The sequence below is a fragment of the Myodes glareolus genome, chromosome 14 (genome assembly GCF_982192425.1).
Source record: "Myodes glareolus chromosome 14, mMyoGla1.1, whole genome shotgun sequence".
NCBI lineage: Eukaryota > Metazoa > Chordata > Mammalia > Rodentia > Cricetidae > Myodes > Myodes glareolus.
In genome coordinates this window covers 70974361-71113744 of record NC_142039.1, presented here as the reverse complement: position 1 = coordinate 71113744, position 139384 = coordinate 70974361, and the positions used below count along the sequence as shown (strand labels likewise).

Below are 139384 nucleotides of genomic sequence, written 5' to 3'. Positions count from 1 at the left end.
TGGTTCAGTCCCACTTCGGTTCCAGTGGAGATCGCAGACTCTGAGTCAGGTCATTGGCTCAATCCTGGTCTGCCAGTGTCCCAGGACTGGGTTGGCTCCCAGGGCTGGATTTGTTCCTGACTTCTGCTCGCGATGGAGCTTGTTTCCTCCAGCTTTCTCTGTCCTAGGAGTCTCCTTCAGTTTCCCAAATTTGTTCTTAGAACTTACACTAGACCATATTTTTATTATTCTGTATTCTACCATGTGGCTCTTACCTCTATTCCATTCTGTGTCCAACACTTCTGCGTCTGACTGGTTCTCTGCCTCTCTTCTTCCCAGAGTCCTCTATACCCACCTATACCTCCAACCTATCATCTATTGACCACTCATTATTAAACAATCAGAAGGCACCTTGGCAAAGACACATCTTCATAGTGTACAAAATGATTATTCCACAACAAATGGGGGAGGGCTCAGTCCATTGTGGGTGGTGCCTCCCCTGGGCTGGCGGTCCTGGGTTCTACAAGAAAGCAGACTGAGCAAGCCATGTGAAGCAAGCCAGTAAACAGCACTCCATCATGACCTCCGCATCAGCTCTGCCTCCAGGTTCCTGCTCTGCTTGAGCTCCTGTTCTGATTTTCTTTCGTGATGACCATTAATGTGGATGTGGAAGTGTAAGCTGAATAAACCTTTTCCTCCCCAACTTGCTTTTTGGTCATGGTGTTTCATTTCAGCAACAGAAACACTAGAACAATTTTTTTTTCTTTTTTTTCTTTCTTTCTTTTTTTTTTTTTTTTTTTTTTTTTTGTTGTTGTTGCTTTGGAACCAGTTCTGGAATTAGCTCTTTTATTTATTTATTTTTTAAGATTTATTTATTTATTATGTATACAACATTCTGGATGCACACCAGAAGAGGGCGCCAGATCTCATTACAGAAGGTTGTGAGCCACCATGGGGTTGCTGGGAATTGAACTCAGGACCTCTGGAAGAGCAGCCAGTGCTCTTAACCACTGAGCCATCTCTTCAGCCCCCTGGAACTAGCTCTTATAGACCACGCTGGCCTCGAACTCACAGAGATCCCCTGCCTCTGCCTCCTGAGTGCTGTGCCTTGTGTTTATAGTTCAAGACATGTGCCCTGGGGCTAGAGAGATGATGTGGGATTTCCCTCTGTATTCTGTGAATGCTTTATTACCATTGGTTAATAAAGAAGTTGATTTGGCCTATGGCAGGGCAGAATAAAACCAGGTGGGAAATCTAAACAGAGAAAGAAAGAGTAGGTGGAGTCAGAGAGACACCATGTAGCCATCAATGGAGAAAGACGCCCTTTACTGGTAAATCACAGCCTCATGGTGATATACAGATTAATAGAAATGGGTTAACTTAAGATGTAAGAGTTAGTTAATAAAAAGACTGAGCTAATAGTCCAAATAGTGTCACAATTAATATAGTTTCCATGTGATTATTTGGGTCTGGGCCATCGGGAAACATCAGGAAACAAATGAGCAGTCTCAGCTTACAGAGAGATAGCTCAGTAGTAAAGAGCACTTGTTGCTCTTGCAGAAGACTCAGTTTTGTTCCCAACATCCACATGATGGTTGACAACCGTCCATAGTTCCAGTCCCAAGGCATCCGACACTACCTTCTGATTTCCAAGGGCACCAGCAGCATGAGGTGTACATGTATAAGCACATACAAAACACTCATATACATAAAATAAAATAAATATATTTTTTTAAATGATATGAGCCATCAGCTTCTGCTCCAGCCACCGTGACTGCCATCTGCACTCTAACTCTCTGGAAGCATAAACCCAAATAAACTCTTCCTCTATAAATTGCCTTGATTGTGGTGTTTTATTACATCACTAGAAGAGCAAGTGATATGATCACTAAAGTAGCTACACGTGTTTGCGCTATTGCACTGTTGGCTAAATGACTCGGATCCCACGTGAACATTTCTCTTCTAGCTCGCTTTTAAAAGGTACTTCTGAAGAGCTGAAGAACGGCTCAGGGGCTAAGAGCAGAGACCCTGGGTTCAATTCCCAGCATTCACATGGTGGCTCACAACCATCCATAACTCTAGCTCCTGGGGATCTAATGCCCTCTTACCTCCATAGGTACCAAGTATATACATGGTGCACATATACACATACACAAAACACATAAAATAAATTTAATAAATCTAATTTTAAAAATCTTTAAAAATTCTTAGGCATGTAGCTCAATGTTCAAGCACTAAGCTAGTATGCACAAGCCTGGAGTTTGATTGCAGCAGAGCAAGACAGGACCAACAACAACAAAACATACTTGTGAAAATTTGCAACTGTGCTTATGCACAGAGCAAGTACAATGTTTTGGGAACTTGAGAGATAGCTAAACCGCTAAGAGCAACTGCTGTCTGCTCTTGCACAGTCCCCAGCACCTACAGGGCAGCTCATAGCTGCCTAGAACTCCAGGGGATCACAGTCCCTCTTCTGGTCTCTGCAGGTACCAGATATACACATGGTACACAGACAGATACGCAGGCAAACATGCAAACACATACAATAAAAGTCGATAAATCTAAACAAAAAAAAGATAAATATAAGATACACAGAATATAAACTTTAAAAAAAAATCATTCATTTGTGTAACTCCCTGTCACCACACAGATGTCAGATTCGATGCTAGGCAAGCATTCTGTCACTGAGCTACACTACGGTCACAAGTATGAACTTTAACTGTTTCTTCCTTTACTATTTGTACATTAACCCAAGGAAGGATGAGGATGGCTACCTCACACAGGCCTGGTGTTAAAGTTTTTAAAAATAAAATGTGCAGTCTCAGCACCAGACAGTTCAGTTCCATTCACTTTATTTTTAGGATGCTTTCACTTCTCAGGACAGGATGACACAAATACACGTCACAGTCCTTCAGGCAGGCTGACACCACGCTTACCTACTCCCCTACCAGTACTAGCTGGGTCCCACAGAGGGATTACAAACCTCAGAGGCAAGGGAAAGATAGATGGAAGACTGGGTTTCTAATTAAATAAGAAAAACCATTAATGACATTGTTACCCTATTTAGTTACTCATACCTGCACTGATACAAACTCAACCCTTTTAAACCAGGGAAACAAATCAATTGGTCTTCAGTAAAGAAAAAGAATTTCATAAAGGTATAAACCAACTTGTCCCCTTTAGAGACAGTGAGTGCAATGTAGAAGGGAAACTGTTTTCACTTGTAAACTTCTTCTGAGTTCTTTGAGTTTCAGGGTACTTCAGAACCCCAATAATCAAGCAGTTCATGACAAAAAATAAAAGTGAAAAAGTAGACACAGAGATCCGTGAAAACCTCGCCCATCTTGCTATAGGTCTCCATGGAGCGATTGATCACTTCAGCAGGAATGCCAGACAGCAGGAGTGCGGCTGTCAGCACTGTGGTCTTGACCTTCTTCTCACCCTGGACCAAGGAAAAGACAAGTTAACCACAGGCCCTCAGCACACATGTGGTCTACACAAACACGGGCCTCAGCACACATGTGGTCTACACAAACACGGGCCTCAGCACACATATGGCCTACACAAACACGGACCTCAGCACACATATGGTCTACACAAACACGGGCCTCAGCACACATGTGGTCTACACAAACACGGGCCTCAGCACACATGTGGTCTACACAAACACGGACCTCAGCACACATATGGTCTACACAAACACGGGCCTCAGCACACATATGGTCTACACAAACACAGACCTCAGCACACATGTGGTCTACACAAACATGACTCTCAGCACACATATGGTCTACACAAACACAGGCCTCAGCACACATATGGTCTACACAAACACGACGCTCAGCACACATATGGTCTACACAAACACGGGCCTCAGCACACATACGGTCTACACAAACACGGACCTCAGCATACATATGGTCTACACAAACACGACGCTCAGCACACATATGGTCTACACAAACACGGACCTCAGCATACATGTGATCTACACAAACACGGACCTCAGCACACATGTGGTCTACACAAACACGGATCTCAGCATACATGTGGTCTACACAAACACGGACCTCAGCACACATGTGGTCTACACAAACACGACTCTCAGCACACATATGGTCTACACAAACACGGACTTCAGCATACATGTGGTCTACACAAACACGGACCTCAGCACACATGTGGTCTACACAAACACGGACCTCAGCATATACGTGGTCTACACAAACACGGACCTCAGCACACCACGTGGTCTACACAAACACGGACTTCAGCATACATGTGGTCTACACAAACACGGACCTCAGCATACATGTGGTCTACACAAATACGGACCTCAGCATACACGTGGTCTACACAAACACGGACCTCAGCACACCACGTGGTCTACACAAACACGGACCTCAGCATACATGTGGTCTATACAAACACGGACCTCAGCATACATGTGGTCTATACAAACACGGACCTCAGCATACACGTGGTCTACACAAACACGGACCTCAGCACACCACGTGGTCTACACAAACACGACTGCGGTTGCTCTCCCCACTGTTCCCAAAACAACACACCAACATTTACTGAGCTTTGAAGAGGTAAATCAGTCAGTTTTAGGCAATAGCAGACAACAGGACCCCCAGAAAGTTTTATAACTGTGTCATTTTGGCCAGGCATGTTGGTGCATACTTTTAACCCTAGCACTTGTGAGGCAGAGGCAGGCAGATCTCTAAATCTGAGGTCAGTTTAGTATCATAGTGAGTTCCAGAACAGTCAAGGCTCTGTAGAGGGGCCCTGCCCCCCAAATAAACAAATAAACAAGTAAATGTTATTTTGGAAGCAAGACATAACAACTTTAAAGACATATAATAACACAAGGTAAGAAACAAGGCAAGTCGTAGTGAGCCTATAAACACGGACCCGTGGATAAACTGATGTGTGATAGGAGTCAGTGGCACAGAGCCTGCTCTGGTCTCTGTTAACAGAGCACAGCAAGGGCTCCAGAAGCTCTGACAGCCAGCACACTGCCACATGCAATGAGGTCGAAGGAAGATTTCAGGGGAGGGAGAAACCCAGCCTTCGTGGATGGGCAGGATCTTATCAGAGGCAGGGGAGAAAACTTCTGTAAGCTGAGTCTCAGGACAACAAAAGCCAGAAGCAGAAGAATGCTAGGTGTGTCATTACAAACAAAACCACTGGGACATCCTAGAGGACCCTGACTGCTGTACACAGAAGCAGACACTGGTCACTTTTGTGATGGGATGTCACTGGACAGTTCAGAACGCTTCTAAGGGGAGAGAGAACATTTATTTCTTAACTTTCTGGTCTCATTTTAAAATAGTTTTTTTGAGGCACAGTGTCATGATCCCAGACTGGCCTCAAGCTGACTACACATCTAAGACTTTACTGACCCTCTACTTCCACCTCCCAATGGTGGGAAGCAGAGTCATGTGCCACCATGCCCAGATCATGTGGTGGCGATGACGCTCAAACCCATGGCTTCATGAATGCCTGGTGCCCGCAGAGGCCAGAGGGGACATTTAGTACCACTAGATAGCCACTCACACACACACACACACACACACACACAATCAAAACGTTATCTGTGAACCATATTTTCCCACCTAGAAGTCCCAAGCAAGAAATACTGAATCAAAAGTGAGCTTTCATAGGCAGTCTCTTGTTTTCCTTGAAAAAACAACTACAGAGGGGTCTCCTCAGCTATCGCCCTGCTATCTCCAAATTACAACAGATTTGATTCCTCCTCCCCCCATTTTTATTTTTTGAGACAAAGTTTCTCTCTTTAGCCCTGGCTGTCCTGGAACTCACTCTGTAGACCGGGCTGGCCTCAAACTGAGAGATTCGCCTGCCTCTGCCTCCCAAGTGCTGGAGTTAAAGGCATGTGCTCTGCCCAGGTCTTTTTTTTTAAGATTTTATTTATTTGCCTGATAGCAAATAAAGATTTATTTATTTTATGTATACTTGTCTGCATATATAAATGCACATCAGATCCCATAGACAATTGTGAGCCGCCATATGGGTACTGGGAATTGAACTCAGGACCTTTGGAAGAGAAGCTAGTGCTCTTAACCACTGAGAAATCTCTCCAGCCAGATCTGTCTTTTTTTCCAAACCCTCCTCCTGTGAAGTAGCTCCACATGCAAAAACATTTGCCTTGCCTGTGTTAGGCCCTGGGTTTGATGAAAAATCGCTCCCCTCCCCCACCCACATAAAGCCACAGATATAGATATGACTAAGAAAACAGCCAAACCGTCATTTTTTGCCGAAGAACTTAACACAAACTTTGATCATATGCTGGGTACGGTAGCCTCTTCCTGTAATCTCAGGAAGTTGAGGCAGGAGAACAGAGTTCTAGGCTGCTCTGGACCACATATCAAAAATCTGATACACAAATACCATTATTTTTTACTTGAGACATGGCCTCACTGTATAGCCCAAGCTAGTCTCAAACTCATGCTCCTCTGACTGTACCTTCTGAATGATAAGATTACCTGCAAGCATCCGCCTGACCTACAAGGAAGTTTACCTCTGACATCAGATAAGCCAAGCTCAGGAAGATGATGTATCCATCTGTGGTCAAGCAGACTAGGAAAACATCAGCTCTCAGCATCATTTCCCTCTGTAGCTGTTGTCAAATATTTCTCATTCTCAACATTAAAGTGACTTGCTATCATGGGTCCAAAAAGGGACACAGTAAAATAGTCAAATTCATTTACTTTCTTACCAACAGAATGATTAAATTTGCTAACGAAGTGAAGATCGATTAAGCCACTTTAAATGTCTTCATTACATTGATTGATTGATTGATTGACTGATTATTTGTGTATGGATGTGGAAGGCATCTTGCATAGATGTAGCATGAATAATAAAAACCCAAAGACAGATATTGGGGTTCCAACTGAAGATCAGAAAAGCAAAGCAGTCAGCCAATAGAGAGCTCTTACTCTACGAAATCTTCAGGCTGAAAAGAGAACGAGTTTCTGTCTCATCCCACTTTATATTCCTTCCTAGTGCTGGGATTAAAAGCATGTACCACCACTGCCTGACTCCTATGGCTGGGATTAAAGGCACACACCACCACTGCCTGAATCCTATGGCTGGGATTAAAGGCACACACCACCACTGCTTGGCCTCTATGGCTAACTAGGGTAGCTGCTGGGATTAAAGGTGTGTGCCACCACAGCCTGTATGGTTGATTAGGTGGTTAGCTTTGCACTCTGATCGTCAGGCAAGCTTTACTTATTAAAACACAAATACTATACCACTATACGTAGATGCCTTTCTCTGCTCCTCCACGTGAGTCCTAGCCATCCAACTCGAGACAGCTGGATGAGAATCATCTCTCCCTGCTGTACCATCTTGCTGGTCCTAACTCTGTAGCACTGACTCAGATCAAGTGTAACTAACGCTTCCTTGAAGTTCTATTTGTTTTTTAGACTTTTTTTTCAATTAAAAAAAATTAAACATTATTTTTATTTTTTAATTATATATATGTGTCCGTGCCTATGCATGAGTGCAGGTACCCACAGTAGCCAGAGGAGTTGAGTCCCACTATAGCTGGAATTACAGGCAACTGTGAACCACCCAATGTGGGTGCTAGGAAACAAACCTGAGTCCTCTGGAGTATTATGTGTTCTTAAACACTGAGCCATCTTCACAGCCCTTAACTTCTTTTTTCCCAGACAGGGTTTCTCTACGTAGTCTTGGCTGTCCTGGAACTCACTTTGTAGACCAGTAGATCAGGCCAGCCTCGAATTCACACAGATCTGCCTGCCTCTGCCTCCCAAGTGCTGGGATTAAAGGTGTGAGCCACCACCACACAGCAACCCTTTAGTCATGAGCCATCCAGGTAGCCCAGCAGATAGAATCACTTGCTTGCAAGCTTGGAAGCTGAGTTTGATCCCTGGAAGCTAAGGCGGGAGAGAACCAACTACTGAAAGTTGTCCTCTGACTGCCATGAAAGCACAGGCACACATATGCACACACAAAGAGATTGTTAACAGTTAGTCACAAGTCAACACAAATGCACACAAGTACACGCATACACAAATAAGTTAGACTGTTAACAGTTAGTCACAAGTCAACACACTCACATATACACAAGTGCAGGCACACACAAATAGATTGTTAACAATTACTTAGTCATGAGTCAACCTAAATACATCAAAATTAAGAAAAGATTTAAATTTACCTTGGGAAAATATTTGTATAGTCCCATGTACGCAAGTTGCAAAGTAAGAAATGGAGCAAATATAGACTGTGAAAAGAGAAAATAAAATTAAGTATTTCCAATAGAATCACTGATATAATAAGTCAACTTAACAAAAGCTATAGATTCCAAGCAAAACATTACAGGAAAATATTTAATGCAGCAGCTGAAAGTGTTGCTGTTTCTGTAGGGGAGTAAGAGAAACAGAATCTCAGTCTCTAACCATAAAACACATCCAAGTCACTAGATTCTCTTGGTGCTCCTCCTCCCTGAATGTGTTCTCTAGCCTTTTCTTTTTATGAGACGGCTCCCTATGTAGAGACTCACTATGTAGAAGCTAGCCTTGAACTCACGATTCTACTGCCTCAGACTTCAGAGTGCTAACACTAAATGGCTGCACTCCCATACCATCCCATAGTGCTGGCATTAAAGGCTGCACTCCCATACCATCCCATAGTGCTGGCATTAAAGGCTGCACTCCCGTACCCATCCCATAGTGCTGGCATTAAAGGCTGCAGTCCCGTACCCATCCCATAGTGCTGGCATTAAAGGCTGCACTCCCGTACCCAGCACATAGTGCTGGCATTAAAGGCTGCACTCCCGTACCCATCCCATAGTGCTGGCATTAAAGGCTGCACTCCCGTACCCATCCCATAGTGCTGGCAATAAAGGCTGCACTCCCGTACCCAGCACATAGTGCTGGCATTAAAGGCTGCACTCCCGTACCCATCCCATAGTGCTGGCATTAAAGGCTGCACTCCCGTACCCATCCCATAGTGCTGGCATTAAAGGCTGCACTCCCGTACCCATCCCATAGTGCTGGCATTAAAGGCTGCACTCCCGTACCCATCCCATAGTGCTGGCATTAAAGGCTGCACTCCCGTACCATCCCATAGTGCTGGCATTAAAGGCTGCACTCCCGTACCCATCCCATAGTGCTGGCATTAAAGGCTGCACTCCCGTACCCAGCACATAGTGCTGGCATTAAAGGCTGCACTCCCATACCATCCCATAGTGCTGGCATTAAAGGCTGCACTCCCGTACCCAGCACATAGTGCTGGCATTAAAGGCTGCACTCCCGTACCCAGCACATAGTGCTGGCATTAAAGGCTGCACTCCCGTACCCAGCACATAGTGCTGGCATTAAAGGCTGCACTCCCGTACCCAGCACATAGTGCTGGCATTAAAGGCTGCACTCCCGTACCCAGCCCAAACTTAGAGAATTAAAGCTGTAGTGACTTCTCCCTTACCAAGCGGAAGTTAACAAACAGTTAAAAGCATGCATTAAAAGTTCAGGAGGTGGTGGCACATGTCTTTAGTCCCAGTACTTGCCAGGCAGGCAGGCAGATCTCTGTGAATTCCAAGTTAGCCTGGTCCACAGAACCAGTTCCAAAAATATCCAGGGCTACACAAAGAAACACTGTCTCAAAAAACAAAACAAAACAAAACAAAACGCCCAGTATTCAAAGCAGAAGCCACATATCCCTCAAAATTGGGGCAGAAATGATCCGTGTTGACACAGACAGCTTGCTTCTCAAATGACACGTTATTTTTTTTTTTTTTGGTTCTTTGTTTTTGTTTTGTTTTTTTGAGATAGGATTTCTCTGTATAGTCCTGGCTATGCTAGAATTCGCTCTGCAGACCAAGCTGGCCTCGAACTCAGAGATCTGCCTGCCTCTGCCTCCCAAGTGCTGGTTGACGTACTATCTTAAACAGTTTGTCAGTATGACATCTTCAACAAAACAAAACAAAACAAAAAAAACCCAAAATGGTACTTAATTTATGTATTTCTAAGGTGTAAAAGGTTATGAAAGGGGCAAAAGAACAAGCACCATTATATGGCAAGAAACAAGCAATTGAATATCTGATAGCCATATCCAAAACCATAAACCAAAGCAACAAAAGTCCAAACGAGGTATGGGACTGGAAAGAGCACTTACTGCTCTTGTAGAGGACCCAGGTTCAATTCCCAGGCCCCACATGGTAACTCACAAACACCCATAACTCTGGTTCTAGTGAGCTCTGACATCCTCTTCTGACTCTGCAGGCACCCAGTATACACAAAGTATACATGCATACACACATTTAGGTAAAGCACTCATACAAATACAATAAATAAATCTAATAAAAAAAAAGAGGCATAGCTTTTTTTTGTTGGTTTTATTGTTGTTTGTTTGTTTGTTTGTCAAGACAGGGTTTCCCTGTGCAGCTTTCGAGCCTGTCCTGGAACTCGCTCTATAGAACAGGATGGCCTCAAACCCACAGAGATCCTCCTATCTCTGCGTCCAGAGTGCTGGGATTAAGGTGTGAGCCACCACCACCTAGCAAGGCATAGCTTTTAAAGCATGACAACACAGAGCCCTTAGATAAAAAAGAGCAGCTCTTGGCTCACTGTACGTTAAAAGCCCTGCTGATCTTTGCTTTGGTGATAATTTACTGTCAGGGGAAGGTAATCAAATCTGTTGAACAGATTACATTTAAGAAAACTGCGTAAAAGCAGTTTTCTGTTTGTTTTTTAATTTTTGGTTTTTTGTTTTTCAAGACAGAGTTTCATTGTGTAGCTTTGGCTGTCCCAGAAATCACTTTGAAGAATAGGCTGGCCTCGAACTCAAGAGATCCACCTGCCTCTGCCTCCCTAATACCAGGATTAAAGGTGTGCACCACCATGTCTAGCCGCATAAAAGCAGAGTTTAAAACCTGTTTTGCCTAATGATGTAGATCTTAGTAATCTGAAAATTGCATGTATGAACCTGGTACATAGTAAGTATTCTCAAAACGTCTTCTGAACGAACCTGCTTCAAATCAAGACACTGGGAGGCTGGAGCAGTGGCTGGGTGGGGTAAATTCAGTTCCCAGCCCCCACAAGGTGGCTCACAACTGCCTGGGATTCCAGTTCCAGAGAACCTGATTCCCTTTTCTGGCTTGAGGGGGCACTAGACATGCATGTGGTACACATACATACCAGGAGGTAAAACACAAAAATAAATTAATAATCTTTTGAAAGAAATTTCAGTCCTGACACTGAACTATGGCTAAGTCTTCCGCACTGTTCCGTACCCCAGAGTGGACTGTCGGCTGTCGTTATGAGGCTTCCACATTGTACAACACTGAAACCCCTCTGAAGTGTAGACAATTACCTGCAGAGAGGCCCACGAGAAGACTATCTTGATGTCTCAAACTACTTGGAAAATTATTAGCTAACACATACTACATATAGTCATCAGACTTGGGTTGTGGGATGAAACTGCCTTGGTTTCACCCCACCTGTTAGCTGCTGTGTGACCTTGGATAAAGGACTTAGTCTGAGTCTCCACTCCTTCACGGGCTCTGACAACAAATAGTGCCTCAAGATGGAACAGAAATGAACAAGTGCTCGGAAAGCACTTAAGGTACCCACCCGGTATACAGACAGAGCCTAGCAATTACCACTAATGGGTTCCCATTCTGTAACTAGGCTAAAAACAGGATCTATAATACACTTTCCAATAGCCCTATAGGTCTGTTGATGCTGGCAAGAAATCCCCATTTTTATAATTCAACTTGCATTTCCCAGTTAGTACCTTGTAGCTCTTACCAAGTATTTGCAAACGAAAGCTCTGACGCCAAGAGCCAGAAGAGCACACCCCACCAATCTGAATATTCGAAAAGAGTCAAATTCCTCAGCTGTGCTTCCATCCTCCTGGCTGGGCTTCTCACTGATGAGCTGTTTGCGCAGTTTCATGGCTTCCTCAAACCTGGAAAGGTACTGTTCGAGGCCGTGGTGAGAAGCTCTCTGGGCTGTGCCTGCCGTGGGGTCACCTCTGCTCCGCTGGCGGAGCTCCACGCCATCATTACTACTGCACTCTGGTGGCTGAATGAATGAGTCCAGTTTGTCTCCCAGCTGGGTACCCTTAACTTCCGCCACACCAGTGGGCTGGTCAGTCGTTCCGCCACTGACTGAATCGCCAAGCACCACCCTCTTTGAAACTGAAGGAACACTGAGGGAGTTCAGTTTGTCACTGTCCTGGGACTTTGATTTTGTTTGATTTTCTTCTTCTGAGGAAAAAAAAATTAAAGCCTTGTGCATTATAATACTTACAAACATCGTAAACATTAATACTCAAAGATGTGCTGCTAGAACTTTGTCTTTACATCAAAATAAATACTGACTCTGCAGAAAACAAAACCAGCTCTTCCTTCTTCACCTTTAAAATATACCACCCTAAAAGGAGATTCTGGCAGGGAAAGCATCCCAACTCCGTGGACACGAAATATAACTGCTAAGCAAACAAGCAAAGATAGTAAGGGATGGGGCAAGGAGTAAAGACCAACTCTTTCACAGATAAAATATCCCAGAGATATGACTGGATTTCTTGCACTAACCGGTATGGATAAAAATACAAAATCACTGAAGTTTCTTACGTCTTCTATTTTACAGTTACATTTCTGAGTCCAGACTGCACAGGGTGTGGCATGCCCACGGCTGCCATCCTTGGGCAGCCGTGAGCAGGCACTTTTAGGATGCTGCTCTGGTTTTTAAAGAAAGAACTCTAAAAATGATAAACTCTGGAAAGCAAGAGAATAGAATAAGAAAGCACCCTGAGAAAGGCACACACAAATACTTAAAGAATATCTTCAGATTACTCACTACGGAAAACATTTCCTGTACTGTTTTGAACGATGTGGAAATGATACCCATGCCTCTCGCTTGTATCATCTAGAAGTTCAGAACTTCATCACCAACACCTCATAGGAATCCCAAGAGTCCTACCAAGCTTGCAACCAATGACTAAAAAGCCAATTAATTACTAAAGGCAATGCTCAAGTATGAACTTGTTCATCAGAAAACCATACACTGGACACACTTTGCATGAAAGATGGAGTTTCCTTAAGGGCAAATGCAGTTATTGAAATGAGTGATGTAACCTCAGCTAGTGAAAGGAAATCTCAGTGGGGCATCACCTCTCTAGAAAAGGCCTATAAAGAATGTCCCCTCATACACAGTTACCTCTCCTAGAAGTTCTGTAGGTGACAGTGTTGAAGGCACTGAGCATAGCCACCAAGATATGACCATAAGGACCCATATCCACAAAGGGTGTACCAGCCAACGGTTGAGCAACGACAAACTGATGTGGGCGGACAAGAGTTACAAAACAAAAGGCAAAAGGTAGACGTCAGAAGAGGAACTGGAAAGAAAAGCATTTGGGGCATATGGGGCGCAATGGGATTGGAAGTATGGGGATAAAAGATGTAGCCTTCAAGAAAGGAGAGGAATAAGGCAAAAAAGCAGTGCCTCAAATAACTGGACACGGAAAATCAGGAACGGAGGCTCTGTGACCAGGATGGAGACAATCTCAGGGCAAGGATCCAAGAAAATAGGAAGCAGTAAGGAACGTCCTGGAGTTAAGTGACAATATAAAACGGTTCGTCACCTAGGGGGCGGGGACAGAGTACTACAGAGTGCATTTTTGGGTCAAAAGGTTTGTGGACCAGAGGGGGAAAAGGTTCTTGAAGATTCAAAAGGGTGAGCGGGAGACGGGAAACCGAGGCTCTCACCCGCGCCGCTCCCGGGCCTGTGAAAGCCCATGATGCGGTTGATGCGCTGCTCGGAGTTCATGAGCAGCTTTCTCCTCCGCAGCTCCGCTCGACGCTGAGAAGCGGACAGCCCCGAGGGGGCCGCGGACCTGTCCCCGCCGTCCGTGGACACAGTCCCGGGCTCCATGCTTTCTCCACGGGCTGGAGCACGGAAACGCCAAAGGCCAGTAGGACTTAGGACAGGGCCGCAGAGTTCGGTCCCACTCCCACTGTAGTCCCGCCCATGGGGGCGGGGACTGATGAGTGAGCATGCGCCTCTGGCCTCCCAGCCGCCATGTTGGGTGAGGGCATCCCGGGTTTAAGGTTTCTCGCAACTTAGGTGGGCAGTGCTCTGGTTCCTCACCACCAGCTTACCTCTCGGGTAATCTCGAAGCTCTTGACGAGACCGACGTCCTCCTGATGGGTTTAATACCAGGGAGGTACAGGTCCGTTTTATTCTCTGCCAGGAATCAAAATGGAGGTTGCAGCGGCAGGTGCTTGCTGCCAGTTTTAAGCGTCTGTGCTCCTAGGATACGTAATTGCGGGTGCGACGCTTTCCGGAATCTTAGCCCTGAGATTTGGTGGTGGGTGCTGGTGATTGTTCTTTACAGTACTTCTGCCAGGTTTTCCCAGGCACTTCCGTGTCCTTACTCTTCTCAGTTGCAATCATGCTACATGCCTAGTTTAAATGTCCTGTAGAGAGGACTTTGTGTTATACTATAGAAAAGAACCTGCAGCATGCACTAGGGGTTTGTTCTGAGTTGTACTGCTCGCGTGTATTAATAGTTGTTTGTTGGTGTGGAGCGCTGAAGGAGTGCAGAGTTAAAACCGTTCAATAGTAGCCAGATATAGCATTTCGGGAAGCGCAAGCGGCTTGAGCACTTAAAAATAACTGTTTCGTTCCCTGTAAAGCTTTTTCATGGCAGCTTGGTGTAGGAATGTTAAGTCAGTCTTTTTTAAATATTTATTTATTATATGTACAGTATTCTGCCTGCATATATTCCTATAGGTCAGAAGAGGGCGTCTTATCTCATTATAGATGGTTGTGAGCCACCATGTGGTTTCTGGGAATTGAACTCAGGTCCTCTGAAAGAGTAGCTAGTGCTCTTAGCCTCTGAGCCATCTCCCCAGCCACCTTAAGTCATCTTTTAAGGATTATAACCCTCAGTGTTCTCAGATCTCTGGCCTTTTGAATAAAGCGCACCTCGCCACCAAATGCCTTCTGTTTTCTCATACGTGAAGAGAGTCAACACCCTGTCTGATGGATGGGTGAAATGCCAGTAAGGAGCCGGCTCATTTAATACTAATACCAGGAAGCAAAGTGGAATTTGCAGTGGCGGACACTTGTTATCAGAAGCTTGCCCCCTTTGCGGGGAGAACGGGGTTTGAGACAAGGTTTCTCCGTGTAACAGCCATGGCTGTCCTAGAACTCGCTCTGTAGAACAGGCTGGCCTCGAACACAGAGATCAGCCTGCCTCTGCCTCCTGAGTGCTGTTATTAAAGGCATGAGCCAACCAACACCACTCAGATACATTTCTCTCTCTCTCTGTCTCTGTAGCAAATTATACAGTGATATCCTGTATATTGAGATACACTGTCTCAATAGAAGATAAAAAACAGAAGTTAAAATTTAAAAAAAAGACACACACCCCAAAGGTCAAAACATAACATACTGTTTACCTAAACTTTTTTGTTATCTAACAGACCTTTTATTAGGTGAGATATTTTGTCATATCAACATGCAAAAGAGTTTTCAAATGTCAGAATGATCAAGGAACCTAACTGGTTCCAACTACCCAAAGATGGAACAATTTAAACAGAAAAATAAATAATCACTGAGTGATGATGGCCCAGAGCTTTAATGCCAGCACTCTGGAGGCAGAGGCAGGAGGATCTCTGAGTTTGAAGACAGCCTGGTCTACAGAGCAAGTTCAATGATACCCAGGGCTACACAGAAAAACCCTGTGTGGAAAAACCAAGGAGGAGGAGGAAGAGAAGGGAAAGAGGGAAGGGGAGGAAGGAGAGAAAGAAAGAAAAGAAAAGAAAAAGAGAGAAAAATGAATACTTGGAATAGCATGAGGAAATTCATATCTGGGAGTACGACCCTAGCCAAACGCAGGTGGCTGGGCTGGAGAGATGTGGTGTCAGAAGCCTTTTAAACCCAGCAACAGTAAAAAAAGAAGCAAGCAGGTTTATCTCTATAATTGCTGCCAGAATGGTCCACTTAGTGAATTCTAGGCCAGCTGGGGCTGTATACTAAGATCCTGTTTCATAAATCAGCAACAATGGGTCTGGACCCGTTACCCAGCTGTTGAGTTTAGCCACTCCTCCTAAATTCCATTCCCTGAACCCACATGCCAGTTAATGGTAACTTCATTTCCACAGGATCCTGTGCCCTCTTCTGGCCACTGTGGGCACTGCATGTACATAGGGCATAGATATGCGAACAAAACACCTATACACATAAATAATAAGTAATTTTTTAAAAATCAGCAATAGCAAAAGAAACAAGCAAAAGACCTGACAAGTGATAAATCTTAAAGTTACAATGTCTTGACTATTTTTAATATTATAATTGTCTGTGTATCTTGTGACTTTGGGGGGTTGGGTTTTTTTTTTTCTTTTTTGGTTTGGTTTGATTTGTTTTTTCAAGACAGGGTTTCTCTGTAGCTTTGGAGCCTGTCCTGGAACTTGCTCTGTAGGCCAGGTTGGCCTCAAACTCACAGAGATCTACCTGCTTCTGTCTTCTGAGTGCTGGAGTTAAAGGCGTACCCTACCACAGACCAGCTTATCCTGTGCTCTTAATTATATCATTTGTAGGCCCATATTAAAAGTTCCTGACAAAAGATATGGCTGATACACAGGGCCTGAAAAGTATATTTCTCTCCACTAATCTCTTTTCTTTACAGAGATCAGCAGTCAATGACGGGTTTGAAGCTTCTTCTCCCCAAATGCCTAAGACAGGGGCTCGCATATATGAATGCCTATTTCAAAGACGGGAAAATTTGGGTAAATGAAGAGGACTTTGCCCAAGCCAGGTGTGATCCATCTGTCCTGTTGCAGAAGAACAGGAATTATTAAAATTAATAAGAGAGAATGGATTGTAGGCCCATATTTCTTTATGGTGTAGCAGCCAGGCTCTGAAGCCATTGGGCCGATCTGAAATGATCAGGTAGCCCTGCAGACAGGCTGTCTCTGCCTGACAAAGGTCAGGATGTTTGCTGCTCCTTTTCTTTGTAATTTGGAGGATGCCTTATAGAGATGCTAATTCTAGCCTCTGTGACAGGTAGCATACTCAGCAGACAGGTAGATGCAGACGTGACAAAAGGCCATTCACCTGGTTACCTAGGAGACAGTATGATGATGTATTTTCCCACCCAGTTTCTGTATTGGTATAAAAGATGCTTGGAGAATAAATGGGGGGGGGATCTTCAGGAGGAAGAAGCCTGAGATGCCCTTTTCGGTAATAATGGTGTAAGTTGTGTCTGATTATTCCTTGTGTCTCCGTACCAATCCAGTTAGGGAAAATAATTATCTGTGTTGGAGTCACATGGGCTCTAACAATCATTTACTTGGAACTAAGTTGGCACAAACGTTCATGAATTAACTACCACAAACTAAGCGTATTTCTAGGGGACATCCAGAAAATGCAGGTACGTAAGTATTAATTGGCTTTGCCTGAGCTGAGTGTCGTCTACAACTCTGAAGAACACAGGCTGACTATATAGCAGATCTTTGGGAGGCAAGGGGAATGTTTCACATTGGGTTGTTTGAATACTTCTGTGTTTCTTCAGTATAGCCCTGGTTCCTCTTTTGTGAAGCAGCATCAGAGGAGAAGCCCCAGTGCTCACCATGGCCAATGAAAATCCCAAGGAAGCTGGTACAAGCCTTTAATCCCAGCACTTGGGAGGCAGAGACAGGTAGATCTCCATGAGTTGGAGGCCAGTCTGGACTACAAAGAGAGTTCCAGGACAGCCAGAGCTGTTACACAGAGAAACCTTATCTCAAAAAAAAAAAAAAAGAAAGAAAGAAAGAAAGAAAGAAAGAAAGGGTGAAGGACCCCTCATTTTAACCACAGTCATGCCGTTCTGCAAATGTTTTCAGATAACAAGCTCCATTAAAGGCCTCCGGAATTCAGTGCCTCTGGAATGCTGAGCAAAGATACCTGAGGACAGCCTTATCTGGCTGCAAGACAGGAGATTTATGAATTGGTCATAGAAGCAAAGAGAGAGAGGATTGCGAGGCCTGAGTCACGTATAAAGCGGGGCTCTCATGAGTCAGGGGCTGTGCAATCAGACATCTGGTCACCAGCCAGGAAAGGGGGAGGCAGGATGAGAGGAACAGTAAACCACTGAGTAGGTCCCCTCATTGTTATTTAGGTTAAAAATTTACCACCCTGCATCTTGCTTCTGTAAACCTCGCTTTTTGCTCTCCTATAAGAACCCCTCACCCCCAACCTGCAGGCACGCAAGTCCTCCAAGAGACTTGGTCGCCCCGGGTACCCGTGTATCCCCAATAAACCTCTTGCTGCTTGCATCCGGCTGCGTGTTTTCGACTGATCTTTGGGGCACGGGGCCTCTCCCGAGGGAAGACGCCCATGGGAGTCTTTCAAGGGAAAGAAAAGAAAAAGACAAAGACAAGGAAGGAGTCAAGCTTGAGCACGGTGATCATATTCATTTGAAGGAGATGGGGCAGCATGGCTCTGCCCTGCGGTTTAAGAGTAGAGGCATTTAGTAAACTAATGAAAGCTCCTTAGGAACAACAATGTTTGTCAGCAAGGCAGGTCAGGTTCCCATTTGATGAGCAGTCAATCAAGGCAAAACCCTCACCCACACAGATGGAAATAGAAGCTCGAGATACAATTGTGTTCCATCAGCCGACCAGAGGTGTATACTAAAATGAAACTTGCTACTTTACTCCAGAATTGTGTTCTATACCAGTAGGTTATCAGTTAGAAACCAGTCATTTGCCTGGCATGGTGGTGTACACCTTTAATCTCAGCACAGGGGAGGAAGAGGCAGTTGGATATCCATGGGATTGAGGCCAGCCTGGTCTACAGAGTGAGTTAGACTCTCCAGGGCTACATAGTGAGACCCTGTCTCAAGAAAACAGAAACAAAACAAAAAGCTGCTGTTTGGTTCCACTCTGTCCTGACAACTACAGCACAGTTTTTTCTCATAATTTCCTTTCCAGTTCCTTTACTGGAGAGAGTAACTGGTGTATGTGTACAGGAATATTGTGCTTTTAAACAGCTAAACATTAGGGCTGGAGAGATGGCTCAGTGGTTAAGAGCACTGACTGCTCTTCCAGAGGTCCTGAGTTCAATTCCCAGAACCCACATGGCAGCTCACAACTGTCTGAAGATCCAGTTCCAGGGGATCTGACACCTTCACTCAATGCACATAAAATAAAGTTAAATAAACCATAAAAAATATTAAAAGAAAAAAAAGAAGCTAAACATCCGGGCTGGAGAGATGGCTCAGTGGTTAAGAGCACTGCATGCTTTTCCAGAGGTCCTGAGTTCAATTCCCAGCAACCACATGGTGGCTCACAACCATCTGTAATGAGATTTGGTGCCCTCTTCTGGCCTGCAGGGATAGATACATGCAGGCAGAGCACTTTATACATAATAAATAAATAAAATTTAAAAAAGAGCTAAACATCCAACGTTGTTGTCTTAGTCAATGTTCTAATGCCATAAAGAGACATCATGACCATGACAACTCTTTTTTATTTTTAAATTCTTATTTTTATTATTTTTTAATTTTCATTTATTTTTATACATTTTTAAATTTTATTGAGCTATATATTTTTCTCCACTCCCCTCCCTCTTCTCTCATCTTCTCCCTTCTCCCAGGATTCCCACACTCAGAAGATCTTGTCTTTTTCTACTTTCCTGTAGATTAGATCTATGTATTACTCTCTTGGGATCCTCTTTGCTGTCTAGGTTCTCTGGGATTGTGAATTGTAGGCTGATTTTTCTTTGCTTTATGTCTAAAAGCCAATTATGAGTGAGTACTCTATTGAATAGATATGGAGAGAGTGAACAACCTTGCCAAGACAACTCTTACTTTAAAAAGCATTAACTGGGGACTTGCTTACAGTTTCAGTGGGTTAGTACATCATCATCATGATGGGAGGCATGGAGGAAACAGTAACTGAAGGATACGCCCTGATCTGAAAGCAAAGAGAGAGAGAGCCTGAGTGTGGCCTGGACTTTTGAAACCTTAAAGCCCACACTTTCTCCACCACACCACACCTATTCCAACAAGGCCACACCTACTCCAACAAGGTTACACCAGTAAGGATCCCTGCAGTTCAGGACTCCCAAGACCAAGTTCTCAGCACAAAGGAGATTTGTGCCAGAGGGACAAAGGGCAGGGAATAAGAAACAAAGGAGACGAAGATGGGACAGAGAATGAAGAAGGGAACAAGGGAGGGGGGAGCAGGGATATTTGTCGAGTGGAAGATGACCAAGGACTGTCTCTGGATAGAGAGGAGACAGACATGACCCATAGGAAATGGCGGTTTATAAAGAGAAAAGGGAAACCCTGTGTTAAGATGAACTGTTTAATTTTATTTTTTTAAGATTTATTTATTTTATGTATACCCGTGTTCTATCTACATGCACGCCTTTATACCAGAAGCAGGCATCAGATCTCACTACAGGTAGTTGTGAGCCACCATGTGGTAGCTGGGAATTGAACTCAGGACCTCTGGAAGCATAGCCAATGCTCCTAACCTCTAAGCCATCTCTCCAGCCCCAAGGTGTTTAAATTTAATTGGGCATTGTAATTAGGTGAGCCAAAGGCAGCTTTTGATTGCTGAACTTCAATACTTTGATAGCAGTGTTGGGCAATATTATTTCCAGGTGTGTGAGTTTTGTTTACACTGCATTAACTCTGTGAAGCTGTCTTACTGTGCTTGTCTAAAAACACCTGATGGTCCTAAAAAAAAAAGCTGAATGGCCAATAGCAAGGCAGGAACAAGAATAGGCAGGACTGGCAGGCAGAGAATATAAATAGAGGGAGAAACGAGAAAGAAGAGCCAAAGAACAAGGAGAGGAGGATATCATGGTCCGGGCACGCAGCTATACAGCAAGCAACGTATACAGAAATGGAGAAAGATAAAAGCCCAGAGACAAAGGGGAGTCAGAATAATTTAAGATAAGAGAAGTGGGCAAGAAACAAGCTAAGACCTGGCATTCATTAGTAATATTAAGCCCCTGTGTGTGTGTGTGATTTATTTGAGAGCTGGGTGGTGGGCCCCTCAAAAAAGCCTAAAGAGTAAAACAACACAATAGAGCAGGACCTTGGTAATCGGGCTCAGGAGGAGGAAGTGGGCAAACAAGGGACCAGACCTTGGTGGCTAGCTTTAGGAATGTAACAGTTTTTAGCAAGGCAGAGAGTTACGTAAAGATGTGTTGCATTTGTTTACCTTGCCTGCCTAAGGCACCTGCTTGGTCTAATAAACTAAACACTAGGCAGGAAGAATGGGTAGGACTTCTGGGCAGAGAGAATAAGTAGGAGAAGGAATTTAGGCTTGGAGAAGAAAGAAGGGAGAAAGAAAAAGACACTAGGGAGACACCAGGGGACAGATAGACAGACACTGAGGAAGCAGGAAAGTAAGACATATAGAATGATAGAAAGGTAAAAAGCCCTTAGACAAAACATAGTTGAATAGAAACAGGTTAAAAAGAGCTAGTTGGACAAGTCTTAGTTAAGGCTAAGCATTCATAACTAATAATAAATCTCCGTGTCTTTATTTGGGAGCTGGTTGGCACCCCAGAGAAAATTCTAACTACAGCAGAGGAAACGGGGGTGGGGGGGGAGACCTGCTAGAGCCGTGTTTGCTATGCTTGGGCTGTCTAGAATCCCTCCAACACCTCCTAATTTCAAATTGGACTTGGTGACTATGCATTCCAAAATATGAGTATATGGGGGCCATGCTTATTCAGACCACCACCATTGTTTTGGTTAATATCAAACAGATATGGTATAGGGAAGGTTCCTTGAACATATCAGCCTTGCAATGGTGGCACATACCCTTAATCTCAGCACTCGAGAGGCAGAGGCAGGCAGATCTTTGTGAATTAGAAGTCAGCGTAGTCTGCAAAGCAAGTTCCAGGACAGGCTCCAAAGCTACACAGAGAAACCCTGCCTCACCTCCCTCCGTCCCCAAAAAAACAAATGTATAAATGATTTTCAGCTACCGTGATGTGGGTCCTGGGGGCTGAACTCCAGTCCCCCGGGAAAGCAACAAATGCTCTTTACTGTTGAACCATCTCTCCAGTCCCCTCATTCAGCTCTTGTTCTTGACACAGGTTCTCTCTCTTTAGCCCTGGCTGTCCTGGAACTTGCTCTGTAGTCCAGGCTGGCCTCAAACACAGAGATTCTCCTGCCCCTGCCTCAAATTATTTCCCTTTTGTTGTTGTTTTTCGAGACAGGGTCTCTTTGTGTAGAGATCTGCCTGCACCACCTGGTGGTAAATTACTTTTTTTTTCTTTTTAAAGATTTGTTTGGGCTGGAGAGATGGCTCAGTGGTTAAGAGCATTGCCTGTTCTTCTGAAGGTCCTGAGTTCAAATCCCAGCAACCACATGGTGGCTCACAACCATCTGTAATAAGGTCTGGTGCCCTCTCTGGTCTGAAGGCATACACACAGACAGAATATTGTATACATAATAAATAAGCAAAAAAAATTTTAAAAAAAGATTTGTTTTATTTATTTATTTATTATATATCTAGTGTTCTGTCTGCGTGTATGCCTGCAGGCCAAAAGAGAGCATCAGATCTCATTATAGATGGTTGTAAGTCACCATGTGATTGCTAGAAATTGAATTTAGGTCTTCTTGAAGAACAGTTAATGCTCTTAACCTCTGAGCCATCTCTCCAGCCTAGTAAATTATTTTCTTAACAACAAAACCCCCCAAAACATAAAACTACTTGAATACTAAATTGGGTAGTGGTGGCTCATGCCTTTAATCCCGGCACCCAGGAAGCAGAAGCAAGTGAATCTCTGAGTTTGAGACCATCCTGCTCTACAGAGTGAGTTCCAGGAGAGCTACATAGAGAAACCCTATCTCAAAAAAACAAACAACATAAAACAAAACACAAAACCTCCTTGTATACCTTGTTTAATCAGAGAATTGTGTCATATTTTATTTGCGGGGGTCTTTTGTGGGAGGTTGAGACAGGGTCTCAATAGCTCTGGCCGGCCTGGGACTCACTGTGCACCAGACTGGCTTCAAACTCACAGAGATCCTGTCTGCCTCTGCCCCTGCCTCTGAGTGCCTGGTGTGAATGGAGGCCAGAAGGGGTGTCAGATCCCCGGAACTGGAGTTATGTAGATAGTTGTGAGCCACCGTGGGGATGCAAGGAACAGAACCTGGGGCCTCTGTAAGAACAGCCAGTGCTCTTAACCACTGAGCCATCTCAAGCCCCCGACTCTGTCTCTATTAAAAACCACTGAGTCATAAAATATATGATATCAATTTTGCCTTCACAGAGTTCTTCTTAAATCTGACATAGCATCTGAGGATTCTCCGAGAGAGAGAAATGAACTCAGATGCTCTCAGCCCAGAGAACTAGACTTCAGGAAACTCAACATCCATCCAAGTCATTCTGAGCCAGAAGCTCACGGTTGTGAAAACCGATGAGCAAGGACAGTAAGGGGACAAGCAGTCTCTCCCTGCTCACGGGAGGGGACCTGAGAGTGAGCTGCCCCTGGTTCCTTGACTGGGTCCATCTGTCCCCAGTCTGATGGGCTGGGCCTGTTTGTAAAGTAGGGATTGAGCTGAGAGGCTCTGAAGTGCCTGGGTGTGGGGAAGTCTGGGTGAGAGATAAGAGAGCCCTGCCCAGGAAAAGCATGCAGTCGGAAGAGAAACTTGCCAGGTTTCAAGATGAGAGAGGGAAAAAAGTCAAGTGAGGAGAGCCAGGGCTGGCTGTCAATCTGGCCATTATCTTAGAAAGGCAGAGCCTTCTAAAATTCACACCCCTGGGTTAAACTGCAGCGTTTGAGCTGCATTTCCAGCAGTTGAGTCTAGCTCCTGTGCTGACTTTCTGATAAGGCTTGTCAGGAAGCCAGTCCTGCAGATATGGCCTTCCGTTAGCCTGTTAGCCTGTCTGAGTTCATAGAAAAGCTGGCCCTGCCAGTTATAACGGTTTTCCTCTCTATCTCTTCTTTATCTAACCCTAAGAAAGAAATTACTCCTAATCGTTGTCAATATGCTGCAGAAAAAAATTTGACAGTCTGGCATGATGGTGCACATCTTCAATCCCAGCACTTGGATGCTGAAACAAGAGAATCTGGAGGTCAAAGTCAGTTTGTGCAACATATTGAGGTGAAATCAAAGGAAAATGAATGTTATACTAATTTTCCTGGGAAGATATGAACAGATATCTATTATTATTATTATCATCATTATATTATTATTGAGACAGGGTTTAACTGTGTAATCTTGATGAACTCACTACATAGATGAAACTGGCCTTGAACTCACAGAGATCCACCTTCCTCTGCCTCCCAAGTATGCCACCAGACTGGGCAAACAGAAATCTATTTACCCCAGATAAGGCACCAACAATTGACCAAAGAAATGACTGTATCCATGTCTAACCTGGTGAACCAGTGAGTTTATTGGGGTTACTTACAGAGCATGGACGATGTCATCAACCACCCTTGGTCCTCCAGCATGGTGTCAATTCATAAAGTCTCCCTTTTTGGATGCAGTATGCTCTACAAGAGGGAGTCTCCTGTCCCCAGTTGCTGTCACTGTTTCTAAACCTTGGAAAAGGGTCTTGTGGTCCTTTAACTCTCTTGATCTCCCTGAGTCTGTGAGTTGCATGAGCTTCTGTCCTCTTCAAGGAGGGAAAGTTTCAATTGGAAAGAAATGGCTACCCAACATGAAGAAGCCAGTAGTCAAACCGCTGCTCCTATCTCTTTCTCCCCTAGCGTCCTCCTTGTCCAGAATGTGCTCCAGGACTCAACAAAGGACACAAAAAGCAGCCAAGTGATGCTAGACTCCCCACAGCTAGCTACTTCGCTGTGGAAGCCTTTACCTGTGTCAGGTCCAAAGGAAATTCTAGCCCCCCCAAATTCTGGTACCTGTTTCCCTCTACCAAGAATGGTTGAGGGGAAGGTTTTTATTGTAGGTGTGAGGGGAAATACAGCCAGAGGCATCTAGAATAGTTCAGAACACAGAGAGAGTAGTAAATTGAACATGGCCAGCAGATTGAACTAGGCTATGCGGGGGTGGGGGAGGTGAGAGAGGAAGACAGAGAGTAGAGAGGAAAGACAAGACGGGGGAGGGGGGCATAGCCGAAATGGCAGTGCTGTAAGGGAATGAGAGGCCAAGGGAGGGAAGCTATGAGCAGAAGTTTAGGGTATGGGGCAGGGTGAAAAGAGCCCTAGGTAGCTGTGATACTGAGGAAGTCTGGTGTTATGGGATAGTAGTTGAAGATGTGTTACATTCGTTCATGCTGTGGAATATTTAATGATGCAAAGATGTGTCGCTATGGATTATGTTCATTGTTAATAAAAACTTATTGGCTGATAGCAGGGAAAGAAGAGATTGGGTGAAACAGCCTGGTGCAGAGAAAATGATGGGAGGAGGAAAAACGGGGTCAGGAGAGTCGTGGGATAGCTAGTGATAAGCCTGAGCTATCGGCTGAGCGTTTATAATTAATATAAGCCTCTGTGTATTTCTTTGAAAGCAACTGTGGGACAGGAAAACTTCCATCAACAGTTAATTGCATTCTTTTATATCCCATTTGTTTAACTCTGTGAAACTGTGTTACTTTGCCTGCCTAAAACACCTGACTGGTCTAATAAAGAGTTGGACAGCCAATGGCTAGGCAGGACAGAGAGCATAAGCAGGGCTGCCAGGCAGACAGAATAAATAGTAGAGAAGAATGAGAAGAGGGAAGACAGAAAAGAGGAGAAGGTTAGGAGGCCACCAGGGACCAGCCATCCAGCAACACAGCCAGTCAAGGAGCAAGAAGGATGGAAAGATATATAAAGGTAAAAGTTCAGAGGCAAAAGGTAGGTGAGATAATTTAAGAAAAGTTTGCCAGAAATAAGCCAAGCTAAGGTTGGGCATTCATAAATAAGTCTCCACATATGTATTTGGGAGCTGGGTGGCAGCTCCTCAAAGAGCAGAGAGAGGTGGAAAAAACCTATACACTGGAGGCCAGCATTTTAGTATGCTAATAGGCACCACAGGTAGCACTTGTTCTGACTGTCTTTTGAACCTTACTTAAAATCAAGCACAAGCAATTGCTTAGAATCACTGAGGCACACCAGTAGATCTTAAAGTGTATTTAAATTTGTTCTTGTTGGGCATAGTTCATTTTCTTTTTCACTTTTTTTTGTGGGGGGAGGTTTGAGATGGGGAGTTTCTCTGTGTAGCTCTGGCTGTCCTAAAACTCGCTCTGTAGACCAGGCTGGGTTATTAATTAAAGAAAAAACGGAAGTGCAGAGCTTGAGATGCCTCCTTACAAGTTAGTGGGCAGGGAGGCTCTGGAGGTCTCTGAAACAGTGGTTATTGCCATGGCTCCTGCTTACCCACCATGCCTACACGGAAGCTCTTATTGCTGAAGACACCACACACTTCGGCTGCAGGACATACATCAGTCTCAAAGTGACTGGGAAGCTTCTCACCACTGGCTAGCTTCCATAGTGTCAGCGAGACTGTGCAGGGTGCTGGATGAGTGCTAGACCCTGCATGCCACAATACCGACCTGCGAGGTAAGACATGCCCACTCATGCAGTACTGGCATGACTGTTATGGGGTAACTGACAGCTTTCTGACTGGATTTGAGGCCTGATTCACAGAAGGGATTTCATGCCAGGTACTCCTCACTCAGTCAAAACCCATACCTGGAGAAGCCACATGCCCCAGGGTAGGGTCATTCTCCTCAGTGACCGCTTTGGGAAGTATTTATGCTACACCTGTAGACCCAGGCTCCTCTCAGCCTGGGTCAGAGAAACTTCTTTCTGCTGCATGCAGTGGTCAGTGCAGACAGCAGACACCTAACTAACTGGGCAGAGTGCTCAACTTTAAATGGGCCATCCTTATAACCACTATCCTCCCCACCCCAGCTAAGACCATCCTTATAACTGCCATCCTTCCCCACCCCAGCTAAATGGGAAAGAGTGGTCCTTGCATTCATCCATGAACTCACAGCAGCTGTGGTTACCTGAACACAATCTACACGAGATCAAGCCAACTAACACTCTACATAGATAGGGTAGATGATCTCCAAGTCTCATCTTACACCAAGGAGCTTTTGGTACTTGATTGCTGCTGGGGAAGAGAAAATCATTCTTTGAGGGTGTGGACAATGGTGGCTTCCCTGCTCCAGTGGATGCCCCCGGCCTGCATGCACATGTGAGTTATAATAATTGGATTTAGTGAGTTATCAAATTTAAAAAATGAGAAAGAATATACAAAAAAGAAAAAGTCATGAAGTTAGGAGGGGCAGGTGTTTGGGGATACAGAGGGAGCTGGAGGGGGAAATGGGAATATATATGATCATATTCCATTGTCTGCATGCATAAAATTTCCAAAGAATAAAAAAATCAACACATAACAGAAAAATAGATTTTTTTTAAAAAAAAAATTGGAGGGGCGGCATTTCAAGACAGGGTCTCACTATGTAGCTCTGGCTGTGCTGGAATTTACTATGTAGACCAGGCTGGCCTTGAACTCACAGAGATCCACCTGCCTCTGCTGGGACTAAAAACATGTGCCACACTATGTGTCTGAGAAAAGTAGATTTTTTTATTTTTTCAGAGACAGGGTTTCTCTGTGTAGCCCTGGCTGTCCTGGAACTCACTCTGCAGACCAGGCTGGTTTCAGACTCGGAGATCTGCCTGCCTCTGCCTCCCGAGTGCAGGGATTAAAGGGGTGTGCCGCCATGCCCAGTCCTTACCCTGGATTATTAAACCTCAAATGATCTCTAGAACACGAATCAAAATCTACCCAGATTCTGTGTGAAAACCGTGCACCCCTAGAATCAAAAACCCAATTGCTTAGTGTGGCATTCCCAGACCGAGACTCACTACAGCCTTCCCTCTGCCCATCCCCGACACTGGGGGAGGGGGAGGCTGGGGACTGGAAAGAACCTCTCCTCAGCTCTTGTGCAAGGTACTCTCTCCAGCCCCTTTGTGCATGTAGATTCCCCTAGAAGCTTTCCTCATTCTTCCAACTCCCACTCCACCAGCAAGCCTTCCCCAGGTTTGTTAGCCATCACTGTGCAATGCTCTGGGCACACTGTCAGCTCAAGGGACCTCTCTGCTGATCAAACCAATCATCTTCCTTGAGGCAGAAGAGCCATGGGGCAGATACTCTGCATCTCCTGTGACCAGCTTTCATCCCACTGTGGCAGCCCTACCTGTGGGCCCTCTCCCACTGAGAAGGCCGGAAGTCCTCAGGTAAGGTCTGGAGTGGAGTGGAGACCAGGGAGTCCCATCCCAAGCCCCAGCATTTGTCACCTGAGTCAGGTAAACTCCTTGCTTCTGTATGCCCCTGCTTTGACAACAATACAGAAATAAACACTTAGCTCTTAGGTAGTACGATGGCTATTTGGTTGCCAAATTGACTGCATCTGGAATTAACTAAGATCCAAGTGACTGGCCACTCCTGTGAGGACTTTGCAGATTTGAAGCAAGAAGGCACACCCCGAATTACAGCCACAAATTCTTGTGGCAGCCTACATAAAACGGTATGGAAGAAGAACGCATTGCTTTTTGCCTGCTTGCCCTCACTCATGCGGGAAACCTGCTGTGGCACTCCTTCGCTGATATTAGAACCTACTTCTTTGGAATTGCAACAGACTGAACAGCTAACAGATTCTTCGGAGACAGCCATTTTCGGATTAGCTGGATCACAGCCTGTAAGCCACTCTAGTAAATCCTTGTTTAATATTTATGGATTCATTCTATCAGTTCTGTTCTGCTAGAAAATCCTAACACAGGTAGAAGTAGCGATTGCTCTCCCACCCACACTGGCCAGGCAAGCTTATGTCCTGGCACATTTTATCCGCATCTCCAGTAACAAGGTAGGAACGTTAGCTGGATCCAGGGCATAAAGTGGCAGAGAAAACAGGGGTAGACTGTCACCTGCTTCACCCCTGGCCTACCAGGGTTCAACACTTCCATCCTGCAGGAATGGGAGAGAATTGGGAGCAAGGAAGGGAGGCTGCAGGTGGGGTGTATGTGTGTGCATCAGCTCCTGCCAGGGGTGCCCACCAGCACAATGGTGATGACAGCAGCCACAGGGACTGTGGAGCAGAGAGAGCATCATCTTGGCCTTTCTTCCATGGGTTCCACAATCCCAGTACAGATAGATAGGACCCTCACCTTTTCAGTTTCTTCTACATGCCAGGCAGATGCAGAACTGAGGGCTTTGCTGTCACATCCCCAAGGGGCGTGAGTCATTACCCAGGTCACATAAACACAAGCTGAGAAGACCATACCTCTCTGTCCCCACAGCCTGTACTATAAACCAGGCAGGTGTCTCACTGCTGTGGGTAAAACTCAGTTCCTGGCAGCCTCAATTTAGAATCACAATGACCCCAAATTAGACTTTGGAACCTGAAGCTTCACATTACCCCCCCGCCACACACAGCCTGAAATCAGGTTGTGCAGTACACAAGCAGTCTTCCTAACTGCACATAGCAGGCCCGAAACCATCCCAAGTCTTTGAACCAAAGCTGTGGATTCTACCTTCTCAGCTGGAATGCAGCCCCTTCTTTCCACAGCCCTTTGGGTGTCCCAATGTTAAACCAACCACCTTAACTGCACCAGATGCCTGCCTAGCTCCTGCTCCCAGGGTGAGGCACACTGCATCGCGGAACCACTCATTTCCTCCTCTGCTGGTGCTGGGTGTGAGAGCTAACATTTTGTTTTAAGTCTAAATTACTGCGCTTAAGAGATTTCGAGGGAAAAATAATAGATACATAAAAAATTGACACTTGACAAAAAAAAAAGAGATTTCGAGGGGACTGGAGAGATGGCTCAGTGGTTAATAGCACTGACTGCTCTTCCAGAGGTCATGAGTTCAATTCCCAGCAACCACATGGTGGCTCACAACCATCTGTAATGAGATCTGGTGCCCTCTTCTGACGTGTGGGCATACCTGGAGGCAGAATGTTATATACATAATAAATAAATAAATAATCTTAAAAAAAAAAAGAGAGAGATTTCGAAAACAGAAATGCCTCTAACCTGCAAGCCCCACTTGTCCAAGGACAGATTACTTCCTGGAAAACTGTTCACATAGACAACAAGCCAAGCCACGCATTATCTCTTCAGTAAACAAACTTGGTTGCCCCAACTGCACAGGATGTGTGCTTACCAGTGACTGGACGAAGGTGGGAGTTCATAGCCTTTCAGGGTTTGTCTTTATAAGCAAAAAATGTAATCCTGTGAAATACTCTGCAAATCCCAAGTATCTGGCCAGCATTTAGTAAAGCTGGCCTCAAATTTGGCTCAAAAAATCTTGGTAGTGGTCTCGTTCTCTCCTGGTGGGATTAACACTAGGTTTTCTCCCAGACCACTCCCCAGTCCCACGCTCTACCTCAAATACATCCTTCATTCCAGCCAGAATGCTCTAGGGATTCTGCAGTGTCGCCTCAGTTTCCCCCACCTCAGGAACACAGTGCCCTCCGGGCTGTCCTGTCCACCCCCAGGCAGGGTTGGCACTCCTGCCTCCCCAGTCACATTTCTTCCCAGGAAGGCAGGATGAAGCAGCAAGCAGACAGAAGTGGCTTGCCATCCCAGGGTAAAGTGAGCTCGTGAGCCGGGAAGGAAGTGTAGGAACCTGTGCCTTTGGCTTCTCTCCCCACCTATACCTGCCACCTTCACCCCTGCCCCAGTAACCTCTCTGCCCGTGTGTGAGAGGTGTCTGTCTGGTTGGAAGCGTCACCTCAGCTCCCTAGCACCCCTTTATCCAAGGAGTCTGGGGTGTTTGGTTGGAAGCTTCACCCAGCACCCTGGCATCCATTTTGGAACGTTTGGTGGAAAATTCCATTCCAAGCCCCTCCCCTTTGAGTTGCCACAATCCAGACTCCACCTCAGAGAAAGCCCGCCAAATGGTGACCCCTCCCCAGAGAGGGTCAAGACCACGCCCACAGGCTAGTTAAAACCCTTCCTCGACCCAGAATGAACGTGTGGTCTTTCCAGTTCTCCTTACCCCTCCTGGAGGGCCACCCAGGAGCGCTCAGTAAACAGTAAACCTGAGCTTTTTCTAATTTGGTTTGATTTGGTCTGATCTGGATTATTGCGTCGGCAGAAAGGCTTATCGGGCCGAAAAAACTTTGCAGTGTCATCTTTTGCACCCCGTCTTGTCAACAAAGGTGACAAACCAGAGGTCCACAAAACATTTTGTTTGGCCTGTCATATCTTTTGAAAGTTTTAGTTAGCTGCTACCATTTAAAAATCATAAAATTCTGCATAAGAATCCAGCATTCTAGTTTCTTTTGAAAAGTGAGATCTGGTGGCACAAATGGTCCACCCCCAAGCCCATTTCTTCAGGGGTGACAACCAGCTAAAGCTAGTATTAGCTGCTCCTTTGCTCGGGCTACATTCTGCCTTCTGAAGTCCTAAGCCTCCTAAAAGCAGCTGCCATACACACTGGCCCCGCCTCTGACTACATCTGCGTGAGACTGTTCTTCCAAAGTAACGGAAGGGCTAGAACAGCTCCAGCCATCTTTCTTAGCCTCAGGCCTCAGCGTAGGCGGGCAGGAAGAGCAGGGTGGGCAGGAAGGCTGGGCGGAGAATCCCTGTCAAGCCACACCTCCAACCTCTCCGGCCGATTTTCCAGCAGCATCCCAGGAACTCCTTGTGTCCTGTCTTGAGTCTGGTTGGGGCCAGGTGGCTGCAGCCATGGAGGGAGCTGGCCGAGGTGGCTGTAGATACCGGGCTGGCTGGCTAGTCCGTCAGGTCACTCTGCATCCTCTCGAGCTGGGCCTAAGGCCTGCGGTTTCCTGAGCTTGAGCAGCACTGAGGTCTGGAAGCATAGGCTTCCTTACTGTTCAGCCAGTTCAGCCAAATATGCACCATGGGGTTGCTGCCTTGTCACAATCCAACATGATGTTGAGAACAGTGCAAGGGGCTCCTCCTACAGACAGCTCTGTGCGGGAATCCACCCGGTACTTCACAGTGTTCAGACCACCCTCCCGGTCCACCTTGAATTGTTCCTGGGAAGAAGAGAAGGAAAGAACATGAACTCAGGCTTCATGGTGCCAACTGTTCACCCATCTCCATTAAAAGAGAAGAGCCCAAAGCTGCCATCTTGTCCAAGCCTGCACCCATCAGTAAGGAAAATTCAGACTTTTCTAGGCTGGCACCTATAGTTAACCCTTCCCACCCCAGCCTATAGGAGGCTGGCACCTTTAGTTAACCCTTCCCACCCAGCCTATAGGAGGCTGGCACCTTTAGTTAACCCCTCCCACCCAGTCTATAGGAGGCTGCACCTTTAATTAACCCTTCCCACCCCAGCCTATAGGAGGTTGGCACCTTTAGTTAACCCCTCCCACCCAGTCTATAGGAGGCTGCACCATTAGTTAACCCTTCCCACCCCAGCCTATAGGAGGCTGCACCTTTAGTTAACCGTTCCCAACCCAACCTATAGAAGGCTGCACCTTTAGTTAACCCTTCCCACCTAACCTATATAGATCAGGTCTAGGGTGATCCACAGGGCCCAGATGCACACAGCAGCCACCAAGCAGGGCAAGGTGCCCACAGAGAATGCCCATCAGTGGAAGGATGGCACCGTTTGGGTCAAAGGGGAGCTTGATGAAATGATAAGGCCTACTAGCTCCTACCCATGCCCCCACAACGAGGAGACTGGCCAGCACCTGTTTCTGAGCCGCAATGCGTTTCTGGTCCCTCTTCCGCCAGGCTGGGTCATGCAAGTGGCGAAATGTCTGGTACCCAGTTGTGATTCCTGAGGGGCGGAAAAGCTAAGGAAAACAAAAGAAGTAGGGGTCAGGCTGCCTCTCTTGTCATCTTGGCCCTTACCACTAACTTCTCTGGGATCCCACTGGCTGTCACAGCAGGGCTCTTACTGCCATCCCGCAGGACAGGAGTCCGGCAGAGAGCCCTGCAAGTCAGCATGAAAGCAAGGATCAGAACCAGGGCAACCAAATGCAAACCCCAAGATGCAGCAAGGAAAGGGACCCTCGGGACAGCCATGTAGCCCAGGGCCAGGCAGTGTGGGAGGAGCCTTACCTGGAGGCCAGCTCCCGTGATGCGCCGGTAGAATTCATCATCCTCTCGGCCCCAGCCCCAGAAGCGGTTGGACATCCCATTGCACTGACACAAAGACAGGCAGTGTCTGTCACATGCCCCTCCTCCCAGGGTGCACTTTAGTCTCTTACTGCTCAGGAGAATCAAGCCTGAGCCCAGCCAGCCAGGTTCCCCCTTCTTCTTCCTGCCCTGACTGTTCCGAGTGATACAGGGCACTGACCAGTCCCTTTACTCTGCGATGGGGACGCGAGGCTGAACAAAATGGTCAGCACATCTTAGGCCCTCCCCACTCCTGACAGGGCCTTGAACTTGTATGTGATAAATATCTCGAGGGCCAGCTCCCTTCAGGGGGCAAAAAATGCCAACTGCTATGGCTTCTGTCTTCCTCTCAGAATCATTCTCCTGAAGTGGCTCTGCCCAGTTCTTTCCCGTGTGTCTGAGGGACAACCCTGATTAGCATCTGCTCAGGGACTGCAGCCATGGAGGACAGAGAACAGTCACTCCAATCTTCTCACCTGAGTGTCCCTGGGTCCCATCGAGAACCAGTATGCTTTAGTTTGGGACTCCTGTCTAGACTTCTGAGGAGGAGGGGCTTCATCTCCCACCAGCCAGGCCACATTTCACAGGCCGTGGCGACACAGCCTTCTGACATGAGAGACATGTAAAGTAGTGGCGTGTAAAGAGAAAGGAGGGCCAGGTGACACTGCTGAGGGAGAGTCTGCAGTCATCATACCACCAGCTCTCTGTGGCCAGCAGGTGCAGGGGCTTCTGCGGTCACAGCAGAGCTCTCCCTGGCTAATGTGCTCGCTCCTGTCCTCCCTCATGTCTCTGAGTTCCCTGTCAGGCTCAGGCAAGACTCGATCTGCTAGGCCCCAGGAAGGCTGTTCCACCCCAACTGCCTAGACCCAGGGTGGAAGGTCCCCAGCAAATGAGTAGAGCAGGTAGGGCTGGGCCTCACCAGCTGGTAGTGCTGCTTGGAGAGCAGCAGGATGCCGCCCACATAGGTCTTGTAGTGGTAGAGAGGGTGGAGCTCTGGGGAGGCCACGTGGAAGGGCCCGGCCTCTGGGAAGCTATAATCCAGCTCCTCATTGAGAGGGAGCAGATCCACGTCGTGCATGGCGATGTAGTCTGTGCTGTTGCTGCTCTCCAGGAAGCCCACGTTGATGAGTGCCGCCCGATTGAACCTACACAAGATAAATGATGCCAGGAAAAGGAAGCCAACTTGTTCATCGACCTAGCTCTAGCCCTTACTGTGCATGAGAGTTTCTGTCACCACCCAACACTGACATCACGATAGGGGCACTGTCCCTTCTGCTTGCTGCACAGGTGTTTATGGAACACCTAGTAAATACCCGCAACTGTTCAAACCCACAATGGAAGCAATAGCATCGGGAAACAAATCCCTGCTCTCAAGGCCTTCGGATAGGAAGAAGCAAGTTAAACAGGGTGGAAGGGAACGGAAACGGGAGGTGGGCACTCTCTGCCTCCTGAGTCCTGGGATTAAAGATGTGCACAACCACCGCCCGGCTGAGAAATCCTGTCTTGAGAGACAAGAGAGACCCTTGAAGAAAGGGAAAGGAATAAAGAAGTGGGGTGATAGCAATGGGGGGTTTCAGAAGCCCTTTTCCCTTCTTTTTCTTCTCTCTCTCTCTCTCCCTCTCTCTCTCTCCCTCTCTCTCTCTCTCTCTCCCTCCCTCCCTCCTTTAAAGATAGGGTCTCACTGTGCAGCCCTGGCTGTCCTGGAACTGGATATGTAGCTAGCTTTAAACTCCCAAAGACCCACCATTCTCTGACTCCCCAGTGCCAGGATTAAAGGAGTATAACGCCATTCCTGGATCCCTCCTTTTAAAACATTAATTGAGTATCTATGCAAGTCAGAGTGGTGGAGGTCAAAGGACATCTTGTGAGAGTCAGACCTCCCCTACCACCACGTGGATTCATCAGGCTTGGTGGCAAGCTTCTTGCATCCCCACTGCCAGTTGGGAGCATTATCTCTGTGCATTTATGTGCTCACATGATGACATGAATCACCAAAAGAGAAGAGCAGACTCTGTAGAAGAGGCCCTGTGACTAGAGCACTGACCTTGAGGAGCAAAGAGGGCTGGGACAGGGCTTGCTGGAAGGTGAGTGGGGATGGAAGGGACTGAGGAAAGAGCTGCTCCAGGGACTCTGCGTTATTGACCCTTCTGTGGCCTTATACAACAATTCTACATACAGTGATCTTCCTGGAGAAGACATCAGATCGGGGCCCACCCTAAAGGCTCCCATATACCCAGGGGAAGGGGCCTATCTCCTCCCACCATCGGGCCCTTCCTCCCAGTAGCCCCTCACAGGCCTGAGCCCACTGAACAACAGGAACAAGCACTAAGCCATGGGCAAGGAGAGGCACTGGAACCAGCGGCGCTGCTCAGGGACCGGTCCTCACCTGAAATGATCCACCTGGTTGAGCACATAGATGTGGTGCTGGATCTTCTTCTTGCTTAGGAAGCGGTGCATGTGGGGCACAAAGACCAGGAGCTCCTCAAAGCGTTCCCGGAAGGGTACCAGCACTGCCAAGCGGTGCGGTCCCCAAGATGCATCCTCTTCCCAGTGCTCGGGGGGCGGCTCTGGAGGACAAGCCCGAGGTGGGCCTGAGGTCTCCTGCCCTTGTCCCCTGGTCACCTGGGCCATGTCTCCAGAGCAGCTGAGCTGCAACCAGAGAAGGGAGAAGAAGACCAACAGGAGAAAGGCAATGAAGAGGTGGAAGATGGAGCACTTCCGCCGGAGGCCTCCAGGAAGCAGCCTGGCCCTAGGATAAGAGCAGGAAGGTCAGGAGGACAGGCCAGCTAAGATCCTTCCAAGGCCCTTTCTCTGGCCTCCTTCTCTAAAGCCAAATGACTGGCCTTCCCTCAATACCTGTTTAGTGCAGAAGCAATGTTTAATGTTTTTGCTCATGCTACTACCAATTATGATCAGCCCATTCACCTCTGTAAGCCCAGCCTGTGCTATCCCTGGAACATTTTCAGACCATTTACCTCTGTAGGTCTAGCCTGTGCTACCGTCCTGTGGTAAGCCATGTGCAACTCAGTTTCCATCTGGAGTCAGTTCTGACTTATAAGTCATTTGAGGTCAAGCTTGCCTGCTCTGCTTTTTCTAGTAACCTTGAGGATTGTGAGAAACTTCTGAGTTAGCCCATGGGAAAGAGCATTCTGCCCGTGAAAAAGAACACTCTATCTAGCAGAAAGACTACTGCTGCTGCCAAACCTCAGGAACATCAAGATAGAAAGCGAGGCTGCTTCAGAGCAGCAAGCACATGTGAGTTAGGAGGCTGCTCACTCAAGGCCAGGAATCTCGTGGTTAGATACTGTCTGACTGACTGTGCTGTGCTTTCTTCTGCTTTTACATATAAGCAAGTTCTGAAATAAATTCTGGGCTGTTTGACTGTTGGGTTTTTTTTAAGATTTTTTATTTATTATGTGTACAGTATTCTGTCTGTGTGTATGTCTGCAGGCCAGAAGAGGGCACCAGATCTCATTATAGATGGGTGTGAGCCACCATGTGGTTGTTGGGAATTGAACTCAGGACTTCAGGAAGAGCAGTCAGTGCTCTTAACCTCTGAGTCATCTCTCCAGCCCTGTTTGACTATTTTGACATGACCAAACAGACCTCCCAATTCAATGCTGTGTTTTCTGTCTCCGTTTCTTTCATTTGACATTTCCTTAGACTTAACGTTCCCCCAACCTAGCTGACTTTGTGGGATCAGGCTCCAACACCTGCACCCCCCACCTGGGACACTCTCAGACCACTTACAGTTACCCTAGTTTTCCCATGACTTCTCACACTCTGAGGACTCCAGTCAGAGTGCTCAGGAGAAAGGACGCACTCACCGTGCCTATGTGTTCTCCCTAGGGCAGTGTCTTGAGATCCTCGGCCAATGGCAGGGGTTCCAATATAGAAAGATTCAATCCACTGATTTCCAAACTCCAAACTCATTCCCCAGAAAATTCACCCCAGCAGAAATGTTATTTTGTCATGCTGCTAAGGTACCCAGAAAGCCCCCCAAAAGGCGTGTGTGCTGACATAAGCCCCAGGCAAAATGGCCAACATTTAGTCTAAGAAGCTCAAAACTGCCCGACAAAAGGTACAAAGGGATAGTGGCAGACCACTGGGTAACCAATAGGATGGGAGATAAAGATAGAGGACAGGGCTGTGTTCAGCATCTCTATCCTACATGTCAGAAACTGGACAAACAGCTGAATATCTCAGATACTGGGAGATGCTGGGAAACTGCCCTTCAGTTTAACAATCACAACCAAACAGGTAAAAAGCCCTGCGTGGTGGCCATGGTGCATTTCCAGTTCAAGGTCAAACCAGGCTACATAGTGACACTGTCTCAAAAACCGACAAAACAAAGAAGCAAAAAAAGAAACCGTAGAATTCACCTTTGCCTTCTCTGAAAGTTCCTGAGGATACCAGGAATGGCTCTAGAAATCTAAGAAGGAAGCTTCCTCTACAGTTGCTCCTGCCTTCCTGCCCAAGTGACCAGTAAAGAAATCTACTTTATAACCTCTAAGAGTCAGGAAATGGAACATAATAAACAAATAAATCTTTGCTGGAGAGATGTTTCAGAGGTTAAGAGTCAGGAATTGATCATCAGGTCTTTTTTGGGGGGGGGCGGGGTTGGTTTTTTTGAGACAAGGTTTTTCTGTGTAGCCCTGGCTGTCCTAGAACTCACTCTGTAGCCCAGGCTGGCCTCAGAATCACAGAGATTTGTCTGTCTGTCTCTGTTTCCTGAGTGCTTGGATTAAAAGCGTGTGCCACCACCACCTGCCTGGTTGTCTGATCTTGGACTCTACCTCCTAAATTCTCCTGCAATCATCTTGACTCCTGGTCCTTGCCCTGTTCTTCACTTTCAATCTTACAGCTGTCCAGCCTCTGTTTACAAGGTAAAGGTCCTTGTCTGGCAGTCAGACTCCTCTGACAAAGTGCCTGTGACTTTTGTCACCTCTCCATTTTCTCGCAAGCATTCCCGCTCACCCTGAGCAACCAGGGCCCTTTCCACTTACCACGTTCCTTCCTGCTCCAGTCCTTCCTCACCCCACCTGCTTCTCCTACTTGACGCCCCCTTATTTTAACTGTGTATTGGTTCCCTAGCAATCTTTCAAGGCCAAAGATCCATGTCATGGCCGTCACTGCCCCCGCCACATTCCCAAGTTCCCTGCTTTGTGTTCTTAGGGTACCTGGCACTTCCTTCTTTACATCGCTGATGTGTGGTGAGCTGCATGAGCCTACTTTCAGTATGTGTCGTATTCTTCTCTATGGCTCAGGCCCAGTCAGGGAGTGAGAGTTAAGGAAGGGTTGAGGCACTTCAAGCATGCTTTAAGTCACACACTGGAGCCATGCCCACGCCTACCTTCTCTCTAAAGACACAAGTGCAAATCTGGAAGCCAGCAGCCCTAAAGCCAGGCCCAGCTCCCACATGCAGCTGCGAGGTTGCCCAGTAGGACAGCCCTCACGGGCTTTCTGACTTACCCCCCATCATCTTGTGGTGATGGTTTCCACTGTGGAGCAGTAGAGTCCAGACCTGCAAAAGGTCTGACAAGCCTGGAACCTTTACAGAGTCTTTCTTGCACTCTGAGCTCTTTCTGGGAGCAGGGCTGAGACTTGGATGAGGGACAATGGGTACCAGACCTCCTTCGGGGGAGAATAAGCAATGGCCATTCTTAATAATAAGCAGTTATCCAGGAGTATGGCAGGGACCGGACACTCCATGCACTTGCTCGGGATGTTTCTTCAATCCAACTTGCCCTTTCTATGAGGATCGCAGTGCCCAAGGGCACTCTCACTCTGTGCTCCAAAGGCCAAATCCACTAAGGGTCCCAAGTCTATCAATAAAGCTGATGATAGTGAACATTGAGAAGATATTGTTGGTGCCACCTGGTGGCAGTCTCCAGAACTGCAGTCCCAGGTGCTCGCACATCCAGGTTCGGAGGGACACTTTAAAAAAGGGTTGGTCTCCTTTATCAATCAAAGCCTAGGGCTAATTAAAGGTGCGTCAAACCCAAGCAGGCTTGTTCAATAGCTAGTACCCATTTACTACAGTACTTTATACTTGTTGCATGGATCTTTGCCACTGTGTCAAAAGCACAGAATGGACATCAATCTATTTTTCTAAGAACACAATAAAAGAAACGAATCTTAAGATGGAAATTCTCCTCTATTTCCTCCATATATGATCTTCATTAAACTTCAAGGAGCCCTTCCAAGTAGATAATGTGATTCCTCATTTCAGAGATGGAAAACTGAGGTCAGAAAAACTAAGTGGTCTGTTTCTGGCCACCATGTTACTGTCACATTTTAACATCAAATCTAAAAAGAAAATGTGTCCACTAAGTTCAAATCTTATAATACCTACTAAACGTGTCACTCATTAAATGAATATCCACTAAGGTATGCTTTGGTGAAGAAGGATGGGGGAGGGGAGCATATTTCAAGCCTGGAGTATATTGTCCCTATAAATCTAAGCAGGGAAATCACCTCCCCTATTCTGCTTCAGGGAGAAATATCTTAAACTCATCAGGCCGGGTCAGATTCCCCACCTAACACTAGAGGCTGAACCCAGGCAAGTACAACAGCACAGGAAACGGGACTAATGGGTGTGTCTAGTATAAGCCAGGCAATGGCGAACCAACCACGCAGAGAACATAGGAAGCTTCTGTCTGGTGTGATCTTCCGGGCCAACCGCAAAATATGAAGAAGCACGAAGGAAGGAGGTAGGATCTGAAGTCACAAGGATGTGGTGGGGCAGACAGAAAAGAAATAAAGACCCTCGGTGCAACAACATAGAGAGATCCTCTGTAAGACGTGAACGGAACCAGCGTGCCGCAGGAAAACAGACGAAGCAATGAGAGAAACACACACACACACACACACACACACACACACACACACACACACACACACACACACACACCACATGGGAGAAAGGGACTAGATAGAGGAACAAACACAAAGAGAGATCAAGGCAGAAAGAAAGACACAGAGAGAGGAACCGAGACACAGGAACCGAGGGACACACGTGCGGAATAGAAGCTGGCAGAGAAAGAGAGCCATGCAGTCAATGCCAAAATGCCAATGACGCCCTCCCCAAGAACCGCAGACCCTCAGGGTGACCCCCAGAACTGCAGACGCGACCGCATCAGGCTCCTGGATTCTATCGGCGTTCAGGAAAAGAATGGCACCCAAGAAGACGCGGCTCCGACTGGTCGCCACCGCTCACCTGCCGTCCTCCCAGGGCAGCTGCGCCGCTTTCCTCCGGGAGGGCAACATCTTGGGGAGACACGGCTGGACATGGACCTCTTGCTCCCAGCCCGGCCGCCCGGCCTGCCCGACCTACGCGGCGTCTCCGCCTCCGCCCCGCCCCCTGGTCCGTCGGGTCCGTCCCTCCGGCCGGACCGGCTGCACCCCAGCGCCGCTGCCTGAAGGTTCTGCTGCCAGGAGAAACACGCGGCTGGTCTCAGCTTCTTACTGTAGGCAGGGACCCGCTAGATGTCATTATAAAAAGGCAGCGCTCTCCCCTCATCCAGGTCAAAGGTCCCCAAAGGAGGTGGGCACAGCTGGAACTAGACGTGCACCTCCAGATCAGCACTTCTGGGATAAGGAGTATCTTCCTTCTTTTCCCCAGGGAAAGCTGGCAGCATCGCAGCATTCCTGTCAGCACATAAACTTGGAGCACCAGGAGATCCAGTTTAGGATTCAGAGCTGGGTTCGGTAGACTCACCAAACAGTTAGGAGCTGAGCGCTGAAGACTGACTGATTGCGATTCAAGCCCTCTCTGACAACTCAACTATGTTCTGAGGCAAGTCAACTTTTCTGGAACTGTTTCACCACTTGGGGATATAAATTGTCCATTAAAAAAAAAAGATTAATGTATATGTATACAGTGTTCTGCCTGCATGTGTCCCTGCAGGCCAAGAGGGCCCCAGATCTCATTAGGAGATGGTTGTGAGCTGCCCTGAGGATGCTGGGAATTGAACTCACGATGTCTGAAGAGCAGTCAGTACTCTTAACCACTGAGCCACCTCTCTCTCTCCAGCCCAAACTGTTCTCATTCTGTATGGTCATTGTAGAAAATGTAAACCGATTTGGTGCAGTGCCTGACACAGTCACCACTATATAAATGCTTTGTCCTGTATTTAATGAGAACTGAAACAATGAACAGGACACCGAGCTCCCTATCTGCCCAGTCTTTGTGTGAATATATCCACTCCATCACCTCTACCCATTGCCAGCTTTCGCCTGGAAAAGAGAGACAGTTACTGGACTTGACCTCTGCTCTTCAAGCAAAATTTAATATTCTAATAATTATCTATTAAGTCCTACATTGTGGCAGTCATTAATTTTTGTTTTGTTTTTCGAGATAGGCTTTCTCTGTAGCTTTGGAGCCTGTTGTCCTGGAACCGGCTCTTGTAGACCAGGCTGGCCTCATCTGCCTATCTCTGCCTCCCTGCTGGGATTAAAGGCCTGTGCCACCACCGCCCAGCCGGCAGTCATTGTTCTTAATTCTTTACTACTGTACCCTTTTATTCAGTCCTTATGAACAGGCGCTGTTTCCATTGTGAAGAGAGAATTGAGGCACAGGCTAATCAGGTGGCTTGTCTGCAAAATCTTTTCCCACCCACCATCTACAATCTCAAGCACATTGCTTCAGGATAGATCTCCACTATTGGTGAGAAGTCAGTTGTCTTTAACTCTTTCCCCTCTTAGGCCCTGACACAAGCAACACAACCCTTGCCCACCCTGTGGCTCTGTGCATCCTACCCCACAAACTCAGCATTCAGCTCTTGATGTGGCCGACCTTGAAAGCGGGGCTGACTTCCTGTGGAGACCAGTTAGGTAGGAGGAGCAGTGATACAAGGCCATGCGATCTCAGTAGCTCATGAAATTAAATTTTACATAAAATCCAAATGAACCTATTTTATATCACAGCATTCAGTCATATATCACATTGACATTGAACATCCTTGATATGATTATGGTAAGAATGTACTTCTGGGTCTTCCTTTCAAAAACTGAGAGAAAAATACCAGTAACCCCACAATTTGTTAATGGTTTTGACAAACTCATTACTATATGCCTGCTACAAGAAAACATGCAAGGGATAGAAAGCATGACGTTCACAGGTGGAGAGTGACCCTGGAATGTGAAGTCCTGTGTCCACTGCAAGAGGTTACTCTCTCTCTCTCTTTTTTATTTATTTTTAATTTTTTCATTTTCTTTTTTTTTAAAGATTTATTTATTACGTATAGTATTCTGCCTGCAAGCCAGAAGAGGGCGCCAGATCTTATTACAAATGGTTATGAGCTACCACGTGGTTGCTGGGAATTGAACTCAGGACTTCTGGAAGAGCAGCCAGTGCTCTTAACCTCTGAGCCATCTCCTCAGCCCCTAATTTTTTCATTTTCAAGACGGGATTTCTCTGTGTACTGGAACTCACTCTGTAGATGAAGTTGCCTTGAATTCAAAAGGTGTGCGCCACCACCACCCAGCAAGTCCATGTCATACCCGCTGAGAGTTAACTGTACACAGGACAATTTTTTCCTCTTTTTTTTTTTTTTTAAATTGGGAAACAAATGTAACAAACCCGAACTCATTGAAAATAAACTCAGTAACTAAGTGCAGGCTCCATCTCCAACCAGCACCAAAGTCTCTGCTTGGCTTATTGCCAGTTGCTCAAACCCCAGAAAAGAAAACTGTAAGACACCCAAGTCAACCTCTGGGCCCTTTTCCTGCATTGCAACCCCTCTACCCCACCCTTAAACCAACATCAGCAGGCTGGTCTACGCCAAAGGAAAGGGAAGCAAAGATCCTGGAATAATAAGCACTGATGCACACTGACCTGCTCAAAATCCCATGTAACAAAGGAAGACAGAAGGAAAATCTGCTTGCTGGCCCACCCACTCCCTCCCAATCCTACCCCAGAAAGCAGCCCCACATCCCTGATCAGTAACACTGAGAATCTAAGACACCAAGGGCATCACCAGCTCCTGAGTGATTACTGCAAAAGGTCCAGAGGTGGAGGTGGGGAAGGCTTGTCCCGCCCCCCCACCCCCGCTCAGCATTAGTCAGCCAAGTACTGTCCTCGGCTGGAGCCTGAGCAGTGAGGGCATGCTTGCAGTCCCTCTCCCTCCAGAACATCTATGGCTGAAAAACAGTCCTCCCACAGAGGAGCTGGTTCCAGGAGGTCCTTCCCAAGAGCCTGGAAGAAAGATTGCTTGCAAGGCTTGGGACAGCTACACCAACTTCTTGGCTTCAAAAAAACTCTTGAGGTGCCGCATCTGCCAGACACCAATGGCCACAAGGATGAGCGTTTGCAGGATGGACCACCACAACACTCGCTGGTTGGTGCTCTCGCTGGTTTGTCGGAAGCGCTCCTCCCGCCACTGTTGGGTAAACGAATAGTAAGTCTTAGTCCAGGACTGCTAGAACCACTGAGTTCCCAGCTTGCAAGGATGTCCCAGGGCCACCCATTCTGCAGGGACTACCTTCAGCATCAACAGTCAGGTGACTGCCAGCAGACTAATGCATTTCTCCTAAGTCTGTCTGTCCATCTGTCAGGTACAGTCCTCACTTGACCCTTCCTGACACCTAGAGAAGAAGTAAGGTGGTGGTGACAACCCCAAGGGACAGAGGTGTCCTGGAGTGCTCAGTGTGGACTTCTGTTCAGGTCTCTCAATCTGCTCCTTCAAGATCATATGTGTCATATATTCAGACTGCCAACTGGTGGGCTTGATATGTTTTGTTTGGTTTACACAACAGTTTTGTTGCTGTTGTTGTTGTTTTTGCTTGTATTATTTTTTGTCAAGATGTGGTCTCACTATATATCCCTGACTGGCCTGGAACTTATTATACAGCCCAGGCTGGCCTCAAACTGCAATTGATTCAACTTCTGCCTCTAGAATGCTGAGGTTAAAGGTGTGTGCTACCATGCCTGTCACCATACAGCATTTTGTCAACATTTAAAAATCAGGAAAATTTGCCAGGTAGTGTGGCACACACCTTGAATCCCAGTACTTGGGAGGCAGAGGCAGGTGGATCTCTGTGAACTCGAAAACAGCCTGGTCTACAGAGTGAGTTCCAGGACAGCCAGGGCTACACAGAGAAATCCAATCTTGAAAACTCAAAACAAACAAAACCTCCATACCTTTAGCTCTAGGGGGCGGAGTGGGGCGCTAGAAACTCAGGTTTGCATTTTCTGTAAGGAGGCCCTGGCAGCCACTATAGTTTTCCTTGTTTAGATGGGTCATGGTCCCACAACTCCTTAAGGTGACAGATTCATTCAAGGTACCTGTCTGGTACCTACTCACAAATAATTTAGAGGCTCTTGGTTCTGGCAGCACCTAGGACCTTTAAAACAGCACCCAAGGTGCTGGTATTAATTGCCAGGCTGTTCTTCTGTGTGTGACTGTGATTTAGTGTGGCTCAACTACAAGATGGATTCTGTAACAGCCACCCACCTTTCAGACCTGCACTCTGCCACAGGTAAGTCCCCTGGGATTCGATGGCTGAGCTGGCAGCAGCCCCTGAGCAGCTGGCCCCGCCCCGCCAAGCACTCACCCGCTGGTAGTTCTGCTCCTTCTGGATCTGCTCCACTTGCTCCACCAGCTGTCGCACTCTAAGCTGCAGCTCGCTCAGCTTGTCTTTGGCAGCAATTTCTGCATAGTCGTTCGCATGCTCACCTACTTGGATATCAAGGTGAACTCTCTGGGGATGGAAAAGCGAGATAAGGGAGTCAGGCAGTCCTGCTGCCTTTGAATGCCCGACTGGCAGCTGATCCCTCTACTTTCCTTCATTTTTTAATCATCTCACATACTGAGACCCCACTTGGAGCTGCGGGCATACATGTTAGGGCGCATGCTCTGACTAAAGCTCGCACAATTTGTTCTCTGTAAATGTGGCTTCTGCAGATCAGAAGTCCGTCAAAAAAGAAAACCACATACTTTAAAAATACATCTATTTGTACCAAGTATGGAGACTTTTCTGGTCGTTCTCTAAATTCAATATGAGATAGATAAACAGATACATAGATATCACAAAAATTTCATTAGGAATTACAAGTAATCTAGAGATGATAAAGTATACAGCAGGATATGTATGCATTGTATTAAAATACAATATTAGGATCCTAAGGAACAACTATACAAATTGACCAGTCACTATTGTCCTGTATGTGCACTGGAAATCCAATGGCTTTAAAAGACACAAAACCCAATACTCACCCCACCACTTATAGTACCAAAAGTCCCTGTCTTGATCCCTTGACCAAGCTGTACTGAACTTTAATCCCATAAGGATCCACTTACCAGCATGCCTCCAGCAAAGAGAGAGAACTTGGTAGAATTTGAGTGAAGACAGATCTGGTGCTCACCAGGGGTATGGGAGGTGAAGGTGAACCTGCCCTCAGAGCCATACTGCCGGGCCAGGATGACCTGGAAACAGGGGAGGAGGTTCAGTTAGTGATGCTGTAGGGAGGCTGGGGGAAAAAAAAAAACAAAAACAAAACAAAACAAAACAAAACCATGATAAAGGCTCTTCTAAGTACCACAAATGATGTCACAACACCAAAAGAGCCAAAGTTCCTCAGCAGCAGTTGTCAGCAGGGTTGAAGGGTCTGACATCAGGCTAGCCAGCAACTGCTGCTGGGAAGGACTTGACTCTACTCCTTTTTAGCTCTTCCCGTGTCACTTCACTGTTCCTATTGCTGTTGTACAGACAGAATCTCATTATGTCTCCTTTGCTGGTGCAGAAATAGATGGTCTGCCCGCCTTTGTCTCCTGGAGGCAGGGATTAAAGGCATGCTCCACCACGCCCACCTTGTCCCAATTTTTTTTTAATGTATTTTACCTACATGTATGTATGTGTATATATATATATGCTCCACGCACATGCCTATGAGTGGGTGTGAGCCATGATGTGGGTGCTACGAACTGAACTCAGGTCCTGTGCAAGAACAGCAAGTGCTCTTAAATGTCACTGAGCCAACTCTCCAGGCCCTTGATGAACGGTGATGATAAGTGACTACTACAACTATTCTAATGGTGACAACAAAACTACTTTGTTTTTCATTTTTTAAAAAATTATTTGTCAAAATTAAAAGGTAATCCTTTTTGGAAAGTACTTTTGTTTTACGGAGTTCTGGTCTTAACAGTTTTAGCATTAGCAACTTTTTGATATCCATCACTACAATTAATCCACTTGTCACTAGTATAAGAGAAGCGAACTTCCACTTCACAAGGTAGGTTAGTGGTTCAAGGCCAGTAAATGACTTGGAGGAATCCTGCAGTCGAAAACTGAGAACTTGAAAACAGCTACCTGTCCAGCAACCGCGCGCGGCCCAAGCTCGTAGAGAAAACTCGGCATCTTTCCACATCACCAACTTATCTACCTCACTCGAACAGATACGGAAACTAACAAAAAGAAGTACCGAAGCTTGCTCGACGAGGGTAAGGGCCAGCTTACCTTGTCCTCCGGGTCTTTTACCTCCACGAACATGCCAAGCCCAGGGGTGGCAGGCTGGTACTCCTCCCGCTGTTTGTCATACAGCTGCGTCCGGTAATTTCCTGCAGACAGGAGGAAAAGGGAAGATGAGAGGAGCTCGATGAGGCGCGGGGTTGGCCCCCGACAGGGCAGAGCCAGGCCAGCTACCGCGGACAGTTCGCATTCCCCAGCCCCAAGACCACTGACTTGTCCCAAACGCTCCCCTTCGCCCCCGCACCGATGACCATGGTTTCGTCCGGAATTTCCTCAATAAAGCACTTCTTCTCTGTCTCCCCAATGTGGAAATACAGCGCGTCTCCACGGGCTGCGAACCACAACAGCAGCAGGAAGGCCCGCATCCCTCTTCCCAGAGAGAGTCCGGGTGGGGTCCCAACAACCCGCGTGCCTAGCTCGGTAGCCATCTTGCCCCACCTGCCTGCGCAGGCGCAGATGGGCGAGCCACGTAGCTCAGCGGAGGCCGCCGCGGTGCCTGCCGGGACTGCGAGTTCTACCGCCTGGACTACAAGTCCCTAGATACTCCACGCCTCCGCGCGGCAGTACCTGATTGGGGCCGGTTTCTACGGGACGCCAGTGCGATTTCCAAAATGATAGGCTTTCCTTTGATTCCGCTAAATAGCGCATTGATTGACAATGGTTGTCAGATTTTTGATATATTGTGAAACCGAAGCAGGTTTTTGAGATCGCAGAACGAATATAAGCAGAGGCAAGATTCGAACTTGTTTTGTCCAGTAGTATTACGACTTTCCGCTTTCCCCACCCTCTCTCCCTCTCCCCATCTCTCTTTACTTTTGTTTGTTTTGAGACAGGGTCTTGCTGTGTAGGTCTCCCTAACCTAGAATTTACAATGCAAACCCCTCTGGCCTCAAATCTGTAGCGTTCTGCTTGTCTGCCTCCCAAGTGCTGGGATATAAGCATGAAACACTGTGTTCGGCCATCCTGCTCTCTTGCTTACTATGTGCATGGTCTATACTTTTCCATTAGTATCTTTCTAATTTATTTATGTCCTTGTATAAAAAATGAACCTCTTATGGGCAACGTAATTAAATCATGCCTCTAAAAAGTCATTCTGCCAATCTCTACCTTTTAATTGTAGAGTTTATACCACTCACATAATTCAAGTATTGATTAGATTTATAGCTGGCATTTGTTATTTGTTTCTGTCTGTCTTGTGTTTATTGCCCAATACTTTTATACTTTGTTGCACTGTAGCTTGTTTTTTTTTTTTTCCTGTCAAAGTCTCTCTTATGTAATCCTTGCTGGCCTGGAACTTGATGTGTAGACCAAGCAGGCCTTCAACTACTAGAGATATGTCTGTCTGCCTCTGCCTCCCTAGTGCTGAGATTGAATTAACACCATTCATTCTTGAAGGAGTCATGAAGGATACACATCCCTCTCTAGGCCTGAGGTTGACAGAGATAAGGAAAGCAGGGAAACCCACAAAGCAAAAAGAGGGGCCCCACATTGTAACTCAGACAAGAGTGAATGGAAAATTTCCTGAACAGGCTGATAGTGTAGAGAGATCCCACGGAGCAGGAGATCCAGAGGGCACTATAGTAAGGCCGATGGGGAAAAACAGCAGAAAAGCTAGATCTGATTCCCCTTCAAACCTCTGCGGTACAGGACCTACAGGATGGCAAGAGACGCAGGTCCACTGTGCCCCTGGAGAGCTTCCAGATGAAGTACTTGTACAAGCTGTGGGCCTCAAACAATTTCCACTATAATCCGTGAGAACCAGCAGCTGCAACAGGGCCAGGCTGCATAGGAGCTCAGTTCCATTACCACCCAGTCTGTCAAACACATCCCCCAGGCTTCCTGTCCTTTGGCCCCAGCAGTAGCAGCTGCCTCTCTAGGGACAGCAGTGTGAGTACAGCTGCTGATTGTCCTTCGGGATTGTTTTCTCAGCCCTACCTTAGATACCCAGAAAAATCCAGTGAGGCAAAAGTTGTTTAGGCTTCTTTGTGCTAATGTAGTAAGAAATTCAGCAGGGAAGGGGCTGTCCTATACAGATTGTTTGGCAACCGTCCCAGACAGGAGCTAAAATGGTAGGGATGGGAGCAAGCTTATGATCTGAACCCAAACGTGGAGGGACCTATGTTCAGGATGTGTGTGCAAAAGAACTGTAGATATAGGAAGGGTGAGATGCAGCACAAATAATAAAAACCCAGAGACGGATATTGGGGTTCGACCTGAAGATCAGAGAAGCAAAGCAGCCAGCCACTGGCTCTTACTCTACCTCAGACAGAAATAGCAATCCTGCCTCCATGAACCCTCAGAATGTGGCTATCTCCTCTTGACTTCTGTTCCTCTCTTGCTGGGATTAAAGGTGTGTACCACCACTGCTCAGTCTCTATGGCCAGCTAGTGTGGCTACCGGGATTAAAAGTGTGTGCCACCACTGCTCAGTCTCTATGGCCAGCTAGTCTGGCTACTGGGATTAAAGGTGTGTGCCACCACTGCTCAGTCTCTATGGCCAGCTAGTGTGGCTATTGGGATTAAGGTGTGTGCCACCACTGCCTGGTCTGTATGGCTGACCAGTGTGGCTGCTTCACTCTTTGATCTTCAGGCAAGCATTATTTATTAAAATACAAAAGAAATATCACTACAGTGTGACATTGATAAGAGAGGCAGGGTTCAGCCAAGTACCAAAACATGGTTAAATCCCCCAGTTATGGGAGGGCAAGAACTATTTAGACAATGAGATTGGGGAGGTCAAGGAAGCTTCAGAAGGACCATGGGAACGTGGGGGAGGTAAGTTGGGCCGAGGCACCAAGGGGTCACCAGGGGCCAGGGCCTCATGCATAGAGGAAGAAATCTCGTATCTAGAGATCCAAAAGCTGCAGTTATGGGTGATTCTTGAGGGTGGGGGAAGGTGGCAGGAATGTAGTTGGAATAGACGATGAAGTTTGTATTATATAAGACTGGATCACCGGACAGTGGTGGTGCACGTTTTTAATCCCAGTTTTTAATCCCAGCACTCGGGAGGCAGAGACAGGTGCATCTCTGTGAACCTGTGGCCAGCCCGGTCTGTGCAGTTAAGTTCCAGGCCATCTAAGGCTACACAGTGAGGCCTTGTCTCACAAATAAATAAAAGAATTGGAAGTAGGCTTTGGAATGTAAATGTGCCATCATCATAGTGGCTTTACAATAGCGCCGCCATAGTGAACCAATCTGCATGGCTTGCTTCAGTTTGCATCTGAAATGTTGCTCACAAGCTTTTGTTTGGACACTTTTGGCTTCCACCTGGTGGCACAATCTGTGAAAGTTGTGGCACTTTGGTGATGATTGCCTAGCAGAAGTCATTCCAACAGGAGGCCTTGAAAGCAATGCTTGCGGAGGGGTGGGGGTATCTTTGCTCTAGGTCACAACCCAAGTTTTTTACTTCCTGATCTGCTCACACTCCAGCTTCTTTGATTGAGATGCCCCAATTGCCACGCCTTCCTTGTCCCGATGGACCATATTCTATGGAGCTGAGACCCAAAATAAGCTTGTCTTTCATTAAGTTGCTTTGCTAGGTATTTGCTCCCAGAGATGTAAAAGTAGAAGTAAGTGTTGTAGGAATCTAGCAGCGTCACTGTATCAAAGATAAACATTAGAACAGAATTGTCGTTTTCTAGACTTTAAACTTGAAGAAATCTTGGTGGAAACCTGCGATTGTTTTCTGTGATTTATAGAGTTGTTTTCTAGGGAGCTTCACGGTCTTTGCATGACTTCTGGCACACCTGAAGCTCTTGGGTTACTGGGTACTGCAAACAGTACATGATAAAGACTAGAGTGGGGGGGTGTGCTGCTTTCCTACAGATCAGGGACATATGAGGAACTTGTTTACTCAGAAAACAACTGTGTAACAATCAATAAATGCCGGTGGCCAAGTCAGAGGAGCAGCAGGTGGCAATTGAGCTTCAGGAGACCGGTCCAACAGAATGCAAGGCACCGATGAGTGAGTCCCAAATAGCCAAGGCTCCGAGGGCTTTGGCTCCAGAATGCTTCTTGCTACTGCTGTGCCTTTACATGTCTGCTGCTGCCATTTTTCTTTGGTATCTGGTATGGTGTGAATGGGGGTGGGGGATCCCCACTGCCTTTAATGTAGTGTGATTATTTCATGGAAATATCCCGTTCTACTGGGTGTAGAAGTTAGCTCGATTCGGGAAATAACCAGGTTAGCTAAAAGATATAAAGCAATTATATATTTATTATAAGGGAAAAACTCAAGAAATAGAAATGAGAAGTTCAAGCTCAGCTGTGCTGCGAGGGAACCAGAGAGAGAGAGAGAGAAAGAGAGAGAGAGAGAGAGAGAGAGAGAGAGAGAGAGAGAGAACCGGGTCCCAGAAAGCCACACCCAAACTTGGTCCCACCTCTTAAAGATAATTGGTTAACAAAGCTTCCCCAGCAACTGGGGATTTTTACCTGTAGGTTATTATTTTTTTTAAATATTTATTTATTTATTTATTATGTATACAATATTCTGTCTGTGTGTATGCCTGTAGGCCAGAAGAGGACACCAGACTTCATTACAGATGTTTGTGAGCCACCATGTGGTTGCTGGGAATTGAACTCAGGACCTTTGGAAGAGCAGGCAATGCTCTTAACTGCTGAGCCATCTCTCCAGCCCACCTGTAGGTTATTATGAAGACGATTTCCTCTTATGCAATACTGTTTAACTGAAGTAATGATTTTATACAATGATAGAATTTTGATGATTAAGGATTTTTGACAATGTAGTAAGGGATTATGATAGAGGTTAGTTTAGTGGGGAAATTATTACAGGTAAAGGTATACATAATATACATATATTAAAAATAAGTCTATAGTGTTGCCCCCACCCTGATAAAGCAGGAGCTGCATAGGGGAGAAAATAGGAACAAGGAAATGTCACACAGCAAGGACTTAGGAGTTTCTTATGTACAGACTGTGACTTAGATTAAATGATTGAAGAAAACAACTGGACTCAAGTTCAGGCTCGCTCAAGTTCTTTTAATCTTAATGCTGGGTGATGTGTTCACAGGTTTCAGTGTGCATCATAGCTGAAACAAAGCTTTAAAAAATTGACTTCAAGAAACCAGAAAATAAAAACTGGCGGTTAGTGAAGATGATTGGAAAGAAGTCTAAAATGTGAAAAGTGAAACAAGTATTTTTTGAGACAGTTCCTCCTTTGTGTACACTTGGTTCTCCTAGAACTCGCTTTGTAGACCAGGCTGGTCTTGAACTCACAGAGATCTACCTGCCTCTGCCTCCCAAGTGCTGGAATTAAAGGCAGATGGCACCAGCACCCAACCAAAACACATTTTTTCATATTTTTTATTTAAAAAATTTACTTTTCATCTTACATACAAACCCCAATTCCCTTCCCTTCCCTTTTCTGCCCCCACCTCCCCCCTTTCCACTCCCCATCCACTCCTCAGAGTGGGTAAAACCTTCCTTGGCAAGTCAAGAACATATGGAAAGACGAAGCCCCTACCACATCAAGGCTGAGCAAGGCATCTCGCCACAGGGATTAGGCTCCAAAAAGCCAGTTCATGCACCCGGGGTAGGTCCTCATGCCACTGCTAAGCCCTCACAACAGATCAAGCCACACAGCTGTCACCCACAGTCAGGGGCCTCATTTGGTCTCAAGCAGGTTCCCCAGCTGTCAGTCCACAGTCTGTGAGCTCCCGCTAGCTCAGGTCAGCTGTCTCTGTGGTTTTCCCCATCATGCTCTTGACCCCCATTGCTCAGATGATCCCTCCTCTCTCTCTTCAGCTGGACTCCAGGAGCTCAGCCCAGAGCTTGGCTGTGGGTCAGTGCATCTGCAAAGCACAGTTTTAAAGAAAATAAGCATTTAAAGTTTTAAAGAAAATAATATTTTAAAGAAAATCTAAACACAAGATAAATTCTATGTATGATGTAATATTAAAAGAATATCAAAGGAAGCTTTGTGGGCACATGCTGCAATGTGGGTGAACCCTGAGGACACAGTGCTGAGTAAAAGAGAGAAATGACGATGGGTTATGGTGGCACATGACTTTAACCCCAGCACGCAGGAGGCAGAGGCAGGTGGATCCCTGTGAGTCTGAGGCCAGCCTGATCTACAGAGCAAGTTCCAGGAGAGTTAGAAATACACACAGAGAAACCCTGCTGTAAAATAATCCTGCATGCTGTGAATATGCATTACTCTCACTGGTTAATAAGGAAGCTGATTGACTTATAGCAAGGCAGGATAAAGTTAGGTGGGACAATCAAACTGAGAATACTGGGATGAAGAAGGGTAGAATAGGGGAAGATGCCAGTCGGTCACCAAGGAAGCAGGATGTGTAGAAAATGAGGTAATAAACCATGAGCCATGTGATGAAGCATAAATAAGAAATATGGGTTAATTTAAATGTAAGAGTTAACTAGTAACAAGCCCGAGCTATCAGCCAAGCATTTACAAGTAATATTAATATTACTTCTAATATTAATATTTAATATAATATTTAATTTAATATTAATTTAAGCCTCTGCACCAGTTATTTGGAAGCAGGAGGTTTGGACAGGAGAATTATCTACAAAATTCTGTCTTGAAACACCAAAAAAAACCCCTATTCACAAAAGTACATATACTATATGCATATAACATACTATTTGCATATTCATATACATTTGCATATTCGTATATAATATATGCAAAATATATGTAGCAGTCAAGTTCATAGCGACAGAAAATGGCATACTGACTGTTACGGCTCAGAGAAGCAGGGAAGATGCTCCCAGGGTTTAAGTGTGAGATGGCAAGAGTTCTGGAAATGCATTGCACAAACATGGATGTATTTAACGCTACTGAAAAATACACTATAAGGTTAATATACTGAATGCTGTGCCTATTTTACTAGTTGTATTTATTTGTTTGTTTGTTTGTTTTGAGATAGGGTTTCTCTGTGTATCAGTTTGGTTGTCCTGAAATTTGCTCTGTAGGCTATGCTGGCCTTGAACTTAAAGATCTATCTGCCTCTGCCTCCCAAGTGCTGAGATTAAAGGCATGAGCCATCACTGCTCAGTTTACTAGTCGTCTTTAAATGTTAAGAGAAAGGAAGGAAAAAAAGGAAGGAAGGCAGGTAGGCTAGGTGATCTAAAAGGATAGGCACTTAGGGAAAAAAAAACCTCAAAATCTTGAAGCTTACAGTGCCCTAGGATGAACAACAGTCAATCTCACAGTATTGACTTGAATTCACAATATAGACTCAAATGTCAACTTTGAGCCTGCTGTGGAATAATCTTTTTGTTTGTTTTTTGAGACAGGGTTCTCTGTAGCTTTGTGGTCTGTCCTGGAAGTAGCTCTTGTAAACCAGGCTGGACTTGAATTCACAGAGATCCACCTGCCTCTGCCTCCCATACGGGGATTAAAGGCGTGCACCACCACCTGGCTGAATAATCTTTTTGTACAACGTGAAAATGTTACTCTTATTGGTTTAATAAAGAGCTAACTGGCCAATCACTAGGCAGGAAGACGCTAGGTGGGAGAGCCAGACTGAGCAAATTCTGAGGAAGGTGGAGTCCAGGAGACACCAAGAGAAGGAAGATGAATATGCCATGTTAAAGAAAGGTACAGAGACACATGGTTGAACTTAGATAAGAAATACAGGTTAAGTTGTAAGAGCTAGTTAGTAATAAGTAGTAATAAGCCTAAGTTATCAGTTGAGTATTTATAATTAATAGTAAGTCTCTGTGTTGGTTATTTGGGAGCTGGCTGGTGGGATAGAAACTCCTGCCTACAAACAACAGCCAATGTGTGGTCACATACATTCACATAAAGTCTGAGAAAGTTAAAAAGAAAGTTCGGAACATAGAGTCAAACACACTTTCCTGGGGACCACCTTCTCTCAGGTAGGCTCACTGCTAGTAGTAAAGAGAGGTGTAGTTCTTTAAGAGGTCCTGCTACCGAGCACTTGTATGGAGTTTATGAACGGGGCAGAACACTGCTCAATGTCATGAGACTAGGGAGACAATGCCTAAAACAGTGTGAAAACAAAAACTACTCAGAGTGGGGGCGATAAACATGGCTCCTGCCTGTACCTCCATCAAGGGGCTAGGCTCTCAGGGAACTGAAGGGGAGGGGTCAGTCACCAGCACATAATGAGTTAAATCGTGCAACTCATGCAGACAGAAAAAGGTTATAGATGTGCAGTAAATCAGATCCAGATGTGAAATCTATCTAAAAAGGTTAGAATATGTCCAAAAATGAATATAGGCTTAAAAAAGAAAAGAAAGAAAGAAAGAAAGAATACAGACAGTCATAGAAAAAAAGCAGTTTAGAATTACTAAAGTCTTTAAAGAAAAAATAAATTAATATAAAAGAGCCACATAAAGATGAAAAATACACAGGAAGTCTGGATCCTGTATGTTATTGTGTTGTCTTTGCTGAACAAACAAGAGCTGCTGAGAAACATTGGATTATGTAAACTGCTAAGGTAAAACAACTTATACATTTTAAAAGTCTCTTAACTTCAAAATGGAAGTCAAAATGTGACTTGCTTTGGGCAAGAGGTTATGCTTTTGTTCCCACAGAACATGAAAAGGTAGGGTTAAAGAAGATCAGGTTTGATTAAGGAAGACATCCTGGCTACAGACATAAAGAAGTAAACCTAGAAAAACTACAAGACAAGTTTTGTGTATTTTTTTACCTACTCAAACATAAAACCAAAAAAAAAAATCATCTTTGGCTAACTTGTGTACAACACACAGTGTATATTTATGTTAATGTAGATGTATATGTTACCTTTAAAAGTTTGCATGTTTTCAGAACAAAGGGATCAAACACCACTGAAAATGAATGGCTCAGGTTATCCAGAAGTTTCCTCAGAGCTCTGCACCCAGAGCAGCTGCAAGTCTGCTGGCTGAGAGGGCCCAGCCTCACAGACGACTCGAGCCAGGGCTTTACCAGGATCCTGACTTCTTCAGGACCCCCAAACATGCCAGGACACCGAGACAGCACCCCTAGAAAACGATGTCCATATTCCCAAAAGAAGGGTTATGGATGTTTGTCATCATTTTTTTGGGGGGGGGTTGGTTATAAGTTGTGATTGGTAACAGGAAAAAAGTTGAATAAAAGAGATCAAGTTCAAGGATTTTATTCTAAAAGAAAAGGGGAGGATATTGAAATGATACAATAAAAGGGTAGATTACTAAATCTGCTTTAATCCAAAAAGCAACTGTTTTTTTGTTTTTCGTCTTTTGTTTTTCAAGACAGGGTTTTTCTGTAGCTTTAGAGTCTGTCCTGGAACTAACTCTTACATACCAGGCTGGCCACGAACTCAGAGAGATCTGCCTGCCTCTAACTCCTGAGTTCTGGGATTAAAGCAATGTGCCACCACTGCCAGGAAAGAAGTAACTATTATTCTCAAAATATTTTACATTGGTATGGATTTTGGTTTACTGAAACAAATTTCAAGTTATTTTTGTTTTAACTTTATGCATATTTCTACTCCTGTTTGGGGTGTTATGCTTATGTAGCTCACTTAAAAATGTCATATACGGGGCAGGAGAGAAGATTTAATGATTAAAAACACTGACTGCTCTTCCAGAGGTCCTGGGTTTAACTCCCAGCAACCACAAGACGTCTTACAGCCATCTGTAATGAGATCTGGTGCACCCTTTTGGTGTACAAACATACATGTAGACAGAACATTGTATCCATAATAAATAAAGAATTTTTTAAATTATTTATTTATTTATTTATTTATTTATTATGTATACAATATTCTGTAGGCCAGAAGAAGGCACCTCATTACAGATGGTTGTGAGCCACCATGTGGTTGCCGGGAATTGAACTCAGGACCTTTGGAAGAGCAGGCAATGCTCTGAACCACTGAGTCATCTCTCCAGCCCCCAATAAAGAATATTTTCAAAACTGTAATATACAATCAAGAAGTAGAGGTTCATAGTTGGTCATCTATAATAATCAAACTTGTAGTCATATTAGGTATGTTTTTAAGATTAAACAGATATATTTACAGAGATAGAAGGTCTTCAAATACTTCAAAGACCTACAGAATATGACATTTAGGATGTTTAATAACCTGAGACTTTTCATAACAGTGAGACACATATGCTCCTGACAGTACTAATCTACTTCAGAGAAGATGATGAGCATTGAAGAAACATCATATGGAGTTTGCTTTCAATATGGCAAGGCTAGTCATTTAGGCAAGAAACTGCCCTTGCCTTGTTCAGCTGTACAGACTGGATATGCAGGAAAAAGACTGGACAGTTTTTCAAAATTCCCACTTTACAGAAAGAAGAGTCTGCTGGATATTCTGCAAGACACAGAGGAAAGAAACTGATGAATTTGCAAATACAAGGCAGGACAGTCCTTCAAATTTCCAGCTTCATAAAAATTCTGTCAGATATTCTATGCCTTTATGCCAAAGATGGATGCTCCAATGTTACAGAGGAATTTTGGGTGACCATTTTAATAAATGCATAATTACAGAATCAGCTTTTTCAGAACTCAAAGCAGTTGCCCATTGAAATCCTGAATATGTATCTATGGTATGGTGCATGTACATTAATTTTTCTAACTCCACAAAATCAAACACATCCATTTGCTAAACTTCATTTCTTTGAGTACCCCCAGGATTACTTTCTGTAGGTAGTGGAATTTGGTTATACAGGGAACAAGTTGGACATTTTCTTATAAGTTCCTTGGCTTGTGGCCAAATGAAAGAAAAATCTTTCTTTCTTTCTTTTTTTTTAAAGATTTATTTATTTATTCTGTATACAACATTCTACCTCCATGTATGCCCACACACCAGAAGAGGGCGCCAGATCTCATTACAGATGGTTGTGAGCCACCATGTGCTTGCTGGATATTGAACTTAGGACCTCTGGGAGAGCAGCCAGTGCTCTTAACCATTGAGCCATCTCTCCAGCCCAGAAAAATCTTTCTTTAAACCTTTGTTATTGGGCTGGAGAGATGGCTCAGAGGTTAAGAGCACTGACTGCTCTTCCAGAGGTCCTGAGTTCAATTCCCAGCAACCACATGGTGGCTCACAACCATCTGTAATGAGATCTGGTGCCCTCTTCTGGCCTGAAGGCATACATGGAGACTGAACACTGTGTACATAATAAATAAATATTTAAAAAAAAAGCCTTTGTTATTAACACGGTCTTTCTTATGAAATTCTGAGGATTACTTTCTGTCAGTAGTGGAGTTTGGTTATACAGGGAACAAGTAGGACATTGTCTTATAATTAATTTCCTTGGCTTGCTGCCAAGTAATGGAAAAAAATCTTTTTTAAACCCTTTAGATTGACTTGGTGTTTTCCTATGAAATTCTGAGTTTTCTAGCACATTTCATCCAAATAGTCGATCAACTTCATCATTACCTTGTGCTAGAGGGCCTGGTTTGATGTGGGATTCCCCTCTGTATGCTGTGACTACCATTGGTGAATAAAGAGACTGCCTTGGCCTGTTGATAGAGGAAGATGGGCACAGAAGAGCTCCTCATGGAATCTTTTAGCCATTTGGGCAAGAAACTGCTCTTGCCTGGACTGCTTGATGAACTGATCATGCAGGACCTGCAAAGAAATGACTGCTGAAGTTGCCTAAAGGTGAGATGATCCTTCAAGGTTCCTGCTAAAGGGGGCTGGAGAGATGGCTCAGAGGTTAAGAGCATTGCTTGCTCTTCCAAAGGTCCTGAGTTCAATTCCCAGCAACCACATGGTGGCTCACAACCATCTGTAATGAGGTCTGGTGCCCTCTTCTGGCCTGCAGGCATACACACAGACAGAATATTGTATACATAATAAATAAATATTTAAAAAAAATAAATACATAAATTTTTTAAAAAAGGTTCCTGCTACATAAAAGAGTCTGCTAGAGATTCTGCAGGACACAGAAAAAAGTGACTGACAAACTGCCAATATAGGCAGAACTGTTTTCCTGCTTCATGGAAAAGTCTGCCAGATACTATGGGTCAATAGGGTGAATATGGATGTCCCAACCATACAGAAGAACTTTGGGTGACTGTCCAGGTAACGAGATGTCTCTGTCATTTCTAGAGTTTTGGAAGTTGCTTTCAATGCACTTCCTGTTTACTTAGGTAATATTATATCCCTCTGGAGTCTTTGATGGATTTGAAGAATAGATAGAAATTAGATATAAATATTGTAACTATAATTATTGCTTGATACCTGTTTGTTATATTTAATTTTACTATGTTAAAGTTAAAACCTTCCTTTTTATTTGAACAGAAAAGGGGAGGTGATGTGGGATCCCTTCTGTATGTTGTGAATATCATTGGTGAATAAAGAGACTGCCTTGGCCTGTTGATAGGGCAGAACTTAGGTGGGGGAAACTAAACTGAATGCTGGGAGAAAGAAGGGCAGAGTAAAGGAGAAGCCATAGAACCACTGCTGGAGACAGATGTGCTGAAACTTTGCTGGTAGGTAACAACCTCATGGTAATGCACAGATTAATGGAGATGAGTTAAATTTAGATATTGACGTCTTCAATTCTGTCTCAAGCATTCAAAGCTGCTCAGGGCATAGAGCCAAGGTGTGGTCATCATATACAGACTGTCTTTGTACATTAGCATAATTGCCCTCCCCAAGAAGTTGGTCTTGGGAGATTTCAATACCTCTAGCCCTACTTCATTCTTCAATGGTCCTAACCTCATCTTTACACCAGGTCCTCCACTGTAACTGAGTACCAGGTTCCAATACTGCTGTAACCAAGTCTCTCCAGTCTTGATTAAAAATTCTGTTACAAGTTGACCCTAAGTTAAACATCTGCTTCCCAAAAGGTGAATGCATACCATATGAGACTATCAGTTCCTTAAAACTCCTCAAATCTAACATTTCCATAGGAATCTTGCATAGCTTTGGGGATACCCATCATCTGTCAGTTCCTGCAAGGTGATTGGATAAAATAGGGCTGGATGTTTGAAATCCTTGGGCTGTTCCTCTCTAACCTTATAATGCAATGTTGAGATTGGTTCTTTTTAAACTCCCATCTAAATCTGAATATCTCTATGATTTGTTTTAATAAGCTTTTCTAAGACTTGTATCTTGGCACTCATATTAGCAACTTTTTTTAGGGATAAAAGAAGAACAATCAAACTGACAATATTTATAACTGATATTATGTAAATCCCTTCTTTTTTTCTTTTCTTTTCTTTTTTTTTTCTTTTTTTTTTCTTTTTTTGGTTTTTTGAGACAGGGTTTCTCTGCAGCTTTGGAGCCTGTCTTGGAACTAGCTGTTGTAGACCAAGCTGGCCTCGAACTCATAGAGATCTGCCTGCCTCTGCCTCCCAAGTGCTGGGGTTTAAGACATGTGCCACCACCACCTGGCAGTAAATCCCTTCTAAGTTAATTATCTTCTCATTTAATTGTTACATTTTAAAACCATCCATTGTGTAATCACACAGAGACCCAACTCTCTCCATTGTAATAGTGTTTCCAATTTTTTTAACATGGAGAAAAACTTCTTTCTCTTTTTAACTTTTTAAAAATTCCCCCCTTTAAGAATTCCCAATTGTTGTGATCAAACCGGATTCTCTGAATGTGACTGACATGGGGGCTGACTGAGAAGCCATTTGCAATGGCACTGGGTCTATTTTCGTCTGCATGTACTGGCTGTTTGGGATCCTAGTCTGTTTGGATGCTCACCTTCCTAGACCTGGAGGGAGGGGGGAGGAACTTGAACTTCCCACAGGGCAGGAAACCCTGACTGCTCTTTGGACTGGAGAGGAAGGAGGAGAGGGAGTGGGGGAAGGAGAGGGAGTGGGGGGAATGGGAGGGTATGGGGAGGAGGGAAGAAAGTGGAAATTTTTATAAACAAACAAACAAATTAATTAATTAATTAAAAAAAAAAGAATTCCCAATTGTTTGACCTAATCTGTTGACAAAGGTTATGAAGATGATGAAGTGTGTGGTTGGCTGCTGCTGCATAGAACAGTAGAATCCCAAGCAGGTATTCAAGACAGCAACCTAGTTTGGCAGAAGCCCAAGGAGGGAGTCCAGGGAAAGCCCACAACCCACCATGAGAACAAGCCCACTGTCTGAAAAATGCACACAAGGGATTGTGGGGAAGAAACACGTGTAGTGGGAGCTGCCTAAATGCAGAACCAACTGATAGTGAGGATCTAACTCCAGCAGTGTTTGGAGCCCAAGTGCCTGTGAGTTTTTCTGCAGAGAGGCTACAACAAAAAAACCCAGACCAGATCAGAGGGCTTGGGGAGAAAAAAGAAGAACCTAGCCAGCAGGGTGGTGACTCAGGCTGTGTACAGCTCCAACCTGTGTCAGCAGCTGCAAAGTCACAGGGAAGTGGCTTTTTCGTGAATTTGTGCCCCACTTTTGGTGCCAGATGAAGACTGATTCTAATTAGTCTTAATAACAAAAACCTGGAGTCAGACATGGGGTAAAAACTAGTGGCCAGCTCCGCCACTGCCAGGTGGTGGTGGCACATGTCTTAAACCCCAGCACTTGGGAGGCAGAGGCAGGCAGATCTCTATGAGTTCGAGGCCAGCTTGGTCTACAAGAGCTAGTTCCAAGACAGGCTCCAAAGCTGCAGAGAAACCCTGTCTCAAAAAACCAAAAAAAAAAAAAAAAAAAAAAAAAAAAAAAAAAAAAAAAAAAAAAAAAAAAAAAGAAAAGAAAAGAAAAAAAAGAAGGGATTTACATAATATCAGTTATAAATATTGTCAGTTTGATTGTTCTTCTTTTATCCCTAAAAAAAGTTGCTAATATGAGTGCTAAGATACAAGTCTTAGAAAAGCTTATTAAAACAAATCATAGAGATATTCAGAAAAAAGAAGTCTGGCCTAGCATAGCAGGGTGTGCTTTTAATCCTAGAATTTAGAAAGCTGTGGCAGATGACCGTCTGAGATGGAGGCCAGCCTGGTCTACAGAGCGAGTTCCAGGACAGCCAGGTATGGTGAGAGTTCCTGTAGTGATACTTTGTGTTCTGACAAACAAAGCTTGCCTGAAGATCATCTCTCCAGTCCCTTGCTTACTTAATTAAAAAGAAATATATACGTTACCATAGTATTCATCCCACAAAACAACATTTTATACCGGTGGAGGGGTTACTACTCTACAGATTTCAGGCATCCGTGAAGGTCTGGGAACGGCAAAGCATGGCAGCATGGCTGCAGAAACTGCTCTGTTCCAGACATCAAAACCTGCCAGTCTGCCAGTCCGCTTCAACAACAGCACGGGAAACTGGAGTCTTTGTCAGAAGAAATTTGTCAGAATGTTCTGTCAATTCTATCTGAGCTCTGAAGCCTCAGGGCTTCCGGCAGGACAGGCAAATACTCTGCTCTTGAACTATGTCCCCTTCCCTTAGGTTTTTGAGACAGGGTTATATACTACATGGCTCCTGCTAGCCTGGAACTATACACCGAAATCTGACTCTGAACTCAGCAACCTTTCCCTTGGTTCCTACTACTGGTGGCTCTATCATTTTTTAAAGGCCACTTTATCTTGGTCACACTAAAGATGTAATGGTTATATGGCAGTATAAACCAGAGTCTTCTAATTATCTGATGGAGACACTAATGTCTGTCCATAGTCACACCCAAGGGTAATGAACACACTTGGAAGCAGAAGTCAGAGAGGATCAATGCAAGTTGGAGGCCAGTCTGGTGTACAAAATGAATTTCAGGTCAAGGCAGCTACTTAATGAGACAGTGTTTCAAAGAGCCAGAAATAGGTCAGGAGAGATAGCTGGTGGATAAAAGCGCTGGCCATCAAGGCTGATGGTTCTAAGATCCACAGGGTAGAGGGAAAGAACTCATGTTGTCTTCTGACCTACACACACACACACACACACACACACACACACACACACACACTTGAAACAATGAGATGAATAAAATATGATAATTTTTAAAAATTTGATTTACTTCTTCGTAGTTAAAGTTCCAGATTCAGTCCTGGCTGATGCTATCAATATAAATTCCGTATCTAACTACCAGGAAGTTTCAAAGTTCCACTGGTCAAAGCATAAAACAGACTTCACTTGAAACTTTAAAAAAAAAAAAAGAAAAAAAAAAGAAGTTTGTTCCATGTGCCGGTATGTTTCTCCCCCACAAAAATGGGTGGAGATGACATTTTAACAATTAAATGCTTAACTGTTAAATATTTCTAATTCTCCTTTGAGTGTCCTTAAAATCCTCTGCCGCAATAACACTATTTAAAAAACATTGCCTTAGTACGTGCCCTAATCGTTCCATTCCTTGTCACACTGGTCGTAATTATATATTTAAGTGACCACCTTTCCCACCAGACTCAAGAAGGAGCTGGGTCTGGGTCCTCCCTAGCAAGAACGCGGGGACTTCCAGTGAATGACATATTACAAGACGCACGTTTCCCTTAGTGTCCTTCACCTCAAGCTGACCACGAGTCCCCTAGGCTGTGGCTGGATGATATCTAGCAACCTTGGGTCGTCATTTTGCAGCTTCCACGTTGCTCCCTTGCAAAATGAGAATAATTCGTACCTGCCTCCAAGGGCTGCAGGGAGGAGCCAGGCGATGAGTGTGAAAGTATCGTAGCAGAGATTAGTTAATCCACTCATCAGTTAACGGTCCATTAAGCTACTAGGCCCGTTATCACAATGCCACAAGTGTTTCTCCGGCAGGTCGTAGCCTAGTACGTGTGCCCCGGGCAGGATCTCGCCCCAGAGCTGGTCTCCGACGGAACGCCGGGTAATGGCCTTATTAAAAATGGCGCAGGAGGCTTCAGTGGCGAGTGCGGCGGCGCGGACTCGGCGTGCCCTCTGACCTGCTGGCAGCGGGCGGGGAGGGGTGCCGGGTGCCGCCATATTGGCTGTTGTCCTGTGAGGGGAGCGGCGGCGGCGAAGGCGGCGGCGGCGCGAGGGGAGCCAGCGAGCGGCGAAGCGGCGCGGGAGGCGGCATGACGCGGAGGCGGAGCAGGCCGAGCGGCGGCGCTGGCCGGCGGGAGCGGGCGCGGGCCGCGGGGCTGCAGAAGCCCCAGGCGCCCGAGCCGCAGCCGCCGCCGAGCCTGGAAGCGGGAGCGGGTGCAGGGCCCCCGGAGGCGCCTGCCGAGCGGGATCGCGACAGCCCCAGGGAAGAGGACGAGCCCAAGCTGGCTCCAGGCCCTCAGGTAGGAACGAGCAAGGCGACTCCGACTGCTCGCTGCTTTCACCTCCCCGGAGCGGGAGCGGGAGTGGGGCGGGATTGGGCATGGACACGCTATCGGGCTGGGGCCAGATCCCAAGTCTGGAGTAGACGCTTTCAGTCCCCTTGTCGGGAATGGAGGCTGGACCCCTCTCCAGAATCAAAGCTCAGCCAACCCTCTTGCGACCAGTGTTCAGTCCCTACTCCGAAGCCAAACTGGCCATCCGGGCCGCTGGGACTGGCGTAGGTCCTGAGACCACAGCCCGGTTGTCTGCCCCCCGCTTCCCTTCGGACCCATCCGATTCCCCCGGCCCTGGCCCCTAAGAGATCATCTCAGGGCGCTGGAATCTCGGGGCTGCAGCCTGGGTGCGCCCCCACTCCCGCCCCCGCCCCCAGCAACTTCGTTCCTTTCCCAGCACTGTCTGCAGCCACTACCCTCAACAGCTGTACCTCCGCATCTGCCTTCTGGGACCTCCCCCCTTTCCCCACCCAGCAGAACAGTTGGAGCAGACAGGCAGGCTGCCCCAAAGACTGTTAGAACAACTCCGCCAAGGAGGAAACCCTTGTTCTCCTCCCTACCTCCTGTCCCGTAGGGTGTCCCCCACTGTCCGCCCCCGCCCCTCACCAGGTCCCTAGTTTGGTGAATCCTGTGAGAGTAAGAGTATACGGGAGGATTCTCAAGCTTCCAGCTTGCCACCTGGAAGGTCACTTTCTTTTGAGCGGAAGAGAGAACAGGAGAGGCGGGGGGCGGCGTGGGCCACAGTTGCTCAGGGAGGGTTGTGGCACCCGGGGCTGGGTGGCTTGCCCTAAGCTTGCTCTGACAAAAGAGTTTTGAGTTGGTTTTTTGGCTGAGCCTGCCGAGGAAGGCAGGCCCCTGCAGGAGTCTTGGAGGGTCGGATGCAGCGCCCGGATGAGGATGAGGCGTGGCGGAAGATGCGTTTGGCTCTGCAGACACTGCATCGGGCAGCAGGGGACTCTGGGAGGCTGGTGCAGCCTGAAGGCATGGCTCTTGACAGCCTTCTAGTAGAATCTCTGGAATTGTGCATGTGAGTGGGGATGCCATTTGGGGTACCATTCCTGGAAAGCTTTCCCTGATCTCCCCAGTTACACCAAGTGCCCTCTTGTGTCCACAGCCCTCTTTGCTCCCCTCTGGTGGCACCACTCCTTCTGTGATGAAACTTGTTGGTGTGTCTGTCCCACGCACTGAACTGTAAACACAAGGGTCTCCGAGGATGCCATGTTTGTGATTCTCCGTACCTATTCCAGGCTTTGCCTTTACACAGTAGCACTCAGTAGATGACTAGAAGGAGCGAATCAGCCCAGAGTCTGTGCCTAGTGCAACCCAGTTTTGATGCTGGCCTCCTTTGTGTCTCGCATCACGGTGAGAAGATTTTTAATTAATGAAAATGCCACAACTTCTTGAATGTCAGAGCCTCCCCATCATCCTGCTTTGTAGCCTAGTCAAATCAGACTAAGAGGGTAAGCTCCGCTTCTGCTGGGTCTAGCTTTCAGCCAAGCATCACTTCCCCTTCTAACCTTTTGTGACCACCTCCTACCAAAAATGTTGTTAGCTAGAAGAGAGGGCTGGGAAGCTGCCTGTTGTCCTCTTTCTTTCCCAACAGGTGTGCAATACTTTAGGCTGCTGCCCCATAGAGAGGCCAGAAAGTTGGGATAGCATCTTAACATTTAGTTTTATTGAAATACAGCTTTCCCTAAAATTACAGCCTTTATTAATTCTTCTGATTCAGGTTTTTATAGATTCTTATCTACTCTACTGCTTAACCCAAGAATTTATTCCTTTATTCCTGCCAGGTGATTGACCCACCTTTCTTCTAACCTTCCCAGCTTTCTTGTTTCTCCTCAGCATCTAGCACTAATACAATGTGTTAACCTCTAATACAGTTCTTTGTCTGCTTCTCTATGTAACTTGTAGAATGCAAAAGCCTTGTCAATCACTATCAGATCCTTGTTCCTAGTGATTAACAAATATTAGTAAACAAACTAGTGGTATGACTATAATTACTGTGTTTTTCAGACGGAGAAACAGAAACCCACAGCAATTAAATATTTACATAAATGATTCCTACTTAGAGATACAAGGCAAAAATCCAACAAAAAATTCACTCTTATGGTCTCAAGGGAACTGGAACATCAACAGACTGCTTTGATTTTGCCCCACTTTTTCCTGGGGTAGAGACGAGATTCAGGAAACAGTCTTTTGTGCCCTGTTCAAAAGTACCTGGTGTCAGGGTAGGGGGTTGGTCATTCTTCTTTGTTCACTGACATGCCTTTCTTAAGGATCTTGGCTCCTGACCCCACTTAGCTCTGTCTGAATGTAGTGGATAAGGAGTGAAACTCAATGTTAATATTATCTGCTGAACTAAATTCATGGATGACAAATGAGACCACTTCCAGTCCACAGACTTATTCGAAGTCCCAAACTCATACACTGTTTTATTTTTGGTTTTGATCTTAATGTAAGCTGATATTCTGAAGCAAATGTGTGACAAGGTGTGGTGATTTGTGCCTGGAATTCTAGCACTTGGGAGGCCGAGATAGGATAGCTTTGACTCAAAGCTAGCCTGAGCTACACAGGAAGTTGCAGGCCAGCCTAGGCTACATCTCCTGTGTCAGTAGCAATAGGAAAAGATTTTTCACACTTGCACTTGTTCCTCTTAAAACCCTAGAGTCTTGGTGAGCTGAACCCACTTCTCTCCAAGCAGGTCATCTGTAGTGTCTAAGCAGCGCATGCTTCCCTCAGGTAGCATGTGCTCCAGCCTCTGGGCTCTTCCCATGCCTGTTTATTCATTTTTATAACCTATACACTTTTAGATGCAAGCCTTTAAGTTATTTGGGATCCCAAAAGTCCTTTCAGTTGTTCTAGCTCACTAAATCTGGCCTGTTCACCCAAATTCCCTGGCCCTTTTACTTCAAGATAAAGCTTAAACGGGTGCTGCCTTATCAGCAAAGCATGGTAGTAAGGTAGAGGCAGGTCACCTGAAAACCTAGAAGCAGTCCAAGGTGGCAGTAAGAGCTAGTTTACTGACTTGAGTTCAACCCCGCTTTTCCTCCTGCTTTGTCTTAGAGCTGTTTTCTTCCCTGTTTGAGCCTCATCAACAACAAAATGTGAAGCAGCCTCTTATGCAGTTTCTTCTGGGTGATAGGAGCTGCACCAAGTGGCCAAAGTCAGCTTTAGCATTCCTTCTACCTGCTGACTATAGTCTCACACCATTCGTCTGCTAGCCTGTTTGTGTGTTAGCGCCCAGGAGGCTTGCTCAGGAGACTGGGTGGGCGGTAGTGAGCTCATCCTTTCCTTTCCCCCTTGGCTCTCTGCAGCACCCTGGGACAGTCAGTTTAGTGGAAAGGGCCTCCAGAGACCTGGTTCTTCCACTGCTCAGAGTAAATCTGTTCCCTTGAAAAACTGGCCAGGTGATCAGTCAGTATCTTTATTGAAATCATTTCTTTGTGTTTAATTCACTCAGCAAGCTTCAAAATGATCTCTGTAACCAGGGCCTTTGTTTGAGGCTCACAGAAGGCCAAGGTAGTTTCTATCCTCAGAACCTTCCCCTGCTGGCTCAGGCCTACACCACGTTCATGGCCAGTGGGAGGAAGTGATACGAGGGGCAACCCTGCTATCTAGGTCTTTATAAGCCAGAAAAGACTCTCAGTGCAAAAATGTTAATGACCTTTGAAGATAAAGGCTTGTCCATTCAGTTTTTTAAAAAAGTAATTTCCTCAAACTGTCTCAAAGTTATTAGTTTAGTGTCTGCTAATAGATCAATGATTAAGGTCATAACACCTTCACTTCCTGTTTCTACAGTTCTTTAGAGCGGGGACCATTTTAATTAAATCATGTTAGGGTAGTATGTGTTATATCAGTGTGATCTTTATTGCTCAAAATATGATTGTTACATACCTCGCCATGCCATTTAGTCTGCCAACACTGAGTGATCCCCACAATGCCAGACTCTGGACTAATTGCAAAATCAGAAGTGAGTGAAACCTGGTTCCTGTCTTCAAGGAGCTTATACTGTATAGCATGTATGTACATTAATTCTGCGGTACCAGAGAAGGCGCCGTGTTGGCTGCCTTTGAATAAAGGCTCAAGTCCTACATCCCCTTAAGTGGCCTTTGGAAGCGTTTCAACCCTCATGGTTTGTTTATCCCTTTATAAAATTGACAGTAAATCCAGGTTCACCGGGTTAATATTAGGAACCAACAATTCCTATCTGTCAAGCACTTAGCACAGTTGTAGCTATAATTGTAGGTGCTTACTATCTGGGAACCCGAAAACATGGTAACCCAGGGAAAGCTGAGGCAGAGAAGCTCTTCAGAGCCTGTCTTCATGGTCGAATATTTCCAGAAAGTAAGGTGGAGAAACAAGGTAGCGTCTACAACAGTGGTTCTCAGCCTTCCTAATGCTGCAACCCTTTAATACAGGTCCTCATGTTGAAGAGACTCCCAATCATAAAAATATTTTTGTTGCTATTTTTAACTAATTTTGCTAGTTACGAATCATAATGTAAATATCTGCTATGCAGGATATCTGATATTTACACCCTATGAAAGGGGTTCCCCCAAAGGAGTCACAATCCATGGGTTGACACTCACTGGTCTGTAATGGCTGTGAGCAGTGCATGGGCTCATTTGGAGAGCAGGAAGAGTCAGGCTGATGCTCCACTCAAGTGATTTGGTATCAAGGAGTCAATGAAATGTGTTAAGCAGGAGGGCAGACTTGATGTGGTAAACCCTCTGTGATACTACATGACAAAGTGATTCTCTAGTCCATGTCTCCCTCTTGCTAGCCCTAACTAATGTCCAGATCCTATGTTCTTTGTTCAGCCCCATCCCAGACCTCCCCAGCTAGAGCTGGAGCCCACCCAGGATCCATTTTTGGATTGTTCTAAGAGATGCTAAGTATGGCTGAATCTAGGAGCTGCTAACTTGAAGAAGCCTAGCATTGTGGGGTTTTTTAAAGGGCTGGAGACTTGAAGATATAGCTCAATAGTAGAAAACTTGCCTAAGTTTAAGGCTTTGGGTTTGGTCCTTAACATCACCTAAAAAAACTAAAACAGGGACTGGAGACTTGGCTTGGGGGTTAAAAACAAACACTGCTCTTCCAAAAAACCAGGATTCAATTCTCAGCATTCACATGGTGGCTCACAACCACCTGTAACACTAGTTCCAGGGATCCAGCACTTTCTTTTGGCTTCTGTGGGCACCAGACACACATCTAGGCAAAATATTCATATGTTGCAAGGAGAGCGGGGTCGCTTTGTTTGTCCTGGCTGCCCAGCTAGCTCAGTCGGTAAAGCAAGAGACTCTTAAACTCAGGGTTGTCGGTTCGAGCCCCACGTAGGGCGCCAGGTGTGCCAGGAGTTATGGTGGTCAGATGCTTAAAAGAAATCCCACACTAGCTCAGAAATAAGAAATAGGCATTTATTAAGGGGTAAACTCACAAATCAGAGTTCTCCGTTTGACCGACCCAAAGGAGCAGCCGACTGGCACGGCATGGAGCAAGGGGAACGAGTGAAAAGGGGCTCACGCTCTCGGCTTTCCTATAAATAATAAGAGAGGCCATGCCCCAGTAGGTGGGCTAATACAAGCTTGTAATATTTCCTGCAACATTCATATGCTCATATATACACAGAAAGAAACTGCCTTCCTCCACTTCTTCAGTTGTTGACTTATTAATAATATCAGCTGCTAGTTTCCTATTGTATATTAGCCTACTGAGTGCCTCTGCTGCATAATTGGAACACTTTGTCTGTCCTTGGAAATCCTGTGGTATTGTAGAGATGACAGGTGATGTGAGCTACAGCCATGCATGGTGGTACATGCCTGTAATCTCACCACTTGAGGCAGAGGCAGGTGGATTTCTGTGAGTTTGAGGCCAGCCAGGGTTACATAATAAGACCCCGTTTTTTGTTTTGTTTGTTTGTTTGTTTAAGATAAGAGATCACCTCTGTTTTAAAGAAATAAGAAAGAGCATAGGGCAGTCCAGAACAGAGCACCCCGTTCTTTCTGACCATGCACTTGGAGGATTTGAGGAAAAAAGAGGTGATGCATTGTGTAACTGGGGAGGGGAGTATTTAATGGTCCTTCACAGGCAGGTAAGAACTAAGGAAAGGCAAGCTTGTGTACTTGGAAGGGTTGGAGTTGTCACTTCTCTATCATTCTTATCGTTTACAGTAGGTGGCTGTTAGCTGAGTAGCAAGAGGAACATGCTGCAGTTTCATAAACCGTTTTATCTCCCTTTATCCTCCAGCCAAAGCTCTTGGCTCTCTTTTTGATAACCCTCCTTAGAATGAAAGAAGTAGGTATTTCTATTCTGAAAGGGAGTGTGGGGAAACTAAGGCAGAAAAAAGGGCCAGAGGAACTGCAAACATTGAAGGTCTTTATTAGGAAACGAGGGCCATGTTGTATAACATGGGGGTTGAAAATGCCTTGAAGGTCACTGTTTAGTCCTCTGTCCTGTGCTTCAAGTAATCCATTTGGTTTGGGCAAGTCTCACTTAGTAAGTTTCCCTGTCATTTCTTCCAGGGCAGAAGAGGAAAGAAACTAACGGGTATTGAGCACCTACTGTGTGCCAGACCCAGGCCAGGTACTTTACATAATTTATTTCCTTCTGTCCTCACAACTCTGTGAAGTATGGTGTTATTCCCATTTCATAAATCGAGACTCAGAGAATTTGAGTTGTGCTCCGAAATACTGAAAATGGCGAAACAGCAATTTGAACTTAGAACCATGTCTCCAAAGTTCATGCTCTTCCCTGCGAGAGACCTGTCCTGGAGTTAAGGGTAGTAAAGCAGCGTTGACCCAAGGATTCAGTTGGGCCTTCTCTTGGCTACTTGTTTTGAAGCATCTTGAGTGGATTGGATAGGCTTGTAGGGACGCTAGCATCGCAGCCCCATTGCTCTGTCCTTTCTCAGCTTGTACAACCGAGGAAGGTTTTCTACCAGTTGACCGCACAGCATGAAGCTGTTTTCTGTCTCCTGGAAGGGCCACACCTGAGTAAGAATTGTAGTAAAAGTTCCAAACCGCTGAGGTGGGGTTTGCTCAGCTTCCAGAGCATGAACGGCAGCTCTGATTTCTAGAATTCTGAGTCTTAGCTCTGGTTGCCTTCTTATCAGAGCCATGCCTTCAGCATAACATTTTAGTAAAGGGACTAGTGTTGCCATTTTAAATTCCATTCTTGATCTTAAGTAGTTGAGACATTGAGCTGGAAGGGCATTAAAATTCCATTTATTTAACGCCTGCTATGTAACAGGCAGCAAGTCATATGTGGTTTCTGAACATATGTAAATGGTCAATAGCAATCTGTACCGCAGGAATATGGCACATTGTGACAGGTGCCATACTAGAATGCCCTTAACTTAGCTTAGTACACAGTTCCCTTGACCTTTGACTTGGATCTTACAGGATGCTAGAAATTTATCAATGACTTTTCCAGTGTGTAGCACAGTGTTAGACATAGAAATTTCAGCTGCTATTGTCATCTACTTTGCCTTGGTGTCAGGGAAGCTCTTGGAGTTTGGTATCTTGAGAGGAGAGTACTCTCATGGGCTATTTCAGAATAGAATTTGGAAGCTGTTGCAGGGCAGCTAGATAGATACAGCTGTGTCTTGGGAAATCTGGTGCAAACATATATGAACTCTTGGGACTGGAAGGAACTCTTAGGAGACTGAGACTAGGCTAATGTTGAAAATCAGTCTAGCTTCATAACAGATCATGGCACCCGTTGGTCTGTTGATCAGGGTTATTTTCTGACCCTTGTCAAACTGGACAGAAATGCCAACATGAAAAACTGGAGTCATGCCCCAAAAGCTGTCCGGATACACCACAAGCCATATAATTGTTGACAAGGATTATTGCCTAGTACATAGTAGGTCCTGGGTTTGATCTCCAGTACTGGAAAAAAAATAATTTAAGTTACCACATTAACATAAATTGCAGCTTTTATTAAAAATAATTATTTGGGGGACAGTGAGATGGCTCAGCAAGTAAAGGCTAAGCCTGAGAACTTGAGCTCAATCCCTGGGACTTACATGGTGGAAGGAGAGGAGGACTCATGGAAGTTATCCACACACATGGTACGGTGTATGTGCCCCTGTGCATGTATACTCATATATACAATAATAAGTGTGCTATTTTTAAAAATAGTAATTATATGTATTTAATTTTATACATTGAACAGAAAATTTTCCTGTTCTAATTTTTGCAAACTTTTTAGTAAAGTAAACCTGGGGAAGGAGGCTTGCTCTGTAAGTATGAGAATCAGAATTTGAATCTTCAGCACTCAAATGAAAAGCTACCATAGTCATATGTACTTGTAACCCCAACAAGAGCTGGAGGTGGCAGTATGTGAAAACAAGAGGATTGCTGAAGCTTCCTGGTCCACCAGCCAGCTTAGCCAAAAATGACTAACTTCAGGTTCAGTAAGAGATACCCAAGCCCAAGGATATAGGCAGAGAGTGGTAGTTGTTACACACACCCACACTCTCCTACACACACACACACAGAATAAAGATGGATTCTCAGGTTGGAGATGTAGTTCAGATGGGAGAGTGCTTGCTCAGCCTGCACAAAACTGTGAGTTTGTTGAAGTCTTTATATTCATTTTACATTAAAAATCCATTGTCTGGGCTTGAGAGATGGCTCAGAGGTTAAGAGCACTAACTGTTCTTCCAGAGGTCCTGAGTTCAATTCTCAGCAATTACATGCTGGCTCACACCCGTCTGTAATGAGTTCTGGTGCTCTCTTCTGGCAGGCATGCATGCAGGAGAACACTATATACATAATAAATAAATCTTAAAAAAAAATCCATGGTTGTACATAACTTTAATTGAAGAGGCAGGTGGATCTTTGATTTTGAGGACAGCCTGGTCTACATAGTCCCAGACCAACCAAAGCTACATGGTAAAACCCTGTCTCCAAACAAAAGTAAAAAAATAATATGAACTGGGTGATGATGGTGCATACCTTCATCTCTGTGATGGATCTCTGTGAGTTCGAGGCCAGCCTGGTCTACAGAGTGAGTTCCAGGACAGCCAGAGTTGTTACACAGAGAAACCTTACTTTGTCTCAGGAAAAAAAAAATGAATAAAATAAAATCTGTTGTGCATCTACATTTCAGATGTAATCTAAATTATTCTTTACCAATAATAATTCTGTGAAATTATGCTTTAGTCATTTGGAAAGTGAATTTCATTTATCATGCCCCCAAAATAACATTTGTTAATGACACACTGATTTCCTCAGACAAGTATTGAAACACTCTAAAACTCATGATAAGTGATACAAGTTTTCCAGAATTCTAAGTTATTTTGTATTGTTTTTTGTTCTTGAGGTAGATTCTCACTCTGTAGCCCAGGCTGGCCACAAATTCATGGTGATCCTCCTGCCTCACCTTTCTGAAGTGCTGAAAGTAGATGTATGAGCTACCATGCCTTTTAAACTTGACTTTTAAACTTTTACTCAACTTTTAAACTTGAGTTTTTGCTTGAAAGCTTGAATTTTTATCATTAGCCACAAATACTTGACTGTTTTTCTTGAAGTAGACTTGTTTTGTTTATATATTTATTTTTTGAGACAATATTTGCTAATAACCATGTCTGAATAACAAAGACATTCTTTCAGTTTAAAACTGGTATTACATGAAGAAAAACAACAACTTTTCCTTTGATCTGCTTATCCAGGAAATGCTGGTTGCCTTAGCTTACTGCTTCTTGAATGAAGCTGGTTGGGAGCAGAGACACTGGTTCCAGTGGTTCCACATCCCAGCTTCCTCTGCTCTGGGGATGTGCGCACTATAGCAGGATTCCCTGTGAGCAGCCCCGCTCTACAGAGACTCTGGCTTCACTTTAAGAGTGAGGCCATTACCCTGAAGTCTTTTGACAAGACATAAAACCAACAGAACCACTAGAATTTTTCCTTCTTCTTGTTTTGCTTAAAACTAAACAAACCTATACCCCAGAGACTCTGAAATTTAATCTAAGGTGAGTGGGAACAATTAGTTTCTGCCCAGGGATTCTGGGACTAAGAATTAGTTCGATGAGCCTTTGTGAAGAAAAAAATGCTGGGTGTTTTCGTCCACTTGATGACCATATTTTGTTCAGGGATAACAATAGAAGCTTTGAGAACAGCAAGTTGAAAGCCTAGGTTCACTGATTCAAGGCATAAGGGGCCATGTTTGCCAAAATTTAAAAAAATAACAGGAGATTGCAGTCAAAGGAACCCCAAACCAAGAGCTTATCTCAGCCATAGCATTGATTAGAAGAATCTGTAGCATTTCTAGGTCTTGGGATTCTTACCACCCTTAGCAGTTAAAGCAGAGTTGTGGGGCCAGCAAGAGGGCTCAGCAGAAAAGATTTGTATCTGCAAGGTTAATAACCTTGCTGGATTCCTGGACCCACATAGTAGAAAGAGAGTCTGATGCTGAAGGTTGGTCTCCAGCCTTCAGACATGTGCACACACACACACACTGAATGTGATTTAGAGTTGGAAAGATGACTTGGTGGTTAAGAGTGTGTACTGTTCTTGCAGAGGGACCTGAGTTTGATTCCCAGCATCCATGTTAGGGTGACTCACAACTGCCTATAATTATCTCCAATACCTCTGGCTTCCAAAAGCACTTGTAAACATACATATAATTAAAGATAATAAAATAAATATTTAAAAAATAAATAAAAATTAAAGCAGAGATGAAAATATCAGAGACAGTCAGGTATGGTGGCACACACCTGTAGTTGTAGCACTCAGGAGGCTGAGACAAGAAGATTGTGAATTCCATGGCAGCCTGGACTATATAATGAAACACCCACCTTGGGTTTTTCTAGACAAGGATTTCTCTGTGTAGCTTTGGCTGTCTTGGAACTTGCTTTGTAGACCAGCTAGGCCTCAAATTCAGAGGTCTGTCTACCTTGGCCTCTCAAGTGCTGGGATTAAAGGTGTGTACCACCACACCCAACTGAGATCTTTTCTTAAAACAAGAAAAGAAACAGAAAATCTCCTCACCTATAGAACATTGGGGCTTTGGGGGCAGCCACTCCACATTGCATGGTCCTGAAAGGTATACTAAACTTAAGAGAACACCGTGGATAGCCAGTCCCTAGTGTAGACTTGTTAGGAACAAAACAGCCAAAGAGCCTAGTTTATAAATTGAGTACTTACTGTCTTGATCCCTTTAGCTGAATGTTTTCTTCTATTGTCACTTAGCCCTCTGGGCAACTCTGGGCAATGCAGATGGTGTCCCTGCTTCAGTTAAAGCTTAATTAGCTTTCCATATGTGCTTCTTCCTTTACTAGGAAAGACAGCCTGCCCTATAGAGTGACTTTCATTAATGGCTAGTTCATTTATTTTGTGGCTTAATTTAGCACTAGAAAGAGTCACATTGTTTCCTTTGCTGGGAGCACACTGTAATCCTTGAAGACTGCCGGCTCCCATTTTTTTCCCTATTTGAAATTGGAACCACACAGGTAGAAGGGTGGGATAGAGAGGTGAGGACATACCTGCTCTATAGCAAGCAGTTCTCAGGAATGGTCTCACCAAGGCAAGCTATGATGCTGTGAGGATACTTCACAGATCTGCTGCTCTCTGCTGCACTGTCTGCACCCAAAATGAAGCTGGGTGTGGTGGCACAAGCTTTTAGTCCCAGCACTTGGGAAGGCAGGAGGATCTCTGTGAGTTTGAGGGCAGCCTGGTCTGCATAGTGAGCTACATTAGAGAGACCCTGTCTCCAAAGGAAAAAAAAAAAACCAAACACAAAACAGGAGAATAAATGAAATAAATAGCACAATGTTCTGGATGGACATAGGGCAGAGAGGTGGTTATAAGAGAACTCTTTTAGATTGTCTAGAACGTGTGGATTTGTGTGGGGCCTTTAAGGGAAATGCGGATAAAAGGCTCTTAAGTAGAAGACTCTCTTTAGCAAAGGGAGAGGTAGGTAAGTGCAGAATATTTCGGGGACTTAAGCATTTGATGTTGTGGAGTTAAAAGCAGAAGTTAAGATGTTTAACAGAAACCAGGCATAGAAGTTTATGACTAATCCTAGCACTTAGACGGCTGAAGCAGGAGGATTGTTATAAGGGCAGCCTTGACTACAATGTCAGATCTGTCAGACCCCAACCCTCCCCCCACACACTAAAAAGCAATACCAAACAAGTCATCTTGCATTCATTGTATATGACAAGTTCTTATTCGTGTAAAATTCAGTGACTACATACATGGAGCTTGTGCCACCTGTTTGGCACTGGTGGCGGCTCTTTATCACATTTCATTCTCAAAGCTGACCCTGCAAGTTAGGACTTAATCCCATGTTAGATAAGCAGAGGAGTAAGTAGGACCGGCCAGTATCGTCCAGCTTTAAGTGATAGTAGCTCAGGATGACTAGCAAAGCCTGTGTCCCCTGTACCACAGCACACCCACAGTTACTCTGAGAACAGTCACATTTGTCACATGCTCAAATTATAAGAATTCCATGTTTGATTTTGAAAGAATATAGAAAACATTTTTTAAAAATGTATGCGTGTGAATGTTTTACCTGCATATATGACTGTGCACCATGTGCATGCCTGGTTAGAGCAGAGGCCAGAAGAGGACATTGGGCACCCTGGAAATGGAGTTAAGAGATGATTGTGAGTGTCCATGTTGGTGCTGGGAATCAATCCCAAGTGCCCCGGAAGAGCAACCAGTGCTCTTAGCCATTGCCATCTCTCCCGCCCTGAGAGATCTCTGAGAAGGCATTTTTTGTACTGTGGGGTATTCATTGTGAATTGAATTATTGTTCAAAACCATTAATTAGCCAGCATGATAACACATGTTTAGTCTCAGCATTTGGAAAGAAGAGGCATGTGGATTTCTGAGTTCAAGACCAGTCTGACCTACATAGTGACTTCCAGACCACCCTTGGTCTACATAGACCCTATCTCCAAAAGAGAAAGAAAAGAAAGCCTCACAAAAATCCAACATTTTTAAAAACCCTGTTTGTTCTACTTTATAGACTGTAAAAAGATTTAAATGCATAGGACCTGGTTTTGATCTCTAGTACTGAGAGAGAAAAGATTTATTTGAAGAAGATTTTCACTCTTTTCAAAGTATTTTTTATGGCCAGACATGCTGGCACATGCCCATAATCCCAGCACTTAGGAGTAGATGCAGGAAGATGAAGACTTCAAAATCACCCTTTGAGACATAATGAGTTCAAAGCCAGCCTGAGCTTCATGAGACCCTGTCTCTAAAACTAAAACAAAGAAGAAAACCCAGCAACAACAACCCATGTAATGATTTTAGGACGCTCACGCCCAGGTGAGACGAGCTGTTGTGAAGCTCCCCATCCTGGTGCTGCCTGTGGCACTCTTGCTGTTCACTGGGAACAAAGTCCCGCTTCTACCTGCACTTACTACAACTCACCTGACAGCTTTGAGAAATGCCCTAAGTACTGTTCTCAGAAAGTCCCCCTTTGGGGCCTGTGAGATGGCTTAACAATTACAGGAGCCTGCTGCCAAGCTTGACAGCTTGAGTTCAACCCCCAGGAGAGAGCAACTTCAGCAACTTGTTCTCTGACCTCTACATGGGTGCCCAAATGTGCACACACATACACACAACATAGAAATATTTGCATTAAAAAAGTCCTCCTTTGCCTTAATTTCTCAAATCATTTTCCTCTATCACCCTTCCGTGCTTGTGGGATGACAGATGAGTTTACATTAAGCAGCTGTCTTGCACACTGAGACAACCCCTTGGCAGTGTTTCGGCTTTGTCTTTTATAGATTCTACTTGTAAAATGTCTTTTCTGGCACTCTTCTCCATGCCCCTGTACTTCCCTAGTGTTTCTTATGCTCCTGGTGTCACTTCTGGTTCCTTTCTTTTTTGAAAAACCAGGGACCCAGGTTAGTGTGATGGCAGCATGGCAGACTTCAGGCTCTTCTGATACCAGCTCCTTGTGAGAAGGTGTTGTCACATGAAACAACAGTTTACAAACACATCACCTAGTGGAGGGTAAATCTGAAAGTTATACAGAGTTGTGGAGCAAACCACCATGTAACCTAGTGGCTTAAAACAGTACCATTTACCATTCCTCCTGAGTCTACTGCTTGATGGGTATTGCTGCTGCTCTTAGCAGACCTGATTGCAGCTGGGCTCACTCACAGATCTCATCAGCTGACTCCCTTTTATCCAAGTCCTTCCTATGGGACAGGAGTCTGGCCATTCCCTCATGGTGTGGCAAAGGCACAAACAAAATCATGGCAGGCCTTCCATGCAAAGATACAAGAAGTACATATACTATTCAGATTGGTGCTATCAGCATATCTGCTAACATCCTGTTAGCCCAAAGGAAGTGACGGGGCCATGTGCAGAGTCAGTGGAAGGAGACAAGAGTTGGAAAATAGAGGAAAACTATTCATTGGGGCTATAAATATAATTAGATTCCCAGTTAGGACCCCAATATGAAAGGAAGCTTTCAAACTTAGATGACTGGATCACATTTGTGTAGGGGGAAGAAATTGGCCAAGTAATGATCTGAGCTATGGCCTGTAGCATTGTACACATCTCTGCAAGGTGGGTAGGAAGCAGAGCTCAGAGAAGTTAAATAACTTGCTCAAGGTCGTCGGCTGATCCAGGGTGAGGCTGAGATGAGATTGTACGTCTGTCTGGCCCGGAGTTTTGGTTCTTTTCAGCACCCTTACTCAGAAGAGACGAGCACCAGGGTCTGTCTTCCTGCTTGTTTACCATGTCTGCAAGCCCATCTCTAAAATCCCACTGCAGTCCAGAAACCACATGTCTGTTGTCCTTCCAGGTGAGGACTGCTCTATAGCCTGCATAGACCTGTGGCCCTTCCTAGGCTATTCAGAGAAGGAGAAGCCTCATCTCTTTATTCTTTGATATTGAGGACTTCTGAGCATGAGTTTTGGAGTCAGATTTACTGGGATTCAATCATGCACTAGCTCTGTAACCTTGGGCAACTCATTTAACTTCTTGAAATCTGTTTCTTCATCTTAAAAAAAAAATGGGAATAAGAACACCTTGTTTGCAGAGCTGTTACAAGGACTAAAGCTAAATTATGTTTATAAAGTGCCTATCCCAGTGCCTGGCACGTAATAAGTGGTGTTATGAATACTGTTAGCATCATTTCTAAGGACAGCCTTTCCCCCTCCTGGGAACCCCTGTGTCTGTGTGTTGGACAGGTTCCCCCCACCTCCAGTCAGTCTGTGCAGACTTGTTGCCTGCTGTGTCACCGCGAGCGCAAAGGCTGGGAAGAAGGCCCTTCACAAAATGGACTGGTGTTGCAGGGTGAGAAGCTGCCCCCTGACTTCATGCCAAAGCTCGTGAAGAACCTCCTAGGCGAGATGCCTCTATGGGTCTGCCAGAGTTGCCGAAAGAGCATGGAGGAAGATGAAAGGCAGACAGGTCGAGAACATGCAGTGGCGGTAGGTAACAGCTGACAGGTGACCCCTGAATGCAGGGCTGCTTCCTTCCAGGAAGTCAGGCTATTTCCCCTGACCTCAGGAAGCTCTGTCCAAGCTGCTGTGAGAAACCATCCGGCTGCACTTAGCATTTGCAAGTTGGTTTAGACCTGAGGGAAGAAGACTCCGGGCCTGTTAGTGATATAGGTAGATCTTGATCCTATTCTGTCACCTGATGCTGATACCTTCAGCCCTGAGGCTGTTTGGAAGGCCACCACTGTGACAGAGATCAGTCAGAAGGTCTGAGATGTGCCTCAGTTCGAAGACGTCAGTAATAGCCGGGAGCTGTGGAAAACAGGCATTTGTGAGCCATGTCAGCCAGACTTCTTGCTTTCCTTCCCTGTAGACTTTCATTTACTCAGAATCAATTCAGTTTCCAGGCTCCTCGCTTGTGGCTGTAAATGTAGCTCAGTGGTAGAATGTTTGTCTTGTGTGTGCAAAGCTCTGGACTCACTCCTTAGTGCTGGGAATAAAAGAAAGGAGGGTCAGAGAGACGTCGATGGAGCAGGGCCAGAGAGATGTCAGTGCTAATGCATCAAACACCTGCCACACAAGCTTGAGGACCTGAGTGTGAGTCCTCAGAACCCAGAGAAGGTCACGTGTGGTAGTGCATGTCTTTAATCCCCATGCTCCTGCAGTAAAGTCGGAAGTGGAGACAAAATACTCTTTGGAAGTTGGTTGGCCAGCTTCTTGCTTACACAATGACAAACCAACAAGGAGACCCTGTTTGAAACAAGGTGGAAGGTGAGGACCTGCATCCAAGGTTGCCCTCTAACCTCCACTTGTACACTGTGACACATGTGCATTTGTACTTACACCTGTATGAACACACATCACACACTTACACAGGTATTCATCATAAACAAGAAAGGGCTGGGTGTGGCAGCATTCACCTTTAGTTCTGGTGCTTGGAAGGCAGGGGCAGGCAGATCCCTACATAGTGGGTTCCAGGACAACCAGGACTACATAGAGACTAGAAATAAAAATAAAAAAAATAAATGAAAGACTCAGGCTAAAGATGGTTAAGAACTCTGGGGTTTGATTCTCAGCACCCACATGGTGGCTCATAAACTGGTATAATTCCAGTCCTAAGGGATCAGATGCCTTCTGGCCTCTGTCTGCATATGGTGCACAGACATACATTCAGGCAAACACATAAAATAAAAATAAAGTCTGAAAAATTTTTAAAATAAATGGAAGGAAGGAGAAAGGGGATGGGGGAGCATGAGTGCTAAATCATACTTGTGATTCATGACCTTTTGTCTTGTTGGCAGCCCTCACACTCACAAACGGCCCATGTTCATAGACAGGCTTTGCCCCATGTGAAGCTCTTTACTTGCTATCCACACAGCCACGGAACTGAGAACACGGTAGTCCCTTCCGAGTACTTGCTTGGCCCTTAATTATAATCCAGTGTGACTTGTGCTTATTGGTTCAGTCATAACCTGAGGGCCTTAAGGAGCAGGTCAGTTCCACGGTTTGACCATGAGCCTTTTTCTTTCTCCTTTCCAGATTTCCTTGTCACATACACCCTGCAAATCACAGTCTTGTGGGGGTGACTCTCATTCATCCTCGTCTTCTTCTTCATCATCCTCATCTTCCTCCTCTTCCTGCCATGGCAACTCAGGGGACTGGGATCCCAGCTCGTTCCTGTCAGCACATAAGCTCTCAGGCCTCTGGAATTCCCCACACTCCAGCGGGGCTGTGCCAGGCGGCTCACTTGGGAGTCCTCCTGCCATCCCTGGTGAGTCTTTAAGCTTCGGAAAGTACTGGGCCCCCTTTGTAGATAGCCATTTGCCTCTCTACTTTGACCCAGTCAGTAAGTAAACATGGACCTGTTCTGATGGCAACAGGGACAACCTAGACCTTGACTATCTCTAGAAGATCTGCAAGACTGTGAAGTTATAAAATGCTGCCCATAGGGAAAAAAATGTCCTCATTGCTGTCATTGGCTTAACATTGGGTCTAGGAGAAGTCCTCATACTGAGGAGCAAGTGGCCTCGGAAAGCCCTAGGAAGTGAGATTTAGATCATCTACGCCTGCCCTCTGTACCATTGACAACCTGAGCCACCCCTGCTTCCTTGGCTTCCTACATCTTGTCTACCTTAGGGATAGCTGTAGAGCACTGTATTTAACGACAGGAGACTGGCAGGTGGCATGCAGGCTACAGGAGTCTTATAAAGTAAATACTAATGCTCAGAGACCCAGAGGGAAAAGCCTTTGAATTGTTACTGTCATAATTCTTAATGGAGGATGGAGTTCTTCAAAACGGTGCTGTTCTAAAGTTATGTAAATTGAATGCATAACTTCAGTTATCTTGGTCCGTGATGGAGTCACCAGAGCTTTTTCCTACTTCAGTCAGAGATCTGTAGCCTCCTAGGAGTCAGGTGTACATACCTTGGCTGCTCTGGTCCACGTGGCCCAGAGGCAGATCCCAAGGTTGCTGTAGCTTCCTTTCTCAGGCCTAAGGAATACCTAAGAGGAGGTAGCTCCTAGAGGAACCCAGAGAAACAGCAGAGTTATCCTCTGTTCACTCCACAGCTGAGCCATAGCCTCCTTGGCTTGGGATTCTCAAACTTGTCCAACCTGCTATCCATGTCCTCTTCAGGGGCCTTATGCTGAGAGACTATGCCCTCTGGTCACAGTAAGCAGGATGATGTGGCAGTGAGCCTGTGGGCTTTCCTTCCCAGGTCTGACCCCTTTTTCTCCCCTCCACCTACAGGTGAGGCTTTCCCTGTCTCGGAGCACCACCAGCACTCAGACCTCACTGCTCCCCCAAACAGCCCTACCGGCCACCCCCCACATCCAGCATCTCTGATTCCTTCTCACCCCAGCTCTTTCAGCTCACCGTCCCACCCACATGTGTTGCCCTCCACCCCGGCAGCACCTTTCCCTGCCCAGGCTTCAGAGTGCCCTGTGGCTACTGCCACTGCCACCCACCCCCCAGGGCCTTGTCAGAGCCCCCATCTGCCCTCCACCAGCATGCCACTCCTGAAGATGCCTCCACCATTCTCTGGGTGCAACCACCCCTGCAGCGGGCACTGCAGTGGGCACTGCGGTGGGCCTCTCCTCCCACCACCAAGCTCGCAGCCACTCCCTAGCACTCACAGGTAAGTGAGTGTCGTGAAAGGCACCACTCTGTACTCACTGGAGCCAGGAGCTATGGAAAACTTGCCAAGAACACTGTTAGAATGGAAATGCGAGTGCAGATCGGGCTGGAAGAAGTAGCTCAGCGCTAGAGCACACTCTTAGCATGCATGAGGTCCTGTGCTCAACCTTGGCGCCAAATTACATAAATTCTAAATTAAGGGTTTTTTCATTATAATTTAAGTTTTGAACAATTCAGGTGTAAAAAAGAAAAGGGTCTTCACAACCTAAAGAGAAACTTCTATAACTGGCCTGCTTTCTTGAAAATACTTTGGTGTGTAAATGACATAATTAGTTCTATATTTGATAAATACTTTATGTAGCAATTTTTTATTTTCTTCATTTTGAGACAGGTTCTTTCTTTTTCCTCCCTACCCCCATAAGACAGGTTTCTCTGACCTAGTTGTCCTGGAACTTGATTTGTAGACCAGGCTGGCCTCAAACTAGAGGTCCGCCTGCCTCTGCCTCCAGAGTGTTGGGATTAAAGGTGTGCGCCACCACCACTTGGCCGTGAGACAGTTTCTTTCTGTGTAGCACAAGATAGCCTCTAACTTGTGATTCTCCTGCCCTAGCCTTCTGCTGGGATTACAGGAGTTTCTTACCACCTCTGGCCTGCATAGCAACACTTTTTAAATATCATGAGATATTTAAAAACTAAGACTTAAGTATCCGTGGTTTTTGGGTTTTGTTTGTGAGTTTTTTGTTTATTTCTTTGTTGTTTTGGGGGGGTTGTTTTTTTGGGTTTTCTTGTTATTTTTTTTTAGTGTTTCAAGACAGGGTCTCTCTATAAACCTGGCTATCCAGGAATTGCTCCATAGATCAGATTGGCCTCGAACTCAGAGTTCCACCTGTCTCTGCCTCCTGAGTGCTGGGATTGAAGGCATGCACCACCATGCCAGACTCATCTAGACTTTTTTCCCCTCTGAGGCAGGGTTTCTCTGTGTAACAATCCTGGCTGTGCTGCAATTCACTTTGTAGACCAGGGTGGCCTCAAACTCAGATCCACCTGCCTCGGCCTCTTGAGTGCTGGGATTAAAGGTGTGCGCCGCCAGCACCTGGCTTTCATTTCCAAATTTTTAACCAAGAAAAATACTGTTGTGATAAGTGTCCCAAGCCTGTGTTTGAATAGATCTGGGCCCTGTAGAGCCCTAGGAGCTCTGTGATTCTGTTGTCTGTATCTGGATGTGAATGTACTGAAGGCAGATGGTTTCTAGGTTGGCACTGTCTATTATATATCTGTGTTCCCAGGCTGAGGTTTCGCTACCCCACTGCCACCATTCTTGGCTTGTCATCCACATGTCTGTCTCATGCTGTTGATGTCAGTATCGACTTGGATCTTGCCGTTTTCACTTAGAAGTACTACTGGGTTCCAGTGTTTTGTTCTTAATTCTCAGTATTTGGGGCTGGAGAATAATAACTGTAGTTCATTTTGCTGGTCTTCAGTTGCAGAACATTTAGGTAATTCTATCATTTTAACATAACCAACATCTAAAGATATCCTGTCCTAAAGCTTTTTCCTCTTTTAAACTTTTTCATTGCTGTTTCTTGGGAGGGTTCTTAACATACATTGACAAACTGCTTTCTGCCATGCACACCTATAAGCCTAGCAACTGGAAAGTAGAGCCAGGAGGATCTAGAGTTCAAGGCCAGCCTCAACTGTATAGAAAAACCTAGAGTGAAGGGGGAGGGAGGAGAGAGCACACAAGAGCCTGTGAGTGTTGAGGGTAGATGCAGCAGACCCTGAGTTTGATCCCTAGCAAGAAAGAGAATAGGTGGGGGAACTGCTTTTTATAGGATTCTCTGAATCCATGTAACCACCAATAAAGAGTAGTGGTCTGTCTGTATCTTCAGAAACACTGGATATTTTAATTTTCCTAAAAGGTATTTTGCTTACTGTAATAGAATTGTGAACTTGGAATGAACTATAGGCACCATTGGCAACAACTTCTGCCTTTTTCTAACCCCTACCATGTGTTTGCTGACCTTTCTAACAGCAGACTTGGGCTCCACTGGCCTGTCCTAGACTGTCACTTAATTCTTATTTCCTCTGAAACATGGGACCAGCTTCTACAGTGCTCCAGCTGCTGCTGACCCGTCATAGGGCTCTGGTTCTTCCCAGCTCTGATTCTGGGACCTCTCAGTCTGTCTCATCTTTACCCTAGGAAAATGTTGTTTGTAAGTTGCCCCAACTTATTGCCAGAGTCCAGAGACAGAATGTAAGTGGAGAAAGCATGGACTCTGTACACAGGAAACATAGGTTTGTGTTTTACTACCTGCTGGACTGTGCTCTGAGCCTCAGTCTCCACAGCTGTTAAATGGGGAGTGGCGCTGATTTTTGCAGGACTTCAAGGATGGCTAGATGACGTGCTGAATATGTTTCTGGGTCCAGGCAGTGGTTCTTGTAGTCTATAGTCCCCAGGAGGCACATCTGATTTTCCTCATCACAGAGCTCTTGGTTAAGGAAGCTCTCTACCTGCTGACGCAGATGCCAGGTGCAAATGTGTGTGAGGACCCTGGGAAAGTAGGAGTAAAACTGTTTTCATTGATCATTTGGGGCTGCATCAGAGCCATCAGCCCATGAGTCTGTTCAGATTCCTGATCCCTAAGCCCTTGGGGTGCAGGATTGCCCTGCTGTGTGATGGAACTCCTTCAGAATTTTAAGTAGCGTACTGTCTATCTACCTATTTGAAAGAAATGATGAACAGCCTATTATCACAAGGCTTGATAAAACAGCAAGCTAGAGAGGTATCCACACAGTGCCCTCAGAGAGGTGTATGCAGGAAGCTTACACAGAGTCAGTCTTTGCACTGTGACGGCCTAAGAGGCAGTAGAGACTTCTCAGGCTCTGTTCTTTGCAAGAGACCCTGATGTGGCCAGTGAAGGGCAGTGGAATGGTGGCTGGGGATTGGGACACTTTTCTAGGCTCCTGCTGTATTCTGTGCCTGCACCACTTACTCTCACCTCTGGGCCCTTCTCCATTGCAGCAGGGACCCTGGGTGCAAGGGGCACAAATTTGCACACAGTGGCCTGGCCTGTGAGGCAGATGAGGGTCTGGGCGAGGAAGAGGATAGCAGCTCTGAGCGCAGCTCTTGCACCTCGTCCTCCACCCACCCACGCGATGGGAAGTTCTGTGACTGCTGCTACTGTGAGTTCTTCGGCCACAATGCGGTGAGTGAGCCTGCCTGGGCAGAGAGGGCTGGGCAGCCAGGGGCAGAGGAGAGACCCCTTGCTCATGGCAGTGATTACTGCACTGGGACTGAGAGTCCTTGCACCTACATCTGCTTGCTTCCGCCTCGAGGCACATTTGTGAGGTCGGGTTTTCTTAACATTTTGTTGGCTGTGTTCTTCTCGTGGTTTCTCTTAAGATTGACTTTTTTTCTTTAGGCAAAAGGAAAGGAAGTGGCAGAGAGAAAGCTATGATTCTGATGAGTATGTATATGTGTGTAATCCCAGAGAAGTGAACGCTTGTACATGATGAAGGCAGAGTGGAAGCAAAAAGTTCCCCAAGTGTGACAGCCAGTCGAGGTACAGGTCATGAACATAGATGGCACCAAGAAAGAGGCTCAGATCAGGGTACATGCTGTCTCTAGACAGGGGAGCGATTTAAAAGTCTCAGAAGGAGAAAAGGAAAAGGCTGCTGGCTAGGGAAGAGCAGTTGAGGATAAGAGAGGTGGAAATAATTCAAAATTACTAGTCACCTTTAAGCTAGGCATTGTTATCTTCATTTTAGAGGTGACAAAATTGAGGTTCACAAAGGCTCAGTGACTTACCCAAGGTCATACAGCTTCCTAGTGATAAAGCCAGGGCTCAAACCTGCTTCCCTGGCTCCCCAGTCCTTGGTCATCGAGCTCTGCCCTCGTCTTCTACCTACCATTGCTTCAGCTCATAGCCTATTGAGGATGAAGTCATTTGGTGGCTGATGCTAGAGAGAATAATGGTCTGGCTTCTCACCACATACTTGGTGCCAGCGGGTGGGAGTGCTATGGGCCTCCCAGGCCTAGGGTGTAATGTCAGCAACTCCCCTCCCCCAGCCACCCGCTGCCCCGACGAGTCGGAATTATACTGAGATCCGGGAGAAACTCCGCTCGAGGCTGACCAGGCGAAAAGAGGAGCTGCCCATGAAGGGGGGCGCCCTGGGCGGGATCCCTGGGGAGCCTGCGGTGGACCACCGAGATGTGGATGAGCTGCTGGAATTCATCAACAGCACGGAGCCCAAAGTCCCCAACAGCGCCAGGGCTGCCAAGCGGGCCCGGCACAAGCTGAAAAAGAAGGTGGGTGTGGGGGGGAGCTCAACTCTACTGCTTCTCCTCCCCAAGGAATCTCTCACCCCAAGCCCTAAGACCTCTGGGGCATGATTGGTGCTGGCTGCCTCCCCCCCCCCCAAAGAAAAAAGTTGGTATGATTCATTTGCTATGAGAAGGTCTGAATGAATCCGGGAGGCATCAGGGTCAAAACTTGGCAAGTAATTGGAGGAGGAAATGTCTCAGACACAAGCTCAAGTCCTCCAAGCTGAGGACTTGCTACAGTTGGTCATTTATTCATTCATCAAGTACGTCCACAAATACTGGGAGCCAAAATGTAACACTTAAGTTCTTACCTGAGAGAAGCTTAGTCCATTGAGAAGACTGACACAAAACAGGACAAGCACGATAGAGTGTGACAAGTACCAAGAGTGAGGGACATACCCTCTCTTGCCCATAAGTGGCTTTACAAGAGGTTAACTGACCCTCTGAGTCCCAGGAGTAAGGACAGATTCATCAGGAGGGCCTTTCTCCTGGCAGCAGGCACAGCACATCTCACAGGAGGGTGGTAAAGCCGAAGCTGAAAATAGCAGAGAAGTGGGGCAGGTAGTGGAAGTAGAAGATAGCCTCAGAGGCCCTATCGAAGAGCAGCTTTGACTTTAGCCTCCAGATGAGCGGCTGTCACCTGACAGTTGACATCAAATAGAGCTCTTGTCAGGTCTGTATTTTGATTTCAGTGTGGTAGTACAGAAGGCATGTGGGAAGATGAGGGCAAGAAAACTAGGTTTGATATCCCAGGTGAGGAAACACAAGACCAAGGGGGACATGACTGAGAGTAGGACTGCAGAGAGATGTGAGGACAGCAAGAGCTCCAGGCTTGGGTATTCCAATGACAGCACGATGGCACAGTTGGGTGTCTCAGCCAGTATGCTGATGGTGCCTGTGATGGAGCCAACATGGCAGTTGCGGAAGACTGGATGCAGTAGGGGGCACTTTGACTCAGAGGTTCCTGTGAGCCATTCAAGTGCAAGTGGGGCCATAACACTAAGTGCTGTGAGCTCAGAGATGTAATTGAAGCCATGGGAATGAAGCAGTCCTCAGCGGAGGATTAAACCCAGGGAGCTATTCTGGAGAGCCCTGCTGCTAGATGAGCCCTGGGGTTGATGACTTGTCACCTGCGGCTTCATTACTTCTTCGCCTGCCTATTCCCAGCTGCGTCTGCACAGTGCCTCATGCAGGAGCCACCATCTGAAGAGATTTGGTTTGACAGCCAGCTAGTTTTATTTCTTGGGTGGTCAAACAACCCTAGAGCTCTGGAAGGCAGAAGGGATTCTTCATCTTTCCAGTCCAAGAACAACCAAGATCCTTCTGCAGCCTGAAGTAGCGAACCTGTTGTTACCATCATAGAATGTTCAACCTTCTTTTGCTCCCACCCACTTGCTCTGCAGAGGTGTTCAGTAGGTTATAGTGGTCTCTGGCCTCATTAAGCATGTCCCCAGAGGGCATGCTCAGTAGTTCCGAGGTCTGGTGCCTTTTATAAACCTGTGCACCTTCCTGAATGACGTCTCTCCAGGGCTCAGTTCAGATGCTCCCGCTTTGCAACCACCATGGGGGAGTCTGCTGCTCTACTTCCCCTGCAACTTACATGTCTCTCTAGGCTGCCGTTCATCACACCCTTCTGATCTTAAGCTTCCTGCACAATCACTGTCTACTAGATCTAGCCTGTAGGTAAGGACAAACATACATAGGTGGTTTCAGTGCCAGATCAGCCTTCCCTCTGAGGTCCCTCTACCTGCTGGTTTTAACTAGTTTGGCTGCCATCAAAAATCCAATTTCCCCGATAGACATGTAGTGATGACTACTTGCTCTACCACCTTGGGAGATGGGCCAAAACATCTGTTCACTTTCAGATATTACTTGCTTTTTCTTGCCTTAGGGACTAGTCCCTGATCCTTTGAAGCTGCACCCTTTTCTGTGTCATCTGCAACCTCACAGCCATTCTTCTTTATCCACTTAATGTTGTCATCTGACCCTTTCTTTTCTTCCCAGGCCAATCTGGCACTCACTCACTTGAGCTGAGTAAGTGTTGGTAAAGAGAACGTGGTCTGACCCATCACTCCGTCACTCTCTTACCAGTTCTTGTTACGTCCTTGCCTGTTGCCCATCTGTGGCATCTGCTCAGAAAAATTACATCCCATCCTATCTATCCTCTCTCCCCTTCTACACCCAGAGGTAACATGTAACTGTGTTTATGGGACTGACACTCAGCTCTTGCACTTGTTGCTTGGCTGACCTGTAGTCCCCAGTCCTGTCCTTGTCATGCACATTCATTCACATGGCCCTTTATCAGACCTGTTTCTCCAGCCCGAGGCTCTCAACTGCCTTCCCTTGTTTTTTAGCAAGTATGTTCACTCTGTTTTCATCAAGGAAAAGACCATTGGACACACCTCCTCATCTAAAGGAAGTGTTGTCCTCCCACCCCAGCCCATATAGGTTTTTTTTTCTTCCCCACCTTAGGCTGCCTGCTCTATTTTAAAAGCTTTTGATTGGTAAACGTCTCAGGCTCCAACCCAGACTCTAGCAAAGAGATCTGCAGTCTCTCCTCTGGTCTGGCTCCCATCCCATGTCTTTGTGCCCACTGTTGAGTTTCAAAGGCAGACAGTTTCTGAAATCTGGAGCCTTTCCTGCTCTCTCCTTGTTTGCTTCCTTCATCATAGTGGTAATTTTTGAAAGCCTTACATCCATGTTCATTGTTCTCACTCCCCGCTTATCACCTAACCAAAGACTGTTTCCACACCCTTCAGTCACCACTTTATTGCCAAGTCCAAGTTATGTCTTGGTTATGTGCCTGTCATAGTTGTCCACTAAATGACCTTTACCCTTTTGTCTGTGCTTCCCTTTAAACCTTGTCTTTGACTCCTTGGCTTTCAGGCAAGCAGGGCCTAGAAAGGGGCAGTGGGGCCACCATCTTCTCCATATTTCTCACCTACCTCTCTGACCTCTTTCTCCTTTGAGTTCTTGTCCCTCACCTAGACTTTGCGGAGCACATTTCTCTAGGAAAGAGAAGCTGTCTAATTAGTATTTTTACCCTGTACTTGACATTGGCATCTCTGCTAACTAGTGGTCCTCTTTAGGGACATCCTGCAGGTACCTCAAACTCAGTATGTCACAAAAGAGGCCTGCCTTTTCTTCTTCATTATTTGTTCAGTAAAGGGGACCACTTCACCCTGTTGCCTGACCTTGAACACTGGCCACTGTCATGGGAAAGTGCATTGTGACTGAAAGCAGTGAGCCTTGGAATTGAACTTCAGTTTGAAGCTCAGCTTGATCACACTTGCTGTATGACCTTGGGCAAATCACTTAATCTCTAAGCCTCAGTTTTTCCATCTATAAAATGAGAATGACAGGAACCTAGGTCATAGATTGTTGTGAGGATGAAATGAAATGATGCACGGAAAGTTGGGCAGAAGCCTGGCACGTGGGTGCTGGGTTTATGGGGGCCTCTGTAGCAACTGTAGCAGTGGGTAATGTTTTCTGGACATGTGTCATTTTACCCTCCTGCCTAACCCCAAAAATCCTTCTCCATGATAATTGCTCACCCCCAGCTCAAACCAGTCCACTTTTCTCCACCCACAGCATCTGCTTTTTAGAGCCTTTGGTTGGTAAGCACCGACTGCCTCAGACTCAGACCCAGACTTCTGTACAACCTGCAGTGCTCCTTAGGATCCAGCCGTACTTTTTAACCTTTTAGGTGTCTTTCTCCTAGACACCACACTTCTGGTAAAAACAAAACTGTACCTCTGCATAGTTTTTGCTTCCTGTTGATGTGCTTTTCCATTTTCCCTGATTTTACTAGTTCCTTCCACCTAGAATGCATTTATCGCATTTTTTTTCAGGATAATTGCACGTACCCTTCATTAGTGCTCCAGGAACTCTCAGATGACCCGGGCTGAGTTAAAAGCACCTTGTCCTCTCTGCCCTGTAGCATCTGACGCTGTCACTCTGAATTAAGCAGTCCATTTGTGTTTCTTTTCCTTGACTGACTGAAGCTGGGAAACAGAGACCATGTATGTGTCTTGTATCCAGTTGCATCCGCAGAGCTTAGCCCACTGCCTTACAGTCAATGAGCAAATAAAACTAAAAAATCTGGAACTTCGCAATCATCCCTGTTGCCCTGTCCTGATTTTGCCACTTACTAGCCACCTAACCTTGAACCAATTTTGTATTCTTGCCCAAGTTTAAGTTCACATCTGTAAATTTGGCAATATGATGCAACAAGGGCAGCGGTGGGGGTTAAAAAATGACTTGCTGGGCTGGAGAGATGGCTCAGCGGTTAAGAGCACTAACTGCTCTTCCAGAGGTCCTGAGTTCAATTCCCAGCAACCACATGGTGGCTCACAGCCATCTGTAATGAGATCTGGTGCCCTCTTCTGGCCAGCAGACATACACACAGACAGAACACTGTATACATAATAAATAAATAAATCTTTAAAAAAAAATGACTTGCTGCACAGAGCCAGGTTTGTGCATGGAGCCACTGCATTTCTGTGCTTTCTCCTTTCGATGCCAGTGTTTGTAATGAGGAGGCGCTGTTCACGCCAGTACTTTTCAGACTTTCTGGACATAATAGCAAACATTCTGTGAGCAAGTAAAATCTTCCTTATCCATAACAACCAGAAGCCAGGCTGTGCTGACTCAGGAGACAGGGAGAGCCCATCCCTACAGTCTGCAGTACACTGCTTCGGGCCATGCTGCTCACCTGAGTAGGCAGAGTTCTGGCACATGGGAAGGAGACTTGGCACCAACCCTTATAGTCGTCCTCAGAGCAACTTTTTCTCCTAAATTACAAACTTGGAAGGTAGGGTTCAAAGAGAGGAAGTGATAGGTCCGAGGAACACTAAGGAAAGCTGAGTTTAGGTATTTAGTCAGTGTTCAGAAGAGTTGAGGATACACGCCTGCCCACTGGGCCACGGATCACAATGTTCACATTGATTCTGAGATGATGGGAACTTTTCTCTCTGGTTTATTTCCCTCTGCCTCCCCCTCAGTTTGCAAGGCAGCTGGAAATATGTGAGGTAGTGCCTTGCCATCCAACTCCTAGCTCCCTGTAGAGGCATTCTTAGCCTCTGGTTCCTTAGATTTAGGCAGGCAAATGTGGATAACTAAGCCTACAGACATGATTTCCGTTCTGATTCAAGTCTGCCAAAGATAATTTACAGGACCCAATTTCTTGGGACTGAGGCCTCCCAGTCTTCACCCAAGCTCAGGGGCTGCTTTAATCTTGTTATTAGGGTCCTGTCACTGATCATGGTATGCTATCGGATACTTTAGATGTGGACTTGGACATATGGAACTGACTGAGCAGTGAGAGACTTTTTTTTAAGACTTATTCATTTTATGGCTATAAGTGCTCTATCTGCATGTACACCTTTATGACAGAAGAGGACATCAGACCCTACTACAGATGGTTGTGAACCACCATGTGGTTGCTGGGAATTGAACTCAGGACCTCTGGAAGAATAGCCAGTGCTCTTATCCACTGAGCCATCTCTCGAGCCCAGTGAGAGAGACCTTTTTAAGAGATGTCCCTCTTCATTAATACAGCACCAGTCAGCCACTCAGAGCCTCTCAGTTCCTACATCTTATTTCCTTTAAGACTGCATAATAATAACACATTTTCCCTGATAACTACAGAATCGAAGAGACTGCCTGTCCATAGTCATGCATCCCTACTTTGTTTTTTATCCCAGACTTAGTCTCAACTTTGCAGAGGAGTCCCTTGGGGCCTAACTGGGGAGTGAGTGGATTACTCCAGCTCATGCTCACTCTTGCCTAGGAAGCAGATCCTATCCTTTTTAGGCCCAGAACTGACACAGGCTCATGATGAATAAACTCAAAACCCTATCCTCGGGACCTTATTTGTACTTCACCCCAAAACTTGATATTGTCTGGTTTCATTGCCCCTCATTCCTGCAGGGTTGGGGACCATGTGGAGATCGCAAGTCTCTGCCTTCAGCAAGTGATTGGCAAAGCTAGGTCCCAGGCTGATGTGTCAGGTGTCACATTGTACCTGATCACTGGCAGACCTCTGTTGAAACTGCCTCTTCTATTGGCAGGAAAAAGAGAAGGCCCGGTTGGCAACAGGCACTCTGAAGCAGGTGAATCGTGTTTCTGGAAGCCAGGAGCTAAGGCCTGCCCAGGAGAGGCTCCTAGAGTGGCCTGACCAGGAACTGGACCGGGTCAATAACTTCTTGAGCAGCCGCTTGCAGGAGATCAAGAGCACCGTCAAAGACTCCCTCTGTGCCAGCTTCAGCATGTGTGAGCTCAACCTGGATAGCAGTGGCTTTAAGGAGGAGGGGACTGTGGAACCTCAGTCCCAGACTCTAACCCCTTCAGACCTCAATGGCTCTTCTGAGCAACAGCCTGATATCAACCTTGACCTGTCCCCTTTGACTTTAGGCTCCCTTCAGAGCCACACATTACAAGCTCCAAGTGAGCCAGTTATACCATGGGCAGAAAGAAAAGCCCCTCACCCAGCATGGACAGAGGTACGGGGTCCCCCTCCTGGTACCCCTGAGAATGGGCTCGTGAGACGACTCAACACTGTGCCCAACTTGTCCCGGGTGATCTGGGTCAAGACACCAAAGGCAGGCAACCTAAGCTCTGAGGAAAGTTCGAAGGAAGTTCCCAGTTGCAAGCAGGAGCCAGTTGAGCCTGTGGCCACAAGTGGGAAGCAAAGAAAGAGCAAGAGACAGGGAAGTCAAGCAAAGAAGAGTGAGGCTGGTTCGGCCTCCTGGCCTCCAGGCAACCTAGAGGCGCCCAGTGCCAAGAGCCAGACATCTAGCTCCAAGCAGCCAGGCAAGGCCCCAGAGCCTGCCAAAGTGGGTAATTGTGCAGAACCTGGAGAGGGCAGCCGGGGGAGCCGACCAGGACCAAGTTGGACTGACAACCCCAAAACTGAGAAGAAGGGTAGTTCCTGGCAGAACTGGCCAGGTGAGGCCAAGGCACGGACTCTGGAGCAGGAATCTGTGCAGACCCCAGGCCCAGCAAGGCCACAGAGCTTGTCCCAGGGCAAAGGCCGCAGCCGCCGGAGCCGCAAGCAGGAGAAGTCAGCCTCCTCCTTGGGTGAGTGCACCAGGAACCAAGTGGCTGAACCCCCACCCCAACCAAGCCACGGGGTGGAGGGCAGTCCCCGTGTATGGGCAGCACTGCCCCCAGCATGACCCCAGAGGCCTGGCCATGGGCACTGAGCCCTCCTGGCTGTGTCTTCCTAGACGATGTGTTCCTGCCCAAGGACATGGATGGGGTGGAGATGGATGAGACAGACCGCGAGGTGGAGTATTTCAAGAGGTAGGTGTATGCTTCCTGCTTCTCCCCAGTGTCCATGTCCGAGCCCCATGTTGTATCTCAGGCCTACGAAAGTCCATGGGGGTCCTCACCACCCTTCCAGGCCCTCCATGTAGCCTGAACTCAGGTAGCCACTTGGCAAGACCTAGCATCTGAGAAGGTGCAAGGCATAAGGAGAAGGAGCCATGTTGGGATGAAAAACTAGAACTTTTTCCAGCTTTACATATTTTTATTTCTTGCTCATTTCAGACAGGGTTTTAGTGTAGCCCTAGCTGCCCTAGAACTCATTATGTAAACTAGGCAAGCCTCAAACTCCCAGAGATCACCTTCTCTGATTCCCAAGTGCTGGGGTTTTATTTGTACTTCTAGTGGGTCAGGATCTAGGAACAGTCTAGACAAGCAGAGATTCAGAAATACACAGCCCACTGATTGGTGCTGGTGGAGGCATAAAGGCATGACGGGGACACTGTTGGGGAGTGGGGGGTGTGTGTGCCTTCACACCAACCTGGAAGTTGAGGAGGCCTTTCTGGGAAAGGTGAATAAGATTGAGCTGAGCTCACCAGGTAAAATGACAGCCATAGGGCAATGTGTACAAAAGTCTGAGGGTAAAAACCATCTCAGTCCTGTGAGGGTAGGGTAGAGATGATGGACAGTTTGTGTCTCACAGCTCAGTCCAGCGAGGGTAAGGTAGAGATGATGGACAGTTTGTGTCTCACAGCAGTTGTCTTCATGCATTGTCCCCTGGCCTTGTGCTCAGTTTTCAAGCCAATGAGGTTCTCATGCCTGTCAAACCCAAACACCTGGAAGTTGCTGTGCCTGTTGAGAGCCAGGCCTCAAATTCATGGCAGTCCCGAGGTGCTGGGATTATAGTATACATTAGCATTCTGGACTTGCAGCTGGTTTCTTAGTGAATGGGACATATTTTGTGTAGTGGTGGGGTCCAGTGAGAACAGGAGAGAACTTCTTACTGTGTTTTATCCATATTTCCTAAACCCAATAGGTTCTGTTTGGATTCTGCAAAGCAAACTCGTCAGAAAGTTGCTGTGAACTGGACCAACTTCAGCCTCAAGAAAACCACTCCTAGCACAGCTCAGTGAGGCAGAGACCTCAGCTGGTACTTGGCACCCTGTTCTTCCCATGACACGCCACTTTCTGTGCCCCTCTAAGCCATTCTGATTTCTGTGTCTGGGGAGGAGGACTTAAGGCTTGCTGTCCCTCACTCTTCACCCCTATAGCAACCATATATCCAGGCTCAGTGACTGATGATCTGCACCCTGTCTTTTTCTGTGTGTCTGCTCACCCAAGGCCTCTGTTCTCCATCACACCTCCCTGGTCGGGCCCTCCCTGAATCTTGCTGCTGCTTCTCCTGAAGGTCTGCTTCTTAGGATGGCATCACTGGGGCTCAGCCTCCCTCCCACAGCCTCCAGGCAGCAGTAGACTTAACAGAGTTGCACTATGCGTGGGCATTGGGCTTTAGTCCCATTTGCTTCCTCAGTGCAGACTGAATGTCAGCCACTTTAAGCATTAGAAGAGACCATCCCCAAGGGAACAGTGAGGGCAGGTGAGCTGAGCAAGACCTTCTAGGTCATTGCTAATATTGGAGGTGTTAGGGAGGGTTCTTCCCCAGTAGGGCATGTTCCCTGAGGAACTAGTAGCTAAGCTGTTTTTGGGAAGAAACTGACTTTCCCTCCAGACACCTGCACAAATCCATTTATCTGAACTGTTTATATATTGGATAATGTTTTCGGGCTATGTGCCCAAAACTGGAACTTTACTGCAGAAGATCTAGGCAGTTTGTACACTGTATTAAGGCCCAAGGCTATTCAGGTTCGTGTCTTTTTTTTTCCTTAAAGATTTGTTTATTTATTATGTGTAGTGTTCTGCTGCATGTATGACTGCATGACAGAAGAGGGTACCAGATCTCATTACAGATGGTTGTGATCTACCATGTGGTTGCTTGGAATCAAATTCAGGACCTCTGGAAGAGCAACTAGTGCTCTTAATCTCTAAGCCATTTTTCCAGCCTGCCTTTTTTTTTAGTAATTTATTTTTATGTGCATTGGTGTTTTGCCTTTATGTATGCCTATGAGAAGGTGTCAGATACAATTGTTACAAGCTACCATGTGGATATTAGGAAGTGAACACGGTTCCTTTGGGAGAGCAGCCTGCTCTTTATATCTGAGCCATCTTTCCAGCCCCACAGTTCCATGTATTAATCTTGTGCTGTGTAATTGTATCAGGTCTTTTTGTCTGACCACTACATAGCTGCCCTGGCTACAGTGGGAGGCTTGGACAGGTGGCCTGATCCCTATATGGGGACTCTTGAGGTCCCCATCTGTCTCTATGTTCCTTTGCGCTTTAAAAACTTCTTCTTGGGGGTGAAGTGGTGAGCTTCCTGAACCCTGAACAACTCCTCAGGGCAGTACAGGGGCCTGAAGTCTACAGAGTTGAGGCCCCTGTGTCATGCACAGGCTGCCTCCCAAGTTACATTGTTCTCTCCAGAATCGCCTCAGGCTCCCTGTGCCACACCAGGATAACCACACCCCAAGGGCATCCTCTAAGGCTAAAGCACCCTCTTACCTTTCTTCCCCACCACCACAAGAACACAGAATAGCAAAGACCCCAGGCATTTATCTGTTGCCCCTATGGAAAGCAAAAGGTCACACCTTCTCACTAAACCCACATTTCACTGGTTTTCTAGGAAACCTAATCCAGCCATCTTCTGCTTTGGCTAATCTCTTCCAAGATCCCACCCTCATAGTGCACTTCCTTGAGTCTCCCCATCATCTTCAGGCAGTATAGGAGCCTGCAGTGCTGGCAGGCTCAGGACCCAGCCCAGGCTGTCTCCTTGGAACCTGAGGAGTCTGAACTCGCCTCCACCAGTATATGAGTGAGAAAACCAGCAACCAAGCTCTCACTCAGCCCTGACCTTGACAGATGTGCTGTAGGTTTGGTTTCTCAAAGATTGTCCCATATGTTGACAGAACCTCAGGATAGTTTTAAATTTCATTTTCCACTGGAAATTTTCAAATCTCCATTCGGGAAGTCTACTGTTTGTTTTCAGTCCAAGAAACAAAAGTAAAACTTATTACCACCTCAGAGCCAGAGAGCCAGCAGGGGTCTGGGCCTAGGCTGGTGCTGTGATCCACTCCCAACCCAGAGCCAGCAGGGCAGGCTGGGGCGAGGATGGGGAGAGGTGGGGTTGGAGCTGGTTCTCACTGTGATTCTGCCATTTTTTCTCCCTCAGCCCTGCCAGGTCGACTTCAGGTCATCTCAAGGCCCCACTCAAGCTGCAGATGTAGTTTCTCCTCCTCCTTCCACCTGACTTGACCCTCCCTGCTCCCACCACCTTGACCAACCAAAAGCGGAACGGATGCCATGCTGTGCGGGGCCTTTCAGGACCTCAGCAGAGCTGCTTCCTGGTGCTATGCAGCCTTGACACTCAGAGCCCAGGGATGGGCTGGCCTGTGAGCCAAGGGCTGATGGGACTGCTGGCCCAACACTGCTCTCTTTGTGTTTGATTTTGTTTGTTTTGTTTTTTTTAATTCTTTACTTTTGATACTGTGAATATCTTTCATGTGGAAAGATAAAGCAACATTTGAACACAGAATTTAGTGTGATGGTGATTTGCTGGTCTGAATGGGGAGTGGTGGGATGTGTGTACTCAGACACAGAGGCCTGAGTCTGTCTTGGCCACCATTATGGAGCTGTCCTCTGTATAAACAGTCATATTTTCACTTAACCCTTAAGAGTCCTCCAAACATCCTCAATGGGACTGATAGTCCAATTTAAAGACGAGGAAACCAAGACAGTAAAGTAACTACTGAAGAGTCTAGTTAAGTGTGCTAAGTACAAGTCTGTGGCTCCCCTGTCCCAGCCCTTCCTTCTATTGGGAGGACCCAGGTACATGAGCCTGGAGCACTATATGGGCTGAATAGTTCAACAATGACTGCCTCTCTAGACATTGGAGAGGCTGAGAACCCAGTAACTGTTCAGTCCATGAAGCCATTCCAGTCTAGTGCTGAAGACCTGGAGGATTCCTGGAGAGCCAATTGATCTTTAATTCTTTTTACTAATTTTTATTTATGTGTATGGGTGTTTTGTCCACGTGTATGTTTGTGTGCCACATGAATACAGTGCCTGTGGAGGCCAGAGGAAGGCATTGAATTCCCTGGGACTGAAGTTACAGTTGGTTGTAAGCTGCCATGTGGACACTGGGAATTGAACCTGGGTCCTCTGAAGCATAGACAGTGCTTTTAACTGATGAGTCATCTCTGCAGCCCCCAGGAGAGACCTGATTTTTAGTCCACGTCGGAAGGCAGAAGCTAGGCTTTGACTAGCCTATGAGGGGAAAACCAACAGGTAGAAAGCTTTTCCCTTGGATCTCCTTATGTCCAGACTCTCACCTAGGAAATGGAGGAGGATCTTCACTCCTCAGTAAATTCTTCCTGGAAATGCCCTTACAGACCCACCCAGAGGTATGTCTGTTAGTTAATTCCAATATTAAGCCTTGCACTTAGTTTTCCCCTTTCAAGATGGTCATGTGGATGCAGGTTGGATATGGTCTTCCTACTTTAACAGATAATGAACATCTATGAAGTCAAGGAATCCACTTCTATCTTCCCAATTCATATTTAAACATAATAGGTTTGCTTAAAAAACTAACTCACATATGTTATGTCCAAACTGCCCTAGAGTAGTTATTTTCTATTAAATGCAATTCTTTTTTGGTTTTGTAGCCCCAGCTGTCCTGGAACTTGCTATATAGACAGAGAGTTGGCTTCAAACTTGGAGAGATCCTCCTGCCTCTGCCTCTGGAGAGCTGTAATTAAGGTGTGTTCCACCATGGCAGGCCTAAATGTCTTTTTTTTTCTCCTTTAAGATTTATGTGTAATCGCGAGTGTTTTTCTTACACCATGAGCCTAGTGTCCAAGGTCAGTAGAGGACATTTTTATTCCTTGGAACTGGAGGTATAAATGTGTGAGATGCTATGTGGGTGCTGAGAATCAAACCTGTGCTCTCTGCAAGAACAAATGCTCTTAACCCCTGAGCCATCCCTCCCTAAATGCCATTCTTAACTGAGCTTCTTTGGGTAGCACAGTGTCTTGAGGTGTACTCTGCAGGCAAAGAGCCCTTCATAGATGGGCCCTTCCTCTTGTTCACCAGGCCCCATCATGGGACTGGGTGTCAGTTTCCTTCAAAAGAAAGAGAACAGGATACAGACCACAGGCTCACAAATCCTGCCTCTTGGCCAGTACAATCCCAAGGAAGGGAAATCAGGTGAAACCTTTCTCTGTATTTGTTAGCTGTGTTTCTCACAGTTCCAATGGCAACACACCTTTAGTCCCAGAGGCAGGTGGAGCTCAGTAAATTCAAGGCCATCCTAGTCTACAAAGCAAGTTCCAGGACAGTCAGAACTGCTACACAGAGAAATCCTGTCTTGAAAAGAAAAGGAAAAAAAACTTTTTTTCACTGTGTAGTCCCAGCTGGCCTCAAATTTAGAAATCTGCCTTGCCAAGAGTGTTGGAATTAAAGGCGTGCCCCACCACATCTGGCTTTTTTTTCTTTTAATCCCTGCTCATCCTTTACCTCCTACAAGAGAAGCCTTTTGCCTTGAATATCTTGAAAATCTATTTGCATTGTCTTTGTGGGATTCCATGCTAGGTATTGTGGCACACACAACCCAGCACTCCTGAGGGCAGCTTTCGCTAGAAAAACAAATCCTTATAGTCTTCACACCGCGTCCTGTCCCTCTGCTCCCTCTCTGGCACTACTATACGGAGATCAGTGCCCCCATGGCAGATCCAGGGCTTAGGAAGGGGCAGCCAGCTCCAACTCTATCATTCCTCCTTCGAGTGAAGTAGGACTCATGACATCCTGAGCCCAGTCTCCTTTCCCCTACCTCACTCCAGCCTTAGAGATCTCTGTACCCTGAGGAATTTGTGTACTTCCTCTACATACTCAGCCCCCTTCCTGCTCTCCTGGTGGTGATTCCTTCACTTCCGGGGAAGCCCTGAGCCAGTCACTCTGAGATTTATGTCATTGACATTAGGGCTTCGGTAACACTGACTGCCAGGTCTTTAACCCCTGCACTCAGGAGGCAGAGGCAGATGGATCTGTGAGTTCCAGGACAGTCAGGGCTTCACAGAGAAGCCCTATCTCAAAAACAAACAAACTCACCGTGACCATTATTTTATTTCCGACCCCTAGGATGAGGAGTTTCGTCTACTCTGGCGACTCTGGCATCCCCGGGAACCGCTCTTGCAGGGCGGGAACTCATGGCCACCAGAGGGAGCAGCATTCTCCCCGGGCGCATGCGGGGAAGAACGCCTTGATCTGCTGTAGCGGGTTATTTCATGAAACAACTTGAGTCTTCTGCGCATGCCTCAAATCCGTTACCCACAAAGCTTTGCCAGACACATTCAATAGGCTCTTGCGCCCGCCCACAAAAGCGCAGGAGGAAGTTTGTCCCTGAACGCGATCCGGTGCTCATGGTGTTGCTGGGCGACAGCTACAGTTTTTTCCCCGTCTGATTGGAGCTCACAGGAGGTGTTCCACCCCCCCTCCCCCGGCATTGCGCATGTGTGCGACCAACGATGGAGGAGTCGGAACCCGAGCGGAAGGTGGGGATGAGGCTGGGTTCACGCGAGGGGGATCGGGCAGGGGGAGGGGCCGCGGGCTGACTCGGGTCTCTGCAGCGGGCTCGCGCGGATGAGGCGGCCGCGGGAGGGAGCCGCTCCGAAGATGAGGATGAAGACGACGAGGACTACGTACCCTACGTGCCGTTGCGGCAGCGCCGGCAGCTACTGGTAAGGGGCCGCTTTCCAGGGGCAACGGGGGGCGTGTCAGCGGGAGGGGGAAACTTTGGGACGCGGTTCTGAGACAGACGAGGGACTGGGGAACCTGTCTGAGTTCCGGACAGACGTGCGCTTCCGTGCACACAATCCCCTTCCCGGAAAGAGCCAGGGACCTGGCGCCCACCCTCCCGGTGCTATGTCCCCCACCTACCGAGTCTTGGGCTTGACTCTGAGGAACACTGGTGGGACTTCAGCTCCAGAAGCTGCTGCAGCGAAGACGCAAGGGAGCTGCGGAGGAAGAGCAGCAGGACAGTGGCAGTGAGCCCCGAGGAGATGAGGACGACATCCCGTTGGGTCCTCAGTCCAACGTCAGCCTCCTGGATCAGCACCAGCACCTCAAAGAGAAGGCTGAAGGTGGGTTGAGCAGGAAGGAAAGGAACTGAGCCTGAGGCGCAGTTCTTCTGACTCTCTGACATCTTTGCCTTCTTTTGTCAGCGCGCAAGGAGTCGGCAAAGGAAAAGCAACTAAAGGAAGAAGAAAAGATTCTGGAGAGTGTGGCTGAAGGCCGAGGTAAGATTATAGCTGGTGCAAAGAAGACTGAGCCACCTCCTCCCAACTTCAAGGAATCTGGCCTTTGGGAAGCAGTCACCCATTGAGCTTTGTTTGTCTCCCCAGCTTTGATGTCAGTGAAGGAAATGGCCAAAGGCATCACATACGATGATCCAATCAAAACCAGGTATGTCTTTGTGGCTGAAGACTGGCAGCGATACCCTGAGGCCCAGCTATACCAACAGCCCGTGCTGACCTCTCTTGTGCGCTGCCTACCTATAGTTGGACACCCCCACGTTATGTCCTGAGCATGTCCGAAGAGCGGCATGAGCGTGTTCGGAAGAAGTACCACATCCTGGTAGAGGGAGATGGTATCCCACCACCCATCAAGAGTTTTAAGGAGATGAAGTTTCCTGCCGGTATGTGTGGAGAGGGAGTTGCCATGCTTTTTCAGTAATGCCCCTGAGATTGTGTCCCAGCCCCAGCTGAGCTCAGCAGTGGGCATGGAGATTTCCCTTGGTGGTTGTTGGTGGTGGTCCGTTTCAGGGGAGAAGTCCTTCTGTGACAGAATCTCACTCTGCAGCCCATTCCGACCTCAGATTCAAAGCCGTCCTCCTACTTCACCCCTACCGAATGCTGGTGTTCACATGGTAGACATGACCTGTCACACCCTGTGTGGAGGTGACGAGGTGAAGCCAGGTGTCATCATGGAGTCCTAGTTGTCTCAGAACTTAGTCCAAGTAGGCTCTCTTGAGATCTTGAGAGATCCACTTGCTGTGCCTCCTGCCTTCAGGCTTACAGGTGTGGACACCGCTCCTGGCTAGAGAAAGGGTTTCTTTAGGCTTGTGTGCAGAGGCCTCAGCTGTATATGTTCACTGTATTCTGCTTAGACAGAGCCCTAGTGAGAATGCTGTTAAGCTCAGGTAGATGTGGCTCCAGGAAGCCAGTGGGCATTGCACCTGCTGTTTCATGATCTTAAGCCTCTGTTTCATGACTTGCAACTTAGAGGGAAGAGCTAATTTTACACGAGTCAGGACTTTAGTAAAACATGCATCATTTTTTACAGCCATCCTTCGAGGCCTGAAAAAAAAAGGCATCCTCCACCCAACACCAATTCAGATCCAGGGCATCCCTACCATGTGAGTATGGGGTGTGGACGTGGGGTTCTTGAGGCCTACAGCAGAGAAGCAGTGCCCCTTTGTCTTCACTGGGCCCAATCCTGAAGCTGTCCTCTCCCAACAGTCTGTCTGGCCGGGACATGATTGGCATTGCCTTTACGGGGTCAGGCAAGACACTAGTGTTCACACTGCCCGTCATCATGTTCTGTCTGGAACAAGAGAAGCGATTGCCTTTCTCCAAGCGTGAAGGGCCTTACGGACTCATTATCTGCCCCTCGGTAAGCTAGGCTAGCCTGGGGGCCAGAAGAAGGACTGGGGCTGACTTCTGGTACCAGCCTTGTCCCTGTGTCTTTAGCGAGAGCTGGCCCGACAGACCCATGGCATCCTGGAGTATTATTGCCGTCTGCTGCAGGAGGACAGCTCACCCCTACTGCGCTGTGCTCTCTGCATTGGGGGAATGTCGGTGAAAGAGCAGATGGAGACCATCCGACAGTATGTACAGACACCCTGTCCCACAGGCATTCCCAAAGTGCCCAGAGATGCAAAAGAACCCTTTAGTTTAGCTACCGTATGATCCTCACAGAGTCCCGTGAGTCCAGCCCTTGAGGGAAAACGGGTTGGGGTGGAATGGAAGGATGTGGCTGGGTGTTGTGGGAATGTGGTAGATGGGATGTACCATTCTCTGGGATATAAGAAGTCGAAGACAACTTTATAGGGAAGGTGCTATTTGAATTTCTCAGAGGGGAGTTCATGTAGAAGCTCAGATATTGAAATGTAGGGAATCCAGAAAAATCAGAGCTATTATTCATTGTGATTAACCAAGGAGATTAAGGTACTAATAGGGACCAGACCCCAGCAGTACCTCTATTCCGTTCAGGTAGTGCAATCCCCAACAGATATTTTGTCTGAGGTATCCACAGGCTCAGTGAAGATGTAGGCACAGAAAAGATAACGTCAGCTTACCAGGAAAGTGAACCCAGCGAGGCCAACAAAGGGATGCAGGAATCAGGGGTCTTGGACGCTCAGAACAGCCCTCTTGGGGAAGGTGTTTCAGGATAGGTGCAGGCCAGAAAGGTGCAGCCCCTACCAAATCAGCAGCACATGCTGTCAGTAGGCTAGTACAGGGGACGAGCTGAGAATCAGGGAAGGAAACAGTGCTGTCTGTAGGCTAGCACAGGGGACGAGCTGAGAGCCAGGGAAGGAAACAGCGCTGTCTGTAGGCTAGCACAGGGGACGAGCTGAGAGCCAGGGAAGGAAACAGTGCTGTCTGTAGGCTAGCACGGGGGACGAGCTGAGAGGCAGGGAAGGAAACAGCACTGTCTGTAGGCTAGCACGGGGGACGAATTGAGAGCCAGGGAAGGGAACAGTGACAGCAGAAGGCAAGGTAAGCCTCTTAGCAGGTGATGTGGGGAACCAGGCAGCCCGAACTGCAGGGTTTCTCCCTTCTCAGTGGTGTCCACATGATGGTAGCCACGCCTGGACGCCTCATGGATTTGCTCCAGAAGAAAATGGTCAGCCTGGACATCTGTCGCTACCTGGCCCTGGATGAGGCTGACCGCATGATCGACATGGGCTTTGAGGGTGACATCCGTACCATCTTCTCTTACTTCAAGGTGCCTGACCCCTGCCTCACCCAGGCAGTCCTGCACAGACATGTGCACACTTGACCTGCAGAGGGTCTCTGCTTTTCAGGATCTGTGTCTCAACTGTTCAGCATCCTCAGACCCCATCCCCTGTGTGCCTTCCATCTATCCCTGCATGCCCTTAGCTCAGTGGTTTTCAACCTTCCTAACGCTGCAGCCCGTTAATGCAGTTCCTCATGTCACAGTGACCCCCCAACCATTAAATTATTTTTTTAAAGATTTTATTTAATTTTATTTTATGTGCATTGGTGTTTTGTCTGCGTTCATATCTGTGTGAGGGTGTTGGATCCCCTGGAACTGTAGTTATAAATGGTTGTGAGCTGCCATGTGGGTGTTGGGAATTGAATCCCAGCCCCCGATAAAATTATTTTTGTTGTTACTTCAAAATTGTAATTTTGCTACTGTAATGAATTGTAATATAAATATCTGATATGTAGGTCGTCTGATACATGACCCCCAAAAGGGTCATGTCCCACAGGTTGAGAACCACTGCCTTAGTCCCTGTCCCCACACTTTCTCAGGGCCAGCGGCAGACCCTGCTCTTTAGTGCTACCATGCCAAAGAAGATTCAGAACTTTGCCAAGAGTGCCCTGGTAAAGCCTGTCACCATCAATGTGGGACGTGCTGGAGCCGCCAGCCTGGATGTCATCCAGGTAAACAGGCACTCCCGAGGAGCAGTCTTACCAGTACAGACTGAAGCTAGCCACACTCCCCTGATGTTAACTGAAGAGTCCACCTTCTGACCTTTAGCCAAGGCCATTCTTAGGCTGCCCAGCCCCTCAATGGCAAGAGGTTTCTGGTCACCTAGCCTACACTGGGGACCCAGCTGCAGTGTCAGGGCCATGACTGGTGAGCCTAACCTTGGGATCACCTGACCTGGCCCCTTTGGTGACAGGAGGTAGAATACGTGAAGGAGGAAGCCAAGATGGTATACCTGCTTGAGTGTTTGCAGAAGACACCCCCACCTGTGAGTACAACTGGACTAGGCTGATCCCAGAGTTCCCAGGATGAGAGACAATGGTAGGGATCTATGCTGGGGGACTCAGGGTGATACCCTCTGACTATTTTTGGGGGGGGCGACAGGTGCTCATCTTTGCAGAGAAGAAAGCAGATGTGGATGCCATTCACGAATACCTCCTGCTCAAAGGAGTTGAGGCGGTGGCCATTCATGGGGGCAAAGGTCAGGATGGTTACTTCACTAGCATAGACCTGCTGCCAGGACTCTGTGCCTTCCCATTCCCTGCCCCTGCCCGGCCAGCCTTTGCTACCCCCAACATTCCTACTATAGTTCTGACATACAGCTTACCCACCCTAGACCAGGAAGAGCGGACCAAGGCCATTGAGGCATTCCGGGAAGGCAAGAAGGATGTCTTAGTGGCCACAGATGTGGCCTCCAAAGGCCTGGACTTTCCTGCCATCCAGCATGTCATCAATTATGACATGCCTGAAGAAATCGAGAACTATGGTAGGGAAGCTGGGATATTAATGGGCTGGGCAGGATGAGGCCAGGCGTCCAGGCAGTGGGCTCGAGGCTGTTCCTTTCCTTGCAGTGCACCGGATTGGCCGCACCGGGCGTTCAGGAAACACGGGCATTGCTACCACCTTCATCAACAAGGCCTGTGGTGAGTCAGCACAGCTACCATGGTTCTCCCTTGGGTCCTCCATATGTAGCTATCTGGGTTCTAACTCCAGTTTGGAGTCTGATGGAGCCTGTTACCCTTCTTAGATGAGTCAGTGCTCATGGACCTCAAAGCCTTGTTGCTGGAGGCCAAGCAGAAGGTACCGCCTGTTTTACAAGTGCTGCACTGTGGGGACGAGTCCATGTTGGACATTGGAGGTAAGTGTAGAGCAGGAGCCCCGTCTCCAATGTGAGGCTGGGTAGCTTGGGGCTGGGAAGGCAAGCAGACTGAAGTACCAGGAAACCAGTCCAGGCTGGTAGGGTCAGTCTGGGGTCAAGATCAAGGGCCTGAAACTTGATCCTGTGACCTTGCTAACCCTTCTCTCCACTCCCAGGAGAACGGGGCTGTGCCTTCTGTGGAGGACTTGGCCATCGCATCACTGACTGCCCCAAGCTTGAAGCTATGCAAACCAAGCAGGTCAGCAATATTGGCCGCAAGGACTACCTGGCCCACAGTTCTATGGACTTCTGAGCTGTCTCTTCCCTCCTCTCCCCAAGAGGCATCAGTCACAGGACTCCAGCCAGGCATACACCAGCCCTCAAGACAAGAAGCCAGCTCCCTTGGCCCAGCTGGCCTGGGCAACCCCAGTGTCCCCCAGAATTACTATTTTTGTTCTCTTTTCTCGACTGCCATTAAAGCACAATCCCTTCTATCTCAGATCAGCGCTTCCTCTTTCTCATCCATTTGCCCCCTGGTTCCTGGACAAGCCTCACCCTCTCTCTGCTCCAGTACCATCCTGAGGCAAGACATCAACATTTTCTAGAGTTGCCAGACTTTTATAGAAGGGACTGACTGGCTGCTGTCCCCGTCTGGGGGCTCAGGATACCTGGTCAGGAGTGCCCAAAAACTCAGAGGAGCCACAGTTGGGGGTCATGGGGAAATGATGGTGTCCTTGGTCTCTCTGCCATCTGACACTGCTACTAGTGTCTCCTGTGATCGCTCCAGGGCCTCTGAAGCCTCTGGCTACTCCTCCCAGCCGGGAAGGCTCCCAGCTAGAAATCCTCTGCTCCATCTGCAGAGGAAGTGGTAGATGCCACAGAACTGCCGTTCTGGCCACAGACACCCCCTGCCTCTGTTCTGCCCCACTCTCTACTGGGCTATAAGGACAGAAATGAACCAGGCAGGTGCTGCCGTAACTGGGGAGCCTCCGGTAAGGCTCAGACGTGCAGATATGCCTGTTGGCAAGACTAGCCCACCAACCCCGACTTCAGACTTGTGGCAAGAGGGGGCAAAGAAATGGCACAGCAGTAGCCAGGTACCTCAGTTCTTCTGTGCCAGAAACATTGTATAGACGGCATATGCCGATTCAGCAAAGGCGGCAGTTGCTCAACCCATGTTTGTCACTTAGTGTGTGGCCGCTGGCAAGTTACTTAACCTATCTGAGCCTTAATTTCCTCATTGTTGAAATGTCGATGAGAATGCAAAGGCTAAGACCAGGCCGTGTGAGCTCAGCCACCCGGACCATTGTGGGCCAGGAGCCAAAGGCTCCTTGAATGTATTTCCATGTCTACTGTGTGATCCCTAAAGAGCATTCCTCAGTTTGGTTACAGCGTCCTTTCCCAAGGTGACATTGCATGAGTGACAAGACACTTCCATAATTCATATTCATGCACAGCTCCAATAGAGGGCTCCAGCAAGGCAAGTGGGGCAGTGTGGGGGAAAGACACTGGGCAGGAAGCAAAGCTAGTCTAAGGAGCATGTGACCTCCCTGGGGAGCACACTGGGGGCCTGCCACCCACAGTCAACGTGACAAACAGTGACCCTGGATGTCGAGCCCTTGTAGACCTGCTGCTTGATGGTGCGCTGTGAGGTGCTTCGCTCTCCAACCTTGGTAAGTGGTCAGGGAAGGCCTTTGGGAAGAAGCAGCCACCTCTGGCAGAAAGGGGCGCCCAGAAGGGACTGGTGTGAAAAATTACAACTCAGAAAGTAAAGGCAAGAACACACAGGATGGAGTGGTCCAGACTAGGCTGAAAGGGAATAAGAGGGTTGGTGAACGCAGCCAAGCTGGGCCCAGGTCTGGTGAGGATGGAGAGGAGAAACTGGACTTCAGAAATCTTTTTTATGGGGCTGGGAGTGTAACTCGGTGGTAGAGCAATGGTCTTAGTATACCCAAGGCCCTGGATCACACCAATGCTGCTAGAGAAGCATGTAAACCTCAGGATGGCAGACAGGAGTTCAGCAATCTGGAGAGAGGAGGGTCCAAGGATGGGCCAGGGCTGTGTAGTTCCCATCCTCGGGGTGCACAGCTTCCTGGGGATGGGGGAGGGCTCAGAACTTGTGACTCAGGGCATCCATCCTGTGGTCAGACACTCACGGCCAGCTGATGCAGGTGCATGCGCAAGAGGCAGTGGCCCCCAGTGGCTTCATGCTCCCAGTAGGCAGGTGTGGTTTCGGAACACGAGAACCCCAAGGGAGAGATTGGTTCTGACGGCTAGCCCTTCAGTGAAGACCAGGCTCCCCTCCCCCTGTCCCTGCAGCTGTCACTGGACAGAGGGAGGGGGAAGTGGCCAGAAGGGGAAGTAAGAGGGTTCCCGTCCAGCCAGTCACCAATCTCCTTGGGTCTTCAGAGCAGCTGTGGCCATGGAGTCCGTGGAGACCCCTGTCAAGGACGGCATCCTTTACCAGCAGCACATGAAGTTTGGCAAGGTGGGAACCCCAGGCTGCCTACCTAGACAGCCTGTTTAGACGTACGAGAACTGGGAAGGGAGTCTGGGTGGGCTGAAACCTGGGAATTTGGGAGTGGAGGTTCTTGGCCTGAGATTAGGGCTGAGGCGTCCTTTCTAAGATGATCTCAGAGTGGTAGAGATGCCAAGACCATGGTCTTAAGAACCAAAACCTTTGTGTATGCTGGCTCCAGAGCTCCTGAAGAAGGTCAAGGCCTGAGTGGCAGGAGTCTTCTAAGGATGGAGCAGCACCCTGCAGACCAAGGCTGGGTCTCCAGATACTGGGGAGGAGAAGGGTTGGGGATTCATGGTGCTCCTTGAGCATCAGACTCGACACCCACAGTCCAGCTGCAACTGCTCCCTGGGTGGAAACACTGTTTCCTTTGCTAGGTGACATTTGCATGTTTCCTTCCTTAGCAGCACGAAGCTGAGGCCTCCTTCCCACCACACCCAGCCATGGCCTAAGTGCCCTTTTCGGTTGGGGCTGGCAATAGATAGCTTAACAGCGGTGTCAGCTGACCTGCCCCAACCGCTAGATACTTTACAGACAATCCAGTAGAAGTCCAGGCTTATGTTCTCATGACCTTTAGAGGCAAGTTATGAAGGTCATTCAGAAAAGGGCAGGGAGGATGGGATTTGAACTCGGACCTGACCAACCCTAAATACAGACTTCCTGCTTACCTTTGCCCTAGCAAGGCCTCCTCCTTCCTTTGTACCCTAAAGCCTTAGGGAGGCAGAAGCCAGGCGGTCAGTGGCTCAGCAGCTTGTACACAACCAAGTGGCAGGGAAACCTTCTTCCCAAGGGCCTCTCTCTTTACAGAAATACTGGCGGAAAGTGTGGGCTCTGCTGTATGCTGGAGGCCCATCAGGTGTGGCTCGGCTGGAAAGCTGGGATGTTCGTGATGGTGGCCTGGGGCCAGCAGGTGACAGATCTGTAGGGCCCGGCCGTCGAGGCGAGCGTCGGGTCATACGTTTGGCTGACTGTGTGTCTGTTCTGCCGGCCGACGGTGAGAACTGTCCCAGGGACACCGGGGCCTTCCTGATTACTACCACTGAACGAAGCCACCTGCTGGCTGCACAGCACCGCCAGTTGTGGATGGGCCCCATTTGCCAGCTGGCTTTCCCGGTGAGTGTAAAGTGAACTGGCCTGCGGGGACTACCTCACCCCTCCTACTTATTCATGTCCTTGCTTAGCCAGATTCGGCCGCTTGGTAAGCGGTGCCAAAGTCTGGCAAATCTGGGCAGAATTTTTGCCACATTCAGAAACCCACAGAATGATCTCAGATCCCCATGTATGCTATAGAGAAAAATCAAACATTAGGTCAGGAGACCTCTCTAAGGAGGAGACAGTGGGCTGAGCCCTGCATGACAGGTGAGAACTCACCAGGCAGAGGCTTGAGAAAGGTGTCTAAGACACTGACAATTATTGTAATGCTGGTGTCATGGCCAAAGGCCCTGGGGCAGGGAAACATGGTATGTTTGAGGAGCAGAACGTAGGCTAGCCAGTAGCTGAGGCACACAAGAGTTAGTACATTTGGGAAGTTCAGTGAGCGCCTGTTGAAACCACCTTGGGCCAAGTGTGGGTTGGAGGTTTTATACTGAATCAGAAGAATGGCTTTGGAGTATTAAAACCAGAGGCTAGGGCTGGTGAGATGGCTCAGAGGATAAGAGCACTGGCTGCTCTTCCAGAGGTCCTGAGTTCAATTCCCAGCAACCACATGGTGGCTCACAACCATCTGTAATAAGGTCTGATGCCCTCTTCTGGCCCATAGGGATACATGCAGGCAGAATATTGTATATATAATAAATAAATAAATCTTTAAAAAAAATAAATAAAACCAGAGGCTAGTGGTTCTGAAGATTCAGGATTCATGATAGAAAAACAAACAAGCCTGGCAGTTCATCAGAAAGCTAATCATAGAGCAGCTGGAGAGATGGCTCAGAGGTTAGAGCACTGGCCCCTCTTGCAAAGGGGCTGAGTTCAATTCCTAGCACCCACATCGCAGCTCACAACTGTTAAGTCTCAAGGGATCAGACACCCTCTTCTAGCCTCCATGGCTACTGTACACTTGTAGTCAACAGACACACATGTAGGCAAAAACCCATACACTTAGCAATAAGTAAAAAATGTTTTTTAAAACCAATATGGCTGCAGTTCTCCTGCTTCATGCATAACCAAGAGAATGAAAAGAGATGTTCAGGCAAAGTGTGCCCACCAGTGCTCATGGCAGCACTAGTCACCATTGCCAAGAGATGGAACCATACAGGGACATCCCCTGATGAAGACTTAAACAGAACCGTAAGCTGGGCAAAGTGGCCCAGGCCTGTGACCCCAGTGTTTGGAAGGTGGAAGTAGAAGGTTCAACAATTCAAGGTCATCCTTGGCTACATGGCCAGTTCCATACCATCCTGGGCTACTTGAGACCCTGCCTCAAAAACAACAAGACAAAAAAAAAAATGAGCCTGGGAAAAATACAACATGAAAGAAGCTAAACACAAAGGGTAGCACATAAGATCTTTTAAAAATTTGTATGATATATCCAGAACAAACAAATCCATACAGACAGTGCAGGTGCGCGGTTGCCAGGCACCCGGGGAGGGAAGTGGGTAGTGACGACTGATGGGTACTGGGCTGTCATTTGTGATGATGCTGAGCTCTGGAATTTGGTGCTGCTATGGCTACACAACCTTGTGACTATACTAAAAACCACTGAATTGGTACCTTAAAATAGTGATGTTGATTTGTACCAATTGTTTCTAAATTAAGAAATGCACAGGATGAAAGGAGGTGGGGTTTGGCTTTGGCTGTGCTCATGGATCAAGATAGCTATGGTGGACAACTAGAACCTGAAAGAACTGTGGGACCGGCCATGTATGGGAGTCAGGGAAGGTCAGGGGTGACCTGCAGGTGGCGATAGTGAGCTGATTGGAGAAGGCTGGACTTGCCGCTGCCCGCCCCCCACTTCCCACCTCTTCACTGAAGCATGCTGTCGAAGCCATATGGAAGCCAGCCCAGCCCCTGGCCACACACAGGGGCTATAGAAACATCCCCTCGGTACGTTAGAGCACTGGGGACACCCTTGCACTACAGAGATGGCTGTGCTCCAAGACCAGCGCCCTCAGGGGAGCCCAATGGGGATTGCCGCCCCATAGTGCGATGGGAAATGACGCAGGAGCGACAAGAGCCCTGCAGAGTGTGAGGCAGAGTGCATGGGAGCTGTCCTGATGACTCCGTGGGAGAGGTGGCAGGGAGGAACAGGTCGGGCTCTAACTGACAACGCAAATCTGTTCCTCAGGGCACCGGAGAATGTTCTGGATCTGGTCAGGCTGAGACTCCAAAAAGAGGCTTTGTTCCCATGGAGGAAAACTCTATCTACTCCTCCTGGCAAGAAGGTGACTCAGGGGAGACCCCAGGGCAGCCTCACACCCACCCCAGCAGTGGTCTCTAACAACTGATGAAATGTCCTTGCTTCCTGAGTACAGTGGCCGAATTTCCAGTGGTCGTCCAGAGGACGGAGGCCACCACCCGCTGCCAGCTGAAAGGCCCCTACCTCCTGGTGCTGGGCCAAGATGACATTCAGCTTCGGGAGGCTTCTAATCCCCAGGCCTGCTACAGCTGGCCCTACCGTTTCCTGCGCAAGTTCGGCTCCGACAAGGTGAGGTGCTGGCCAGCCTGAAGGGTCACTGTAGGGAAAGGTGGTCAGTGTCCTGGCTCCTCAGCCACTGACCCCTGCCTATGTCTCTCGCATGCAGGGCGTGTTCTCTTTTGAGGCCGGTCGCCGCTGTGACTCGGGTGAGGGTCTTTTTGCCTTCAGTAGTCCTTGTGCCCCAGACATATGTGGAGCTGTGGCTGCTGCCATTGCCCGCCAGCGGGAACGTCTTCCAGAGGCAGCCACGTCCCCGCCCTGCCCCCTGCCTCGGGCCCTCTCCCTGCCCTCCCTAGAGCCCCCTGGAGAGCTTCGGGAAGTGGCCCCAGGGTTTGAGCTGGCCACTTCCAGAAAGCTGCCTATGGTTGATCATGGGCCTCAAAGCCTGCCGCTGCTGCTCAGTCCTACACAAGAAGAAACAGTATCTGGTCTCTATGCGTCTGTGTGCAAGCAGACCAGCAAGCCCACAGCCACTGGAGAGCACCTCTATGAGAACCTGTGTATGCTGGAGGCCAGTCCTGGGCTGTCCAATGGGGGCCCTAAGTCCCAAGAGGGCCCTCCGGGCCACAGTCCCCTATCCAGCCCCATCTATCACAACAGTGAGGACCTGAGTTGGCCTGGCTCGGCCCAGGATAGCAGCTTGGAAGCCCAGTACCGGAGGCTGCTAGAGCTGGAACTAGATGAGGCTGGAGGAACTGGCCGCTCCGGTGCACAGGCAGGCATCAAGGCCAAGCTGGTGACCCTGCTGACCCGTGAACGGAAGAAGGGCCTTGCTCCCTGTGACCGGCCCTGAAGGCCTGTGCAGTGACCGCAAGACAGAGGAACCTGAGAGCGCAACTTCAAACATAGCCTCTGTCTGCTCTGGACCTGCAGGGACAAGCCAGGCAGCAGGGAGGAGCCACCTGCTGCCCCACCCACTCCCAGTGGACAGTGTACAGATTGATGAATAATAAAGCTTGCCTACCAACTTCCCCTCCCTTCTGCCTATGGCCCACAATCTACGCTGCCTTGCTTTTACCTGGGTCCCTACTGAAACACCGTATGCTAGTGTTCATTGTAGCAAATCCCAGGCCCTTATGCTGGGCCCGGAGACTGAGCGTCCTGATCCTGACTTCAGCCACCGCTGAGCTAAAATCTACTTGAGCAGACAGACAAGAGGCAGTTTGGGCTCTATGTGGTTCTGTGTAGCAGGAATGACAACCAAACAGAGGGAGAAATGGGCTCTGTTAACAGAAGTGCCCCTAAACTGAGTCGGAAGGGTAAGCATGGCCCATCCAGGCAAGCTGTGGGGCTGGCATTCCAGGCTCAGGAGGGTCATTTATGGAGCAGAGTCACTACTTGGCTGCTGTTCTGCTGTAAACTGGGGGTCATCCTTGGAAAAGATAACAGTTAGGCTTGTCGAAGGAACGATAAGAAGACTGGGCCTGAGGGAACAGAGGACCGCAAGGCAGCTGAGCTGTGGAGGGGGTGGCGGGCACGGGTTGGAGTGGTGTGGTGGGGAAGGACAGGAAGAAGGACTGTAGATTGTACACACCTAAAACACTCGTGCCCAATAGAACTCAAGCATTGTGCAGACATCTGGAGAACCTCTGGCTTGCTTCATCAACTGTAAAGAAACAATAAAAATTAAAAAATAAAATCATGTGGGGCTGGAGGCAGAGTCAGTGGAAATACCTAGGATGAGGTATACCCTGGGTTCAATCTTCAACACACACACACACACAGAGAGAGAGAGAGAGAGAGAGAGAGAGAGAGAGAGAGAGAGAGGCACACTCTCAAGTAAAAAAGACTACATTATCCAGGAAGCAGAGACGAAGATCTCTGTGAGTTTGAGGCCAGCCTCGTCTCCATAGAAAGTTCCAAGATAGACAAAGCTACAAACGAGAGTATACCAAAAAATAAACCAGATGAACACACACACAAAAACCCCACCACCAAGAGTAACAACATCAAAAGATTAAATCATACAGTAAGTTATATATTAGATTTAAGATTTCTACTTGGGGTGGGCAGAGGTGTTAGAGGGGTGGCTCAGCAGTTAAGAGCACTGGCTGTTTGCTCTTCCAGAGGATCCAAGCTCATAACCACCCTCTAACTCGTTCTAGAGAACCCAATGCCCTCTTCAGCTTCCACAGGCAATGCATGCACACCTTGCACAAACATTCATGTAGTTAAAACATCCAACACACACACACCAATCTTTTTTTAAAAAAGAGTTTTATTGAAACTGTGGTAGGGAGATAAGTCAGTGGATAAAGAATGTGTCACTGGAGCTGGGATTCCCAAAACCCACGTAAAAGCTGAGGTGTGTTGCTACCTGTAATCCCCGCTCCTGGGAGGCACAGACAAGATTCCAGTGGCAAACGGGCTAGGTAGACTAGCCAGAGTCAGCGAGCTCCAGCTTCAGTGAGACTCTCAACAAAATGGGAGACAATGGGGAAAGACACTCAGCGTCAACTTCTGGATTACACACACACAACACGCACAGACATATGCATGTGGAACCCACACATGCACACATAACGCACACGCACACACACACACACATGCAAAAAAAGTCCTCTGTCAACCCCAGTGCCTACACTGCTTCCAGATACTGGGGAGCATTCTATGTTCAAGACAGCTTCAGCTGTACTCACAAGGAGCCAGCATTCCACAGCTAAATGAGCAAATTAATTTTAAGACTCCAGTGCCCATTTTCCCTTGCCATCCCTTCCAGGCTCGCTGCCTGGGCATAAGGCACCGTGCCCACTTCCCAGTTCTGGCTTCTCAATCTCTGGACTTGCTGCATTAGCTGCCCACAGCGATAGACAAGGTCTGCAGAGCTTATGCTTGCCTTAAACCCAAGCCTCGGTCTCTCACTACTGAGATTCTAGACATTCGTGCTCAAGTTGTCTACACCGTTGACACTCCCAAGCCCCGTCCTCACGACAGTGACAACCAGTCTTGCTTCCTAGCATCTCTGGTCACCTCTTCCCTTACACTCTCCTCCCCCACACCTCACTCTTGGAGTCCCTCCTCCCCTCCTCTTTGGTTTGACTGTCAAAGTCCTCAGCTTCTGGTGAATTCACTGGTAGCTGCCCAGCTGGAGAAATCCACTTAGGAAAGCTTGACTGTGTTCTTGCACATAGGCAGGCTCCCTTCTGTGCTGGTTTGAAGGAGAATGGCCCCTGTAGGCGCATATGTTTGAATTCTCGGTCCCCAGTTAGTGGCACTCTTTAGGAAGGATTGGGGGTGTGTGGCCACGTAGGAGTGGGAATGGTCTTGTTGGAGGAGGTGTATGTGATGGGCTTAAAGGTTTCAAAAGTTTCCTACTTGTAGATCAGATGCAAGCTGCTGCTCCAATACCATGCCTACCTGCCACCTCGCCATGCTTATTGTGATAAACAAGGAGTAACCAACTCTGAAACTATAAGGAAGTCCCCAAGTAAATGCTTTCTTTTATAAGCTGCCTTAGATATGGTGTCTCATTAAAGCAACAGAACAGTAACTAAGACATCTTCAGACCTTTCCGTTTCCACCCACTCACCTCCTAGACACTGTCAGAAATGAGCAGTCAACAGAGGTGGCCCTTCCACCTCCCTCTGCTGCACTGACAAAGGAGCCAGCATCTTAATCTTCTTTCAGTATCTAGAAGGAGCTCCCACCTGAAACATCCAGTGAGTTTCTCTTTGGGGCTTTTCTCATTCAGTCAGTCAGTCCCCAGTATCAGCATCTTGCTGTCCCCATCCACGTCCAGCCGTGCAGGAGCTGATTGATGGTCTCTGATTTCACGTCTCCAAAGAAACCTTCCTTTCACCCCACGCTCTCCTTCCACCACCTCCCCGTTTCTCTGTCCTGCTCCCCAGCGAAACTCCTCAAAAGAGTTGAATTACTCTCATTTCCAGTTTCCCACCCCCACTCTCCCTGACTTGTTTCCTCTTTATCTACTGTCCCACTACATAACTTTTCAAAGTCAACAACTATCTACCAGACCAGGCTGCATATGGAGACATTGGAACCCTTCTGCTTCCTGACAACATTCCTCGCCCCTGTCTGAATGCTTCACGAAGTTTTCCCGCCCTTTTCCAGTGCCTCCTTCACAGGGAGTCACTTTTCCTTAGTGTTCAGGATTGAAGCCAATGCCTTTTGTCCACGTTAGCCCTGTTCTCCCACTGAGCTGCGGAAACAGCCCCCAGCCTCTTTTGCTTCTCCTTTCTGTCTCTGATCCTCTCAGAGTTCTTACAGTTAAAAGTGAGTTCAGCCTGGCTCTGTGTGAGATCACTTGGAGGCCTTTGAAGGATGCCCGTGGCTAGGCTCACACACAGAGCTTGATTTTTATCTATTAAATACATGGAACCTTGGCATCAGTGCTTCGTTTTTCAAATTCTGGCACTATCCTAACATACAACCTGAGCTGAACCACTGCCATAAGTGAGTTAGTTAATCACCTGGTTTATTTTATTAAGATTTATATTTATTTTGAGCCGGGCAGTGGTGGCGCACATCTTTAATCCCAACACTCGGGAGGCAGAGGCAGGCAAATCTCTGTGAGTTCGAGACCAGCCTGGTCTACAAGAGCTAGTTCCAGGACAGGGTCCAAAGCTACAAAGAAACCCTGTCTCAAGAAACCAAAGAAAAAAATTACATTTAGTTTATACGTTTGTGTGCTTTGTGTGTATGTGTGCATCAATTGTATGCAGTGCCCATGACAGCAGAAGAGGGTGAAGGGTTTGGGTACTCTGGAACCAGAGTTATAGACTCCAGTTCTGTTAGTCATTATGTGGATGCCAGGAACAAAACCTGGGTCCTCTGTAATACCAAAAAGTGTTCTTAACTACTGAGTCATCACTCCAGCCTCATATATCACTAAAATTTAAAGGCCATCTGAATGTTGATAATTTCCAGAGAGGTGTCCACCTTCAACATAGACTTTCTGGGCTTAAATGGCTAAAATTTAATTTAATGGCTTTAATTTAGCATTTAATGGCTAAAAGTGCTTACTGCCCTACCAGAGGACCAATGTATGTACGACAGCAGCCATGTGAGGTGTCTCACAAATGCCTGCAACATCAAGGAATAATACAACTTCTGGTCTCTAATAAATCTCTACACACACAGCACATATCCACACCCACACACCAAACACCCTACACACACCACACACCACACACACCACATGCACATACATTATACACCCATACACACATCACACACACACCACACACATACCACACACACACACACACACACACACTACCCACACACCACACACCCACATGACACACACCACAACACACCCCACACACCCCACACCCACACACTACACACCCACACACACATGACACACTCACACACCACACATACCACACACATACCACAGCCTCCCTACCCACACACATGACACACCCATACACACACACACACCACACACACACACACACACACACACACACACCCACACACACATGCGCTTCCCACTCACTCCAGTGTAGCAGGCTTTCTTGGACTGTCATCCCCCAGATCATGGCAAAGAGACTTATTATAATTATGAATGCCCAGCCTTAGCTTAGGCTTGTTTCTAGTCAGTCTTGTTTATACTTAACTCAGTTCTGTACTAGGACTTTCCTTTGGGCTGTCAGCCCCAAATAACAACACGGAGACTTATTATTAATTATGAATGTTTGACCTTAGTTTAGGCTTGTACTGCTAGCTCTTATAACTTAAATTATTCCGTATTTTTTATAAATCTATGTTCTACCATCTGGCTTTTACCTCACTCACATTTTGTGTGTCTGATTTGTTTGGCTCCTCAATGGTGTCTGCTTCCTCTCTCTGTCCTCAAGTACTGCCTACCTTCCCTGCCTAGCTATTGGCCATTCAGCTCTTTATTAAACCAATCACAGCATTACATCTTCACACAGTGTACAAATATCCCACAACACATTTTTATAGTCTTTATGCCTCCCGAGGCTTGTTTACCTTGTTTACAGACTGTTTATCCTGCTGTCCTGCTTCCCCTAAGTCTGGCTCTCTGTCTGCCAGTTCTGCTTATTCTGCCTCTGCCTAGCTATTGGCTGTTCAGTTCTTTATTAGACCAATAGGGTACCTTAGGTAGGAAAGGTGCAACAGCAACACAGCTTTACCTAGTTAAACAAATGCAGCATAAACAAAAGTAACACATCTTTACATAGTTAAACAAAAGCAACACACCTTTACATAGTTAAACAAAAGTAACACACCTTTACATAGTTAAACAAAAGTAACACACCTTTACATAGTTCAATATTCTATTCCGCAATTCTCTAGATTTAAGAAGTTAACTGCACATCTCTATATCTAAAAGACATTTCGAGGTTTAGAGCTGTAGCTCAAGGACACAACATTTATCCAATATTCTTGAAGCCCTTGATCCCAACACTGCCAAAAGAAAAAGTGTCTCCAAGCCTAATGTAGATATGTAGGAAATGAAGCTTAATGAAGATAAGTAGGAAAATCAGGACTCTGTGCAGTACTGTTTCAAGGCATGTTTCAGAGCAGAGAGAAAAGTCTAGAAGGATGTTAGAACCATGAGAGGCAGGTTTGCACGCCACTCACCAAACACTGACCAATAACGTCATCCCCAACTGATCAGAATGCCATAGAGCAGTCAAGGCCAGGAAACTCCTGTCAGATTAGCTGCAGGACATCTTCTCCCACAGTGGCTAGTCCTAGCCCTGGCTAGCTCCTTAAGAACTAGACACACGAGTCATGGTCAGACCAAAACTGGAATCCAGAACTCTTGAATCCTCAGTCTAGTGACCTCTTCCTTAACTGAAACTCCAAGTCTCAGGGCTGGGGATGTGGCTCAGTGGTAGAGATGTTCCAGGATGTTCAGGATCCTGTGATGGTCCCCAACACTACAAGAGGAGAAAAAAATCTAAACCTTAGTTGGGGGTCATGGCCCACTGTAATTTCTGATCTAAAGGCTGAGACATGTTAAAGAGTTCTGGGCCAGCCTGGATATTCCACCATGTTCCAACCATGTTGGAAAAGATAGTCCTTGGACACCTTCAAGACTAAGAGACCTGGTCACGCTGGCTGGTGGGTGGTGGTACCTTTAATCCCAGCACTGGGGAGGCAGAGACAGGTGGATCAGTGAGTTCATGATGAATCTGGTTTACAGAGTGAGTTCCAGGACAGCCGGGACTACACAGAGAAACCCTGTCTGGAAAAAATATATATAATATAACTTACAATATGTATAATATAAATTATATATGAGAGGTGCTGGCCACGGAGCTGCAGGGATTCAGGTCACCAGGGGGCGCTGTATCCTTTCAGGTCCAGTGCCTGCTCCAACCCTGAGGCTGTGTGTTCCATGGGAAGATCCCAACATAGCACCTAGTCCCAAGCCTTTGTGTGGATCCAGAAAGGGGTCTGGAGGTCTTTCCTGTTTGCTGTATAAGCAGGAGTCACCAGACTGCCAGTTCCTCTTTTGTTCATTTCTTACTTCATTTTTGCAAACCTTCCTTCCTTCCTTCCGTTCACTCACCTCAATTCTGTGCAGGCACTGCAGACAGGAGAGAGGAGTCCCGGATCTCAGGAGACAATGAAGACAGTATGTCAGAGGAACGTGCTGTGGGAAAATAAAGGAGGTTAAGGGACTAGGGTGTGAAACAAGTGTCGTGTCAGGGGACAACTGTTTTAATTTTTTTGGTGTTGTGTGTTGTGTCCCCCCACCGTTTCCCCTCTCCTCCCATCTCCCCATTCATTCCCCCCCACCCACACAGGGTTTCTGTACGTAGCCCTTGCTGGCCTGAACAGGGCCTGGAACTCAGATCTATCTGTCTGCCTCTGCCTCCCAAGTGCTGGGATTAAAGGCATGCACCACCACCACCTGGCTAAATTTTTTTAAAATATTTATTTATTTATTATGTATACAATATTCTGTCTACATGTGTGCCTACAGGCCAGAAGAAGGCACCAGACCTCATTTCAGATGGTTGTGAGCCACCATGTGGTGGCTGGGAATTGAACTCAGGACCTTTGGAAGAGCAGGCAATGCTCTTAACCGCTGAGCCATCTCTCCAGCCCCCCTGGCTAAATTTTTTAAATTTATATTTTTATTATTTTATGTGTATAAGTGTTTGTCTGCATGTGTATCCGTGCACCGTGTACATACCTGATGCACATGGAGCTACAGACGCCCATGAGCTTCCTTGTGGGTGCTGGGAATCAAACCTGGGTCCTTTGGAAGAGCAGTCAGTGCTGTTAACCACTGAGCCAGCTCTCCAGCTGGGACTGATGATTTAGACAGGAAGGTTAGAGAAGCCCCCCTGGAGGAGGCAGTGTTCAAACAGAGGAGATTTTTCTAGAAGTCTATTTTTTGTTCTCCAGAAAAAAAGTGTTTTAAGCAAAAGGAATTGCAAGATCCGAAGGGACCCTGAGGCAAGAGTGCGCTTGGAGGTGTGGAGAGAAGGCCAGGAAGGTGTAAAGGGAATGTGCAGGCCTGGGAAGGAGGCTGACCCAGTTTTTCCGCTTCTCTCTTTCCCAGTATTAGAGATTCAGACCTCGGGTCTCGCGCAGTTTCCTCCCCTCCTTTGCTTGTATTTTATTTATTTATTTATTTATTTATTTATTTATTTATTTTGAAGCAGGGTCTCCCTACATTGCCCAGGCTGGCCTTGAACATGCAACCCTCCCCCCCACCCCAGTAGCTGGGATTACACAGGCCTGTGCCGCCAGGCTTAACACTTGACCCAGTTTCTTAGTCTTGCGTAGGTCTTGAGGATTTCAGTTTTATTTTAAAAGTATTGTGAGCCCACTGGCATGCTAAAAGATGAGGTGTGATCTCTGCTTTAAGAATATCACACAGGCGACTCATGAAGCCCGCAGGGGTAAGGGGGAGAGCGGAGTGATCAGCTCGGGGACAGAGGCTGTTAGATGTGGAAGCATAAGATGGCAGCGGAAGAGCAGCAAAGATTAGCTGTGGAAGAATCTTAAAGGTGGAGTTTGCAGATTTGGGGGATGACAGAGATAAGAAAAGACATGTAACCTCATAGGCTCTACTGAGCCGATTGGGTGAATGATGTCACTGACTGAAACCAGGAAGCAGTTAGAAGAATTTGAATTGGGACACTCGGTTTGAGATACTTGCCTAGCAGACATCCGGACAAGGTATTAATTATTGACGCCTGTGGTTCCTCGGGGAGAAGCATGGGTTGGTCATTTTTGGTGTTACTGAAAACCAAGGACAATATGGGCTCTTAAGATGTGAGAATCGTGATCAGATGGCCCAGACAGGAGGCGGATGAGGAGCTAGTGAGGGAAGAAAGCCTTAGAGCCAGGGAGAAAGGTCATTTTAGATGAGGAAACTCTGGGCTTGGCGGTGTGATCTCAGCACTCAGGAGGTAGAGGCTAGAAGATCTGGAATCCATGCATCTTCAAGCACAGCTGGTCTACATCAGCAGACCTTATTTTATTTTACTTTTATTTTATGCGTATGGCTGTTCTGCCGACATGTAAATGTGTGTGCTACGTGTGTGCCTAGTGACTGAAGGGGTCAGAAGAGGGCACTGGATCTTGAAAGAGGAAAAGTAAAAGAAATGGCTCAGTCTAGCCTTGATCAGCATTCCTCAGTAGGACAGGATGAAACCTGAAGGCTGCTGCTGATTTGATGGAGGCTGTGGAGACCTCGGGAAAGCGGCAGAGTTGGGAGACAAGGGATCACCAGAGGAAAGAACAATGAGTAGACTAGACTACCGAGGAGGATTTTTTTCAAAGGTGACAACTCCCGGGAGGGAGTTTGAGTAGTTAGGACCATGATGGAGAAAGGGGATGATGTAATGATGGTCCTGGGAGGGGCAAGGGAAGGTTGTGCACCCCACCACTCAGTCAAACACTCAGCGGAACTCAGCGTTCTGCCCTTCTGCCTTGGCTAAGGGTAAAGTAGGGACTCTGAGAACACCCCATGGCAGCCCCTTCCACCCCAACTCCATAGGAGGGACTGTGTACTCCAGTGGGGGTATAAAGGGGATATGATCCATGCTGAGAGTGGTGCTGGCAGCTTAGGTGGAAGTCGCAGGACCGTGGACTGTTGGTTCTGTCTGGATGGACTCACACTGCCAGGCCCCAAGTGGATCAAGGGGCCCTCTCCAACTCTGTTGCTGGGACAACAGAGACTGTCGGCTCTTACTATTTACTCACTTACTCACTTCTTTATTGGCTTCCAGATTGTCCTGCGAGCCTCACTTTGGTTGATTGGTTTTGGGGATTGAACCAAGGGCCTCCGACAAGTTAAGCAGGTGCTCTACCACTGAGCTACATCCCCAACCCTCGGAAAGCTAACTTGAAACTACCCTGTCTCGCTCCATTCCCTGGAATTTAGGCAGTCCAAAATCTCTGATGGTGCCGTCCATATTGACCCCTACATTATCCCTGACAGAAGGGTGTTATGAGGCCATTTTCCCCCACAAAGGGAGAACAAGGAGAGAGAGACCACCAAAACCTGGGTGTTTTAAAAGGTTGCTTTTTCTTCTCTGTCGCCAGTGGGAGGCGCAAGGGGCTTGGGTGAGAGCCTGGAGCAGGGCGCAGGCTGGGCGTTGATTGGGCTCGAGAGAGTAAGTGCCCGGGTAAATGCCCGATCTGTCCTTGCCTCTCCCGGAGACTCAAGGCTTATAGACCGGGTGGGTCCTCCTACCGACCCCGGGATGTCCACTCGCGTGGCCTGAGGAGGGCGTGGCCTAGGGCTCCGCCCCCTTCCGCGGGCTCAAATTGCGTGGCGTCCGCGGAGGCGGGGTCAGAGCGCAGCGGCGGATCCCAGCGCGGCTCCGGGAGGCTGCGGAGCAGCGGCCCAGCTGGGCGCTCAGGTACGGGCGGCCGCGAGGGGACTTCGTGGGCTGCAGTCCGTGGGGTCCCTTGACCTTCTGAGGTGCTGGTGAGGGCGTGGGCGGTCGTGGCCTGTGCCAGATTCCCTCGGTTAGCTTCGGCCGCAGCCTCCGCCCCCGCCTTCCTGCGGCGAAGTGGGACTGATTGGCGCCTGCGCCACCGTGTGCGGTGGGGACGCGGCCAAGCGCCGGGCTGGGGCGGGAGACGAGGGGAAACAGAGTCACGTTGGGAAGGGAGGAAGCTTCGTGCGTGGGTGGCACTACTTTCTCTGACTTCCATAAAGAATCCCGTCCCTGGCTTCGCGTTAGGGACTTGACCCCGTCACTCTCCACAGAGCCAGTACCCATCTTCTTCCCCCCCTTGCTGTGCCCAGGGGTCCCGCCCTGGCTGCCTGCAGCCTCGACCTGTCCCAAAAATGGCTAGAACCCACTCCAGCGGTCTCCTTCTCCACCCCTCCCCCTCACATCCTGAGCCCCTAAAGTGCTCCCTCCACGGGCTCTCCACAGTGTCAGCTTACAAGCCTTATATAGTCCGAGCAGGCTCCAGCGGCCTGCTGGGACCCGGGAAAGGAGGGGGAGCTGGCCCCTGACTCACCCTACTGCCCTCCTGAGATTCCAGGTTAGCTTGGGCCAAGCAGTGCCAATTAGCCCCACAGCCCACCCCTGGAAGAGAAAAGCAGTCGAGCTTGATGAGGACTTTCCTCACCCTCCCGGTAGCAGGGGGCAGGGTGGGGAGCTGACTTGCCTGTTGCCTGTGAGGTCTGCCTGCCAGGAGCCCCGCCAAACCCGACCAGATACCTGCCTGTGTATGCTGAGCGGCCGCCTGTGCTTTCTGGTACCTGGGCAACGCTAGTGATGAGATCTGGACCTGCCCGCCAGTTTGCAGTGCTGAAGCTCACGTTCTCCCTTTCCCTCACAGAACAGACACCATGGATTCCTTCAAGGTAGTGCTGGAGGGACCAGCACCTTGGGGCTTCCGGCTGCAAGGGGGCAAGGACTTCAATGTGCCCCTCTCCATCTCTCGGGTGAGCCTAAACTGGGGAATGTACTCCCCAAGGGTTCTTGGGTGCTCTTGTGTTCGGGAAATGATGGGAATTATAGGAGCATGCTGGGGCCAACGGGACAGGACTATCTTGATCCAAATAGACACTTGTTCCAGGGACTCCCAACTAGGTGGTCAGTAGCAGAGGAGCCCCAGCCCCCAGCTGTGCTATTCCACCAAGCCCCCTTGGCAATCTGTGCGTGCCAAGGAGAAACCGATTCTGCAGTATGGGATCCCGGCTGATGTCTCCAAGAAGTGTCTTAGCTTGGAGAGCAGCGTGTGGAGCCAGGTGCCAAGCAGCACCTAACTTTAATGTCACTGCTCTCCAAGGATGGCAATTGTCATCCTGCTTTGCCAAGTGACAGAACTTGGAGGGATGGAGGAGCTCATTCAGCAAGTCTCTGGCAGAGCAAGGATATGAATTGAGGCACAAAACGGCTTGTCCCTTCTGTAAGTTTAAGGAAGAGGATCTCTTCCCAAGCTGAGTGAGGACCCGAGTCTCAGTCTGCTGGTTCTAGTCAGTCTGTAGTGACCTTTGACCCTAAGCAGAGGTGTAGTGAGGCTGGCCTCTTGGATTCTTGTTCCCATTCCTCTGTCTGATGGGGGGTTGGGCTGGGGCTGACTCCTCCCTGTGGCAGGGGGATTGCCTTATAAGCCCAAGAATGCAGCCCCAGCTGGGATGGCCAACAGTGGCTAGTCAACAGAACCCAAAAGGGTTGGCCTAGGTCTAGGCCCCTCAGTCCCATTGGTGGGCCCCTCACCTGATCCATCCATCAGTCATTGTGTCAGTAGGACTTAAAACCAACTGTGCCAGAGCGGGTGAGGCAGCACGCCAACTTGGTATCTCTGACTGACCTAGAGGGTCAAAAAGGGGGCAGGGACTTCCTGCCCTGATATCCGCCTGCCTAGGAAGGCCCACCCAGCCATGGAGTAGGCAGGCAGCTGTTGGCAGGAAACCCAGGGCAAGCCCAACCCAGAAGGGCCTGAGAATTTCCCAGCACTGCTCAGCCTGAGAGGGATGTCAAGGCTGCATCTCTGTGGGAGCCAGACATGGTGACCAGGGCAGGCAGGCATTCAGACTGCATTCTCCCCAGGATCCTTCAGGGTAGGCAGGAAGGCAGGCAGGCAGGCATACAGGCTGTCTTCTTCCCAGGACCCTTCCCTGGGGCTGTCTTGGAATCTGCCCCGACCAGCAGGGTGACTAAGAGCAATGGACCCTTCCCCCACACATACATCCTACATCTTCTTCCCCTCTGGGAAAGTGCTGGCCAGTGTGGTGTAGGTTTTGGTTTCTTCCTCGGTAATGATGGCCTCGGAGATGTTGCCTGTTGGGGGCACTCTGGTCCCTGAGCTCCTTTGTCAGCAGCCTTAACGTGTGGGTGGGGCCACCAGCTGAGCCCTGCCCTGGAATGGGGCCCTGATGGGTGGGGTGGGCTTTTCTAAATTGGGCCAGCCTGCTCGCTATCCCTCCCCTGACCCCAGAGTAGAGGGAGGTAGGAGGGGCTAGGGCTGGCTGTGGGCCCAGGCTTGGAAAATGAGGTAATGTCTGGGATTTGGGGGTTGGGCTGCTCCATGGAGCTCCCAGGCTGACTCACCCACATCTGTAACACTGTCCAGTCCCCTGCTTTTTCCCTCCTTAATCTCACTAGCCACCTTTCCCAAAGGACCCTTCCCGATGTTGCCTTCTCCCACTCTGCCTGCTGTCTGACCCCTCAAATGCTTCCTCCTGCCCTCCTCACTCCTCCACTCCTTTCTAAGGGGCCAATTGCTCCTCCTCAGAAGACCCCCCCCCCCCGCACCTCAGTCTCACCCCACACCTCTCAGGAAACAGCCTGTATAGGAAGGAGTGGCTAAACCAGGTTTCCATCTATCGGTTGACTCACCATGACCATATGCAAGTCACTTCCCCTTTGGGGAGTCACTTCCCTGTCCCCATTATAAGGCACTGATGGGAGTGAAATAAAGGTGAGAGGGGTGTGAAGACCCCAAATTAGCTAAGGCATGAAGGAGTCTCTTTTCAGACAAGGTCTGGAATTGAACTGCCAGTCTTGCTCAGCGTGCCCGAGTGTTGGCATTGCGGGTGTACAGTGCTAGGCCTGGTACCTAATTTTTTTTTAATTTCTTAAAAAATTAATTTATTTATTTTGAGACAGGGTCTCTTTATAGTCTTGGCTGTTGTGGAATTCACTGTGTAGATCAGACTGGCCTCTGCTTCCTGAGTGCTGGGATTAAAGGAGTGTGTCACCACCGCCCAGCTCCCCAGAGTCTTTATGGGGAGCTCCCCTCACCTGTGACTCCTGCACAGCCTAGGTGCCCTGTTCTGGTGGAGAACCAAACCCTGGTTGCAGCTGTTGCTGGCTGCATGACTTGAGTTCGGGTGTTGGCGGTGCTGTGTCTTTTCTGAGTGTGAGCAGGGTGTGTCCCCAGACTCCTCTGCAAGCATGCTGGGAGATGCGGTGTCAACCCTAGGTGTTCTGGGAGTTGCTATTCTTACCGGTTGTTAGCAGGTAAAGAAAGGGCTGTGACTCACCCTCTCTCTCCTCTGCTCACCTCCCCTTCAGGCACAGAATAGAGCTGTCAAGTCCAGCTCCCCTTCTGTCCTAGTGTCTGTAATCTCTGAGTCAGAGACTGTCCTTAGCGTCCCCAGAACCTCTCCGCTTTCCCTCTGCTTCAGTCCACACTGCAGGAGCTCACCTGAGGAACCTGCTGGGGCCTCTGACAGCCTGCACCCCACTTTTCCTACTACCTGTGAAGTGTAAACTCAGTCTGCTCTGTGTGGTGCCTGACCCTTTGCCAGATGGACCAGTGGCCCTTGATCTCAGACCTCTGGATGACTACCATGTCTCCAGTCCTTTTGGCTTTGAGTTGGGAATTTTCTGGTTTGGGTGGCAAATGGGGGAATGTAGTAGGCCTGGTGGAATGGTGGTCGCCAGCACTGGCTGACAAAACAAAACAAACAAACAAAAAACAAAACAAAACAAAAGAGTATGCAGCCGTGAGAGCAAGAGTACATTTATGAAGGCAGTCAGTGCCTGGGGAAGGAACTGGGGAGCGGGGCCTGCGAGTAGTGGCTCAGGACCCTGATACAGGTAACGCTGATCAAACCTACTAGGCCTTTGTAGCCTAGTCTTAGCAACTCAGATGGGTAGCCATCCGTGGAGGGCAATCCGGTGAGTGAAAGAAAGAGCCCATCAAGCAGACCAACAGAGACCTCAAAGGCTGTGGTCCTAGCTTGCAAGTGTGGCCTTTAGCCTCAAGGTGGCTGTCTGCCAGCTGTGTCTGGACTGTGAGGGAGGGTCACAGAGGAGAACAGACAATCAAGCTGTGGAATGGTCAGTTGTGCAGCTTGGGTGTGCATGTGCCCATGGGCCTCTGACCGTTCCTCCCCCCAGCTCACTCCTGGAGGCAAAGCTGCACAGGCTGGTGTGGCCGTGGGAGACTGGGTGCTGAGCATCGATGGCGAGAACGCAGGGAACCTCACACACATTGAGGCCCAGAACAAGATCCGTGCCTGTGGGGAGCGCCTCAGCCTGGGTCTTAGCAGGTACGGGGGTGGGGGATGAGGAGTTGGGGGTGAGACAGGATGAAGGGGTGAGGGCATCTCTGGTCTGGCCCACCTGCCATCACCCCTTTCTCTTCTTCTCCAGAGCCCAGCCTGTTCAGAGCAAACCCCAGAAGGTAGGTTGTGCGGGCAATATCTAGGCTGAGGAAGGGAGGGGCTTGGACTAATGGCTGACCTGCCCTCCCTGACCCAGCCTTGGTACCCTCTTCCTGGTTAAGGGCAGAGGGCAGATGCCAGTATGGGCAGTATGTGGGAACTGAGAGTGGAGCTAGGAGCTGCCGCACGGTCTGGGCGCACACGTGCCTGCCTGTCTGTCTGCCTGCTTCTTCCCACGAGCCTGTGCTGTGTGCGCCTGCCCATCCTTGGTCTCCCTTGGCACAGAGTGGGTTGAGTTCATCACTTCCAAATGGGCCCCTTGAAATCATAGTTACCCCTCCACCCTTAGCCTCTGGCCAGATGTGTAAGTGGAGCTGGACCTGTCACTGTCCTTGGTGGTGGTGACTCTGCTCCCACCTCAGCCCCCACTCCCACCCACCCTGCCCGGCTCTGTCTCTGCCCAGGCCCTGACCCCTCCCGCCGACCCCCCGAGGTATACTTTTGCACCAAGCGCCTCCCTCAACAAGACGGCCCGGCCCTTTGGGGCACCCCCACCTACTGACAGCACCCCGCAGCAGAATGGGTATGTCAGCCCCCACCCACTCGCCCACTCACTCCTGTCTGTGGTCCACACTGTCTAGCCCTGTCACAAGCACACACAAGCTGCCCGCTACTGCTCAGTCTGTGCTGTACCCCAGCCCCTTAACCGTGTGGCAGCAGTCCCTGGCGGCTGGGTAGGACTGTGGGCATAGAGCCCCACCTATGGCTGTTGCTCTTGCACAGGCTCTGCCCTCCTGGGCAGTCTGGGGTTGGGATGTGGTATTGGGCCAGGCTGAGTCTCAGACACTCATGGCCACCTTGCCTCCCTCTCCACTGCTCTGATCTCCCCCATCTTTCTTCTCCCGTGTCTGTCCCTTTATTTGTCTATCTGTCTTATTTCCTTCACAGGTGCAGACCCCTGACAAGTCAGTGAGCCCCCTCTTCCTCTCACTTTTTTCCTTCCTTTTGGCACCTTGGGTGGTAGCCCCTCCCTGCCCTGGCTACCCTCCTCCTAGCTCTCCTTTCCCTACCCACCCACCTATCCAGCAGGGCCCTTTGCCCCACCCCCTCACCCTTCCCCTCTCTCACCTGTCACTGTAACCCATTCACATCAGATCCTGGGAAGGGCTGCCCCTGGTGCTCACCGGAACCAGAGGTTCTGAGCCACACCCTTCCCACAGACAGTTGCTCAGACAGCTGGTCCCCGATGCCAGCAAGCAGCGGCTGATGGAGGACACCGAAGACTGGCGGCCACGGCCGGGGACAGGCCAATCCCGCTCCTTCCGCATCCTTGCCCACCTCACGGGCACAGAGTTCAGTAAGTGCTGGCCCAGGTCAGGGCGGACTCTCTGGGCCTTAGCCTAGGCCTGACTCTGCCAGGACTCGAGGCTGGGTGACGGTTGTTTCTCTTGGTCAATGCCTGCCTCTATCCTCTCAGTGCAAGACCCGGATGAGGAATACATGAAGAAGTCAAGGTAAAAGCTTGGGCACTAGCCCCTCTCCCTAACTTCCCACTCTTCCGTTCCAGCCACTGCCCGCATCTGCTCCCGCCTTCCCCTGCCAGGGCTCTCTTCTCTCCCGCCTTTCCTTCCCTCCATCCTCCCTGCCTCCCTTCCATCTCTCCTTCCTTTCATTTCCTCCTCCTCCTCTCTCTCTCTCTCTCTCTCTGCCCCTCAGGGAAAAGTATGTCCTGGAGCTACAGAGCCCACGCTATACGCGCCTCCGGGACTGGCACCACCAGCGCTCTGCCCACGTGCTCAACGTGCAGTCGTAGCCTGGCCCTTGCCAGCCTGCTGCCCTCTGCTGTCCTTTCTCTGCTACTCCCTCCCAGGGCACCCCATTGGTGCCCCAAGCTTTTGCCTACCGCTTTCATGTTCCTGACCTGAACCTCCTTCTGGCCTGGTCCTGGCAAGCCCGCCTGGCACAGGGCCTGGCTCCGTCTGACACTGCCTTCCCTCTTGGCCCTATGGTACTACTGTCTGCCAGGTCTGCACTGCCTTGAGCATGAAAATAAACGTTCTCAGCCCTGCTTCCTTTGCCTCTGTCTTCTGTCTTGTTGGGTCTGGTTATGTGTTTGTGTACGGGATGTTAAGTGGTTTAGACTTGGCGTGGGTCCTGTGGTCTGCTTCTCGGTGGGAGGAAGTACCTAACAAAGATGATGGTGCTATACCGTGGTTCTCCCGTATGGGAGGAGACCCGAAGGCTGCCATAGGAGCAGGACCCCCGTCCTGCTCCCTCGCTCAACACAGCAGACCAGATAGCTCTAACCTACTTAGGGGAAGCACCCCTTCCTACCTGTACCCCGGAGGGACCCGGAATCCACCCCAGCGTCTCTCATGCACTCAAGCTACACCCATGGGGCCACCACAACTGAAGTTAGGGGGTGGGACCATGCCCAGAGCCTCAGCCAGGCAGGGCCTTGAATAGCAGATCTTGCAGCCAGGTGCCCAGGACAGAAGCCCCAGCCCCAGCCCCAGCCTCAGCTATACCCCAGGAGCCCTGGCCTGGTAAGAAAGTGGGCTTGGGTCTGAAGAAGGGTGGGTAGCCTCCACGATCATAGGGGTGGTGGGCTTTTGTAGGCGACCCTGGGCTCTACCCTCTGCACTTTGGGCTCCCTGAGTACCCCTCTGAGTCTACTTTCCTTGGCTGTCAGGCCCCACCACCCCCAGCCCTACCAGCCGCCCACCCTGGGCCGTGGACCCAGCATTTGCTGAGCGCTATGCCCCAGACAAAACTAGCACAGTGTTGACCCGGCATAGCCAGCCAGCCACACCCACGCCTCTGCAGAACCGCACGTCCATAGTGCAGGCCGCAGCTGGAGGGGGCGCAGGAGGGGGCAGCAATAATGGCAAGACTCCCGTCTGCCACCAGTGCCACAAGATCATCCGGTGAGTGTTCCCCCCAACTCTGGTCTTTCCTGCACTGCTGCAACCTGGTCCTGGCTTGTTTTATCCACCTAAACAGCTGCTACTCTGAGAGAATGAAGAATTTGGTTGAAGCAGGCGGGATGCGGGATCTAGCGTGGAACCTCAGATCTTTTTAAATTTACTTTGCTTTTCATATGACCGTGTAGCCTGTGTGTGTGTATCTGTGCACCACTTGCATGCCTGGTGCCCACTGGTCCTTTAGAAAAGGACGTTGAAATTCCCTGGAAAACTGGACGGAGTTATAGAAGGCTGTGAGCCTTCATGTGGGTGCTGGGACACAAAGCTGGGTCCTGTGGACGAGCAGCAAGTGCTTTTAACTGCTGAGCCATCCCTGCAGCCCCCGATCCTCAGGTTCTTAATCCTACACTTCCTACCACATGCACACCAGTCTGTAGCAGTGAGAGCAGGGAGGTGCCAGCAGCACTCTGAAGCTGTGCCTCTCACTTTGCCACACTCGGGATAAAGAAGGCCTCCCTGTCTGCTGCTTCCCCCTCATGCTTGGGCTCCACTAAGCTGCTGCTCTCAGAACCAATTGGCCACAGGTACCTCCCTCTGTTCACTGCTCCCTGGAGCACAGCCAAGTCACACAGTCCTTCAGAGCCAGATTCTAGAACCTTCCTAGTTGGCCCTGGTGGGCTGCTCTTGTCTCCCATCAGCCCTTAGGCAAAGAATTTGTAAAATATCCCCTCCATTTATCTAGGGCCTCCAGGCCCCAGCTAAGGCAAAATGGAACAGGCAAGCAGAATGGTGTTCACCAGGATCTGTTGAAGGTTCATCTTCGCACTGGACACTAGTCCCCGCCCTCAGGAGTGTCTTGGTAGTCTCAAGCTCCCTCCCAAACCAGGGCACCAGAACAGCTTCCATCGTCAAGAGAGGTTGCCCTTACGTTTGGTCCCTCTACTGTATGGAGAAACCAGGCCTGTCTTCCTCCTGGAGTGCCTACCTCATTTGCGTTCATGCCGTCTCCCTGCAGGGGCCGCTACCTGGTAGCGCTGGGCCACGCATACCACCCTGAAGAATTTGTGTGCAGCCAGTGTGGAAAGGTTCTGGAAGAGGGTGGCTTCTTCGAGGAGAAGGGGGCTGTCTTTTGCCCCTCCTGCTATGATGTGCGTTATGCACCCAGCTGTGCCAAATGCAAGAAGAAGATCACTGGAGTGAGTGGGGCTGGCAGGAGGGCAGGAGGGCAGGAGGGCAGGAGGGCAGGAGGGCCAGGAGGCCAGGAGGCCAGGAGGCCAGGAGGCCAGGAGGGCAGGTGGGCAGGAGGGCAGGTGGGCAGGAGGGCAGGAGGGCAGGAGGGCAGGAGGGCAGGAGGGCAGAGGGCCAGGAGGGCAGGAGTGCAGGTGGGCAGGAGGGCAGGAGGGCAGGTGGGCAGGAGGGCCAGGTGGGCAGGAGGGCCAGGTGGGCAGGAGGGCAGGTGGGCAGGAAGGCAGGTGGGCAGGAGGGCAGGTGGGCAGGAGGGCCAGGTGGGCAGGAGGGCAGGTGGGCAGGAGGGTAGGTGGGCAGGAGGGCAGGTGGGCAGGCAAGAAAGCAAACGTTGACCTGTCAGCATTGTTCAGTGTGGGGCTCTCAGCATGAATCTCCAGGATCCTAACAACCTAACAGCCGAGACTGTAGTTCAGTGGTGGAGACTTGCATAGCATGAACAAGGCCCTGGTTCCGTTCTGTGTACAAATAGCCTCATCAGACATGGTGACATTTGCTCCTAATCCCAGCACTTGGAAAGCAGAGGCGAGAGGATTATGGGTAATAGGCCAGTCTGGGTTACATGGTGAGACTCTGCCTGGAGAAAACAAAAAACATTTTAGAAATGGCTTCAGTTTATACCAGCCTGGATCCATTTTTTGTTTGTTTGTTTGTTTGTTTGTTTGTTTGAAATGGGATTTCTCTTTCTAACAGCCCTAGCTGTCCTGGAACTTGCTCGGTAGAGCTGACTGGCCTCAAACTCCTAGATCTGCTTGCCTTTGCCTCCCGAGTGCTAGGATTAAAGGTTTGCATCACCACCACCCAACTAGCCAGGATAGTCTTAAAAGACCAACTTTTTTTTTTTTTTTTAAATTTTGGTGTATTTATTTTATGGGCATTGAGTACTTTGCCTGTATATATGTGTGTACATCACATTCATGCCTGGTGCTCTCAGAGGTCAGAAAGACAGTGTCCCTGAAATTGGAGTTACAAGTGGTTGTGACTTACCATGTGAGTGCTGGAAACCAAACCAGGGTCCTCTACAAGAGCAACAAGTGCTCTTAACCACTGAACCACCTCTCCAACCTGAAAGACCAAACTCCATTCAAAAAAAGCAGAAAAGAACTGGGGAGATGGCTCAGAGGTTAAGAGCATTGGCTGCTCTTCCAGAGATCCTGAGTTCAATTCCCAGCAACCACATGGTGGCTCACAACCATCTATAATGAGATCTGGTTCCTTCTTCTGGTGTGCAGTCATAAAACTGTATATGTAATAAATAAATAAATCCTTAAAAAAAAAAAGCCCAAGAGCCAGAAACACACCTTTAATCCCAGCACTTAGGAGGCAGAGACAAGTGGCTCTCTGTGAGTTCAAGGCCAGACTGTCTACAAAGGGAGTTCCAGGACAGCCAGGGACTGTAAGATGCTAACTTCAGGCACAGCCAAACACTGTGGTCTCCTGAGTTTGCCTGTTTTTACTTTTGTTGACTTGATTCATTCCCAGCATGCTCTTCTCTGGAGAAGGTTCCATTTTCCCAGGTTAGCTCCGCAGTAGAGACAACACCTCAGTCCTCCTGGTGCCCTGAGGTTCTGATGCCGCTCATCCGCTTAGCTTGAGTCACGTCAAGTTCCCCGTGTCTGATTGCCTGGGGCTGGAGGCTGCCTACCCCCGTAGCTGTCTGACAGGTGGCTTGGAGCTCCATCTGAACTGTGGTGACCGAGGGATGGGTAGTGCCCTGAAATACAGTCAGGCTGATATTACCCTAAGAAGGGAAGTGGTTGAGACAGCTGCTGCTCCAGCCGGGACTGCGTTTGGCTGCAGTAACAGAAAAGACCATTGCACTGCTAGAAATAGGGTTATTGATTTCAGTCAAAAGAATTCCTGGGCCCGAGTGATACTCAGGGGTGCCTGGTATTCTATAATGCTTGTTAGGTGACTTCTGAGGCCCAGGCAGGAGAGACGAGAAAAATACTGTTCTTCTAGTGGGGTAGGGTGTGCTGGGATCAAACCTACTCCTTGCTTGTAAGGTTTGGCATTTGAACCCAAAAAATACAAACCGACTTCCGTTATTGGCTAGAAATGCTATCCGTTCCCCTTGACTACATGGGAAGTAGGAAACCCAGTATGCTTGTCACACTAGCTGGCCATGGTGGGAGGGAGGTTGGTCGCAGACCCCATAGGTACTGGTGCTCAATTCCCCTACTTAAAGTAGCATCACTCGCATGTGACCAATGCACGTCCTCTTTTATACTTCAGCCCATCTCTAGATCATTTATAGTCCCCGATAAAATATAAATGTAATATAGAAAGTTGTTACACTGTATTGTTTAAGGAATAATGACAAGAACAAGAAGTAGCATTTATACAGGCTGTACTAATTCCAGCACTCGGGAGGCAGAAACAGGTGGATCTGTTTTTGAGGCAGCCTGGTCTACAGAGTGAGTTCAGGGCAGCCAGGATTGTTACACAGAGAAACCTTGTCTTCAAAACAAAAGAAAAAAACAAAAGCAAAAAGTCTGTGTCTGCATCTGTTCAGTTCAGGCTTCCCAAGTATTGATTCGTTGTTGATCAAAGCCGCAGACTGGACCTGAGGACTCTGAGGGCCACTTGTGCTTTCGCTGTCCAGTTTGGGTTGCAGCTGCCAGCAGAAGTGAAGGGAGTGTTCAAAGCCACGAGAAGCCAGCCCAGTGTCTACCACACTGAGACTGGAAGATAACATGCCAGTACTTGAAACATTTTATGCAAACCCTGTTTGTCCCTCAAAGGCTAAACACAAGAGCATAATCCAACCAGGTTTTCTCTGCACAAGCCTGGCTACCATCAAAACAGGACTTGAGACTTCATTGGTATGTGTAGCAAGAGTGTAAACCTGGCAGGCAGATCTAGTCTGTGACCCAAGGGGAGCCCACTCCCAGGCGCTCTCATTGGGGAAGAGGGAACTGTAGGTATCCTGGGCTCAAGACGGGGAGCAAGGCAGGTACGGTCAACAACCTGAGTGGGTTTATATTCCACACTATGGAAACTGAAGCCTAGAAAGTGGCAAGAGTATGAAGTTGAGAGCCGGGTGATGGTGGCACACCTCTTTAATCCCAGCACTTGGGAGGCAGAGGCAGGTGGATCTCTGTGAGGCCAGTCTGGTCTACAAGAGCTAGTTCCATAGTTCCAGGACAGGCTCCAAAGCCACAGGGAAACCCTGTCTTGAGGAACCAAACAAACAAAAAGTGTGATATTGAGCCCAGGGCTCCTCCAGTGCCTTTTCTGCCAGCTTGAGCTCTCTCTGCTTTCTGCTTCCTCCTCTCTGGATACAGAGGCAAGGCTGCTGGATGTGGCCAGAGTCCACAGTGTGACACTCAGATTAGTGAGGAATAGAAAACTCTTAGCAGCTTCACCCAGAGATGGCCTGGGACTGAAGGGTAGACTGAGGCTATTTCATTTTGTTGTCCAGCCGTTCTCAGCATGGACAGTCAGTACCACACCTAGCTGCAAGGGAGACTGGGAAACAAAACCTTTATTTTAGGTGGCCACATAGTTTCATCAGTTGCCTGAAAGGAAGGAACTTACCCTACCAGGGATAAAAGTGACCTCATCAGTCTTCCCGGTGTTCTAGTAAGGGCCCTAAATCCTCCCTGCTCCTGACTCCATACCCACACGCAGGAGTCGGATAGCAGCACAAACCTCAGATGATGTCAGCATTGTCAGAGTGGGGGGGTCCCCTCTCCCGCAGCACCTCTGCATCCTAGATCCTCTTAGCACTGCCCTTCTTCCTCAGCCGGGATTTAGCTGTCACTTCCTGACGAACCTCTTCATCCTCCTCTTATTTTTCTTAAACTTTGTAATGGTGTGTGTATCCATGAATGATGACAAGTGCCCTTAGAAACCAGAGGAGTGCGTCAGATGCCCTGGACCTGGAGATACAGGTGACATAAAATGGGGGCTGGAAACCAAACTTGGGTCCTCTTTATTAAGAGAGCACATCCATTTCTCCAAACCCAGGAACACCTTTTAATTAATTAATTTGTTTATTTACTTATTTATTTGTTGAGATGGGGTTTCTCTGTGTAACCCTGGCTGTCCTAGAACTCACTCTGTAGACCAGGCTGGCCTCAAACTCCGAGATCCACCTGTCTCTGCATCCTCAGTGCTAGGATTGAAAGACGTGTGCCATCGCCGCCCTCTCCACCAATGCCTAGCTTCCCATCAGACCGTCCTCCACACAGTCACCTCACTGTACCGTGTCCCTTGTCCCGTCCTGCTCCCCTTGCTGTGGACTCTGAGTCAATAGCAGAGCTGTTTGATTTAAGGACTGTGCCCCATGGTGGACAGTGGTCAGTAAACACTTGAGCTAGTGAACAGAGAGTGGCCTCAAGAGGAAGGCAAGCATAAGGGGGAATTCCCTCAGAGAAGGCCACAAGTGGAAGGATCATTTATGTTGCTGGTGGCACTTGAGAGAAGTGAGGGATAAGTGTTGGAGGGAGTGAAGGTGGGTCTTATGAGCTTCAGAAAGCTGTGTGTGTGTGGGGGGGGGGGGGACCAGGGCAGTAAGATGCCAGACACAGAGATGACTAGGCAGTGTAGTTTTGTATAGTGCGGAGGTACTGTCACCCCAGAGCTAAGATGTCCCCCAGAATTACATGGCTACACTTGTATTTCTGAGTCAGTGAGCATCATTTACAGATCTAGGCTAGGTATAGTTCAGTGGTAGAGTAGCCTAGCACACGAGGGACACCAAGAAAAACAGAAGGTTTCACAGCATTTGGACTAAACCTGTCAGAACCACCATTTGAATCAGTCCTGGTAATTCCCAAATGACACGGGCTCCACTTGGGCCCATATGGCTTATAAGAACCTGGGGTCCCTTGCTGCAAACCTGGGGTCATTTTCTAAACACTTCAACAAGTCTGGGTTCAGGTACTTAGTTCCCAAGATAGGTAGCCATGTTTTACAAGAGGATAAAGCTCTTGCCGAGTGCCTCTATGCAGCCTCTGAATGGCCAGTCTGTCCCTGGGGAGAGCTCATCCTCTGGGGTCAAGTTCACTGAGGACCCACAGTGGGTTAGGCACCGTTTGGAATAGATGCATTCACAGAATGGGTCTTCCGCGTCTAAGAAGGATGGGGAAGAGGGAGGGTGTCAGTCAAGTAAGTAAATATTCCAGGACAGTAGAGGGAGAGGCCCTGCCAATGTGGTGTAGGAGAGGTGACATTGAGTGGTCACTGGTCTTGAGTGGGCTCTATGGGAAGAATGACTTCTACACAGAAAGTCAGAGGTGGGGAGACTTCAGGTGGAGAGGACCTGTGTGGGTAGAAGGATAGCTGGGGTGTAGCCCCAACATGGTGTGCTTGGCGTGTCAGTGACAGGCAAAAGCTGGTGTGGCGTGATCAGCGTGTGAGTGAGGGGAGGGAACAGGACAGGCTTGACTGCTGGACCCTGCGCAGGGCTTGGCTTTTCTTAAAGACAGGATCTTCACAAGCTGTAAAAGCCATTTGAACTCTGTACCCACCAGGCCTTTGAATTGTTACCAGGCTGGGTGTGTCTCAAAGGTGGACCCTTCGGTCCTCACTGATGTGGGCTGTGAGAGAAAGGGGGAGTTTTGAGTCAGACATGGTGGCACACACTTGAAAACCCACCCTCAGAAGGTGGAGAAGAGCGTCAGGAGTTCAAAGCTAGCCAGGGTTACATGAGACAACTTAAAAAAAAAAGAGAGAGAGGAGGTGGATTTTGGCCTGAACAGATGGGAGGATTGACTGTGGGAGGAGCAGGTTTGGGATAGAAAGTCTGGGAGCTGTTTGAGGCATGCAAGTCTGAGGAGACCTAATACATGCGGACTTGGAGAGTTGGCAGTGACTCTGGGAGCTGTACATATGTAAATGTAATATTTCACACAGTGGGAGGGCCCATGCCAGCTTTCCTGTGTTCTGGGGGCTGAGCTGAACCTGACGGCGACTGTGGCCTCTTCCAGGAGATCATGCATGCCCTGAAGATGACCTGGCACGTGCATTGCTTCACCTGCGCTGCCTGCAAGACACCTATTCGCAACAGAGCCTTTTACATGGAGGAAGGGGCGCCCTACTGCGAGCGAGGTATCCGGTGGCCTAGGAAGTCGAGGAGGGCCTTGGTGGGGGGCAGTGTGACTACAGACCCTCTTTTCTATCACCCCGTTTCCAGACTATGAGAAGATGTTTGGCACAAAATGTCGAGGCTGTGACTTCAAGATTGATGCTGGAGACCGCTTCCTGGAAGCTCTGGGCTTCAGCTGGCATGACACATGCTTTGTTTGTGCAGTAAGCACGCCCCTCCCCCCCAACGTGTGTGTGTGTGTGTGTGTGTGTGTGTGTGTGTGTGTGTGTGTGTGTGTGTACCTCACCACCCCACACCCATCTCCTGCCTGCCTGAGGAATGTAGGGCAGGTTGGGAAAGGGCCTCTCCCACTCCCCTCAGCCTCGTGTGACTGGACCTTCGTTGTCCCCAGATCTGTCAAATCAACCTGGAAGGAAAGACCTTCTACTCCAAGAAGGACAAGCCCCTTTGCAAGAGCCATGCCTTCTCCCACGTCTGAGCGCCTTCCACATACTGTTGCCACCCCACCCTGCCTGAGGGGTGAAAAATCGAGAGTGATCACCCTCAACATTTCTGGGTAGGGCTGGCAGTGGTTGTCCCAGCCCCAACTCCTGGCCGGATCCTGGGGTTCCCTGAATCCTGTTTCACCTTCTTCACAATCCCCCTACTTCACTTCCTCCACCACCGTCACTCCCTGGTGCTGGTCGTACTAGGCCTGGTTCCAGTGCCACAATAAACCTGTATCTAGCTGTCTGCCTCCCCCTTTGCATCTGAAATGGTAGGGCTTCAAGCACAGAAGGAGGGCGGGGGTTAAGACGGTTCTTGGAGCTGAGCCTCTTAGTGAATGTCGAAACTGCATGGTCACTGGGAAGACGGTACAGTGTGGACCCCATGTGCTGGGTCCAGTGCCCACAGCTGGGAAGGAAGCTGCTGGTCAGGCCTGCCTTGGAGGTTAGAGTAGGTAGTAGGGGGTGGGTGTGCAGATGTGGGATGTGGCCAGCAGTGACTACCAGGTGACCCGCCTGTCATCTGCTGGAGATGGGAGCCAGAGTGCCAGGCTCAAGCCCTAGACAGGGGTCTGAAATATCCGAGGATGGAGTAAACACAGAGGTTCCGGGGAAAGGCAGTGTTGGAGACGGGACCCCATGACAAGCCGCAGGGATCCCTGGACAATGTTGCTAGGAATCTAGTATGTACCAGAAGCTACCTACCCGTCATATGATCATCCCACCCACCTTGCCAGGTGCCTGCAATTCTTTTTTTTTTTTTTTAACTTTATTTTATATGCATTGGTGTTTTGCCTGCAAGTATGTCTGTGTGAGGGTGTTAGATCCTCTAGAACTGGAGCAACAGACAGCTGTGAATTGCCACGTGATTGCAAGGAATTGAACCCAGGTCCTCTGGAAGAGGGGCCAGTGCTCTTTAACCACTGAGCCATCTCTAGCATACAATTTTTATTTTTTTAAGGCAGGGTTTCTCTTGTGTGGCCCAGAACTCACACTGTAGACCAGGAATCAAACTCAGATTCCACTGCCTCTGCCTGCTGAGTGCTGAGATTAAAGGTGTGCACCACCACCGCCAGCTTTTTTTTTCCTTTTAAGAGTTATTTTTATGTATGAACGTTGGCTTGTATGCATGCATGTATGTATGCAACTTGCATGCCTAGTGACCCTGGAGGCTAGAAGAGGTCATCAGATTCTCTGG

The 139384-nt window shown here is 47.8% G+C and overlaps 7 protein-coding genes across 29 annotated transcripts; 4 read left to right on the top strand and 3 right to left on the bottom strand.

Annotated features, from left to right (window-relative positions):
* Window positions 1-2814: 2814 nt before the first annotated feature.
* Window positions 2815-14004, bottom strand: Camlg (calcium modulating ligand). Of its 2 annotated transcripts, none has more exons than XM_048447735.3 (4): window positions 13742-14002; window positions 11781-12241; window positions 8189-8254; window positions 2815-3421 (listed from the first exon to the last, which is right to left on the bottom strand). In XM_048447735.3, the coding sequence occupies exons 1-4, from the start codon at window positions 13905-13907 to the stop codon at window positions 3230-3232; spliced, it is 885 nt and encodes a 294-aa protein (XP_048303692.3). In that variant the 5' UTR covers window positions 13908-14002; the 3' UTR covers window positions 2815-3229. The 2 variants fall into 2 exon arrangements, with proteins under 2 accessions (XP_048303692.3, XP_048303693.3); XM_048447736.3 differs by having other exon boundaries at window positions 3252-3421; window positions 11767-12241; window positions 13742-14004.
* Window positions 14005-31074: 17070 nt separating this feature from the next.
* B4galt7 (beta-1,4-galactosyltransferase 7) lies at window positions 31075-40418 on the bottom strand. Of its 3 annotated transcripts, XM_085699600.2 has the most exons (7): window positions 40270-40398; window positions 38523-38684; window positions 35437-35799; window positions 33970-34195; window positions 32994-33077; window positions 32621-32725; window positions 31075-31960 (listed from the first exon to the last, which is right to left on the bottom strand). In XM_085699600.2, exons 1-7 carry the CDS (start codon window positions 40317-40319, stop codon window positions 31805-31807), a joined length of 1146 nt encoding a protein of 381 aa, XP_085555726.2. In that variant the 5' UTR covers window positions 40320-40398; the 3' UTR covers window positions 31075-31804. The 3 variants fall into 3 exon arrangements, with proteins under 3 accessions (XP_085555726.2, XP_048303694.3, XP_085555727.2); XM_048447737.3 differs by lacking the exon at window positions 38523-38684 and having other exon boundaries at window positions 40270-40418; XM_085699601.2 differs by lacking the exon at window positions 32994-33077 and having other exon boundaries at window positions 40270-40400.
* Window positions 40419-41951: 1533 nt separating this feature from the next.
* Window positions 41952-46974, bottom strand: Tmed9 (transmembrane p24 trafficking protein 9). Its single transcript, XM_048447739.3, has 5 exons — window positions 46765-46974; window positions 46509-46609; window positions 45353-45478; window positions 44607-44753; window positions 41952-43432 (listed from the first exon to the last, which is right to left on the bottom strand). Exons 1-5 carry the CDS (start codon window positions 46946-46948, stop codon window positions 43283-43285), a joined length of 708 nt encoding a protein of 235 aa, XP_048303696.1. The 5' UTR covers window positions 46949-46974; the 3' UTR covers window positions 41952-43282.
* Window positions 46975-63319: 16345 nt separating this feature from the next.
* Fam193b (family with sequence similarity 193 member B) lies at window positions 63320-97444 on the top strand. Of its 11 annotated transcripts, XM_048447743.3 has the most exons (12): window positions 64553-64681; window positions 64769-65016; window positions 70179-70239; window positions 78821-79063; window positions 80612-80843; window positions 81822-82209; window positions 85231-85414; window positions 86278-86517; window positions 92604-93612; window positions 93762-93837; window positions 94835-94948; window positions 97082-97444. In XM_048447743.3, exons 4-11 carry the CDS (start codon window positions 78950-78952, stop codon window positions 94929-94931), a joined length of 2340 nt encoding a protein of 779 aa, XP_048303700.3. In that variant the 5' UTR covers window positions 64553-64681; window positions 64769-65016; window positions 70179-70239; window positions 78821-78949; the 3' UTR covers window positions 94932-94948; window positions 97082-97444. The 11 variants fall into 11 exon arrangements, with proteins under 11 accessions (XP_085555725.2, XP_048303704.3, XP_048303706.3 ...); XM_085699599.2 differs by lacking the exons at window positions 64553-64681; window positions 64769-65016; window positions 70179-70239 and adding exons at window positions 63320-63621; window positions 80374-80469; XM_048447744.3 differs by lacking the exon at window positions 64769-65016 and having other exon boundaries at window positions 64545-64681.
* A 2856-nt stretch (window positions 97445-100300) lies between these two features.
* Ddx41 (DEAD-box helicase 41) lies at window positions 100301-106277 on the top strand. The gene is made up of 17 exons (XM_087896620.1): window positions 100301-100457; window positions 100533-100643; window positions 100886-101045; window positions 101127-101201; window positions 101307-101367; window positions 101463-101599; window positions 102247-102319; window positions 102423-102576; window positions 102654-102790; window positions 103749-103911; window positions 104463-104594; window positions 104837-104908; window positions 105025-105121; window positions 105257-105406; window positions 105492-105563; window positions 105668-105778; window positions 105955-106277. The coding sequence occupies exons 1-17, from the start codon at window positions 100431-100433 to the stop codon at window positions 106089-106091; spliced, it is 1869 nt and encodes a 622-aa protein (XP_087752746.1). The 5' UTR covers window positions 100301-100430; the 3' UTR covers window positions 106092-106277.
* A 1019-nt stretch (window positions 106278-107296) lies between these two features.
* Window positions 107297-112897, top strand: Dok3 (docking protein 3). 2 transcript variants are annotated; one of them, XM_048447753.3, is made up of 6 exons: window positions 107297-107451; window positions 108188-108266; window positions 109104-109409; window positions 111580-111676; window positions 111767-111939; window positions 112037-112897. In XM_048447753.3, the coding sequence occupies exons 2-6, from the start codon at window positions 108201-108203 to the stop codon at window positions 112721-112723; spliced, it is 1329 nt and encodes a 442-aa protein (XP_048303710.1). In that variant the 5' UTR covers window positions 107297-107451; window positions 108188-108200; the 3' UTR covers window positions 112724-112897. The 2 variants fall into 2 exon arrangements, with proteins under 2 accessions (XP_048303710.1, XP_048303711.1); XM_048447754.3 differs by having other exon boundaries at window positions 107308-107451; window positions 108193-108266.
* Window positions 112898-122639: 9742 nt separating this feature from the next.
* On the top strand, window positions 122640-138429 carry Pdlim7 (PDZ and LIM domain 7). 9 transcript variants are annotated; one of them, XM_048447755.3, is made up of 14 exons: window positions 122646-122759; window positions 123697-123802; window positions 127212-127363; window positions 127467-127497; window positions 127942-128060; window positions 128426-128446; window positions 128698-128834; window positions 128955-128991; window positions 129956-130023; window positions 130170-130404; window positions 131417-131597; window positions 137583-137703; window positions 137789-137904; window positions 138093-138429. In XM_048447755.3, exons 2-14 carry the CDS (start codon window positions 123707-123709, stop codon window positions 138177-138179), a joined length of 1401 nt encoding a protein of 466 aa, XP_048303712.3. In that variant the 5' UTR covers window positions 122646-122759; window positions 123697-123706; the 3' UTR covers window positions 138180-138429. The 9 variants fall into 9 exon arrangements, with proteins under 9 accessions (XP_048303714.3, XP_048303713.3, XP_048303718.1 ...); XM_087896619.1 differs by lacking the exon at window positions 122646-122759 and adding an exon at window positions 123470-123612; XM_048447757.3 differs by lacking the exon at window positions 127942-128060 and having other exon boundaries at window positions 122640-122759; window positions 128426-128442.
* Window positions 138430-139384: the final 955 nt, after the last annotated feature.

Coding starts and splice junctions, on each gene's coding strand:
- Tmed9 (XM_048447739.3), bottom strand. CDS start 46,948: ATGGCTACCGAGCTAGGCACGCGGGTTGTTGGGACCCCACCCGGACTC. Junction 44,754..45,352: donor TCTTTGCTGGAGGCATGCTG/GTAAGTGGATCC, acceptor TTCCATCCCCAG/AGAGTTCACCTTGATATCCA. Junction 43,433..44,606: donor AGGAGCAGAACTACCAGCGG/GTGAGTGCTTGG, acceptor TTTACCCAACAG/TGGCGGGAGGAGCGCTTCCG.
- Camlg (XM_048447735.3), bottom strand. CDS start 13,907: ATGGAGCCCGGGACTGTGTCCACGGACGGCGGGGACAGGTCCGCGGCC. Junction 8,255..11,780: donor CTTTCGTTTGCAAATACTTG/GTAAGAGCTACA, acceptor CTCTTTTCACAG/TCTATATTTGCTCCATTTCT. Junction 3,422..8,188: donor TATACAAATATTTTCCCAAG/GTAAATTTAAAT, acceptor TCCTTGGTCCAG/GGTGAGAAGAAGGTCAAGAC.
- B4galt7 (XM_085699600.2), bottom strand. CDS start 40,319: ATGTTGCCCTCCCGGAGGAAAGCGGCGCAGCTGCCCTGGGAGGACGGC. Junction 34,196..35,436: donor AACCAGGTGGATCATTTCAG/GTGAGGACCGGT, acceptor TATCTTGTGTAG/GTTCAATCGGGCGGCACTCA. Junction 31,961..32,620: donor GCATTGCGGCTCAGAAACAG/GTGCTGGCCAGT, acceptor TCTTCTTCCCAG/GAACAATTCAAGGTGGACCG.
- Dok3 (XM_048447753.3), top strand. CDS start 108,201: ATGGAGTCCGTGGAGACCCCTGTCAAGGACGGCATCCTTTACCAGCAG. Junction 109,410..111,579: donor TTTGCCAGCTGGCTTTCCCG/GTGAGTGTAAAG, acceptor TCTGTTCCTCAG/GGCACCGGAGAATGTTCTGG. Junction 111,940..112,036: donor GCAAGTTCGGCTCCGACAAG/GTGAGGTGCTGG, acceptor TCTCGCATGCAG/GGCGTGTTCTCTTTTGAGGC.
- Ddx41 (XM_087896620.1), top strand. CDS start 100,431: ATGGAGGAGTCGGAACCCGAGCGGAAG. Junction 100,458..100,532: donor AGTCGGAACCCGAGCGGAAG/GTGGGGATGAGG, acceptor GGGTCTCTGCAG/CGGGCTCGCGCGGATGAGGC. Junction 105,122..105,256: donor GGCCATTCATGGGGGCAAAG/GTCAGGATGGTT, acceptor TACCCACCCTAG/ACCAGGAAGAGCGGACCAAG.
- Pdlim7 (XM_048447755.3), top strand. CDS start 123,707: ATGGATTCCTTCAAGGTAGTGCTGGAGGGACCAGCACCTTGGGGCTTC. Junction 127,498..127,941: donor TTCAGAGCAAACCCCAGAAG/GTAGGTTGTGCG, acceptor GTCTCTGCCCAG/GCCCTGACCCCTCCCGCCGA. Junction 137,905..138,092: donor ACACATGCTTTGTTTGTGCA/GTAAGCACGCCC, acceptor CGTTGTCCCCAG/ATCTGTCAAATCAACCTGGA.
- Fam193b (XM_085699599.2), top strand. CDS start 63,412: ATGACGCGGAGGCGGAGCAGGCCGAGCGGCGGCGCTGGCCGGCGGGAG. Junction 79,064..80,373: donor GTCGAGAACATGCAGTGGCG/GTAGGTAACAGC, acceptor TCTTGTTGGCAG/CCCTCACACTCACAAACGGC. Junction 93,838..94,834: donor GAGGTGGAGTATTTCAAGAG/GTAGGTGTATGC, acceptor TAAACCCAATAG/GTTCTGTTTGGATTCTGCAA.